A 102,056-nucleotide genomic window follows, 5' to 3' on the forward strand; every position below is an offset into this window, starting at 1 on the left:
CAGAGATACTGCAGGGCTTCTTCTTAGCTTCCTAGCAACATTTACATATGAAAAAAGGACTTCCGGCAGGGGGTGGGGGGGGGAGGTAGAGTGGGGTCTGGTAGAGACTACTGAGAAAAGTCAGAGGAACCGAGTGCAGAGGAAGGGTGGCAATTGGGAGTGGCTTGGTTATTTTTTTCTCTACCCGTGGTGGAGTTTGAATGCAGAGCCTTGCACTTGAACCCAGGCACCCCGTGCCTCCTGGTTTGTAGCCAGTGTTATAACTCTCCTCTCTGCTTATGCCAAGTATGCAAAGTGAATGAATCACAAGGTTGAAAGAATGAACATGGCAAAATAGACATAAAACGCAACCAGACTGACAGCAGACCGAGGTTCGTTCGGTTGCACACAAGACTGACATCCTGCCTCATGAAAAATAAGGGTAGGTTTCCCTAACCTTCCCAACCCAAAACAAAGCCTGTGTTTTCACACAAACCCAGTTCTCTTAGAAAGTTTCCCGCCTATCTCCAAGTCTACCCCTGCATCTTTTCCTCCTTCCGTCTTAGAGCCTGTGGTAACTATGACCTAAGTACCATCTGGCCTCTGCTTGTTCCTCCTGAGGCAATAGTAGAGGGAAATGGAAAAGGCAGCTGGGGTTGGAGATCTTACAGCTAGGGTGGACAGAGGTCATGCAGAAATACCCCTGGGGAGGGAACATAGTAGGAACTGAGACTGGGCAGGGCCAGGGCAGGGGAGCCATGGGGACTGTCACTCCCTACATCCACACAGAAAATATAAGGAGGCTGCACAGATCTCCTATCTCCTATGAGTATCATTGCAATCCTTAACTATTCCCTCTGCCAGGAAGCCCCTGTTATTTTAATCTAATCCCCTCTCTTTTCTCCATTGTGGGTTCCTGTGATGGAAAGTTCGGTGAGCCTTTAATTTCATGTTCCTGCATGTCTCTGTGTACTGTTCCTGTTTTCACGTTCCATTCTGACCACCCACGCTGTCAAAGAGGACAGCTGTCTGGCAAAGGGTTCCACAGGCCCCGACTTTAGATCAGTCAGAAAGTCGGGCTCCATTCTATTAAGCTCAGAATTATATATATATATATATATATATATATATATATATATATATTTGTACAGTCTGTTTTGATGTTCTGAAGTTTTTGAACATGAGTAGTTCTTTTTATTTACAAGTAAAGATGTCCTATATATATATATAATGTCTTTATATATATATAAAACTTCATATTCTGCTTTTACCTCACTCCACTAATCCCTTATCTTAGGACTCATTCATTCTGTGTATGTATTTAAGGATTCATATCTTTATTTCTTGAGGCTCGATCAAGTTCTATTATATAGCTACATTATAATTTATTTAATTAACCCTTTAAGTAAACATTTTTGTGGGGTTTTTTTTTTTGTTTGTTTGTTTGGTTTGGTTTTGGTTTTCTGAGACAGGGTTTCTCTGTGTAGCCCTGGCTGTCCTGGAACTCACTCTGTAGACCAGGCTGGCCTCGAACTCAGAAATCTGCCTGCCTCTGCCTCCTACGTGCTGGGATTAAAGGCGCGCGCCACCATTCCCAGCCCATTTTTGTGGTTTTTAACCTTTACTATTATAAACTACATATATTAGATTATTATATTTATTATAATAATATTAATTGTATTATAATAATACATTATTATATGTATTATAATAATATTAGTCCTGATTAGTTGTTGTCAACTTGACACATGCTGGAGTTATCTGGAAAATGCCTTCAACCAGACTCACCTGGTTGATAAGCCTGCACAGCATTTTCTTCCTTAATGATTGAGTGGGAGAACCCAAGCCCATTGTGGGTGGTGCCACTCCTAGACCCCTGGTCCTGGGTTGCATAAGAAAGCAGGCTGAGCAAGCCCTAGGGAGCAAGCCAGTAAGCAGCATCCCTCCACGGTCCCCCCAACCCCCTTCAACTGAATTCCTGACAAACCTTTACTTCCTTGGATGATATCCTACAAGCTGTAAGATAAAATAAACCCTCTCCTTCCTTCCCAAGGTGCTTTTGGTATTTATCATAGCCCGGGAAACCTAAGTCACGCACATATTTACATAAGAACAAAGGAGTACCATAAACACGCTAGTCCTCCACCTGCCCTCCTTGCTTGAGGATGAAAGTATTCTCCCTGCACAATTGCCTTATACCACCACGTGCTAATGACTCTCTGCTCTCTTCCGGCCCAGAACGGGACATTTAATTGACACAGACTCTAAACTGACAGATAGCCCCAGCAAGCAACGTCAAAAGCACCTCACCTTAAGATGGGCACATTTTAGCGTCTACCTCTCCATACCTCAGTTCTTTCCCTGCCTCCCATGATCCGCAGCCCCTCTCCTTCCACGCGTTCTTCCTGTGCTGGATACCTCCGCCTTCAGCGCCTCACACATTCACTCCCTTATTTCCACCTCATTGCCAGTCTCTCGGAAGATGCCCTCCTGCCTCGCCTGAGCCATTGCAGAAACCTCACTGTTTGTTTGTTGTTTGTTTGTTAGTTTTTATTCACCTTCTCTTCCAGTCCCTCTTCACACAATTTATAGGAACTCAAGTATAAATCTAATTATATTCTTCCAAATCCTTAATTCTTCCCATTGTTCCGGCATAGTGTGAATGTCACTGGTCACCACCTCTCCAGACTCCCCAATACCATCCCCCAACCCCACAGCCCCGCCTTTTCAGCCTTGACACATTTCCCAGATTCCAAGAATTCTCCTCTGCTCCCACCCTTTCCTTATGTGCCTTCATCTTGTAATGGGAATTCCTGATTTCTCCATCTTACTGAACACTTGCCTATGCTGCAAGGTGAGGCCGAGATGACCTGTCCAATCAGACTCTCCTTTCCAGGTAGAATGGAACAATTACTTCTATGTATTTATACCTACACTTTGTCTCTTTTCTTGCCTATCAGACTTGAGTCAGCTCATTTCCTCAGTGTATGGCCTGTAGAGTGTATTTAATAAATGTTTGATGGATGAATAAGTCAATGAATTAATAATAAATAAACCCCGTTTCTCTGCCTTTCAGTGAATCAGTCAAAAACAAGAAACTATGACAGACTCGTGAGTTCTCAGACTTCCGGTGAGTTATGAATGTCACTTCTTGTGGGAGAAACTGTAGACACTTGGAAACTCAAATGATAAGTGGCTAGTACTGATCAAGGAACCAGGCTTGGAAAATGGGAAGTATGTTCATAACTCTACAGACCTTCTGTGTCTTAAGAGTGATACAAGATACCCTGTGGTCCAGAAAGGAGGCCAAGTACACCTGTATTCCTCTTCCTCATAAAGGGACATATAGGAACCTCTCAGTGCATCTTATTTCTACAGTTCTTCATCAAGATTATCAGGCATGCGAGCTGGGCGTGGTGGCGCACGCCTTTAATTCCAGCACTTGGGAGGCAGAGGCAGGAGGGTTTCTGAGTTTGAGGCCAGACCAGTCTACAAAGTGAGTTCCAGGACAGCCAGGGCTACACAGAGAAACCCTGTCTCGAAAACAAACAAACAAACAAAAACAAAAAAAATAAGTTATCAGGCATGAATACCAGCTGTGGATTTTGGCTCTTAAGGATACCTTTTATATATAGGGTTTGACTTGTGATGGATTCAGAGCCCAGAGAAAGACCTCTCTGTTACATCAGGGTGTTGCTTCGGATGAGAACCAGCAAGCCAACTACACGTCTAGGTAGAGAGTAAGGGACCCAGTGGGAATATGGACTGGTGTGTGCCACTGATGGAATTTAAACCTGGGAAAGCCTTTGAGGAGGAACTGGAGGTTAAAAAGCCACATTGGGCTTTCTAATTTGGGGGTTCCTGGATGAACCTTACCACTTCCCCTTCCCTTCTGGGGAGGGGATGACCGTAAAGGCTTTCTGGATGTGACTCTGGGAATGTCAGAGGGGCCAAGCCCTGAAGAAGTTGTTTTAGCGTCCCTGGATAAAGACAAGACAGGCTCTGGATTTCATACCTGCAGTCTATGAGCTACACTGAAGTTCAGTCCTCAATCTTGTAGGCTTCGTTGTTCAAGACTCTTTTCCTAAGACCTGGCCTTGTGTCTCCCCAGAGCTGCTCCAGGCTCCTGTGCTGAGCCCCATCCCATCTCCAGAATCTCAAAAGGGCAACCACCTGACTCTGCGGTATCAGATGAAGCTGAACCCCTAGAGGTCACTTCATGGGTACTCTTCACCACCTATGAGACAGACAGACATGCTTTGCAAACAGTAGTCACCACCCAGAACTCTGTATCCAAGAAATCAAAGAGGGAGACCCGGAGCATTACTGATGTGAGGTGGGCCCTGAGGATGTCTGAGATCAGGAACTGGACTCTGCCTATAGATCAGACTATAGGATAAGTGAGAAAGGGAGGGGTCTAGATATCAGGGGCCAGGCCTCCCTTGGGGTGGAGGAGGAAGCCTGCAGCCTGAAAAGTAAGGCTGTCTTCACTTTCTGTCAGTCAGAGTCTGAGTCTTGTCCTCGTCTCACTTTGTGTCAGGGGCTGCTCACCCTGTTAAGGAAACAGTAGAGCTCTTCTGTCTACCGTGTTCTACCGAGATGGGGTGATCTTGGGGAGCTGCCTGGCTCCTCCTGGCATAGTTACTCCCTCCCACCACTATGGGGTGAGTGCATCGTCTCCTGAGTGTATCTTATTTCCCATGTAGAGCCTCTGCTTTGGGTCTGGGATCACTGCATATCCTCCAACCTCAGCAGCTGGTGAGATGTGGAGAGAGTGGAGGGGCAGACATGTAAGGGGAGAGAAGTCACAATTTCATGTAACCACAGAAGTTGTGATTTCTTTTTTCCCTAGAGAACTAATTTCCTGAGATCTCACCAATGCTAAGCCCTGCATTTCTTGGCCTACAATACACACATCTGCCAGACTGGGTGAGGGAGATAGGCACATAACCCATGAGTAGAGAGACACAGAGGTGTAGGAGTCTTGTGTGTCGTTGAGCTTAGGAGACCTACAAATGTCCAGAACTGACAACGATTCTAGTTTTTCCTGATTGGGTGAGCCACTGATATGAGTATATATGCCATGCTCCATAGAGAGTCAACAGTCTTGAAGACAGGTGTGTGTGTGTGTGTGCTTGTGCAAGCTTGTATGTATGTGTGTAAGTATATGCGGTATGAGTGTGAGTGTGCATATATAAGTGTGTGTGTGTCTGTGTATACATGTATGTATGTAAGTGTGTGTATTTGTGTATATATATGTGTGTGAATGTGTGTATTTGTGTATATGTATATATAGTGGTGTGTGCATGTATATACATGCATGTGTGTGTGAGCACGTGTGTGTGTGTGTGTGTGTGTGTGTGTGCTTGTTGGGAACCATAAGGTTCTCAGAATGTCAGAGATGGAGCTGTTTCACGCAGATGCTACTGAAGGTTTCTTTAGAGTGGCTCTCAGACTCTAGAGTCTGAGGGTCAACAACATCCTCAAGTCAATGTCTTTCTCAAATGGTCCTGAACATCCGCTAGGAGTCCCACCTTCTACCACACACAGGTCCATCCTAATCCAAATAAATGAGACAATAAGACATGTCTGAGACAGTCTGAACACCTATGCTTTCCTTGGTCCCAGAGAGCACTAAAGGACAACCCTCCTCATCTTAGAGTAATGGGGATCCTGGTTCCTATCTCCATACTAAGGTTTCATAGTAAAATCAGTTTACAAGGTGGTCATTGACTTTGGCCACAGAGCCCTTCTGAAGTCCATTGATTCTTCTCCGGGGTTTTGATCCTGTTATCAGTGAAGATCCATAGCCTGGTCAGACCTCTACTCATTTGATTTGGACAGTTATCTGTTCCAGATTTATCTTATAGTGATGATTTTTGTTTGTTTGTTTTGTCTTGTTTTTTTCAAGACAGGGTTTCTCTGTATAGCCCTGGCTGTCCTGGAACTCACTCTGTAGACCAGGCTGGCCTCAAACTCAGAAATCCGCCTGCCTCTGCCTTCCAAGTACTGGGATTAAAGGCTTGCGCCACCATACCTGGCTGTGTGTGATGAATTGTATATGCAATATAGTAAGAAATTATTCTTCTCTAAAGATTGTTGTAGCTTTTTACCCTGAGCTACTGGGATTTAATTTTAAAGCCTTCCATGCCAGGCATGATAGGAATGTCTATTCACCCAGGGGTGTTGGTTACCAGACAATTCAACAAAGCAATTTAACACGGAGGCTAAGAGCCAAATATAATTTCCTTTCCAGAGAACTATAGATTAAAGGTATCAGTCTAACCTTTGGACGGGTAGGTAGGAGCTCAAGGTTAGCCATGTGGCACACATGTTATCAGCTCTAGTAAAAATTCCAAGGCTTGGGTAATGTTCATAGTGCATGGGGCAAACACTGTCCCAACTAACTAGAGATGCCATGTTTCACACTTCTCTGAACTCCTAGGTACCTACTTCTCCAGAACTTTGTTCTTTACTCTGTATCCTCTCCCTATACTAAATCATAGTAAGGAGGATAAGCGTTTCAAAGGTGTCCAAGGAGTCGTCCCAGCAAATTCCTGCAGCAGTGGGAAGATTTTGGAATCCCTCAAGCTTGGCAACTGGTTTTAGAGAGAAGGCAGTTTTTTTCTTGTTGTTTTGTTTTGTTTTTTTTTTTTTTTTGAGAACTGTAGTCTCTCTCTCTGACTGGACACTTGGTTAAAAGCTCACAGGCTGTTCAGAGTCTACACAATGTCACAAGATAAAATGCCAGCTGGTTAGGAACATGAGGTTTAAAGAAAACAGGGTAGGAAAATCAGTTGCAGGAAGGAACGCAGTCAGTATCTAAACTCACCAGTGCTCTGTCCCCGCCTGAGGTGGACGGGGACAAAGCGGTGACCGTGAGAGAGCGAGCATGAATTCTACACTGAAAGCACAGGAACGCCGGGAGAAGCGCTCTTCCCTCCAGTGGGGGCCCCCTCGGTCCCCCAGTGAGTACGACACTTGTCGGTAACAGCATTTTGGTCACATCTTTTCCATAGCTCCAATGAACGGCCCCACTTTTATAATACTCTTTCCTACAAGCTATGGGTCTTATAGCAAAACCTCTTTGTAGGCAAGGCTGCCCAGTCCCATTTGATAGGGCTTAGGTTTCGTCATTCTTATTACCCAGCTTCCCCAGGTTACTGATTCACAGAGGGGCCCTCCTTCCTTCTCCCAACAAGCAGGTCATGGTTACTGTAAGGGCGTATAGCATTCTTGTGGGGATAAGTCATAGAGGGGTGATAAACGCAGTTTTAAAGGATTCTCAGTGGAGTTGGGCAGGGTTTAAACAAGGTACTCCATCACCCTCTGTAGAAGTCTGGGAACCCCTGCCAACTCCTGAGCAGAGGGTGTTCATAGGGCCCTTGGGCTGAGGATTGCCTGGGGTTTAACTGAGCTGCTGAAATCATATTGGGGTTCCTGTAATATTTCCACTGAAGGAAGCCTGCGTGATTTGTTGTTGTTATTTGTTGTTTTAAGATCATTTAAAACTCTCCTCCCACCTTGTCCTATTACTAATGACCTTGAATCTGCCACTTTTTTGTGGGGGTAGAGAATCCTCAAGACATTCCCTATTTTTGTTTTGTTTTGTTTTGTTTTGTTTTGTTTTGTTTTGTTTTGTTTTTCGAGACAGGGTTTCTCTGTGTAGCCCTGGCTGTCCTGGCACTCACTTTGTAGACCAGGCTGGCCTCGAACTCAGAAATCTGCCTGCCTCTGCCTCCCGAGTGCTAGGATTAAAGGTGTGCGCCACCACCGCCCTGCTCATTCCCTACTTCTTAAATATTTCCATCGATTGGAAGAAACAAGGGGAACCTTTGAGATCCAGGTTCTCTGAGATCCTGTCTCACAGTCTCACCATGGTTAGTCTAGACTCCATGTCTCCTTAGTAAACCAAGATCAGGCTCCCACACGGCTCTTCTCTCTCTCAGAAGAAAGATATAGTCCCAAGCACACAGGGTCATGGAGTGTCATGGAAGCAAATGACAAACTCGATGGGGAACTTGACAGGGAGGATAGAGCATTTTGTATGTGGTAACTGAAGAGCTGCAGTCTTTCCACACAAAGGGGAAGGTAGAGAGTGCCCCTAGAAAGGGAGCAAATGAGGTTACAGACCAAAGTATGAAGTCCAGAACTGGGTCATCCAAGATTAGACAGAGACATTATCTGTAAACAGCGAATAATCAAATAAAGGTTTATACCTTATTTAAAAAAAAAAAAAAAAGAAGAACAAGGGTCATGGACATATAGAAGCCTGAGAGCCACAGAAGGGCAGGCACATCCTGGCCATACCAGCTGAGTTCTGTCTGGTTCTCTGTTAGGCAGACAAGGGTCCAGTAGGAGGAGCCACTTTAGAGATGAGCATGATAGACTATCGCTGGGTTGTTGACTAGCAAACCCGGTCTAGACCAATCCCTGTGAGACTGTTAGACAGGATCTCAGAGAACCTGGATCTTAGACGCTCCCCCTACTTCTTCCAATCGATGGAAGTATTAAAGCAGTAGGGAACGCCTTGGGGACTCTCTACCCGACAAAAAAGAAAAAGGAAGCTTATTTCCTTTCTTCTGGCAGCTCCTAAGCAGGCTTCTGTTGATAACCCCCCATGCCGACTGTGTATAGGGCGAAAGTGTCACGATAGGGTAACCACAGCTAGCATGCCTGACCTGAACACCAACCACAGCGCATTTCTTGCCTTGTGTCTCTACTCCTTAATTTTGCTTCATTTTCCCTCTCAGTACCCTATTACTTGATGATAGATAGTTACTGAGTGCTGCTCACCTTTCTGTGACCTCGGCCATGATGACCGTAAGAGGCCCACGGTTTCCTTGCCAGCCCTGTATCCCACATCAGGAACAGAGAGCCTTGCACTTAGCAGAAGGTTAACAAATGTTTGTAGGATGAGTAGCTGATCTCATGTGAGTCGATCATTCTGATGAAAGGAAGAGTGATCACAGATTCTGATCAGTTCTGGGATGTTGACACAGTTTACTGCAAAGAAGAAGAGCTTGAGCCATACTGAGTTAACTAAGAAAAATGCCAGCACCCAGCACAGGCAAAGCTGCCAGCCGGCTCTCCTCAGGCATTCCTTTCTGTTTCCTAGTGCTCACTGGGTATACCTCCAGTCACAAATATAAACCAGTGACAACAAATGACTACAAACTGATTAATACTGACACCAACTATAGTAATGACAGTTACTAAGTACTTTCTATGTGCAAGAACATCTCCAGAGTTGGCCATACTGCGCTGTAAAACATTTAATCAAGTAACACCCCACCAACAAGATTCCAGAAGACCTGAAATCTCACCTGAATCAGAATGGCTATCAGCAAGAAAAAAAATAAATAACAGATGCTGGCGAAGATATGGTAAACAAAGGATGCTTTCTCTCTGCTGACAAGAATGTAAACTGTTTCTGCTGCTATGGAAATCAGTATGGAGATTCCTCATAAAACCAAAAGTAGGACTACTGTACTTGCATTCTTGGGTGTATATTCAAAGGAACTGAATCGACACATCACAGAAGTACTTGCCTACATGTGTGTTGTTGGCACACTATTCACAATGGCCAACCAGGAAGTGGGACTAGCCTAGAAGTTCATCAAGAGATGGACCCAGAAAGAGAGTGTGGTACGTATACGCGATGGAATTTTGTACAACTGAAATCATGCCATCTGCAGAAAAATGGACAAAAGTTGGAAACTAGTAAGCAAAATAAGCCAGATTCGGGAAGGTAAAAATTCTGTTTTCTTTTATATGGACAATATAAATTTAAAAGTCTCTCTCTCACTCTCTCTCTGTCTCTCCTCCCCACCCCACCCCCACCCCCTGTGTGTGCTACAAAACTAGAAAAGGTGACATGAGAGAGGAGGAAGAGATTTTAAGTGAGGTGGGAACAGAGTAATGATCTATGTAGGTGAAAAGCAAAGTGGCGGCGTTAGTTGGGAAACGGGGGTGGGGGTGGGGTGGGGGAGGGTCATGTGGGAAGGGAATGCCACAAAGCAAGATAGCTCAGATGCATTAAGACGCCATGTTGGAAGCCATTACTATGTATGTTCATCAAAACACATTTGTCAAAAAGAAAAACCAATAAAACAAAGCAAGTAACACTAAAATAAAAACAAAACCCAAAAAACAAACACTTAACCCAAAAACACCCCCACCCCTGATTTTGGTCCCAACTTTGCATTAAATTTTGTGGATTTGAAGTTGTTCTACATCCTAGACCTGTGGATTTTGTGTTTTTAATTTGGAAGACAAGATGTTGGATGAGCTCAGAAGATTCTCTTTCTCTCTCTCTTTTTTTTTTTTTTTAAAGATTTTATTTATTTATTACATGTAAGTACACTGTTGCTGTCTTCAGACACTCCAGAAGAGGGAGTCAGATTTCGTTACGGATGGTTGTGAGCCACCATGTGGTTGCTGGGATTTGAACTCCAGACCTTCGGAAGAGCAGTCGGTGCTCTTAACCACTGAGCCATCTCTCCAGCCCCCTTTCTCTCTCTTTTTAAAAATGTTCTCTGAAACAACCTACTTTCAGCAAGCCATGCCTCTGAGCCCTTGGGTCTGAAGAGAGAAAAGCAAGAGTGTCAGGAGGAAGCTCTCAGGACTGATACCTGCCACCCTGCTGCAGTCTGTGAGTCCGGTCCGTGGAAAGCCCAGGAGAACAGGTTAAAGGCTGGTAGAGCCCCTCTCATGTTCCCCAGAGCTCAGTCCAAGAAGAAAACAGACAGTGTCATTTCGTGGCTTCGCCCAGGGGAAAACAAACCTTTTGTGACTGGAGACAAAAGATATCGCTTGGCTAGGGAGCTTCCTCTCCAAGCTCACAGAACTGAAGAGCAGGCTACAGATTCCCAGTATAAGGCAGAATCACTTGGTGATCTCGCATCATGAATGAGCACGGCTGTTCCTTGGCTCCCTCCTCCACGCCACCATCCTAATTCAGTGGGTAGGAAGTGGGGCCAACGGCACCAGCGTGTTAACCATCTCTCTGTGTGACTCTAAAGCAGGCGGGACAAAGCCTGTGCTTTATTAATAAGAACAATTAACATAAGGAGGACCAGAGGACATAGATAAGTTGGGGAGACCACTTTGGGATTCTGGGATATGTGACACGGATGAGATGCGGACTTAGTTGTTCAGAGGTGTACTAGGGAACAGCCTTAGGTGTGACATCCCTGTATGCTTAAAGGTCAGGCTGCTGTACAGGCTGCTGCTGGCATGGGAAGCAAGGAGCTGGGCTCTGTATCCCAGCATCAAAGCTCTTCAGGCTGATGGGTGCTTTTGGCTTATCTTCCTCATATTAGAGATTTTTGCCATCTTCTTTTTTAACAGTCATAGACAGTTGGTGACAAATGAGCGGCCCCTTGTCTTCATGCCATGCCTTCAGTAACCAGCCCAGCTCACATTAATTGAGACTTCGTCATGGGCCACTCACTCTACGCTAAGTGCTTTGGTTTTCACTCATAGAGCGCAGGCGTGAGAATCCTGTTGTGGAAGAGCCAAGCAGTCTAGTTTCAGGTGTATGGCTTTCCCGGTTGTCTATCCCAGAGCAATCTGTTGCCCATTGATGCCGAGGATAATGCCTTCCTTTCCTGACACACGCAAACCTTTCCACACATCTGCCTGTTCTTTCTGATTTTAAGGGAGGACAGTCTTGTCATCTAAGACACGTCCCCGTTCACTGTGCTCTGGATGTCATCTGCCTACAACCTTGTGGGTGGGGAAGAAACCTTACTCCATGTCTCATCTCCCCACTGCCCCGGTTTCTGTTGTCTCCCTTTACTGCATCCTTTCCTCCGAATGTATCCACAGTTACTTTTCTCTTGTCAGGACTAATAAAGCTTTCCTGATAGACTCTGCGTCCTCTTTTCTCATCTCTTATTTCTTTTCCTCGCCAAAGGTAAACTCACAAACTCTCAGCCATATCTGAGCAAGGTCTCTAGGAGAAGCCCATACCCTCGCGTGGATAAGCTTCTGTCTCTCTGCCTTAGAAAGCACATGGCCATATTCTTACTTGTCCTTTGTCCTTTGTCTTTTTTTTTTTTTTTTTTTTTGAGCACATCTCTTTCTCTTAACCTTCGCAATTAAGGCATTAAGGCTATACCACTATATCATTTAATGGCATTTCCAACTCTGGTTTACCGTGCTGCTTTCTCCTGAATTCTTTTCAGTGTCAGAGTGGCTGTGATAGCTCTTCCCAGCTGTCAACTTGACTATATCTAGAATGAACTACCATCCAGAAACAACTGTAATCCAGATCTTGAGGCTAGATGACACAGGCTTTTGATCTGAATCTTGGAGCATAGTGGCCATGAAAAGCATAGGCCCAGGCAAGGTGGTACATGCCTTTAATTCCAGGAGATAGAGGTAAGCAGATCTCTGAGTTCAAGGCCAGTCAGGGACAGATCGAGTTCCAAGTAAAGAACAGTTTAGGTTCAGGTGTGGTGGCACACACCTTTTATCTGAGCCACACCTTCTGCTGGAGGCCTACATAAGGACAATGGGAGAATGACAGTTTTCTTCTTCTTTGCCTGCTTGCACTTGCTTGCCAGCAGAACTGTTGGAATCCTACTTCTTCAGGATTCCATCTTATACAGAAAACCAGCTGCAACAACTAGCCTCATGGGACTGGGCAACTATTTGATTCTTGGACTTCCCATTCACAGCTGCCTATTGTTGGGTTAGTTAGACTGCAGGCTGTAAGTCATTTTAATAATTTTAATATATAGAGACATTCCATAAGTTTTGTGAATCTAGAGAACCCTTTTACAGTGGCTAATGCGGTGTCTTAAGGATTAAGAGCATCCCTCAGGTCCCGTGCAGAGCTGTTTCTCTACGCTTAGCCTCATCTTAACCTCTTTTCCATCTGCTTTTCTTGGTTCTCCTGTTCTAGACGCTCTCTGTGCTTCAGTGTGCTCTGACCCCTCCCCCACTTTGATGATGTCACATTCTGGTCCCTCTGAAGGAATGCTCCTTTCTCCCCTTTCACAATCCTTCAGTGCTCCTTCGGGAGCACTTCAACCATTTGAACATCTTTTTGTTTCGCTCCAGCCACCTTCATGGTTCAATTGGATAATCATCCCTTTAACACGGACATTTAAGTGGGAATGAGAAAAAAGGGAAAGCATTTATGAAACGTACAGGCCCGCCCCACAATGGGAGGGTGCACGCAGGTCCAACCCACAATGGGAGGGTGTACGCAGGTCCAACCCACAATGGGAGGATGCATGCAAGCCAACAAATTTTCCGCCTTCAGAGGAAGATTTACTTAGAATTTACTGCCTCTGCCATGTGGCTCCTCATCTTTCCAGATCCTAAGAGAACTTTCTAGATCCAAAGAACAACTTTTCATTGCTCCCTCCTCCCTAGGCCATACACAACAATTAGAATGAAGACATTTCTTTCTCATTGTCTTATTTTCTTTTAAAGACCCAGATGGAAGGGAGAGTGTTGATGTGGACAACCAGTGTTCCCTCACGTTTAACAATCGTAGGGAATGTGCCTCCGAATTATCTCATGGAAGACCAATGAGGCTGAGGCATTTACCCACCCACCCACCCACCCACCCACCCACCCACCCATGCTCCATCACTCCATTGACTGGCGTATACCCAAGCCCTGCTCCTAAGCTGCACCCGTGCTTGGGTTGAGTTAGCTTCTCTTTGCTGCAGTGATATCAGAGCAATAGAAAAACAAAACATGGGCTGGAGAGATGGCTCAGTGGTTAAGAGCACCGACTGCTCTTTTGAAGGTCCTGAGTTCAAATCCCAGCAACCACATGGTGGCTCACAACCATCCATGATGAGATCTGATGCCCTCTTCTGGTGCATCTGAAGACAGTGTACTTAAATATATTAATAAATAAATCTTTAAAAAAAAAAGAAAGAAAAAAGAAAAACAAAACATGTCCGGGATGAAAAAATTCAGCAGTAAGGTAGTGAGGACGACTTAATCATTAAAAACTGTCAAAGATAGAAACCCAGTGTCAAAGGGACACACCGCAGAAAGCCTTAAGCATGTGCTATAAACAAAATGTTGGAATGGATCCCTTCCTGCTTGGCTAGCCAGAGCTGACCATGTGACAGATGCCAGAAGGTCAAAGGCAGCATGAGGGAGATCAGATCGCCCCTTGCAGAGGAAATTAAGACGAACCTGCACCATTGCTCTTAGAACCCCTTATCCATGGACAGAAGGCTGAGAGAGGGCAATTGAGAAAAAATTGGATTTAACCATTACTTTGGAAGTTTGTCCTGCAGAAGACCGTCTGAGGGGGACAGCAACCTAAGACTGGCTCAGGCAAGTTAAAATTGATAATAGACTAAGATCTGATTCTCATCTAGGGAGCCAAGAGCATTGAAGCTGCGCTGTAGATCCTGGAATCTGTCAGGGAAGTGATATTTACAGTAGCCAACCAATGAGAAATGGCTTGCTTGGTTACCCAGAGACCACAGTCAAAGGGGCATGTGAAGGGGTTTGTGTGTATGTGTGTGTTCTCTGTGCAGAGAGGTCTGTTCCAGACGCCTGGGAATGGAGGAAGGAATTGTTAAGGACTATCCAGAATAGAGACGCCTTAACCAGCAAAAGTCCTCAACAGAAAATAGTTCCTTTTAACTATCTCCCAAGACTCAGAGTATGAAGTCACTCAGCCAGATAAGAACAATTTGTCACACATACCTCCCATCCCCCCTCTTTTTGGAGAAGGAAATATAAGCTGTGGGAGACATTGCTGGGAGCAGCAAAGAGGAAAGGGCAGGGGTGGTGGCGAGCTGAGGGGTGAATGGTACGGAGACACCCGCCCCCCCCCGTCCCATTTGGTACCCATGCTAATGGGGAGAGATTATTTCATGGTAAGTTAATCTGGAGTTTTAATTTATCACGTGGGATAAGAACTTGTCATTTCTGAGCTGAGACCAGAGACCAAGGGCAGTGTTCCCACCTAGTGTAGTGGCAGACTGCAGATGGGAACAAGATGGGAGCAGAGAGAGAGAGAGAGAGAGAGAGAGAGAGAGAGAGAGAGAGAGAGAGAGAGAGAGAGAGAGAAAGGGAGCTGTGTTCAGATCATAGTCCATGAGCAGAAGCAGCAATTCTTTGAATATCATATTGAGAAGCAACCCTCTCCACACTGGACTAGAAGCGCTAGGTGAGGAATGGAGGTAGCAAGTATTTGTCTCTTTCCAAAGACGTAGTGGACTGTTTATATTTATGGGGGCAGGCTCAATAAACGTGAGCCCAGACATCTCTGGCTGTCGGCATGCTCACTGTAGCAGCAATAAAGGTGGTCTCTTGATCCCCCTTTAAGAGATAACTTTCTTCATCTGCAGGGATGAGCTGACAGCCATCCCTAGCTGCATCCCTCCATGATTCACCACTTCTAGGGCAGCTCCAATCAAGAACTGCGCACATTGTGGGCACTGGCACCTGACGGTCTTGCCCAAGACCTAGCTCTTGGGCAGTCCTGCCCAACAGAGGGTCCTCTACTGGGTAACACTGCACCAGAGCTCCCATTAAGCTAGCCAACTGAGACACCTACACCATGGTACCACACCCTCTCAACCTGGTCCTGCTTTCTTCTCCATTATCTCTCATGGACACTTTCTGCCCCATGAAGCCTCCAATGTCTGCATTCTTAAACCCTAAACATTGTACACATGACCTTGTTTACTTTTTAATCTTGCTTTAATATTAGCTGTAATTTTGTGCAGTTAATTTTCAGAAACTGGTAAAATTTTGTATACTTTTATCATGTACAGCATGTTGCACTGAAATATGTATATATGGGGGCTGAGGAGATGGCTCAGCTGTTAAGAACACCGGCTGCTCTTCCCGAGGACCCAGGTTCAACTCCCAGCACCCACATGGCAGCTCACAATTCTCTGCAATTCAAGATCCAGGGAATCCTGGATCTCTTACACATGCAGGCAAAACACTGATGCACATAAAATAAAAACAAAAAAATTTTAAAAAGAAATATATGTATTTGTGTGTATATAGTGGGATGACTAAATCAAGTTAATTAACACGTGTATTAACTGCCTCAAGTCGTTTTCTTTTTGCACAACCAAACACTGAAAACCTATTATCGGCAATTTCTGAGAATACACTATGTTGTCATTAACTGTAGTCACCATGCTGTACAGTAGCTCTGTTGAAATTGTTCCTTCTGTCCAACTGAAACATTGTGTCCTATGACCACTGTCTCCCCATCGGACCCCATCCCCAATGTACTGGCTAGTTTTGTGTCAGCTTGACACAGCTGGAGTTATCACAGAAAAAGGAGCTTCATTTGAGGAAATGCCTCCATGAGATCCAACTGTCAGGCATTTTCTCAATTAGTGATCAAGGGGGAAAGGCCCCTTGTGGGTGGGACCATCCCTGGGCTGGTAGCCTTGGGTTCTATAAGAGAGCAGGCTAAGCAAGCCAGAGGAGGCAAGCCAATAAAGAACATCCCTCCATGGCCTCTGCATCAGCTTCTGCTTCCTGACCTGCTTGAGTTCCAGTCCTGACTTTCTAGGTGATGAATAGCAGTGTGAAAGTGTAAGCCGAATAAACCCTTTCCTCCCCAACTTGCTTCTTGGTCATGATGTTTGTGCAGGAAACTAGACGGAACACCTTCTTGATAACTCCAGCTGTGTCAAGTTGACACAAAACTAGCCGGAACACCTTCTCTTCTTCCTTCCTTCCTTCCTTCCTTCCTTCCTTCCTTCCTTCCTTCCTTCCTTCCTTCCTTCCTTCCTTCCTTCCTCCCTCCCTCCCTCCCTCCCTCCCTCCCTCCCTCCCTTCCTTCCTTCCCACTTTCTTTTTAAAATTCAGTTACTATATATGTGTGCGTGCGTGCGTGTGAGTATGTGTGTGAGAGTGTGCAGACGTTCAGAGGGGTATTGAGCATCACCTGAAGCTGGCGTTACAGGTAGTTAGTTGTAAGCTGCCTGATGTGGGCTCTAGGTATCAAATTTGAGTTTTCTGAAAAAACAGTGTGTGCTCTTAAACACTGAGCCATCTCTCCCACTCAAGGTTCTTTCTTTTTAACTTATTAAAATTAGTGTATGTTCTACAAAATAATGGAGTTTCCTGTAATACTTTCATATGTGTGTGTAACATACTTTGAATTTGCTCTTTATTACCTTTTCTTGTCTCCACCCCAGTCTCTCTTTCCTGTTCTTATGTTATCTTCCTTTCACTATCATGATTTCAAAAAAAAAAAATCTAGACTCTGCATATGAAAAAAATGGTTTATTTTGTTTGACATGATTATCTGTGATTCCATTTCCATTCCTATCAATGACTTAATTTCATTGTTTATGGCTGAATATTTATGGTGTATACACAACATATCTGCTTTATCCATTCACCTGTTGCTGGGCACTTAGACTAATTCCGTAACAGCTACTGTGAATACAGTTGCAGTAAACTTGAATGTGCAGGATCACTGCATCTTTCTGACTTAGAGTCTTTTGAGTATATTGCCCAGGAATGGTATAGCTAGATTATATGATAGTTCTATTTTTAGTTTTATTTTTTTTTAAAGAACCACCATACTGATTTCCATAGTGACTCAAATTAATTTACATTCCCACTAGTTTCAGTTCTACTTCTAGTTTCATTTCTGTTATTGTGATAAAATATCTTAACAGAAAGAAACTTGGAGAAAAAACAGGGTTTTTTTGTTTTGTTTTGTTTTTTGTTTTTTGTTTTTTGTTTTTTTGTTTTTTTTTTTTTTGGTAGCTCATGATTCCAGGATATAGTCTAGTCTATCAAAGCAAGGAAAACAGTATCAGGAGCCTGAGAAGGTCACATCAGACTAACAAGAAACGAATACATACATGGCTAGTCAATCACACATGCAGTCAAGAGCAGAGGGAACCGAATACATGAATGCTTGCTTCTTTGCCTATGCTTATTTCTTATACAGTTCAGGACCTCAGCCTAGGGAATGGTGCTGCCTACAGTGGGCTGGATTCTCATATGTCAGTCAACTCCAGAGACATACCTACAAGCTAACTCAGTGTAGACCATCCCTCATTGAGACCCTTTTCCAAGTGATTCTACATTGTACCAAGTAAACATGTAACATAAAGCGAACTATCCATCACTCTACACCAAGAGTGTACATAGGATAAAGGCTCCTCTTCTGAGGAAAGTTTTTCTTACCTTAATTCTATATAATCCTTCTCAAATCTGATTTTCTCTATATCATTGATCAACATTGATAATCTGAATGGTTTAAAATCTTTCCATGACATTAACAACTCTAATTTACACCCTTCTTTAAATTACTGTCATTATTATTGTTGTTTTCTTTTTGAGATAGTGTCTCACTATGTAGCCCTGGTTGGCTTGAAACTCAGAGCAATCCACCTGCTTCTGCCTTCTGAGTGTTGATATTAAAATGTATGTGCCACTATTCTTGACCTGAAACAGTATTTTAAGAGAGAATTAGCCTTATCTTGCTGTCCAGGCAGAGGGCCTATGTGATGTCCCTCTCAATTCATGTCACAACAAAAACAAAAACCAAATTCACATAGTTTCTGGAACACTTGATATCCTGCCAGTGGAGAAGGAGGATGTCCTCAAATTCTTTGCAGTAAGAACCCTCTTAGGTGGCACCAATCTTGTCTTCCTTATGGAACAGTAAATCTTCAAAAGACAAAGTGAGAGGATTTACGTTAAAACAAAACAAACAAACAAAAACCCTAGGAGGAGCTGGGAGATGCTGCTGCTTTCAGCTCCAGCCATTACTGGCATTGGGAATCCTGCTGATGTCAACTTCATTGCCTCCAGGAACCCCTGGGGCCAGCTAGCTGTCCTGACTTTTGCTCCTGCAAAAGACTTTCATTACTCAAACTAAGAGGACTTCAGGAAGCGATGGCTTTTGCTAGTCACCAATCCCAGAGCTGATCCCCAGCCCATCACAAAGGTGTCTTATGTCAACCTGTCTGCCGTTGCTCTGTGTAACGCACATTCTCCTCAGTACTATTGACATTGACATTGCATGCAACAAGGGTACTCACCCAGTGAATCCTACTTGGTGGATGTTGGCTTGGGAAGTTCTGCACACATGTGACACCATCTCTGGGGAGCACCCATAGTTCTCATCAGGTCATGTCTAATCTCTACTCCTATAGGGAGCCTGAAGAGATGGAGAAGGAAAAACAAGTGTAGCCGAAAAGGCTGTGACTACAAAAATCTGTCAGTGTGGAAGGACTATACCTGCTCCTGAGTTCACTGCTCCTTGGCCAAGGTGGCAGACTGGAGGTTTGCAGGTGTCTTCTGTGCCCAACCAGAAGTTCCCAGTGAAGACTTGATGTTCAGACACTCCAGGGACTAGTCTGCACCGCTCATGCCACTGAATCAGATGGCAGTAGCACTGAGTGGTCAAAACTGTTTGCAGACACCAGGCAAAGCAGAAAGGTGGATGGAAGACAGCATCACAAATGGGAATACAAATAGCTTTAAATAGAAGACTTCCCACGCTCATCTTTTCTAATGCCATGAAGATGCGTTTAGCAGGGGCTAGGAACAGTGAAACATAACAGTGGAAATAAAAGATAGACTCTCTCAGGGGAGATAAAGATCACAGCAGCATAGAAAATACTGAGGGGGTGGGCGAGAGTGTTCAGAGGGCCGACAGCTGGGTAGTTCGAAGCACGTGCATATGTGATTTCTACGGGATCTGGGCATGCAGCTGGCTGGAGATAGAAAAGTCAAAGTCTGTATTAGGAAGTGAGATTTGGGTTTGGTTTGGGGGATGGGCAATCTGAGACAGTGGCTTACATCATCTGACTGTTAGACGGAGGAGAGGCACATTTCCATGAGGGCCAGGGAGGAGTTTAATGTGTACAGAGGAAGTTGGAGGGAGAATTATTTCCCTCTCTGCTTCCTGCCAGTATCAACCAGTCATTCTGCCTCTATGGACCCCTTACCAGCTTGTGTTTCCACAGCCTAGCCAGCTGACCAAGTCACTCTTCCCAGGCAAGAGCTGCCAATATGGGGGCCCTTCTGTGGTCACTCCTGCTGCTGCTTCAGGAAGGTGAGTGGCTCCCTGCTCCTGTATAAGACTGTCTTTATACCCTCTGTTCCACTTGGCCTTAGGCTGGCAAGACCCTTCCTTTGGGGATGAGTGTGTCAGCCCTTCTGTTGATGGGGCACCAAAGGATGATTGTGACTCGCTCTGCAATAAACATGGGTGTGCATGTATCACTGTTGTACATTGATGTGGATTGTGCTGAATGCATGCCTACATGTGATGTAGCTGAATCTCAGGCTAGGTTGGGGGAATTTCTACTCTGAACTCCAAGGAGTGGGTTATGGCCTCTGAGCAGGATGAGAGGGTATATCTGGGTGACATGCATGGGGTTGCAGTTCCAGAAGGACAAAAAAGAAGGGAAATGGTGAAGAGATCAATGGGGACCATCTCTTCCCCCTCCCTGACCCCACCCCCTCCCAGATCCTTGATCAACTCAGGTGCAGTGGAAATCTAGAACTACAAGAGGTAGCTAGAGAGTCCTACGATGGTGCATAGAGCTAGAGAAGGTGCTCAGAGGCAGATGAGTCATAGCTACTCTGTTACCTAACTGCAGCCACCAAGAGATATCAGCCAGGCTGTATGCATCTCTTTTTCAGCCAAAGGGTTTTCTGGAGATGATGAGGATCCTGAGGAAGTGGTTGGTGTCCTGCAAGAGTCTATCAACCTCTCTCTGGAAATACCATCCAATGAAGAAATTAAGCACATAGACTGGCTCTTTCAAAACAACATTGCCATCGTGAAGCCAGGCAAAAAGGGACAGCCAGCCGTTATCATGGCAGTGGATCCTCGATACCGGGGCAGAGTGAGCATCTCTGAGTCCAGCTACTCCCTGCATATTAGCAATCTGACCTGGGAAGACTCAGGGCTTTACAACGCCCAAGTCAACTTGAAGACATCTGAGTCCCACATCACGAAGTCTTACCATCTCCGTGTCTACCGTGAGTTTAAGACTCCCCTTATTCTGGCTTTCCTGAGCTTGGCATGGAAGCTCGGGAGCTGAGGTAAGCCTTAAGAGGCTGAAACTGGAAGGCAGACTGCTTGTAGTGTGGTCTGTTCCAGTGCCTGAGCTTCAGCCACAGGGAAAATGAACAGGAACAAGGAGGCAATGGACACTGAGGCTGTTTCCATGGAGGTGCCCAAAGCAGTAAGAAAGATAAAGATGGTGTATAGAGCATCAAAGGGCTCTTTTTCACCAAGGAGATTGCTCTAGATAAACAGCTCTCGAAGCCTTTATTCCCCTGAGTGGTTCGAGGATTAATAAACATTTTTCCCTACTTGAAACAAAATTTCTTCACCTGCCACATTGAATCTACTTTGGGTCTTGGAGAGATGGTTACCATGTAAAGGTCTTTGGGAGGGGGAGGGGTGATACTATACTGTGTAATCAGTGAGATAGAAGAGGATTTGAAGGTAAGAGGGTGTAAAGCTAAGAGAGTGATGTCAGAAGGTTCTAGGGCTGGGTATCTGTCTCAGCAGATCCTCAGGACCCTGCAACCACAATTTATGTGGTTGTTTTATTTGATTTTGCTTATTTATTGTTTGAGTAAATAATAATAAATAATATTATAATAAATACCTCTCAAGATAGCAAGAATACCCAAGGCTTGAGAGACTAGGAAAACAGACCCAACTCTGGAATGTTCAATGGGTCTATTTTCTTCTCTTTTAGGGAGGCTGTCAAAGCCCCACATCACTGTGAACTCTAACATCTCAGAGGAAGGTGTCTGTAATATATCTCTGACGTGCTCCATAGAGAGAGCAGGCATGGACGTGACCTACATCTGGCTTTCATCACAGGACAGCACTAACACATCCCATGAAGGCTCTGTCCTCAGTACATCCTGGAGGCCTGGTGACAAAGCTCCTTCCTATACTTGCAGGGTCAGCAACCCCATCAGCAACATCAGTTCCCGTCGCATCTCTGTTGGGTCCTTCTGTGCAGGTACCAAAGCCCAAGACACCATTCCTGAGCCTGTGCAAGTCCTGTGCCTTGGGACACTACCTCTTTCTTTCTACCATGCCTGTGACTTTTTTTTTTTTAAGATTTGCTTATTTATTATATGTAAGTACACTGTAACTGTCTTCAGCCACCCCAGAAGAGGGCATCAGATCTTATTACGAATGGTTGTGAGCCACTATGTGATTGCTGGGATTTGAACTCAGGACCTTTGGAAGAGCAGTCAGTGCTCTTAACTGCTGAACCATCTCTCCAGACTTTTTAAGGAACATACCAGGACTCTAGATCATAACACTCTCCTGCAGGTGCTTGCCACTGGATGGGGGAGTGTCTGCAATTTGTCAATTGCTCTGGATTTCCAGAGGACTCTTCTGTGCTTGGCTTGAGACTGATAGCTAGATTTCAGTCCTTGAGCGTCTGTGCACAGAACAGGTATTTCTAGAAAAAAATTTGCCACAAGATGTGAGCTATTAACCCAAGAGCCTTTCTGGGAAGCTCAAGGTAGAGATCTGCACACTAAAATCACCAGTCTTATACTGAACTTCTTCCCTTTCTTCCTATCCCAGATCCTGGATATCTGGAGAAGCCTTCAATGCTCTGCTTACTGGTTAAGAGCTTGTTCCTTCTCCTACTCTTGGCAATTCTAACTGTGGGACTCTGCCTCTTCCGAGCCCAGAAAAGCTATGAGACGCCAAGGGTGAGGAAACTCAAGAGAAACCGCATCAAACTGAGGAAGAAGGGGAAGTCTGGCCCTACTCCCGTCTGATTGGCTTTTGAGGTCCTCTTCTGAGCTTTGTTTCAGGCTCTAGGGAAATTCTCTGGGGGACTGGTGGGATTGGGATCAGAGTTGAACATCTAAAAGAGCAGTATTCCCTGAGAGACACCATCTGAAAATAAAGCCAAGTCCCTACCCCTATGGGGCACCGTGCTTGATGCTTCTGTTTGCGCTGGGCAGTACAGGAAAAATCTGTTTCCCACCCTTCCTACCTGCCTCAGCATCTTTACTGAAGCCCATGGCCTTCTCGGGCTTGCCTCTGGGTGGGGAAATGAGTCTATTAGAGTGAAATGTTTGTTTGTGCTGCATGCATCCTGTCTTTTTATTTTTTTTAATTGATTGTTTTATTTACTGACATTTCAAATGTTTCCCCCTTTCCCGGTTTCCCCTCTGGAAACCCCCTATCCCATCCCTCTTCCCCCTGCTTCTATGTGGGTGCTCCCCTACCCACCCACCCACTCCTGCCTCCCTGCCCTGGCATTCCCCTACACTAGGGCATTGAGCCTTCATAGGACCAAGGGCCTCTCTTCCCACTGATGCTGGACAAAGGCCATCCTATGTTACATATGCGGCTGGGGCCATGGGTTGCTCTATGTGTACTCTATCCAACCTAAGTCTTATATACTCTAAACTACACTGAGAGACTTTCTCAGCTAATTGAACTTGTGAGTCCTGAATGATAGCAGTTCATTTAGAATTCTGCATAAGTGTTACATCTAAGACTCTTTGCTTTCCTGCCCTGTCTTTATTCTGGCTGCAAATTTAACTCCTACCCAGTGTACCAAGTCTACATAGAACCTGTCTCACTAGAAGGTAGAAGGGTCCCCTGCTCAGTCCTTCTCTGGGTTATAGTTGAGCTTGGTGATCTCTGTCATCTTCCTGATGCCAGCTGCTCTGAGCCCTGCTGCTCACCTGGTAGAAGTGACAATTTGCTGGATCCATTGCCAAGATCTTGGATTCTTGGCTTTCAGTTAAGGCTGATACTGTTCAGTTGGGTGTGGTGGTGCACACCTTTAATCTCAGCATTTAGGAGGCAGAGGCAGGCAGATCTTTGAGTTCAAGGCCAGTTCGGTCTACGATTGAATTCCAGGATATTCAGGGGGCTACACAGAGAGACCCTGTCTGAGTTGATGGGTCTTCTGATTAGAATTTTGGGTCAATGTAGAGCTCGTTGGCTCTTGCTTCTTCCATAGCTCTAGATCTGACATGCCGATCACATACTTTCCCCCAAATCAGATCTTATGCATTTTACTTAGGCGGCTGCCAGGGTTCAGGGGAGGAACAGGTTTAAGAGAAACTTAATCCGTAGGACAGGGTGAGTAATAAATAAATCGATGGAGGTGACTGATATAAGATACACCAAGGAGGGAACTGGGTGAGATCTCAGGAGATTTTGGTTTCGCTCTGTCTTTTCCCCCTGGTCTGGGATACTGTGTTTATCCATCATCCTCTGAGCCGTATTTCAATTCTACAAAGACCACATAATCGAAAGGAAGACATAGGTGTAGTAGCTTCTTGAAGTTCGTATGTTTCCACCAAGTTGGTATGGGCTGGGATCCCTGCAGAGCCTTGGAAGAGGTACCTGAGGGGTAGGAAAAGAGCCATGAGTCAGGATGTCTTTCCTGTCTTTGAGGGTGCTGCTGTTCTCCAAAGTGTCTTCCAAGAATAAGAACAGGATGTCTCTGGTATAGGAAGATGCATCGGGGGACCATGGAGACCAAGGGTACCTGGCTTTCAGGAAAGCAGGACACATGATCGGACTACTAGGGCAATCTAAGAGGAGGCTCTTCAAGGAGTCGGAGACAGATTCAGTAGTCAAGTCCATGTGCACAAAGAACATCTTCCCTGGGTTTCTGTGAAGGAGATGGGATCTCTTGGAGCTTATGTGTAGAGGTTGAAAAACTAGCCCCCAATGCACTCCTAAGACTGTAAACTGATACTCTAAGGGCCAGGACTCTTGTCTCTCTAGAAAGCAGTCCTTGGCCCGAGGCTGGTCATCTGGGCCTCCTTTAGGTTTTGACCAGTCTGTCTTCAATAAAGGTCTATAACTTCAACTTCTGTCATAGCAGGTGCCACTGCAAGGTGAGGGTCTGCCTGGGAAAACCACTTGGTATCCCTTTTTTTTTTTTTTTTTCTACAGAGATGGGGAAAGCCCATGTCTCATGTCTTTTAGGAGTTGGCATACATAGAGAAACAAATCGTCCCTGTGTGACTGGTCCAGGGATCTCCCTGCAGTTGGCAGAACCCTTTCTTCTCAAAGCCAATCTTTGGACAGAGAAAGCCCCAAACAGCCTGGAAAAACAGGCTGAAACCTGGAAGCAAGTGTACCCTCAGAAGCCAGGATAGTAACGTGACAGTATGTTGTAAGACACTCTTACTTGCCATTTGGAATAGGTTAATGCAAACTGCCACCAAGGTTCCTGCCATGATGATAATGGACTAAACCTCTGAACGGTATGGCAGCCCCGATGATATATTTTTCCTTTATAAGAGTTGCTGTGGTCATGGCGTCTCTTCACAGCACTGCAAACACTACCTAAGACAGCGGTAGTAGGAAAGACCTGCTTCTGCTCCAGCCTCCTTGCCCCTAGTACAAGTTCTTACTGTGGCTCAAAACGCCCAGGCACTTACCCCTAGAAGAATAGTCCACTTTCAGGACTTACTAGAGATGGAAGGCCAACTACAGCACTGGGATCGGATCTGTGTGCTTAAAATCTCCCCTAAGGGTTCGCTCCCGACCATGATTTCAATGTGAGTTTTACGGGAGTCAGACTGTGGCAAGGACAGTATGTTGCTACCATGGGGGTCTTCTGGAGGACCTCACTGGGACATAAATCTAGACAATTTCACATGAGCCTGGTGGGAAAGCAAATTGCAAGCCTGCACCCCCACAGCAGATTTCTAAGGGCAGCTTTATTCTGCCTGTGGATGCAGTGTCCAAGGGGTGATGAAGTGGCTGCCGGTGCTGAGGAGCGCGTAGGGAGCAAGTTTTCTAGTAGTGACTTCCGCTGGATCTGAACGCGGGTCCTGAATGTGCCTAGCTGGGAAATCTTGGGCAAGTTCCTCCTTCTGGTCTGGCCGCTGTTTTCTCACTAATAAAGGAAGCTGCACCCACTTCGTGGGGTCTCAGCGCAGATTACAGGAGCGATAAAGTAAACCATGCTTCTACCCCAGGATCTGGCGGCACCCTGCAAGCATCAGATACTCCGTCCATTCTCTTTCGATCTACCCTGTCAGGGTGCCTGTCATTCCCCCCCCCCCCCGCCCCCCAGGCTTATTTCTCTAGGTTGTTGGAGCAAGAAGCTCTGGCAGCCCCAACCTAGGAGCTCAGCCTTCAGCAAGATACACACAAGGGAGGAGCCTGGGCAAAAGCTGGGAGCTCGCCAACACAGACAGGTATTTCCAGTCCAGTGAGAGGAAATGGGTGGGGGTGGGGATAAAGATAGAAGAGGAGATCAGATGGGCCCCAGACTTGGGTGGATCCCCAGGGAGGGGGCGGGGAGTCGTGCTTTCCTCCAAGTGCTCCTGCCGCTGGCTCAGATTTCAACCTTCGATGCCTCCTTTGTGGCACGCTTGTTCAGAAAGGGGAGAAGGCCACAGGTAGGTTATAAAGGAAGGAGGGCATGCAAGCAGCCTGTAAAGTAGGTAGGCTCCTGCGGTCCTAGGTGCACCGATTTGTCTGACCCAGTAGTCCCTCTGACGCGAGGCGGGAAGCGGCGATCAGCCTTTCCCCGCTTAGTTGTACAGAGCTCCACGAGGGGGCGACCAGAGCCCACGTGCGACCGCGTCTTTCTCTCTCGAAACTACAACTCCCAGGCGGCTCGGGGGTCCCGCCCGCCTTGCTCGGCCTCTGTTGGCTCCAATTGGTCGCCGCGGGAGGGGGGATTGGCGGTCTCCAGGGCGACGGGAGGCGCTCGGGGCATCTAAGGCGGGGAGGCGGGTCCGCCCCCTATTGTGTGGCTGCGAGAGCAGAGCTGTGCTGTGCAGAGCAGGTGAGGGTGGGGGTGTCCTGGAGGGTAGAAATGGGGTGCCAGCGGGGACAAGGGGAGCAGCGTGGAGTTGTGGGGGGAAAGGGGGAAGCGGGAGAGCTCTAGAGAGAAGTGAAATTACCTGGGGGAGAAGAACTAGGGTAGTTCTGGAAGCGAAGTGGAATTACCGATGGGTAAGCGGGGGTTCCCCGAGATCTGGAAGAGTATTAGAGGTAATGTAGGGGGAGTTCTTGGCGGGTTCCAAAAGAAAGGCGTTCCAGGAGCCAGAGAATGCGAGGGAAAAGAGAATTGTTGTGGTAGACTATCAGAAGTGTATTGTGGGCTGAGCCCGGGAGGATGGGGGGTAGGGGATTCCTGGGAGAGCGGGGTTGGGGGGTTGGAGGAGGGCAAATGGGGAATTCTGGAGGAGGCCAGGCAGGAGTGCGAAGACCTGCTGCAATTGGAGATTAGTGTGTGAGAAGCTGGAATTTTGCAGACACTGTGAAAAGTGTATGACTGGGATGGGAGTCTTGGGAGAAAGAAGGAGTGCTGGATGGGAAGACCGAAAGGACCGAGGACGGATGGGGAGGAGGAGTTGGAAGGGTTCCAGGAAAAGTGGGGTAAAATCTGGGGATGCCTTGGTCACCAGGCATTCTTGGTAGAATCACCAAGATTCTTGGTAGAGCCAGAAAAGAATGGCTTCTATATGGTACAATTTGAAGGTTTTCTAGGGAAATCCGGGAGAGCTGGCTGGGTGCAGCAGAAGGCAAGGGGATTACCAGGAGTCAGGCATACGGGGACATTATGCAGAGAGGCAGGGATGATACTGCCCTGTGGAGGGTATTCTGCAGACACTGCTGAATTGTGGGAGGCCAGGAAGAGGGTGGAGGCCTCAGAGCAGAGTCCACCTGGGTTTGCCAGGCCCAGGTCAGGGCCCTTTGGTCCTTTGTGACTGCCTTAGACGCTGGGGAGGGGGGTGGTGCTGGTGGGAGTGCCTACCTTCTACGCTCCAGGATTCTTTTTGTGTCGTGGGGACTCCAAAGCATGTTTGTTTTCTTCCAGATCAGGCCTTTAGGGATAGGGAAGGAAGGGCCTGGCAAATCCTGATACCCCCAGGATACTAGAGGAGGAGTGTGTGGGAGTAATTAGGGTGAAGCACTAAGTCAGGGTGTCTGGCAGCATCGTAAAGAAAGTGGCTACAGCTGCCAGCCCCGGATCTATCTGTCCAGACCTGGAGGATGCTACCTCCCTCTCCCAATCCCCCAGCCTCCAGCAGGTGGGGAAGGCGAGCTCCTCCTCTCCCAAGCCCCTGACTCACTCACTGCCAGAAGCAGTGTGGACTAAGTGGAGACAGGCTCCAGGGCTCCCCACAGAGAATGGGGAATGGGGCGAGGAAAGGGGTGTGGGTAAGGGGCTAGATTCTATCTTAGATTTGCTCTAGACTAGCTATCTGTTTCTGCGTAAGAGCCTTAGGATCCTCACTGGTTGGTCCAAGAGAGAAAGAGGGAGAGGGAGGGAGCATGAGAGAATATGCTATTTGTTGCTTTGTTGATATCAGGAGGAAGGAAAAGGTTGAGGGTCTAGTATGTGATGGTCTTCATCTCCAGGACTTTCCTGATAAATCCTTTTCCTCTTGTGTGAGGAACCCCTAGTTCTCTTTGCTCACTTTGCTAAGGACACTGTAACACTTGCCAGGCATTCCCAGAATTCTCTTGCTTTTCCTAGGATCCATGTCCTTAACCTGTGCGGCCTCCACCAGACAGCACCCCCATGCTCTCTGATGTTCCCATCCTAGCTTAATCCCAGGGCTTCCAGATCTCTGGTTTGGGAGTTAGGAGTGTGGCTGTGGTAGAGTCTGGCGGGAATGAAGCCCTAGAGTTGATCTCCAGCAGTGCCACCCAAAAGATCCCTCTGGTCTCTGTGCGGGTCCCTTTCTTTCCTCTATACCCTCCTTTTTAGTTCCCTATGCCTTGCTTGACCAGAGCGTTGTTCCGTGCTCCTCATCTGACCAACTCTGTTACATTGCCTTATATTTTGCATTTAGATCTGGTGGCCCTCCAGACAGGAACAGCTCCCTCGGGTGTTGAGTGAGCTAGGCACCAACTGGAAGAGTGAGAGCTGAAACGGGTTGCCTGAGGCGGATCAGAACTCAACTGATGCTCTCTGGGATTGCCGGGCAGCGGACATTCCTCCGGCCCCTCCATCTGGGCTCCTGTGAATAGGAGGGGCCGGGCAAGCAGGCCAGCTGGGCTATGATTTGGTGTCTCCGTCTGACCGTCCTCAGCCTGATCATCAGCCAGGGGGCTGACGGTGAGCCAGACCCAAGGGAACCAACAACTCTGTGTTACCCTGGGATATTACTGTTTCGCAAGGGGTTATCTGTGAGAATTTGAGTGTAGGAGAGGGCTAGGGCTGGCTCAGAGAGGTTGGGGTTTGCCCCAATCGTGCAAAGTCTTAAGGAAACTTGAGAGATGTTGATGACGCCTTCCCCCTCCCGCATCTCATTTTGATCCCTTGCTGTTCCCTCGTGCTACCCACCTCATAGGTCGAAGAAAGCCTGAGGTGGTCTCTGTGGTGGGCCGGGCTGGGGAGAGTGCAGTGCTGGGCTGTGACTTGCTGCCTCCAGCTGGCCACCCCCCTCTGCATGTCATCGAGTGGCTGCGCTTTGGATTCCTGCTTCCCATCTTCATCCAGTTCGGCCTCTACTCTCCCCGAATTGACCCCGATTACGTGGGTAAGAGTTGTCCTTAGGTGGGAGGGGGAGTGTCGCCAACAGAAGGTGGGCCAAGTAGGCTGCTCTGTGCCCTCTCCAATCTCATCTCCTGCTCTGCTGCTCTGACTGCTTAGCAAGCATGGCCCTGCTACCCTCCCCCCCCCCCCCCATCATCGTGCTCATCCATTGAGGGACTGACTCATTTGTTTATACACGATGCATGCACACATTAGAGCTCTGCTCTTTTAGCTATGGATGGCGTGTTGCATGGGAGACGCGACAGCTGTATTTCAAGTATCCATCCTAACTTGCTGATTGTTTGACCCTCATCTCATGCAACCTTCCAGACTCCATCTTGATCCTCTAGAGTTTCCCCCACTCAACCCTATGCTCGTCTCTGGATCTGTTATCTGCCGCTCTACGTCATCCCCTTCCCTGCCGACCAGAATGCCAGTTTGGAGGTTCCAGGCTTTTAGGGAGTGGGCTAAAGGGACAGCAGAGTGGGTAGGGATGTGGGCTCTTTGAGTATGAGGAGCATAGACTGATTCTGAGCTGCAGAGAGCGTGGACACAGACAGGGGTTACTGGAGCCGGCTCCAGTCAGTTCCCCAAAGGTATAGGCATAGATAGGATGGAATGGGTCTCTGCTTCCAGAGGCTACAGTAGAGGCATACTGTATGGGTCTCCCTGGAGTCTTCTACTGCACCCTAGCTTGTTCTTAATCCTGGATGGAGCCTTAATCTGAGCGACTTACTACTGTAACGTCTCAGAGTGCCTGTGGGAGGCCCTAAGGATGGATTTGGGCTGCGGGGCAAGAAAGAGATGGTGCTTCGTTTTCAGAACTGAAACCCAGAAAAGGTCACCCGGGAAGATGTTGTTGGGGTACCTTTTCTGCCTCTGGTTTGAATCCTAAGGGAAATCTTGGGATTGGCTGAGCTGAGAGAGGAGGAGGTGCTGGCAGGTGCCCGCCCGCAGGAGAGAGTTTATTTTCAAACTGGGGGCAGTTATTGGCAAACAGCCTACTCGGGAGTGTGTGTGTCTACACAAGCCCTGGGGACTTGATGAAAGGGGGCCCCAATTAGCAGGAGGAGAGAGAATTGGTACAGGCACAGCCGGCCTTCCTGTCTGTGCCTGCCTGTGCCCAGGGGGCTTTGGCTGCGGGGCTAAAGATGGACAAATTCAAATTATTGCCAGGCTGAGGCAAGGGGGTGGGGAGTGGAGAAGATGTGGAAAGGGCTTTCCTTCAGACGCCACCTGGAAGATGTGGGGCTCTGCCTTTGCTCCAGCATCAGTCGGCTCTGGGCTCTGAGCAGACAAGCTAAGAGATGGCTAACTCCCTGTCTACCTGTGGATCTTCTCTAGCCTGCAAACCGTTGTGTTTCAGCCCTACTTCTAGCCTTTGTTCCCATTCCTGCCGGTGAGTGGCCTGTAGCTCCTGAGCAGCCACAGGGTCCTGCTTTGGTGAAGACCCCAGAGGGAGGCCTCTAAGCCCATTAACCCTTTATTGCTTCACAGTTCAGAAGGGGCCTCTCTGGCCTTTGTGCAGGGGACTCACAATTGCAGTTGCTAAGCAACAGGAGGTGGAGGTTGCTGAGGACAATGCTGTTCTGTCATAAACCCTGTGGGCAAGTGGAGGGGAGATGGCCTGGGACCGCCATGAGGCTGGTGGCCTAGAATATGGGGGAATAGTAGCCCTGGGACCCACACTGAAGGCAAAGCTGGTTTTAGGGGCTCTAGAAACTGTGGGGTGGAGGATCCTGGATATGTAAACTAGTAAGGAAGTGGTAAAAGACAATATAAAGAGATCTAGGACTGCTAGATTAAGTAAGCTACTATATTTAAAGCATTTAGCATAGCACTTGGGTGGTGTGAAAGGAATTGGGGACAGGCAGTGTCTGGATCTGTGAGACTGGCTTTCGGACTGTGTTTCCTGGGAGTTTCAGGGATGTCCCAGCAGAGCAGATGGACTTGTGCTTTCTGACGGCCCTAAGTTGCTTAGTTGCTTGGTGAAATCAATTCCGATTGTTCCAAGCTGACTCTCCTGATCTCCCCTTTCTGCCTTTGATCCTCCCAAGCTGTCTGCCTCGCTACATCGTCCCAGAATGCCTCCTCATGGCCCTGGCTTCATAGTGCAGTATGTGGGCACAATCACAGTCGTGATTTGAACTTCTGTGTGGACGGACGTACACTTGTCTGTGTTCATGGTTACATTTAGTGTGGGCTTCTTGCCTTTTCAGAGCCCAGGAGATCAGACTCTCCTTTTCAGGCACTGCATGTAGGCAGGTCTGATATCCCTTAGGTTTGACCTTGTAGGTGGAGGGCAGGTCTATAGGAGGTGTGTTCAGGACACAGGAAGTCACAGAACTGCCACTCTGGTCACCTTGTTTTGAAACACTGCAGCTTTTCTGGACCTCCTAGGGAAGTTGGTTTGTACAACATGCTGCTCCGAGTATTCTGGCTAGCAGACATGAGGATTGTTAGCTGGTGACATTTCCTGAATGGAATCAGAGATTGTGCTCAGTGCCCTGAACATCAGTGGATTCTAATGGCAGCGTTCAGCGGAGAACGCTCTGCCTTGGTGGACCCGGCTTGATCTCCTAATAGCTGCTTGATTTTGGAAAGAAGGTTAACGCCAGTGCCTTCATCGGTGATGGATTTTGGGGAGGATTAAATATGGTGACAGTGTCTAATATTACATAGCTCGTCTTCAGTGCTCAGCCTTTCTGTCTTCGCTCTGGAGCTCAGAGATCACCACGATGAAAGCTCCTATCTTGTGGGACCTGGAGGAGGCTGTGGTCTGGGCTCTGCTCGGCTCAGTGGTCTGGGCTCTGAGTAAGGTGAATGAGGAATCCTGCAGGTTTGAGGAAGGGTATTCTGTTAAAGATTTACCTGGGTGGCCCATTTTTATCTCCTGGGTGGGGATTATACACCTAGACTTATAAGTAGGCCCACCCATTCTAAAGAAGCCACACCCCAGGGACTAACTGAGAGATCACTGACGACTAAGCTCAGTAGCTACCCTAGATCTATGACTCTCATCTTTCCCGTGGCTTCAAGGAGCACACAGGCTGAGTTTCTGCTTCAAATAGGCCACCCTAGAAGTAGAGTGGAAACAGCTTGGAGGAGTGGGTGGTACCCAGGATTGCTACTATCACTATCAGGGATGGCTGGGGTAGGCCGAGTGCTGAACAGGTACATCATCTGGGAGCTATATTTGCCTGTCCTGTGAATTTTAGAAAATACCACTCGTTCACACCAAAGGGCAAAGTGAAGATGGGCAACAGCTAAGTGTAGGGGGTACAGAGCCAGTGGATAACCCTGGTGAGAGACACTGCGGGGCTCTAAGGTGGAAGATGGCAGGGAGGGAAATACTAATTCTTAGGAGGTGGGATCTGCAAGATGTAACAAGTCAGTAAATGGCAAACGGCGACAGGAATCCAGGTTGAGCCAGGCTCCTCTTCGGGCAGCCTGATGCATGGTGGTTGGTGCAGTTCACTGATGTAGAAGAAGAAACGGAGGTGATACGTTATCAGATGAGGGGTGGGGCCCAGATTGAGTGTAGGCTTCTGGTTTCAAAGATGCATCTTACTTATTTGTGTAACAGCCTTTTTGTGAGCCTCCAGCGGTGCCAGGTGCTACACACCTCCCCTGCATCATCTCCTGCCTTCCACCCCATCCCAGTTTCTCCCTCTCTTATTTTGACTGAGGAAACTGAAATTGACAGGTTGAGTAACTTGTTCAAAGGAACATGTGGCTGAGCTGGGCTTGTGCCTGGGTTCTTTGGGGCTGCCAAGCAAGCACCTTACTCACGTAGACTGCACTGCTAGGGATGTTTCAGGCTGTCAGGGTGCCGGGTTCCCTCAGAGGAGGGTCCTGAGGGACTGGGCGAGCACATCTCAGTCAGCCTAGTGGTCTGCTATGGACCATGCTGGGAATGAAAGGTCTTTTTTGTGCTGTGGTGTGTGGCTTTGTGGGGCTGCATGTGGTCAGTCAGCTGGGGCGTAGAGGGGCTGGGCTGGGCTGGGGAGGCTGCTGACGCTGCTGCCTGCCTGGGTTGGACTCTGGCCACTCTAAGGCGCTTAGGCCGCTGATAATAGCTCTGGGAGATTACAGGTTTTGGTAGATGAGGTATGGGTCCCTGGGAGGGCCCCAAACACAGCTAGCGATTTCAGGGACAGAGTCCTCTAAAAGCAGTAGTATCCCCAGAGAACTTATATCTTGGTCTTAAAAAGTACCCCAGGGATGGTGAATCTTGTAGGAGACCAAATGCTGGTTCTTCGCTCCTTCCTCGAACGGTCCGGGAAATACAGAGTATTTCAGCACAACATTTAGTCCGCTCAAGAAGCCTTGAGTGTTTCTGGTCTTGTCTGGGTCTCAGCTAAACATAGCATTCTGCCCTCAATGGCCTCATTTCCTTCTGCTGCTCTGGAGACCCTCACACTTGGATGACAGACCTAGGCTATTCTCAACCTCTGGGAATGACCAGTGTGACCAGGACTGGAAAGCTTTTACAGAGCCCCTTCCTTCATTCAACACCCTTGATTCAGGACTTCCCTCCTCACAGGACGAGTCCGGCTGCAGACAGGAGCATCTCTCCAGATTGAGGGGCTCCGGGTGGAAGACCAGGGTTGGTACGAGTGCCGTGTGCTCTTCCTGGACCAACACAGCCCTGAACAGGATTTTGCCAACGGCTCCTGGGTGCACCTGACAGTCAATTGTATGAAGTTGGGGAGCAGGTGGTGACAGTAGGGGGAGAATGATGGGGACCCTGGTAGTGAAGGGAATGAGCGAGTTCTGTGCCCTACCCATCCTGGCATGTGCTCACCATGCTAGCTCATTTACGGCTTGCTTCTTACCTCTGCCCTCCCTCACACCCTCAGTTCTTCAGATAAAATCCAATCAGCCCATAGGCTCTGAGTCGGGAACTTTCACTCCTTGGTCAAGGTCATAGTTAAGGTATATTGGGCCCTGAATGATGCAGCTCACCCGTGCATAGTTTCTCCCTCTCCACTAGAAGGGAGGCAGTTGTAATCATTCCCATTTCATAGGTGAGACTGAGGCAGAGAATCAGGTAGAGGTAGTGTGATGAGTCTAAGACCCGCCCCTTCTGATTCCCAGACTTCCCTGGGCACTCGGCTCTGGCTCTCCCCCTAGTTCCCGTCATGCAGCCTGTGTTCAGCTGTAGCAGTGTTGGGATGGTCCTGGTAGACAGGTGACCCTGGGCTAGTCCCGTGTACCCCGGGAGCCTCCAGCTCTGAGAGGAGTTCTCCGTGGGTTTTGAACTCTGCTTTGTGGGATGATAGCCTTTCTGGCAGCCCCTGATGCCTCTTTCCCTCACAGCGCCCCCTCAGTTCCAGGAGACACCTCCCTTAGTTCTGGAAGTCAAGGAGCTGGAGGCGGTTACCTTGCGCTGTGTGGCCCGTGGCAGCCCTCAGCCTTATGTGACTTGGAAATTCCGAGGACAAGACCTTGGCAAGGGCCAGGGTCAGGTGCAAGTGAGTGGGTCAGCTGGATTGGGAGGACCAAAGGGGAAGAAGGCAGGAGAGGAACAGAAGCCAAGCCCGGGGATGGGTCGGAGGAGGGAGGGGTTTTCCATCGGCTTCCCCGAGGTTGAGGCGCTGTCTCCCTCTGCTGGCCAGCTCTGGAACTGCAGGGTCTGAGGCTGACCAAACAGGAAGGGCCTTTCCTTAAAGATTCCTTACCTAGGTGCAGAATGGAACACTGTGGATCCGTCGGGTGGAGCGAGGCAGCGCTGGAGACTACACCTGCCAAGCCTCCAGCTCCGAGGGCAGCATCACCCACGCCACCCAGCTGTTGGTGCTAGGTGCACTTTGGTGGAAGGGCAGGGGAACCGGGCCACCTATAGTAGAAGACATGATCTCTACGGGGGTGAGGGTGGGGTGAGGGGGTGAGTACACGGAAGATTGGGAGGAGGCTCATATTTGAGGGACCCCTGTAGGGTGAGAGAAAGGATGAAGAAACGGTCAGCTTAGTGCCCAGCAGTGCATTACAGTGGAAAGGAAGGGGTGCTAAGGGTTAGCCCATGAATCGTGGGACCCTCCTGAGTCCTGGTTTTGTGATCTCAAAAAAACAAAACAAAACAAAACAAAAAAAAAAAACCCAGAGGTTCTTATCAACCTCTCCCAGGACTTTGACATATCGCCCATGTGTGCTGAGCTCTTCCTTTTGGAAGGAAAGGCAAATGAGGCACGCGAGGCAGACATCCATCTTCATAGCGCCTGTGGGCGAGAACCGATTAATTGATGGCCCACTGCAGTATCGTTCTCCTTGGTACTTGAGAAGTACAGCCCTGGGTAATACAGTTAAAGCCAGAGACCCTGACATGAGGAAGGCCCACCAGGAAGTCTCACCTCCCTTTCTGACCTCCCTGGACCCTCCCGCACATACAGTTTCTCAGCAGAAGGAATCAGGGTGGGTAGGCTTGCCTGCCATGCCTCGTGAAACAGGGCTGACTTGGAAAAGCGAGTGGCCTCTGGAACAGGATGGGCTTTTATCACACATCCCAATTCGGGTCCTTAAGGTCCTGTAGCAACTTGGCCCATGACTACAAAGGGCAGAACCAGGAAGAGGTGTAGAAAGGCCCTGAGGGTTCTGGGAATTCCGGAATGGGCTGAGGACACCTTTCTGCCTTGGTACTTCTCCCAGGACCCCCTGTCATTGTGGTGCCCCCCAGCAACAGTACAGTCAACTCCTCTCAGGATGTTTCCTTGGCCTGCCGGGCTGAGGCATACCCTGCTAACCTCACCTACAGCTGGTTCCAGGATGGTGTCAATGTCTTCCATATCAGGTAGGGCAACCTATCTCTTGGGTAGTGGAGGCAGGGGATTGATGTGTAGTCTCTGGGAGAGCTCCTTGTCTAAGGACTAGGTTCCTCCTCACACATACCATATTGCAGCCGCTTACAGTCTCGAGTGCGCATCCTGGTAGACGGGAGCCTGTGGCTACAAGCCACTCAGCCTGATGACGCCGGCCACTATACCTGTGTTCCCAGCAATGGCTTTCTGCATCCACCGTCAGCTTCTGCCTATCTCACTGTGCTCTGTAAGTCCCCATGCTCCTTCCACAGCCTGCTCCTCCGCACTGAGACAGACTGATGACCTTGTCCTCCAACTTGTCTCTGCATTCCTCCAGACCCAGCCCAGGTGACAGTCATGCCTCCCGAGACACCCCTGCCCACTGGCATGCGTGGGGTGATCCGGTGTCCGGTTCGTGCTAATCCCCCACTACTGTTTGTCACCTGGACCAAAGACGGACAGGCCTTGCAGCTGGACAAGGTACAGGCTTGTGACAGGGGATGAAGGTCTTGGCTAGGTGTTGTTTTTGTCAGAGGGCCAGCTGCAGCTCAGCGGGAGGCTGAGTTTAATTCAGCGCTGTGGTTGGGAAACATGTTTCTTACCAGATGCCAGTGTTAGGCAGTGACTGTGGAGGTGAGAAGAAGTATCCATTTCCCCAGAAGAAGTATCCATCCTTGGAGTGTTGCCTTGAGGCAGAGCTGCCACAGAGACTCTGCTGTCAGGCCAGGGAAGGAACAAGGCTTTTGTTTTTAGGTCCGGTTGGGGATAGACCAGTAACAGATCCTGGGCCTTTGGTGAGGTGGTAGGTCTTGAAGAGTGAGCTGTCATTCCATGCAGAAATCCCTTTGCAGAGGCCGTATAGTGTGCTGACAAAGTGATGAATCGGGCAGTGAGGGGGAGCCGCAGCTGGCACCTGTAAGGACTTGAGAGGTGTAGAAAAGGCTGGAAAGACAGGTTGGGTCCTAGAGGAAGAACTGCGTGCCAGCTTAACATGACCTCATTCCGAGTTGATTGGGATCTTTTGTTTGTCTGAGGAGACTATAAATTCTTTGAGGCATCCTGTCTTTCCAACTGAGAGTCTCTGGGGCTGTAAAGTTGTAGCACTTGGTGAATGTGTCATTGAAAGTTTAAAAAAAAAATCAGCAGTGAATTTTGGCTGGCGGTGGTGTTGTGGTGTTAGGACCGTGGTTAGGAGTTGTTAGGAGCAGAGCCCCAAGGCTGTGAAGTGGCCAGTGTGAGTCCAGGTGAGGGGTTACTCAGTCTGAACCAGAGAGGGCCTGAAAACAAGACAAGACAGAGCCAAAGCTTTCCTGCTCGGTCCAGAATGACAGACAAGTTAGATGCAGAGAGCGAGGGGCCACGCTTCATCTAGGAGAAGGGGAGGTTTTCTTATAGAAGTGGATTGGGAGATGCAGAACTGAGCAACGGAGTGCCGAGAGGGACAGTCAGAGTATCCACATGGCTCAACTCGAGGGAAGCCATTCACACTATTCTCTGTGAGTGACACCAGAGCTGTGTTGTCACCGTCTCACATCCCCTGATGGAACAGACAGAAGTGGAGGACCAGAGTCCAGAGAGAGGGTCAGGCCAAGACCCAGAGCCGATGGGTTGATTTCCTGAAAAGAGTTTCCTGTCTCTCCTCCTCTCTCGAGTTGCCTCTCCCCACCCCAGCTTTGCCTCTGTTAAGTTTCTCTCTCTATTTGTCATTTCCTCTGCCCTCTAGTTCCCTGGCTGGTCCCTGGGCCCAGAAGGTTCCCTCATCATTGCCCTGGGGAATGAGAATGCCTTGGGAGAATACTCCTGCACCCCCTACAACAGTCTTGGTACTGCTGGACCCTCCCCTGTGACCCAGGTGCTGCTCAAGGTGAGGCCCACAGCAAACCTGCTGTGGTACGGCCAGGTGGCTGAATGTGTGTTCTGAACCATGTCAGCAGGGTGGAGTGAGGCAGAGAGCTGTGGGAGGGGCTCCTACCGTCTGTTTCTTGCGGTGGTCATAGCAACAGCCAGCAGAATACACAGAGATGATACTGGGCAGTAGGACATCAGTCACGAACACATTCACGAAATGAGATATCTGTCTCGTCTCAGTCCCACAGGGAATAGAGCAAAGGGGAGAGAGAGCATGATCTGTAGAGATTCAGCTATCTCAGAGAGTCCTGCTCCAGCCCGCCATTACCCAGCAGTCCTACCTGCTGGGGGCAAAGACACAGAACTAAGAGATGGAGAAGGAGACTAAGACATTATGACAGGCACCTGGGAATGGGGGACACCAAAGCTTAGAGGTGGAAGAGAGGCTGTGAAAGAGGCCCCTCCCAATACAGATCTGGCCTGCAGGCTCCCCCGGCTTTTATAGACCAGCCCAAGGAAGAATATTTCCAAGAAGTAGGGCGGGAGCTACTCATCCCGTGCTCCGCCCGGGGAGACCCTCCTCCTATTGTCTCTTGGGCCAAGGTAAGGCTCCCTGGTCCTGACTCAGCTCTACCTGGGTCCGTGCCCACTCTTTCCCTGGCTGTGTTTTTGGAAAGGAGGTTCAGGTTTTCACAGGCAACATGGGGAGGGGCACAGGTTACTTGGAGAGATGAGTGGCCCCCTTGGTGAGGGGTGGCTGCCTGTGTCTTCAGGGCTGACCAGTGGTTCTGTAGGTGGGCCGGGGGCTGCAGGGCCAGGCCCAGGTGGACAGCAACAACAGCCTCGTCCTTCGACCCCTGACCAAGGAGGCCCAGGGACGATGGGAATGCAGTGCCAGCAATGCTGTAGCCCGTGTGACCACTTCCACCAATGTATATGTGCTAGGTTAGTGGCCCGGGAGGGGGCTGGGGCTGGGGAGCCACAGGGAGATGGGAGTATTGTTTTGGGGGGTATAGATGGGTTTTGTGGGTATGGGATTCCCCTAAGGTAATGGGTGGAGAAGAAAAATCTCCAACTTACTCTTCCTTAGCCCTACTTCAGGGTCCTGATCACCCTTCCTCCCTCCATTCCCCCTACCCAGGCACCAGCCCCCATGTCGTCACCAATGTGTCTGTGGTACCTTTACCCAAGGGTGCCAATGTCTCTTGGGAGCCTGGCTTTGATGGTGGCTATCTGCAGAGATTCAGTGTCTGGTATACCCCACTGTGAGTGATCCGTTCCTGACTTCACCCTGGACCTACCTGGCCCTCTGCCCTTTCTCCCGTCCCTCTCTATGCCTAGCCACATGCTAGCTCTCTGGCTCATTTTCATAGATTCTTAACATTCAGGGCTGAGGTTCTGAGACTTTGGTGTTTGAGCAGAGGGGTGAGGTTGGCTCTCTAGACCCCACACCATCCCAATCTTCCTTGCTGACAAGATCTTCCTACATCCCCCAGAGCCAAGCGTCCTGACCGAGCCCACCATGACTGGGTATCTCTGGCTGTGCCTATCGGGGCTACACACCTCCTAGTGCCAGGGCTGCAGGCTCACGCGCAGTATCAGTTCAGTGTCCTTGCTCAGAATAAACTGGGCAGTGGGCCCTTCAGTGAGATTGTCCTGTCTATACCAGAAGGTAAGAGGTCCCCAGCTCCGTGCGGTACAGAATAGGATGAAGAAGTGCAGGATGCATGGGATGGGTGGGGAGACCTGGGAGATGGGGCGAGATGCTGAGCAGCTTGGGGTTCACATAGGATACAGAAATGCTATAGCAGAATATGTGGGTATTTGGCGTTGGGGAATGACAGGGTGGAGGGACAGGATGCAGGACTCTGAGACTCCCAACCCTCCTATCCCTCACTTGTCTGTCTCCCTGTTCCATTTAGGGCTTCCTACCACACCGGCTGCCCCTGGGCTTCCTCCAACAGAGATACCACCTCCCCTGTCCCCTCCTAGAGGTTTGGTGGCAGTGAGGACACCCCGGGGGGTACTTCTGCATTGGGATCCCCCAGAACTCATCCCTGGGAGGCTGGATGGCTACATCCTGGAGGGACGGCAAGGCTCCCAAGGCTGGGAGATCCTGGACCAAGGTGTGGCGGGCACAGAAATCCAGCTGCTGGTGCCTGGCCTCATCAAGGTGCGTGCTGGAGGCAACATAGCGAGGGAAGGGCCAGTCTCCTCTTCTTTCCTAATTCCCTCTTCTCATCCTGACTTGGCCATTTTCACCTCCTGTCCTACCTCATTCTTACCTCCCAACTGCAGTCTTCACAAAAGGGACTATGGTGGGCAGTGCTGGTCCTGATCTGCTCCATGGCCCTCCACCTCTAATTCCCAGGACGTTCTCTATGAGTTTCGCCTCGTGGCCTTCGCTGATAGCTACGTCAGTGACCCCAGCAACGTAGCCAACATCTCCACTTCCGGTGAGAACCCAGTGTGGGGAGGATGAAAGTTGCTGGGGGTCCTATGGGGATTCTCCGTCCACTGATCCTCTCGCCCCGCCCAGGCCTGGAGGTGTACCCCTCCCGCACACAGCTACCAGGTCTCCTGCCCCAGCCTGTATTGGCTGGTGTTGTGGGTGGAGTCTGCTTCTTGGGCGTGGCGGTCCTTGTGAGCATCCTAGCTGCCTGCCTGATGAATCGGCGCAGGGCTGCCCGACGCCACCGAAAACGTCTGCGCCAGGGTAGGTGCCATCACTCGCCTTGCCTAGGCTGCTCTTTCCCTTCCACCCTCATCACCGGGGTCCTGAGGTACTCCTAGGCCACTTGAAGGGTTGGCCACTCACCGGCTGTCTGTCCCTTTTGCATGGTCCTGGGCAGCATCCTTCCTTCCATTGTGGTACCTGGCCCCGCATACCCTTTCCTGTTAGTTGGGAATGGGGCTGAGGGTTACATTCCCCCGGGGCTCCGGAGGCTCTTTACCCAGATCACTTGCTGCTCCCCCGTCCTTACAGATCCGCCTCTGATCTTCTCTCCACGTGGGAAGTCAGGCTCACAGTAAGTCCCTTTACCTTTTGTGGCTAACTCCTGTCTTCCCACCGCTTCCCATGTTTACCTTCAGAAGAAATTGGAAATTCAAGGGAAGTGGGAATAGGAGTGTGTTGGCCCCAGGACTAGTGCTACACCATTCCTCTTCCACACCCACCACCTGGCCCTGCCTGCCCTTGCTTGCTCTCCCTAGCTCTGCCCTGTTGTGCGACAAGCCTCGCAAAGCCAGACCCCAATCTTCTGTCCTTCTTCAGCTCTGCTCCTGGCTCAGGCAGCCCTGACAGCGTGACCAAGTTCAAGCTCCAAGGCTCCCCAGTTCCCAGCCTACGCCAGAGTCTGCTCTGGGGGGAGCCTGCTCGACCGCCTAGCCCTCACCCGGATTCTCCACTTGGCCGGGGACCCTTACCATTAGAGCCCATTTGCAGGGGCCCAGATGGGCGCTTTGTGATGGGACCCACTGTGGCCCCCTCACAAGAAAAGTTATGTCTGGAGCGCTCAGAACCTCGGACCTCAGCTAAACGCTTGGCTCAGTCCTTTGACTGTAGCAGTAGCAGCCCCAGTGGGGTCCCACAACCCCTCTGCATTACAGACATCAGCCCTGTGGGGCAGCCTCTTGCAGCCGTGCCTAGCCCCCTACCAGGTCCAGGACCCCTGCTCCAGTATCTGAGCCTACCCTTCTTCCGAGAGATGAATGTGGACGGGGACTGGCCACCTCTTGAGGAGCCCACGCCTGCTCCGCCTCCAGATTTCATGGATAGTCAGCCCTGTCCCACCTCATCTTTCCTTCCACCACCAGACTCACCTCCTGCAAATCTCAGGGCAGTGCTTCCTGGGACACTGATGGGGGTCGGGGTCTCCTCAGAGCCCCCTTACACAGCTTTGGCTGATTGGACTCTGAGGGAGCGGGTCTTGCCGGGCCTTCTTTCTGCTGCCCCTCGTGGTAGCCTCACCAGCCAGAGCAGTGGGAGGGGCAGCGCCTCCTTCCTGCGCCCTCCCTCCACAGCCCCCTCCGCAGGGGGAAGCTACCTCAGTCCAGCTCCAGGAGACACAAGCAGCTGGGCCAGTGGCCCAGAAAGGTGGCCCCGCAGGGAGCATGTGGTGACAGTCAGCAAAAGGTAAAGGCAGTATCCACTCGTTCTTGCCCAGGCCCTCCACCCTGCCCTGTCATTCCAGATCACCGATATCCCCACCCCCATACTCTTCCCCTTCCATTGTCCACTCCCACCCTGAGACCAGAAGACCCCTTATCTTGGAAGTTCTGCTGAGGTCCAGGAAGTGCAATCTGCTTTAGAGGAACCTCCGTTCACACTTTTCTGGTTACCGGCTACTCCTCTGCCCACGCTTCCCACCTGTCCTTTATAACAGGAGGAACACCTCTGTGGATGAGAACTATGAATGGGATTCGGAATTCCCAGGGGACATGGAGCTGCTAGAGACCTGGCACCCAGGCTTGGCCAGTTCTCGGACCCATCCTGAACTTGAGCCAGAGTTAGGTATGTGGCCCTCTAAGCTGGCTGTGCTCTCCCACACCCGCTCTCCCATGCTCTGAGCTGGTCTGTTTGTTTCCCAGGCAATTCCTGAGTCTCAGGCTCCCTGCCCTGCAGCATCTCTTGTTCCCTAGGCTCCCTGTGCTGCACGCAAAGGCCTTTTGGAGCCTCAGGACTCAGCCCTTCAGCCAGTGAGTCACGGCATCTCTTCTCACACAGTCCTGTCTTCCCCTTGAAGGTGTCAAGACTCCAGAGGAGAGCTGTCTCCTGAACCCAACCCATGCTGCCGGCCCCGAGGCCCGCTGTGCTGCCCTTCGGGAGGAATTCCTAGCTTTCCGCAGACGCAGGGATGCTACCAGGGCCCGGCTACCAGCCTATCAGCAGTCCATCTCTTACCCTGAACAGGCTACTCTGCTATGAGCCCGCTTAGTGTGAAACTAAGAAAGGCTTATATGGATTTGCAAAGGAGTCCAAGACTTTGGCTCCAAGCTGGGGCACTGCCCCTACCTCTCTGTGTCTCGGTGGCCTGGTGGTAGGCTTGAGTGAGCTTGGTATAGAGTTGGATGTACTGACTCTTTAATTAGTCTGGGAGCTGAACAGGAATGTGTGTGTGTGTGTGTGTGTGTGTGTGTGTGTGTGTGTGTGTGTGTGTGTGTGCGTGCGCGCGCGCAAGCGCGCGTTCGAAAGTGGTGTTTATGGTGTGGGTGCAGGTTTCTTTTTTTTAAAAAACAGGTGAATAATAAATGTCTGGAAACCGTTTCTCTGTCACCTCTCTTTGTGTTTAAGAGAGATGAGGAAGTCCCTGGATATGTACAGAGAGGGTTCTGAATGGGACACATTCAACAGTCATTCAAGAAAAAAGTTGTTGAGTGCCTAGTAGAGATCTGCTGTTAGGCCAGAAGCCATGAGAAAATAGAGAAATCACTGGGATAATGCCTTTGTCCTTGGGGAGTTCTCGCTAGTCACTGAGGCCAACTACGCACTGTGATAAAGCTGTAAGCTGGTTATCACATTGGCACAAAGAGTTCAGTTTGAGTCAATATTTAGTAAATACTTAAAACATGTGGGGATTCCTGGGACACTCACAGGAGACTGCTCAGAGTTCTTTCCATGTCCCGTCCACCGCCCGGAGTTTATTTTGTAGACTGGGCACGGCAACTAAAGCCAAAGGTGCTTTTGTAATTGACCAGAAGCCACACAAGCAGGTAACAGGCAGAGCAGGTGACGGGGCAGTGAAGGAAACCCACTTTCGGGCAGAGGAACACCCTAAAGGCACAGGGGACTGAAACTTGACATTCTGTGGGTCTGAGCGGGACTTTGGGGAATAGAGAAGTCAAAGGTCAGGGTGGAACTGGCTGCTGTTCTTTTAAATATCAGGCTCAACGGGGGACTCCATAACGTGAAGAAAGAAAAACACTGGTGGGTTTTAAATGGGGAACTCCGCTAACTACAGCCTGAAAAAGTAGGTGTTCTGGACACCCCTCAACTATTGCTCTTCACTCTTAAGGGGTAGAAAAGTGCCTGCCAACTTCCTCCACTAAGCCCCCGCCTCCAACCCTCCAAGATCTAAGAAGAAATGTCAATTTATTAAATGGGAGATGGAAGGGAGAGAGAGAACTGGGTCTGAATCCCAGGTCCCAAGCCCTACCACACCCTCAAGGCCCCGGGCAAGGAGTGACCTCACTGTTCTTTTTTTTTTTTTGCCCGGGCTTGAAGTTAAATGGCAAGCAGAACCACGTGGGGGTGCTGTCCCAGCCTGTAAGCACCAGACCTATTACTCCTTACTCTATCCTGTAGGAAGGCGCTTCCTGGACCTGAATTTACAAAAGGCCGGCCTTTTTGTAATAGTAGGCTTCTCATAGAAACAGGCCTGCGATCCTGAGCTAGCTAGTCTAGGCAGAAAGTTTCCTATTAGGATACAAGTCTATGGCTGGTGAATGCAGGTTGAGGATCCCCTGGGCGGAGACCTTTTGCAGCGGCGCCAAGGACTCCGCAGGTCCTTTACGGCTCATTCCTGCCTACTGACCACCTATCTTAAGCGCTCCAGCATTCCACGCGGCGGCGCCTTTAAACCCTCTTGGCCCTTGCCCCGCCCCTGGTCCGCCCCGTCTGAGGCGGGACCCCCCAGAAAACTCCAAGCCCGGCCGGGTCTTGAGCTCCACTCGCCGCTGCAGCCCCTGTCGTGCGTGCGCTCTCATCCAGCCCTCTTGGACGGTGAGCAGGACTGAGGGACCAAGGCAGCGGGGTGGGAGTTGGGGATTATGTGTGTGGTCTGTAGAAAGCAAGAAGCCAACACTTGAGACTTGCTTCTGGGAGCGTGGGGGTTGAAGACTGGCGGACGCTGGGGTCCCAACTGGGTGCCCCGCCCCGTGCTGTCAGGTCCGGTTCCCAAGCCTTCTCTGCATTGTTCAGCAGTTAAGCAAGGCAAGTTTTACGGGTGCACAAGACGGGGCGTCCGTCCCGACCCAAGAGGTCTGGTCCCAAGCCCCAGCCGTTTGCTCCAGCGTTGAGTTCTCTTTGGGGGGAGAAGGAAGGAGGGCGTCGGACGTCCGCAGGCTGCTGAGTGGCCGCAAGAACTAGGTTCTGGCGCGCGCTCCGGTCCATGAATTTACCGCGCGCCCCTTTCACTTCCTGGTCCAGGAGCACGTGTGGGTACTGCCTGCCTTCTGTGACCCCGAGACCGCCCTTTTGCCCCCCTCCTGCTAGTTCGTTTGTCCGGGTACTCGGGGTCACAGGTCTCCGGGAGTTATTTGCACAGTAGCCTGGTCTTCTGTGAAACCCCCTTCTTCTCCTGGAGCGCCTTTGACCTCGGACATCTCCGGGCTGCAGCCCTGACTGCACTCGGATGTGCCCTGTCTGTAGGGGTTGGCTGCTATCCAAACTCTCTTACCCTAGCCTGAGACCCGCTGCCCCCTCCCGTGCCCCCTGCTGCTGGGAAAGCCGGTGGTGGCCGCGGGCGGGCGGGCGGGCTGCCCAGACCTGCGTCACCCCAGTGGCGGGAGGGCGGTGGGTGACTCATCCACATTAACGGCCCAGGCAGGGTGTGGCCGTGGGGGTGGGGGGGACGGCCGAAGGGGCTGGACCGGAAGTAGATTACCTCCTTTTTGGGCTCTGCAGGCCTACCTGTGTTCCTATCCGAGAGGTTCTGGGATACGTGGTATCTGTGGAGCAAAAGCAGCGGTGATGGCAAGTGGAGGTGCGGTGTAGGAGACCAGTGGCTGGACGGGTCTCCTTGTTCCCTAGAGCAGTAGTCAGGGATAGCTCATCTCTAAGCTTCTCCCATTTTCTCTTCCCTGTAGCTCAGGGTACACCTCAGGCTTTGGGCCAAGGTAAGGAGGGGTGAGCAAGGTGTTAACGTTCCAAAGCCGCAAATAATCTTTGTCCTTGCGATCCCCTTGCACACCCTTGGTGTCTATGCTGGTCCCCAGGGGATTGGCCCCTAGTCAGTGTTCACCCCATGGCTTTGTCCTTCGAGATTGCCAGGTGTGGGCTTTTTAAGCAAAAAAAAAAAAAAAAAAAAAAAAAAAAAAGTCTTTCCTACCCAGGGTATGTCTTCTTTGATTCTCTACCCACAAACTGCATATGCCCTCCAGGTCCTCCAGAGCTGCCCCTTCCCCGTTCCCTGCTTCCCCAGTCTGGCTATACCCTGAGAATTGCTGGGATCGCTTTTGCCCCTTCGCCTAGAGCCTCCACCCAAGTCTGTGTGGAGTGGGTGTTCCTGCCCCGGGGGGGCCCCCACCCTGCCTCCATTCCCATGTTTGGTACACAGACGCCATGGCAACGGCCTCCACCCCCTCCTCTTCTCCTGAGCAGCCCTTGTGGCTTCCTGTTTGTGGAGCTTAGCTTTCTCTTCTGCTCTGGACTCTATCTAGGTGGTTAGGGGACTGGCCCCTGGTGGGGGAGGGTCTTCCCTAAGGCGTCCCCTTACCACAGTGCCCCCCACTGGCCTTCTGCCTACCCACGTGGCGTTTCTGTTTCAGAAGTTGGGAAGTTCCCTACATTCCACATGCCCAGGGAGAGGAGAGTCCCATTGTCTTCCCAACACGTAGTCATGAAACCTAGAGTCCAACCCTCCAGCTTGTCTCCCTTGCCTTCAGCGTTGACAGTGAATGGGGTGAGGTAAACTGCCATCCATCCATGGTTTGGGTGGAGCACTGGGTTGGAAGACCTTTTATGACTCCTCCTTTCCCAGTTATTGTTGTAACCTTGTGGGCCTGGTTGAGGATGGTTCCTAGGGCTACAGTCAGCAGTAGAGTTCGTCACTGGCACCCCCCAGGCAAGCTATCCAGTTGTCTTCACTTGGGATACCCAGTTCTAAGCATCTCCCACACCTGTGTTCCAGCTGAACACATCTCTTTAGCCCACCCCAGAAGGAGACTTGCCATTTTCTCTTTCACTGAGGGAGGGCTGGGGCGGGTCTCCTGGGTGTAACCAGGGGTAGGTCTCTCCAGCTGCAGCAGCCACAAGCCATCAGTCGCCTGCCTGCCTGCCTGAGGGGTGGGTAGGGAGAGAGACAGCTGCTGTCCAGGCAGGGTTGGTTGGGAGAGCTTAGTCTGAGAATCCCGTCCCGTGGCTCTGCCACTTTGGGATTCTAGGGTCATGGCCTCTGAGTGGAATGGAGACACTGCAGCTGGAAATGAACAGCCCTGCCAGCTGTGTCCAGTCTCCAGAGCTGGGAGATACTGGAAAGGTCCGTCTCTGGACTCTCTTCTTCCTCTCAACCCTGGTCTCTGGTTAATCATTTTCTTGCCCTTTCTTTACCTGTGCCTGAGCGCTCCAGGCACACCAGCTCCTTGGAAACAGCCCCAGGCAGCAAGAGGAAAGCTGTTTCCAGAAGAGAGGTCTAGAAATTGCGCAGGCTTGCGTGTGATAGTGGCCTCTAGCCCCCTCCTTTTCTTTTCCTGTTTTCTGGCCATTCCTTTGTAGTCAGAGGTTACAACACGCCCCCCCCCCCCACACACACACACACAGCCTGAGAGCTGAGTAGCTGCGGCTGGTCTATTGAGGGCGAGCGTGCTGGCTCCCCTTTCTGCCCAGGTCTCAGCCACTCCACTACCTGCATTCATCAAGCTGAGTGCGTGTGTGGCCTGCGGTGCGGTGTGGGTCGGGACCGAGCCTGACATTTATCTGGTCTGGCTGGGGGGGACGTCTCCTAATGAACTTAAAAATAACTAATTTATGGGGAAAGATCCTGCCGGAAATATGCAGCTGGATAAACCCAGAGTTAGAAAGGAGCAGCCATGTTGGAGGGTGGGGGAAGGGAGTGACCCACCACACAACCTCTGCCCAGACGTATGACATTATTAGCAATGGACTTATTAGCCTGGCTTCTTTGGCGGAGCACCAGAGCCCATTGAGGGGGTGGTGGGAGCGTTTAACCTGGGGTGCATGAGAGAGGGAGCCAGAATGACTTCATCCCTTAAGACTGACCTGGCCTGATGCCAGATGTGGGCTCCCTTCCTCTCTCTGAATGGAGGCGCTTGTCCTGTGGATACCATTTTATGAGCAGTCGGAGACAGCTGGCTCTATTTCTGACTAGAGAAAAGGACCCCTAAACAGTAGCAGGGATTAGCTAATGAAGGACAATGTCCCTCCTCTGTCCCTGGTTCCTCTGGACAGCAGAAGCTACTCCTGCACTCCCTCTCTGGATTCCTGGGTGTGGCACCTGTCAGTAAAACAGTGGGTGGGGCAGGCTGCCCACAGTGAAATGCCTGCAAACTCAGGCCTGTGGTCAGAAGCCAGCAGCCCTTCCTAACCAGGGTCCTTAAGGAACCTAGCTATGCACTTTGCCACACTTCTTTCCCTTCCCAGGTTTCCTTGAATATCACATCCAAGGCTCTGGGTTAATTTCCCCTTTCTGCTGTAACAAACTATAAACTTAGCCACACACTGGATGCTCTGATAGTTTAGAAACTCAGCGGGAGATGCTGGCGGGGGTGGGGTGGGGGGGTGGGGATGGGGTGGGGGGGGCGGGGGGATGGGGGGTGGGGTGGGGCATACTCACTGGGACTGAGGAGCTAGGGGAGGGTCCATTTCCTTTTCTTTTCTGGCCTCATCTCCATTGCTTGGTTTGTGACCCTGCTTGACACCCACCCTGTCTTCACTTCTCCCATGCTGCCTTCCCCTTTCACTTACTGAGAATGAGAACTCTCGTGACAGTACTGGGCCCACCTGGCTGAGACAGCTAATCACGCCGTCTGCAAATGCATGCACACCCTGCCTTTTCAACTGTGTAAGATGATGTATCTCCCATGTTTGGGAATCACTATATGGGCACCTTCGGTGGGAGAGTAGGCAAGGGGGAGGGGGGGCTAGTCTGCCGATCACGATTCCTAGAAGGGAAAGGAAGGAATTCATTTTGTCTGCTAGGCTTTTCTCAGGAAGTCCCCCTTGCCCGCTGAGACGCGGGCCTACCTTTCCCAGCAAGCCCACCCAGACTGCCTTTGTCCCTCTGCTTCTATTAATTCCTGTAAGATGATCTGAACTGTGCAGCTTAATATTCGTTGTGTACAGTTCCCACTGCCAGCGCTCCTCCCTGTATTCCCTTGATAACACTATAGATAGTGTAGAGCCGGAGACTTCACTCTCTTCTACAGATGCTCCGTTACAACCTAAGGGTTGACGGAGGGTAGTTTACTCGCTCCCGCTCTTGGCATAGGTTTCCCATATGCTCTGTACTCTCATTTCCTGAATCATTTTTAAGGCTTCAAAGAGGAGGGTTGGGGGCTAGACCTCGCCTCTGTCAAGCTTCATCACTCCAAATGAGAAGCTGAACTAAAATCCTTTACCTCATCCTGCATTCCAGTGGGTCCCAGGCGTCATTCTAGACACAGGACCATTCATTCAGACGAAATGTAGTATCTGTGTGGCTTCCTACTGGCCAGAGTCCAGAGCCCTGCTGCGCTAGCTCCTGGCCACGAGTCCCTCCCCTGTCTTCATAGGGACCCTATGCATTGGATTGTAGAATGTTGAGCGTGGGCCTGGTTATGTCCTCTCCACAGCTCTTTGCCATCACCACAGCTGCTCAGAATGGCCAACAGGGGACCTTCCTACGGCCTGAGCCGAGAGGTGCAGCAGAAGATTGAGAAGCAGTACGACGCGGATCTGGAGCAGATCCTCATCCAGTGGATCACCACTCAGTGCCGTGAGGACGTGGGCCAGCCCCAGCCTGGCCGTGAGAACTTCCAGAAGTGGCTCAAGGACGGCACGGTGAGTGCTGGATGGGTGAGCGGGGCAAGCAGGGCGAGCAGGGCTGATGCTGGGGGACCAGGGAGCGTTTTACACAGTGAAGAGGAGAAAGCGAGCATGCAAACCCAAGCTTGCCAGCCTGAGCATCTTCCTGGGGGCCCTTAGAGCTTCCATGCTTTTCTGTCTCCACGGAGGAAAGGACAAGGCGGATGTGCCTGTTGCAGCAGGAGCTGATAGGTGCTGGTGATGTTTGCAAAGAGGGTGAGAAGGTAAGCGCCAGGCCGTGGTTCTGGAGTAGTGAGGAAAGACTAAACTCTGGCCCTTTATCTGGGTTCAAAGGCAGGAGGCACCTTGAGGCTCACCACAGGAAAGGCACCTCTCTGGCTCACTGTCTTTGGTTCTCTGACCTTCAGTAGTCCCATCCTCACCTCTGCCTGCCTGCTGCCTCTTCCAGGTTCTGTGCAAGCTTATTAATTCACTGTATCCTGAGGGGCAGGCCCCAGTAAAGAAGATCCAGGCCTCTTCGATGGCCTTCAAGCAGATGGAGCAGATCTCCCAGTTCCTGCAGGCAGCCGAGCGCTATGGCATTAACACCACGGACATCTTCCAGACTGTGGATCTCTGGGAAGGTGGGCCAGGGCCCAGGGCTATTACCTGGCAGAGCAGGAGTTGGACTGGGCCAACTTTACCAAAGAAAAAGGATAGCTGGTGGTTTTCCTGAGGGTGTGTGTGTGTGAGATCAAGGATGGGCCATACTGCAGGTTGAGGTTGAAACAATGAATTAAAGTTTGGATGCCAGGCTTGCAGACCTAGCGACAGATAGAATGCTAGCATCTTGTAACTTACTTCTGCTGAGATGATATCACCGTTTTCTTCCAGGAAAGAACATGGCTTGTGTGCAGCGGACACTAATGAACCTGGGTGGGCTGGCAGTAGCCAGGGACGATGGGCTCTTCTCTGGGGATCCCAACTGGTTTCCTAAGTAAGTGTCTGTGGGAAAGCCAGAGGGCCTTGCTGGTACAGTATTCTTGCCTATTCCTATCTGTAGATAATAGAGTCAGTCATTACAAAGCATCTTTAAAATTCCAGAAGGTGGTGGTGGTGGTGGTGGTGGCAGCAATGGCTGTCCTTTTGGAGAGACAAAGAGGTGCTTTGGAGTCTCAGAAGCAGAGTGGGTGTCAGCTTATACACCTCAGGGAAGAATTTAACTGGATAGCTAGCCCCTGACCACCCCCTAACTAGTACTCCCTTTCTACCCAGGAAATCCAAGGAGAACCCTCGGAACTTCTCGGACAACCAGTTGCAAGAGGGCAAGAACGTGATTGGGTTGCAGATGGGCACCAACCGTGGAGCATCTCAGGCCGGCATGACCGGCTATGGGATGCCACGGCAGATCCTCTGATCATACTCTCTCTCCTTCCCCTGCCCTCCATGAATGGTTAATATATATGTATATATATGTTTTAGCAGACATTCCCTGAGAGCCCCTGGATTGCTGAACTCCCCTCTGCCAGGGTCCAGGCCAGCCTATCTTGTCACCACTGGCAGGGCCTGATAATTGCCTCTCTCTCTCTCTCTCTTTCTCTCTCTCTCTCTCTCTCTCTCTCTCTCTCTCTCTCTCTGGGCTTACTAATGCATTCCTTCCCCCACAACCATCAAAACTGGACCAACAAAAACCCTGGGACCAAAGTTGCCTCCCCACAGCATCTTTCCTGCTTTCCTGATCTCTTCTTTTAGTCCATCCCTTGGCTAGGAGTCAGAGATTCTGCCCCATGGCCTGATGCTGCACCGACCCTTCCTTCTACAAGGAGGCCTCTCCTACAGCTGTGGCTGCAGGGACTTAATTTATAGGGAGGGGCCTGTGGCTGTCACTCCAGCCACAGCTGGGCTGTACTTACCACACGTCTGGGCAGCTTTCCCTAGCAGAGGCTCTTTGGCTTCTTTCTTTCCATTCCTCTCTCACTGTGGCTAAGGGGTGGAGCAGAGGTAGGACGGCTGCCCACCATGCTCTGGGGCTTGACGAACACGAGTTTGCTGATTTTAAATAAAAAGATCTCATTTTGTTTTGCATGGATTCTGGCTGTTTCTAGGGCCACTGCGCCCATTTCGGGGTAAGGGAGTCATACCAGGCAGGCAGGGAGGGGACAGATGAGAGGTTGCCAGGCCAAGCTCTGTCTTTATTTTCCCCACAATTCTCTGTCATCTGGTTTAGGGGAGGACAGGTTGGGTTTGAGAAGGAAGGATTCAGAGCTGTCATGGGGTAGGAGCCTTAATGCAGATTGTGTGATGTGTGTCTGCAAGATGGGAGAACTTTACTCCTCAGCGACTTGGGCAGGTGGCCTGCTGTTCCTGGCCCGACAAGTACAGGCCTCATCTAACAGGAGATCTTTCAGGGAGATGGGGCAAGATGGCCCCCATGTTGAAGCAGGCCGTTCCAACTTGGGTTGCTGAAGGTGTGGGGGAAGGGGGGGGCGGGGGAGGTCATAGTGGCTGGCTGGAACCAAGAGCTGGAAAATGAGCAAAAGTGAGTTGGTGGCTGTGGAGATGGACGCTTTGCCCCTTGGTCCTACTCACCTGTGGGCTGCATTCCAGGGAGAGCCTTGCAGCACAGACTTTGGCCTGGGACAAGATAATCCACTTGGGGTTACTGTCCTCAGCCCAACTCATGAATGAATGCTTGCAGCTTGTAGGTCTTCTGTCATCTCAAGGCTTCCTGTGCTGTCTCTGTGTCTTCCCATGGAGGACTTGAGGGACTCTGGGTCACCTAGTGCCCCACCCCTGCCCAGTCCAACCAGCCAGTCTCAGGACCATGATCTCCATTGTCCCTATCTCTGACAATACTGTGCTTGAGATTGATGATAACAGCAGTTTGTAACCAAAGGCCTCTAGTCTCCCCTCCTTCCATGCCTCACTGTGGCAGTCTCTTCCTGGAAACACCTACTGTGTGCCAGGCGCCATGCTGTAATTTATAGCCATCTGCCCCATGGCTTTCAGTCTAATCCTGGCACCATGCTATGGAGGAGATAGCATTTTCTTGCTTGCTGCACTCCCAGGGGCTGTGGCACAGATAAGACAGGCTGCAGCCTCTGTATAAATCTCCAGGGGGTTAGCTGTCAGTCCTTTATCTCTCATTCAGGAAGGCTTTGTGGACTGCCAGTGTGGGAGAGTGATGTCATTGCAGACAAAACACTGAATCCACGGAAATTTTTTTTTTTAAACATCCTTTCCTGATTTAACTATTTCCAGTTACAACTGTTGTCAACACACTGCCATCTTCTGAGATGTGTGTGATGTGCCTCAGGACTGCCTGGTCCCAGAAGATTCTTAGAGAAGTCGAGGAGGCCAATACACCTTGTCATTGCCCACATTCTAGTCACTGGCTCTCACAAAGGGCAAGAAACATAGCCAAGGCCACCTAGAAATCACAGGAAGGCGCCCCAAGTCGGTCTGGATGAAGGTCTAGTCCAGCCTTTGCTGTTATAGCCACAAGTCGGGATGTGGAGGGACTGGAGAGATGTAATGGGATGCTGTTCCTCGTTTTGTAACACTATAGAGAATGCTTTCTCCTAAGGCTCCTTGGATGATCGTGTAAGCCCAGAGTGGAAAGGGCAGCCATAGTGAATGCTCATAAGGGCCCAGGAAGTGCAAGTGAGGGGATAAAAAGATAGGCTTTGTGTGCACCTGGGAGACTGCTGCTGTCCACTAGGGCTACAGACCTCTACTACTGCACAGCTGAATATGATCAAAGAAGCTCCCGCTGGCCCGATCCCTCTCTCTAGAGCAACATTTCAAAGGCAGACAATCAGTGGGGTCCAAGACATGCTCATTTTCCTTCCAGCTGTGATCTCCAGCTGCCCAACTTAGAGAGGGATCGAAAAGTTTCTTAGTCCATTTCAGTAGGTGTTCAACTCTGGCCTGGTTAATTAGTTAGTTAGTTAGTTTTTGTCAGCTTGACACAAACTGAAGTTATCTGGAAAGAAGAATTTCTATTGAGAAAACACCTCCCTCAGATTGGCCTGGAGGCAAGTCTGTCTATAGGGCATTTTCTTGATTAGTAATTGATGTGGGAGGGTCCAGCCCACAGTGGGAGGTGGCATCCCTAGGCAAACGGTCCTGGGTGATGTAAGGAAGCAGGCTGAGCAAGCCATGAAGAGCAAACAGTAGGCAGTGTTCCCCTCGCAGCTTTTGCTTCAGATGCTGCCTCCAGGTCCCCACCTTGAGTGCCCGCCTTGACTCCCCTCCGTGGACTGGGACTTAGGATGCGTAAAGCAAAGAAATCCTTTTCTCACCAAGTTGCTTTTGGTCCTGATGTCTTCATTGAAGCAATAGAGAAAACTAAGACAAAACCATTTGGGGGCCTGGCATCTTAAGGTCTTATATTGTTATTTTCTGTCTCTTGCTATTTAGCTCTTTGTCCCTGATGAAGTCAGTTTCACTCCTGATTTGACTCTTCTAACTTTTCAACCCCTAGAACTCAGTTGGGTCCCCATGCCAAGAGAAACAGCTCCATTGTACAATGTCCCCTTTGCTTGTCATCGACCAGATCCCATTCTCTGTATGTATTTTGTAACTGATACTGGAGCATTCTAGATACCTAAAACAATCTCCTTCGAGACCTCGCCATGGTTTGTTCGCTCTTTTATCTTCTCAAAGCTTTGTCCAAATATCACCTTTCCTGACCACCCTACTTCAAACCACAGACCACCTCAGCCTGCATCCTAGCCTGCATCTCCTTCCCGGGTGCCATTTATGACTGTCCCAGAGGCAATGTTTTACTTATTCATGTTCAGTCTCCACCCATAGAATCTACACTGCACAGAGGCAGGGTTTTATTGGTTTTGTTCCTGGAGAGTGGTGCTACAGGTGCTGGACAAATATTTGTTGAATGGATGAACGAACGATTGTGGAACCACCAACTTGCTCTCAAATCCCCTGGCCTAGTAAGATAGGGTCCAGCCAGACTAGGGCCACAGCAACGCAGCCTGTCATCGGGTCTGAGATGGGACCAAGCTCAGTTGACCAAGTCTCCCGCTCTTTCCTTGCGTTAATTTTCGCAAAGCAAAACCCCAAGCCATAAATTAGACAGAGGGTAGTGTACAACGTGTACCCTGGGAGAAGAGAAAGCTGCATTGTGATTTGAGATGGAGGAGGCGGAGCGGGAGGAGCACGGGAGGAAGAGGGCAGAGTCGACTTTGGTTCACTTACTTTGCCCTCCGCTGTGAAGCTGGGGGTGTTTGTGTGTGGGGGTGGGGGGGTGGGGGTGGGGGTTGAGGAAGTGGCCTATGGTGGCCAATAGAAGGGAGAATTAGAGAAGGGCAGGAGCAGGGAGGAGGGGGAGGGGCACAGAAGCTCCGCCCAGTTTAGCTTACCTGCGAGAAAAGCGGAGCTCTGTGCGGTCCCTGTGTGTGTGTTTACCCAGGTGTTTGAGGAATGATCAGACCTAGGCTCAGGGACCCCTGGTGGGAGAGATGAGTCTGTGAAGAGACTGCCTGTGAGTGTCTGTCTGCCCAGGGTGGAGGATAATGGGAGGGTAGAGGTGTAGGTTCTGTGTGCATGGGCCCCCGTGTGTTTGTCCACGGAGAACAATAGACGTCATTCCTGCTCCTATTGATGTCTGAGAACCTGGCAAAGGGCCTGAGGCACAGTGGAATCGGGAGAGGGCTGGGTAACAGGACTCCATCGGAGAGACAATAAAGGGCCTGGGATAAAATTTGTTGGAGAAAAGGCTGGACGAATGAATTAGGAACCAACTGTCTCTTTTCGAAGAAGTAGATTTTAGTCCCAGTGGGCAAGGAGGTGGATTATACAGAAAAATGCCCTGAAGTTGCATCTAGAGAAATTTCGGGGACAAGGAAAGACGATCCTCTTGTCCCGAAAGGTTATTAGCCTCTGGAATCTCTCAAGGGTCAGAAGGAATGTCTTCAATAAATAGGACAAATCTCATTTCCTAATGGAGGACGATAGGCCGCTCTGCCTGGAAATGCTCAGACACACCCCTTTCCATGTGTGCTTTTCAGCCCTTCCCGGGATTCTATGTCAGACTCTACAGGGTGAGTTTACTTATTGATACATGACCTCTTTACTCAAAGACTCTGTGGCCCTGAAGGGAAACAACATGGATGTGAGCCGTGATGATTCTTGAAGCCTTTGACGAAAACATGCAGGGCTCTAAGGAAGGCCTCGCTTGTCAACTCAACAGCCTGGTGAATTCTGGAATACCACAGGGGTCAGAGGTCACCCATATCAGGGATGATATTCTCTCCCATCTGCCCAAGGAAATATGGGAGCCTGCAAGGGAGACTTTTGGGATAACGAGCACTCACTGGCTTTGTGGGGTCAGAGGTCAAGTGTCTGTGGGTAGAGAGAGGGTAGTCTTTTTTTGGAGGGTGGACACGATCATAGAGGCATGAGTAAGGTTGAGAAGGCAAAGGCAGACAGGTCACATGACTAGAATCTGAAGTGTGTGTGGAGAGATGATAGAGGCATTCCCTCAGACACTGGGGCTGTCATTCTGCTCTATTCCCCTTTTGGTAGAATATGATGTTTTAGATGGTTTTCTAGTAGGGAAATACGGTATGGCTCAGTGTGTGATAGAAACAAGATGGTGGTGATATTCGAGATTATATTTTACTTCACCCGATGCTCGGGACTCTGTGTTTTGGGTTTGCCCTTTCATTATTTCAAAATGTAACCTTTGAACAGGTGAGGAACCTGCTGGGTCTTTTGGGGTGTCCGGGTGTGGTATCTGCAATTAACAAGAGAAATGATCTCTGCTTTCTTCCACTTTTCCTGTAAGAAGAGTGAGGAGTCAATTATAAAACAGCATGACTTGTGGTATAATAAGAGGGCTTAGGTCTTAGGGTGATCTCCAGGATGAGTGCCATGGCCCACCATCATCACCATTATCACCATCATCACCATCACCATTATCACCATCGTCATCATCACCATCACCACCATCACTATTATCAACATCAACAGCACCATCACCACCATCACCATCGTCATCTCCATGCCTCTACCATATACTGAGCCATATTTCCCTACTAGAAAAACTGATTTTAAAAATTGGATTCTTCCATACACCTAGAGGCATATAAAGGGAGGCCGGGGGTGGTGCTACGTGCCCTCAGGAGATGAGGCTATGCAGAAGTGGACTATAGATCTTTGACTTTCCAGATGATGCTCAGGAGGTGAGGATCAGATCGTCAAAGGAGCTTCAAAGAGAAATAAGTACCGTGGGCAGTTCCCAAAGGGAAATAGTGGATACTCCCCCCACCCCCCCCACAGGGTCTCATGTAGTTGGCCTTGAACTTGTGGCAGCCTTCCTGCCTCAGTCTATGGCTGGAATTACAGGGGTTTGCCACCGTATCTGATGACTGAATGATTCTGAGCCAGACGACAGAGTTACAGGCTGTGCTTTGTGTGAAAGCTCTGTGAGGCTACCAGGTAAATGGTCTGAAATTTGGGTCAGGATTGTTGCAGTTTCTCAGGCTGAAGTGACAGTCACCAAGGTTGAGGGTAGAACATGAAGGAGAGAGGAAGGGATTAAGAAAGACATTGTTCAGTAACTCACAGGTTAGTTACTGCCGGGATGAGAAACCCACGAAGAGAGGGCACTAACCTAAAATAGGAATGCTTTTTCCCATTGAAAGTCGTAGAATACCAGTGAACCTAGCCCAGCCAAACTAACTGAACAACTGAAATCTAAACTCTAGATGGCGCGAGTCCGAGTTGTGGGGTTCCCCTGTGAAGCGACTGACCCTGAAGAAGGGATTCAGCCTGCAGCTGACTTGAGCTGTGGTTTTCCTGTGAGTGGAGGCCAGGGCCACAGTGGAGGAAGGGAGAGGTCGGGCTCGGCAAGGGGCACCGGAAGTTCATCTCCGCGCGCGCAGCAGCCACCTCTCTCTCTATGGAGATCTGGCTGCTTTGCATGGGAGCTGACAGAGAGCCGGAGGCATTGCTCCTGGATCCTGCTTCTGTGGGTTTCTGTGCTCAAAGCAGTCTGACCTTCTCAGACCTCTCTCAGATAGCCCCAGCAACAGAAGCCACTACGACCACCAAGACAATACCCAAGAGGTGTGCTTTCAAGACACTTGGATATGTATTGATCCCAGAGAGGCTTGTAACCTCCTGGTAAGGCTTTAGTACTTCATATCCTTTGGAGAGAGCAGAAAGGCAGAAGCTTATGGAGTACGAGTGATTTGCCTGGAGTCCTAGGGTTTCTGGGAACAGAAAAGCTATGCGTTACATACAGATCTCCTGTTCGCTTCTGGTTCTCAGAACCAAAAGTGTTGCAACCAGAAGGAGCTCAGAGCTCAGGAGTTTGAACTGGCTCTGTGTGAACTAAAATCCAGATGCCTAGACTCTGGTCACCAATCAGTTGATATTGAAAGTCAAGTGCCCTCAGGGATGGGACTGGCTTTAGACCTCAAGGAACACAGGATGGCGTGTTCTCCTAACCACCAGGAGTTCCAAGTGGCTAAACACGTCTGTTGTCAAAATGATATCCTCCAGCACGGGGTGAGGAATGCAGATCCCAGAAGGCTTATTAGATCTGTAGACCCGGATCCTGGCTGGGGATTGAACCGCATCTCAAACGGACTCTTCAATCTTTAGGCAACATGTCCCAGAAGACTGGAAAACGTTTCTCTAACAAGAAAACTGAGGTCTTGAAAGGGCCCCGGCCTGAGCCAGAAACAGTTGTCCCTACCCCCTCAACCCTAGCTCTGTTTGGTGACTGTGGTGGGGTTGCCAGGGGAACCAGGCTGTGCAACTTCCTGGCTTTGGCGTTTTTCCCCGATGTTGGCCTTATCTCGGCATCCGCCACCCAGTCCAGGGCTGCGTGCTGGTCACGTAGGAGGGGAAGTGGGTGCCAGGCGTATTGAGGACACCAAGAGAACACTGGCCCAAGTATCAGATGGGCAGGAGGGTGGTGAATGGGAAGTTCGAGAGGTCCAGGAGGGTGGGCACGGGTTCATTAATGTCTTTCTCTATGGCTTGGGAGGTTCCTGGCAAATGAGGATGTGAAGAATTGTGACTAGTCAGGGGCTTTTTCTGCCCTAACTCTCAGCTCTCAGCTCTCTCACAGCCGGATCCCAGCATCACCTGCATGTCTGCTCCACTCCAGACCTACAGTCTCCAGCCCCAAGCACACCCAGTGGTCCCTACCCCAACACCATCAACCCTGCTTCTGAAGTTCTATGCACTTCGGCTCTTTCTGCCTGGTTCAAGATTACTTTCTGTGTTTTGTGTTTCTCCTTTCTCCCCATTGCAGTTCAGTCTCTTGGGCAGTCATGAAGAACAGGAAAGAGAAAAGGGGGGTTTTTGAAGACAGATGGAACGCAGCTAGCAGTTTAAGTGAAGTAATTCGTGCATTTAAGCATTTATTTATGTTTTGAGCCTTATTTTGATTTGAAAAGAATTTAGGGTGGTTTGGAGAATTTAAGTGTTCCAGGAAAGGCGGCGAGTGATGCAACTTTCAAGCTTCATACAGTTTAGAAAAAAACAAAAAAACAAAAAAACAAAAAAACAAAAAAAACAAAAGGATCCTTTCCTGAGTCCTGATGTTTGTGCTGCACTAAGGACAAGACCCCCGAGTGGCTGAGGGGAAGAAAACACTGCAAACTGATTTTCAAGCACGATCTTGTCTTCATACCCCTATCCCAATCCCCCAGGGACTGGGCCTATCTTTCTTTCCCAGGAGGAAACCAGGCCCAGGCCAGGGTCAAGCCTTGGGAGACTTTCAAATCATTGCTGTCCTTTTCCGTTCTGTTCCTCCAGAGAACACAGCATGGGAGAGCTTCCTCCTGGCCCTCCAAGACTGGATTTTGGCTAGGAACCAGACTCAGAAGAGACAGCTTTGCTGAGGATCAAATGGATACCCCCTAAAATGGAAGCAGAGGCTGTAGAAGACCTAGGAGATGGAGGTGACTCCTGGCCTCAGGAACTCTGAGGACTGAGTGTAGAAGTTCAGAGAGATCATGAGGAGTTGCCTTATGCATGTAACACAAATCCCTCTACAAGAATGTAGCGTCTCATCTCAGTCTCTGTCCGTGAGCAGCCACCTCATCCTGTTTCCTTCCTCACTTAGCTACATAGTGTCATTCCTCCTAGTGCTGGGAGGCTGGGTTCCTCCTAGTGCTGGGAGGCTGAGTTCCTCCTAGTGCTGGGAGGCTAGGTATCTCCAGGCATTTCAGAGGGGCAGGAGGAAGGGGAGGACAGGGAGTGGCAGAAAGCCAGTGTCCCCCCCTGGAGATATGCTTAACTGAGAAGCCAGACTTTAATAGCTCTGCTGGACTCTGTCTCCCAGGTTCCTCCCACTAAATGTGCTTACTCATCAGAGTCAAACTTCCTGCATCTCCTGCCTCAGCTAGTGTTGGGGCTCAAGGGCCAGCAGGGTGATTGGCCAGGCACTCTTCAGGGTTCCAAGGGATGAAAAGGCTGTTTCAGGGTCAAGTCCAAACCAGAACGAACAGGCTGGGCTTGCCTTCATGCCTCTCCTGGATTCTGACCCCTGGGTAGCAATCTAGGCCTTATTCTGGGGGCTTTCCTGGGAGTGGTGCCATGGTAGAAAGAGTTAGACAGCTGGAGGTAACTGCCTGAAGTCTCAGGAGATAAGGGTAGGATATTGCTGTGCTTTTGAGCCATATTTTGCTGAGAAAGCTCCTTCTCAGCGCCTGGGTCCTGGCTGTGTGAGGCCCAAAGCTTATGTAGTGTTGGAAGCTTCAGTTGAGAAAAGCAATATGAAATTATTAATGCAAAATTAAATACAGAGACAAACACTTGTAATAATAAAGCTGGAATAATTACAAGCTTTAAGCACTGTGGAAAATGTCACCAAGATCGCCACTGCAGGAGGAGTCATATGCTTTGTGAATGGCTATTCCACCCCCGCCTCCCAGTCTCTTTGAATAATAATGATTTTATAACCTGTAAGACAACCCAGTCTTCTCGGGATGTGGATTGAACAACACTTTTATTATTATTGATAGAGTAGAGTGTTCCTCTTCGCAGCTTGTTGTGGGCAAAATCACTCCGGTTTTTATTGTTCTTGTCAAATTTGGGGAAATTTGTATTACATTTCTTTCTTACAGGAGGTGTAGGATTTCAGAGCATCATCGGTGATTAATCTTACATGTCCTTGGAATTGACGGCACTTGGTAATTAGCTTGTCACGGGTCCTGCTCTTGCTTTGCTAATATGGGCTTCACGCATTCTCTATCAAGGTCGACCCTTCATGTTAAATCGACAATGAATTTCCCATTTTCCCAGATCTTTGTGTCATTCCCTTCTCCTTGTTAAGTGGATCACTACGCACACCAGAAGCATCATCTTACTCCTTCAAATTTCATCTGCTCCTCTCCCAGAATTACCTTTCTCTGTGGTATAATTTTAAAATTGTTTTAATTTGCCTCTCAATTTCCGAGTAATTCCCACCGATTTCGTGGTTCGCTTTTGCTCTTTCCACTCCGTGAGCTATCCATCTTAACTTCATCTAATGCCCTTGGAGGCATACACTTAAAGACGGAAGAAGAAAATGTCTGCATGTGTCCAAATCAGAAATCTTCTAAATTCAACTTGCCTGATTGGCATCTCAAAAAGTTGGCATCCTCGGATTTAGCTCAGTGGTGGAGTCAGTGAATTTGATTCTTGCTTTAAGGAGATTGCTCAGTGGGCAAAATTGTGCCTGACCTGAGTCTGATCCCTGGATGTGGTAGCTCACATCTGCATTTATGTGGTAGCTCACATCTGTATTTACATGGTAGCTCATATCTGTGTTCATGTGTGTTCGTGGCATTCCTTTTTTAAAAAAGATTTATTTATCTATTTTATGTATGTGAGTACACTGTCACTGTCTTCAGACACACCTGCAGAGGGCATCGAATCTCATTTCGTATGGTTGTGAGTCATCATGTGGTTGCTGGGAATTGAACTCAGACCTCCGGAAGAACAGTCAGTGTTCTTAGCCGCTCAGCCATCTCTCCAGCCCCGTTCATGGCACTTTTGCGTGGGGATGGAAAGTAGAACAGAATAATCATGCTACCCCACCCCATTCCTGCCTGGCGCACATGTACCACAAATATATAAATAAATAAAAATACCAGTCCAAAATGGAATAGCCTCATCAACTCCCTCCCCTCAGGGTGCAGAGGACTATACAGAATATGAGGTGAATTATTGTGAGAGCCAGAGGGGATGGAAGACACCAAAGAAACAGTGTCTTCCAGACACAAGAGGGCTGACGCACATTCAAACTTACACTGCACAGGTCCAAGCCAAATGGGGAAAGCGAACATGAACCCCTCTCCCTAACCAAGAAGCTATCTCTGCTTGACAACCTCTCGAAAAGGAAAAGTTAGTCTCTCCAATGGAGTCTCACTGGGTGTACAGACCACACGGAAGGGCAGGTCCCAGGCCCAGTGGTAGATGCCCAGTACAAAAGGAACTCCATGGTATTTTTGTATTATGTTGCTTTGCTTGGACATTTGTTCCCTCTCTTTACTGGTCTTTTGCTTGTATATGATGTTTTCTGAACTTTGTGGTTTTATGAACTTACATTTAGTGTGGCTCTCTGAACGTTTATGTTTATCATGCATTTTCTCTCTCCCTTAAAAAAAATCCCTTTGGTTTCTAAAGGGAGAGAGTAGGAAGATGTGGAGTTGGAAGTATGAAGAGGTGGAGATGAGGGAGGGGAAATTAAAAAAAAATGGAGTTTAAAGCAGAATATTCAATTGTTTCAGCATTTAAAATATATTTTTTATTTCATTTTTCAAATCTTTGAAAATATATTACAGGGTATGGAGCGATGCATCCGTGCTCTTCCAAAGGACCCAGGTTCTATTTGCAGCACCCACATGGCAGATCATAACCATCTGGAATTCCAGTTTCAGGAGATCCAGTGCCACCTTCTGGCCACTGGAGGTACTGCAGGCACGTGGTGCACAAACATTTATTCAGTCTTTATACTCACCTACATAAAAATAATATAAAAGAAAAGTGTTCAAAAAACAGTTAAAGAAAATGTTAACATATTCTTGTTATACTTACTTCACAGTGTAGCTGCAAAATGAAGCCCACTGCCCTGGTGTACTTGTCGAATATCTGCCTCTTCATCCCCAGAATGTGTGAATACTTAACCTTACATGGCAAAAGAGGGTTTAGAAGATTAAGATTAATTTAGGTATCCTGAGATGGGAGATGATTGTGACTGTTCAGGGTAGGTGGAGTCCATGGGCTTTGTGAATAGCGGAAGGGGTCATGAGCCAAGGAACAGGGGCAGCCTTCAAAGCAATAGAAACTCTAGGAGGAACACATGTTTGTTGATGCTGCAATTTTAGCTTAGCGAAGTACACCAGACTTTAAAACTAGTAAATTTGTGTTTATTTAAGCTCCTAAGTCTTGGTGATTTCTCATAGCAGCACTGGAAAGCTAATACACAGGGCTCAGATAGTTTTAAAACGGGAAGACTTAGTGATTCAAAGAGAAAAGAAAGGAGAAATACGAGTGGTGAACTGATTTGGGTGCCATGGGGGCAGCTGTTCTCTGATTGGACTTTAGACATGTATATAACTATGTATGCTAAATTGTTGTGTCTTTTTCTGAACACAGAGAACTTCAGTTTTTACTAAGCATTGATTAAAAATGGAATCCTCACTTAATGTCTTGTTTTCTATTTTTTGTATGTGTATGCATGGTGTGGTGTGCATGCATGTGTATATATGTGTGCTTACATATGTGTTCATTGCATGTGTATACATGCATGTGTATGTATGTGTGCTTACATATGTGTTCATTGCATGATGTGCATGCATGCATGTGGAGACTGGGGTTGGTGCTGGGTTCCTCTTTCAATTGTTCTCTACCTTACACACTGAAGCAAGATCTCTCACCTGAACCCAGAGCTTGCTGATTCCATTAATCTAGGAAGCCAGACTGCTCTGGGACCTTGACCTTGACTCTGTTTCTAGGGAATCACTGGAGGGACTGTCATATCTGCCCCACCCATCAGGCATTTATGTGGGCTTGTGGGTTCCGAACTCTGGTCTTCTGGCTTGCGTGGACAGTATTTTATCCAATGAATCATCTCCCCACGTCCACTTACAGCTTTACAGCACCAGCAGTTAGGGGAATACTTTTTCACAGACTGGCTTCTGGCTTTGTTCATTCCCAACCGCATTTTCCCTCCATTTCCAGATCCGTTAGGCAGCAGATACCACAGCCCAACTATATGGAGAAAATGGCTGATAGGTTGCCGCCTGGATGTCCGATGAGTTGATTTAGTCGCCTGGTGTAAGGAGAGTTTCAGGAAGTTTTCCTAGCCTGGAAGAGTCATAACTGTATGTGCGAGTGCGCGAGTGATGGAAACCACACCAGCATGTATCACTAAATCCAGAATAAATGTTTCTTTAAATCAACTTACATTGCACAAATACATGACTAAGCAGACATATTGCTCAGGGCTTTGCTATGAGCCTCACAGTGGCTCACACCAAACAGCAGCCTGGAACGAGGCACTCCTAACTGGGAGATACCTTCAGGCAGAACACTGGGGATCGATTTCCTGATGGCTCACTTGTCACCCTCCTCTCCCTGCCTTTAACTGTTCCTGCGGTGTGGCAGGAAGAACACATCCTTTGTTTTGCAGTGCCCTCTTTTTGGCCTTACTTTGCTGTTTGGTGTGGGGGCTAATAACTGCCTAAGAGAGGTGTGGCTAGTAATTGGATTCCCAAGGAGATAAGAGTTGAGGAATCCTGGAAATGAGCTGCACAGCTTTTTGGATTAAGCAGCAGCGATGGCAGCAGAATAATCGGTGGTGGTGGCGGTGGTGGCGGTGGTGGCAGAAGATTGTCTCCCTTCCTCTACTACCTACTACTAGGGTTTGTCAACAGTTTTCCACACTTAGGTTGGAGTAAGGTTCTCTAAGACAAGTTTGGAGGGAGACTTGGGGGTCTGGAGAGACCAAGAGCTCAGAAAATAAACATCTGAGAAAGAAAAGCAATCCCTGGTTGGTAGGAGGTTTTGTGGGGTGTGGGATGTGCAGGATTCAAGGACTGCTCAGCCCTGTCCTGTAGATCTTACTAAGGTACAAGGGACCAAGGTGAAACTGTGAAAAATCTTAAATCCTGAAATTATTCCCAGGAGACGTGTTAAAAGCCAGGTTCCCCTAACTTCCTGCCATGGATTTTGACTTTGTTTAGGGTAGGACTTACATTTTGAGTTTGTTTATTTATTTAGTGAAATACATTGCTAAGCTGCCCAGGTTGGTTTTGAACTTCCTGTCTTAGACTCCTTGTATTTTCAGTTAAGTCCCTCAGATCTAAGCTTGTGAGACCGCATACGCATCTTCAGGGCTAGAAGTGTTCTTTGGTCTAGTCAGACTCCTTCCTACTGTGGAATGTGTTTGGTTTAATGCTGCTTGCCTCTCAGCAGCCTGAACTCTCATCAGGTTTGGTTTGAATCCTCCCGGAACCCGGTAGCGGTAACCATGGTAACCTAGGGTGGAAGGGTCTGTGAGGGTAAAACCAGGATCCTCGGCTTAGCTCTTGGGGTCTTGATAGTTGAGCCCTCCGGGACCCATGGAAAGTAGACCCTTTAAAGTCTGAACCTGGCTTGAACTGGGTTAAAAGCCAAAGTGGACATGATGGGCGTATCCAAAGGGCGCAACCTTCAAGAGCCTGGTTCCAGCTACTCTAGGGCGGGAAAAGGTTGAGGGAGGGGTTCCTGCTTCTAAACTACCTCGTGACTGCTCCAGGAATTGGGCGGGGCGAGGGCGGGTCTAAATCGCTGAGTGCTAGTTCTTGGGTTGCTATGGTAACGCGTCAGCTCCGGCGGAGCCGGTGGAGGTGCCTGCAGCTGAAGCGGCCGCAACGATGGTGAGGGTCTGGGTAGCTGTAGTTCTTGAGTCCTGAAGTGGTTTGGGGCTCTGAGAGGGAAAGGTGGAGCTTTCTCTAAGAGTCTGGGGAAGACAGGAAGTTCTGGGAGTGAGGACGGGACGACGGCTGGAAAGGAAGTCTCAAAAGACTGGTAGGGTTGAATGGGGGATGTGCTGCACCTTCTCCCCCATCCTCTTGAGCTGAGTCCTCTTGGGCTGTGACGTGAGATGTTGAGAAGAGCACCCGTTAGAAGACCATAACCAGCAGGGTGATCATGGGAAAGGCACCTAATGTTTCAGAAGAGCCTCTGTTCTCACTGCGTGGGAATGATTTGGGCACATCATAAGCATTAGTGAATGAATGAATGAATGAATGAATGAATGAATGAATGAATGAATGAGGCAGGGAATTCCTGGGGGAATGATTGGGATAAGTCTGCCAGTCCTGATATTCTTTGGATGGCGGCGGATGGTCATGGTCATAGACTGTGAAGACCAGCAGGGCCTCGCAGGAGCCTGTGTTGGCTCTGAAGTGTTAGGGGAGTCTGCGGACAGGTGTCGGGGCGTGTGGTTACTGGAACTTACTTGAAATGGCTGGCCACTTGGGTGGCTGAGGTGGATATCTGGGTTGTCTTGGTAGGCCTCCTTTAGTCTCAGTGTCTGTCTTGCTCTTACGGGATTTAGTGGGTTTCAGAAGAAGCTGGGTTCCGAACTTCTGAGGACTCCCTGGCGTGCAGGGATGGGGGTCCCTTTTGGCTGTACATTTTACTTAACTGTCTTCCCTCAGCACAGCAGTGTGTGTGTGTGTGTGTGTGTGTGTGTGTGTGTGTGTGTGAGAGAGAGAGAGAGAGAGAGAGATATGACCTGACACTATGCCTGGTACCAAAGGACAAGTGTTAGAGGTAAGTTCTTCTGTCCTGTGTTAAAGGTGCCTTTTTCCCTAGCATTCAAGGGAATGCTAATCTCTCCCAAGCCCAGAGATTCCCACCCAGAGACCACTCAGGACAAGAGTTTGCCAAACTTACTGACCCTAACTTACTGGAATTTTCCTTTGGATAGGAATGGGCATACAGACATGTCAGGGGGCAGTGGGTTTGAGTAATCACCAGCAAGCCAGGAGTGTGTGTATAGTGCTAATCACAGCTTTTTGTTTGAGAGCATGGAGGGATGAGAGGTGGTGGCAGCAGGGAGGCTCATAGACAAGCTTCCAGAACTCCCCCAAAGAAAAGGATCAATAGATCCTATGGAGGGAGAGGCTGGAGGCTCATCTTCAACCCTGGTGTCAAGTTACCGGGATATGTCACAGGTGGGCAGCCTGGTCCATTTAAAGAAAGAGGACAACCAGGTGGATCACTCATAGCGAGAGGCAAGAGACCTGATGTGAGGGAATCCCTCCTTTCCCATAGCCAAGTCTGTGGAGTGGGAAGTACTCCCAGGCCAAGAATCTGAAGCCGGACTTTGTCAGCCTGTGTTGACTCTGTGTGCGAAAGAGGAACTGGATCTGAGTGGGAAGGAACGTCTAAGAATGAGCAGCCTTTGTCTTTGTTCCCTTGACAGGTGGTGGTGTACTTACGTCAGGGAAACTCCACACCGACCTATTCCAGTCCCGGCTTGCCTTGTCTTGCTTGAGTTTAAGCCAAATCCCCTAGATCCTGTCATATACAGATACTTTGTTCTCAACTAGAAATAGTTATGTATATAAATACTGTGTTTCTTGGTCATAAAATAGTTACCTATCATTGCAGAAAACTATTCAATATAAGAAACATGATAGTTACACTCACCCAAAATGCAGGGACCAGAGGGCAGTGGTGAACCACCCAAAATGCAGGGACCAGAGGGCAGTGGTGACATAAACGTGCGATGTTATGCCCGGCTTTATTTTATTTTATTTTTTTTCTTCTCACTCCGGCCCAAAGATTTAAATATTATTATACATAAGTACACTGTAGCTATCTTCAGACACACCAGAAGAGGGCATCAGATCTCATTACAGATGGCTGTGAGCCACCATGTGTTTGCTGGGATTTGAACTCAGGACCTCTGAAAGAGCAGTCAGCGCTCTTAACTGCTGAGCCATCTCTCCAGCCCTATGCCTGGCTTTAGGGCTCAACTTTTATGTGAGTGCCACGGAGCCAAACTCAGATTCTCACAGCCTTGCAGCGAGCACCTTGCAGCCAACCCAGTCCTCCATACCAACATTTCTAGAGGAGTACTTACACGAAGTGGAAACTAAAGGGCTTCTTGGAAAGTTGGTTGGGTGGTGTTTTGCTGGGGCAAACACGTGAAGGAACGTGAAGGAACGTTTAGCTGAGGTGAACACAGGTGAAAGACTAAGGCAGACTCGTGAAGGAACGTTTCGCTGAAGCAGACACAGGAGAGAGGATGCTCTCTGCTAAAGCAAGCATGCGTGTGACAGGACAGGTGATGAAGGATTCTTTGCTACAACACACGTGTATTGGTCTGCCTTACATTGTGTAGTTGAGCTGCATTTGTTGGGACTCGAGGTTTCCTGGCGCTTCCACACACTTGGACTGATTGGAAGAATGATGTCAGCTGAGACAGAAGCACGCTTTGAGGCAAGACACGTGGAGGACACGTGCTGTTTGGAGGATATAAATAGGACTCGAGGGACAGTGACGGAGGCTGAGCTAGGCTTGCTTATAGAGCTACTGTGCAGAGCTTGTGTGTCTCCTGTCTTCACTGATCTTCACTTTGCTGAGAGAGGCACAGCTGAGAACTCCTGTCGGTCCTCCTGGTCCCTCCGGCTGACTGGAGCCGAGGCTGAGGCTTGGCTGTCTCTGCTAGGTCATGTCACCACTTTTACTAACCCGACTTCACTGAACTAGACTGCTGGCATGGCCGTGGGGTGTTTGTGAGTGGATCGAGCTGCTGCTGCTGACCTGTGAACTGAACTGCCGATTTCCAGACAACACAGATGGGAGTTGCTCCAAAGAACTTTTCTAAACAGGCCCACTTCCCATGTATCCTTTCTTTCCCACTGGGAGGTTAAAGCATTTAAGAGCCATAATTAAAAGTAAGATTTAAAAAAAAATTAAAGTTACACTTACATATTTCTTAGAATATATTTTCCTCCAAATGTTGATTGCTTTCTACAGTTATATAATGAGGTTCAGATGTGTTGTGCTCCCCACTACCCTCACAACCTCTTCCCTCTTCTATTGAAAAAAAAATATCTTTTCTTAAAAACTTTATATGTTGGGTTGAGAAGATGGCTCAGTGGTTAAGAGTACTGACAGCTCTTCCAGAGGTCCTGAGTTCAATTCCCAGTAACTACAGGGTGGCTCACAACCATCTGTAATGGGGTCTGATGCCCTCTTCTGGTGTGTCTGAAGATAGCTACAGTGTATTCATATAAATAAAATAAATACATCCTGGGGCTGGTGAGATGGCTCAGCGGGTAAAAGCACTGACTGCTCTTCTGAAGGTCCTGAGTTCAAATCCTAGCAACCACCCAGAATGAGATCTGATGCCCTCTTCTGGTGTATCTGAAGACAGCCACAGTGTAACTAGTTATAATAATAAATAAATCTTTAAAAAGAAAAATACATCTTAAAAAAAAACCTTTATATGTTATGGAGATCCCCTGTCTCATCGATATCCATTTGACTTAATCTTCCTGCCCCAGAATCTCTATTAGAGTAACCTTGTTTGGATGAGATTCTCATGCTCCTGGGACATATATATGATATATAAAGGGGGTGGGGGGAGGCAGCTGGGTCACTAAGATAAGCATATTAGTGCAGGGCTTGCCTGTTTACCTGTCCCCAGTCTTTCCAGCCTCAGTTGTCGGTAGCTGGAGAAAGCTGCTTTTCCTTCCAAGGCTGTCTCCTTCCAAGCAGACTACGCAGCTTCTGGCTAGCCACTGCTCGGCGTCATGGGAATATTTATTTGGTCACGCAAGAAATAAAACCAGCTCTTCACCTCCTAAGAGGACCACTTGGCTACTGCCTCTGGTCCAGAGGGATCCAACTTTCCATTTCTGCTTGGTTCTTCATTTTTTTTCCCCCTCTAGTGTGTTTACACAGTGACCTCCCTAGTTCTTCTTGTTACTCTTGGCAAAACTGGTTATTCTAGCCCTGGGGTAAGGCTTGTGGCTTCAAAGTCAGCAGTTCTTAAATGAGGTTTTCTTAGCTACCCAGCCGCCAGTGCTCACAGCTTCCCCCATCTGGCCCACTAGTGGCTGCTTTTCTGTGGTCATTTGCTTTCCTTTCTCTGTTCTGACTTCGAGGTTCAGGCAGTGGATTATTTCCTGTGCTGACTTCCTCCAACCTGGGTACCAAGGACACAGGAAAGAAAGGACACAGTCTCCGCCTCGAGGGACCTACAGTCTGGTGCACAATGCCACTCGCAGGGAGTCCTTGAACAGAAACCGGAAAACAGATGCGAAAACAATCACAACCCTTCCCATCTGTACTCTGGGGCCCTTTCTTATACATTACTATCCACAGCTCAGACCACATCTGTGACCTGGAAAACGTGGAACGGTGGAGTGACTCGGAGTCAGAAAGATGCGTTTCCCAGAGGCATTCATCTTAGTCTACTCTAGACTCCTCAAGGGGTCATTTTATTTAATTTCATCCCTTGGTTTTTTTTTTTTTTTTTTTTTTTTAATCAGATGTAAGTCGGGTTCCTGCTGTGTGCCAGGCACACCCCCCGCCCCCTGCAAATCTTCCTTAGTTATATGGAGAACTCACACACCACCACCCCTCAAGAGCCTTCTACCGTTTCCCTTTATCCCCAGGGCTTACTCTCAATCCTACCCACTGTCCTTCCCGTTCATTTCCTCTTACTCTAATTTTAAGTGGAAAGGGGAGTGGTTGCTCACCACCCACCACACAACAACCCTTCAGAGACTGTTCTTAGGTGTCACCGGGGCTCCCATATCTGCCTCTTTATAAATCCAGGCTTTTCTGCTCTGCTGTCTTGGGGCTGGCTGAAGATGACTCCCTCTGGAAGCCTACACTGGCTGAGCCGGTCAGTGAGTGGGGAAGGAAGGCGCACACAGCCGGGCTCATTGTTTGGTAGGGGGCCAGCTGAGGAGTAATCGCCCAGTTCAGTGTCAAAACCTGACACAGGTGCTACAGGTGCTGGGAGGAGGTCTTGTTGGCAATGGCAGATCAATGAGAGATGGCAAAAACACCGTTTGGTGACCTGGAAGAGTCACTAACATTCAGTGACTTGGTCTGCTCATTTCTCCGTTTATATCATCCCCCCTGGGGCTACGGATTCCCAGACTTGGAGGGACCTTGTATGTCTAGACCATTTCCCCCAAGATATCTCAGCTTACAGAGCTTGGTTGAGACGGGTGTGGGCTCCTCCAAAGCAATGAATGAATCAGCTTTAGATTAAGGCTACCCTTATCCAAAAGCCTTCGTAGAAACTGCTTCCCGGATGTAGATATCTACTCTCGGCGGGCCAAGATGAAGCCGAACTGACCGCTGGGACTGGAGGTTGTGCTTAGCTGGGTTCCTGGTTGTAAGCCGCTGAACCAGAACTCTTATTTAAGTGGGATGGAACACCCCGAGAGGATTTAGGAGAGCCCACGGATGTTGTACCAGCAGGGAAACGAGGCTTGGAAAGTAGGATCAGAGGGAACCCCTTCAGCTGTAACCACGGCCAAAATCGCAACTGAGAGGAGATCTGGCACACGCTCCTCAACGCTGCTGGCTTTGCTTGCTGGTGACGTCCTTATCAGCACTGCCCCAGATGCGGCTGCTTCCGCTGCATCGGGTCAAAAAGGCTTTCCACGTTCAGGTTCAGTGTCTCATATCACTGGTTCCCCAGTCGCTGTAAAGTCAGGGGCATCTTATTGGCTCAGCTTAGATGCCCTGCTTGACTAAGAAGGCAAATACCTGATGTTTTCAGCTTTTGTCTTTGGGAATGAGCCTCATCTCCCACAGCCATTAGCTAGGGTAATTTGCCAAACATAGGAAACGATTGGCACGTCAAAAAGTATTCTATTTTGGTTAGCGCTGTCTGATTGATGGTAGCTGGTAATCATTGTTCATCCACTACTTACCATTTGCCAACCACCACACGCTGAGCTGTGGCCCAATGAGTTTTTACAGCTTTTATTTCCTTTAGACCCCAGCTGGCTCATGAAACAGGAATGGGGTTGGGTGGTTTGTCCTTAATGAAAGGGTCCTAGAGTTCAGGCTGAGAAGGCTGGTGGTGAAGAGGACCATGTGCATTCTTGGGAAATGAGGAGCAGTTGCCTCTCTAAAGCCATTCTTATGGGAGACTGTACCTGTGCAGGGACTAGGAACAGGAAGCCTCCCTCCTTCTTGTCACCATCTCCCCACACTCTCCATCTTTTTCATCTGTACCTTGTGACTGACTTGGCTTCATCAGCTCTTGAGATGGCACAGATGCCCTTCCGTAGACTTAGTGTGCTTTGGCAAGAGGTCTCCCCACGGGGGACGCTGTACCCTACATTTCAGGTCCTATGTGGACACGTTCGTTCTATAAGAGGTTTTGCTGTATGCTCGCCCTTCTAGCTGTCGGCATAGGCTAGAGACATGTTTGCTGCCTGTGGTCTGGATGCCACTGGGTACCGATGACCGGACTTTCTGTCTCTACCTGCAGCCACTAAGGCCAGGGGATGCCTCAAGCTCTGCTTCCACCGCTTCCAACCGGTCACGGACTAGGACTCGCTATCGAACCAAAGCCATGAACTCTGAGGTAGACGAGAGCCTCTTTGGAGGTGTCAAGGTAACTCACCATCAGTAGATTCCCCCAGCTCCCTGGTCGCTGCTGCCCCTTATTCAGCAGTGGCCTAGACCAGTGTTGCTTAGGGTGATGTTCGTATTAGTCATATCACTGAGATTTTTATGTCAAAGAAGAGATTCAGAGATCCTGGCTCTGACATCTAGTGTGTTCTAGGTAAACAGGGCACCTGGTTCCTCACCCCTAGAAATTCCCTCCCTTCTTTGACTTCCAGGGGTTCAGCTAAACCAATTGCTTAGCTTGGGGAGACGAGCAAGCCCCACCCAGACTAGGACAATGATGGTTCCTGGAGTGTGGAGAGGGAGGTACAGCGCTCCTTGGAACAGCTTTGGTGTCAGTGACAGTTGATGAAGAGGGAAAGAGTGAGACTTGGAGAGCTGGGCAGGGGAGAGATTGAGAGAGAGAGAGAGAGAGAGAGAGAGAGAGAGAGAGAGAGAGAGAGAGAGAGACAGAGAGAGAGAGAGACAGAGAGAGAGAGAGAGACAGAGAGAGACAGAGAGAGAGACAGAGAGAGAGAGAGAGAGAGAGAGAGAGAGAGAGAGAGAGAGAGAGAGGAGACATTGAGGAAGAAGGGCCACTCCTGGAAGCACAGGAGTGTAGGTGGATTGGGGAGTAGAGAGCTGATGTCAGCCCCTGCTCTTCATTGCTCTCCCTGTGAGTGGAAGAGGACTTTCTAGAGGGCCCCCTGAGAGGATTTTCCACTCTTCTGTGTCTTCCCCACTGGTAAAGGCAAGACTCGAAAGGGTGCAATTCTGTAATTACACTTACACTCTTTGTGAGGGGAACGGTCCTCATGGAATTTTCTGGTTAAAAGGAGGGTGGGGAATGGCCCAGAGCTCCAGGTTCTGCTTGTTCACTAATCCTATCTTGGCCCAAGTTCTTTGGCCTTCTGGGTAAATGAGAGTCCAGGAAGTTAGCGGTAGGGGGCAGAAGTGGCCCGCAGCATTGCTGAGTTGTGCCCTTCTAGAAGCAGAAACAAACACCAGGTGGCAGTAGCGCTCAGGGGACAGTGCATACAAAGTGACCCAGTCAAAGCTACCCCCTGGGCACCATGCAGGTGTCTGTTACTGCGTTTATGGCGCCTACATTTTCATGTGTTTAGAGACTGTATTTTCTTGCTAACCCTTCTGAGGTTAGACGAATCTGAAAAACACCACACATCTGATCTGTGTTCACATTGCCGAATCCTAACTGAGTGCCCTCCTTAATCATCATTTGTTCCCTAAGAGTCTTGCTGTGTGTCCCATGCTGGTTTCAGATTAGCTGTCCTTCCCCTGGCTCTTGATGGCTGGGATCAAAGGTGTTTGCCACAATGCTTGGCCCAACGATGTTAGATTTTTAAGGCAGTTCTTGTTAGGCCACTTAGCTATGTCCAACTCCCTTGATATAGCTTAAAACAAACAAATAAACAAACAAACCACTAATCATTAGAAAGGAATAAAAATCACTAATATTATATTGTAGATTTATCTGTAGCATGTTATATTGCTTCAAAGTCACAGCGTGGTCCAAGAATCTCACAAGACCCGAAATGTTCATGGAGAGATAACCTAGACACCAAATTTTAAAGTTTCAACCCGATTGGTTTAACAGAGGTCTAGATATACACCGTCAGCCCCTCTCCTCCCCACTCCTTGGCACAGTCTCCAGCATCCTTGGGAGGAACGCCTGCCCAAGAATAAAAGGTATTGGTGTCAGAAGGTCAGGCCAGTGCAGAACACACCCAAGCCATGTTTTGATGAAGATTTCGAGGATGCTTCCCTAATACCGTAGGTGCTCTTGTGTTCTGTAGCTGCATGGGGTGGAAGCCTCAAGGTCCGTATTGGGTCAGTGGCAAGTGGAGTGACCATCTTCTATGGATTTCTTTCTGACCTGATAGCCTTCATCCCAGGGCAAGAGCGACAGCCCTATCGTGGTGATCCATGATAAACACGCTATCCGGAAAACTCTCAGTGCTCTGGGCTTGGAGCACAAGACGGAGACGATCCAGCTCATCACTAGAGACATGGTCAGAGAACTCATGTGAGTCCCCGGGCACGGCTGCCACTGTGCAGGATGACTGGGCCACCAGGATGCTTCCGTCCAGACAGCCCAACTCCATCTGCATTCCTACCCATCCCTCCCTCTTTTCTTTTGTCTTGTTTGCCTGTATAGATTTTTCTTAAATTCTCTTTTGCTTAACGTACACAAAACTGGATTTCGTTGACATTTTATTACATCTATATACTTTATTCTTCTTTGTCCTTTCCTCTGAGACTTCCCTCTCCTCTTCTCGATGGTCCCTAACTCCTCCAAATAGTCCCTTTTTGCTGCCATGACACACATATTCCAATGTCTGCTATAGTTTCTGTCTCCTACTTTAAACCTCTTCTTCCCTCTAACAGTCCCCTCTCTCTCCCTCTCTCTGTGTGTGTCTCTGTCTGTCTGTCTCTTTCTCTCTCTCTCTCACACACCACACATTCTACATGTAAAAGAAAAAATCAATATGCCCATCTCGTTTCAGCATTTTCTCTCCTCCATCTTGGCCCTCCTCCTCTCCCTTTGGTAGTTAGCATGCCACTGCCCTTCATTCCAAAGCTTGCTGTAGGCTCTAAAAGTAAAGGGTAGAGGGGCAATCAATGCTTCTAAGCCCTCAGCACTGCTTGGGGGGTGGGGGAGAGAAGTGGACCAATGAGTCACTTCCTTTTGGGTACAAGGAGAATCCAAAGCAAAGGGAAACTGACCAGATGCCTAATTAGCACTCTGGCTCCTCCCCAGACTCGAGGCTATCAGAGGAAATTCATAGGGGCTCTCTGGGTTCCTTTGGGGTTAGCTCAGTTTTACTGCCCTACTGGAACAGTGCCATCAGGCTCCTCCTGCAGGGCACAGGCAGAGCTCAGCTAAGTGCCAGGAGCCAGTGCTGTGTTTGGTGGCTTAGCTCTTGTGTTTAGTGCTTCGAACTCTCAGACTGTCCTACCGCTCTGGCTCCACTGCTGAATGACGAGTGACGTCAGTTCACAGAATTTGAAGCCCTTGGCTCAGGGCTTAAGCTGAAGAGACGCAGCTGGATCCCCATGCAGGAGCTGGACTTGACGATAGTCTCTGTTTAGCCTAGGCCGACCAGCCTGAGCATCTGACAGCCAGATGTGGGCAGTGGCCTGAGGGGTCCTACTTCTTGACCTCCCTGCAGACAGGCTGGTCATGCTTCAGATCCACTGTCTTAGATTCAGGTTGCTCTTGGTCACTTCACAGCCTCCATTGTTTTGGGCCACACCACTTGGTGCATTCTAAGACCTTGCTAATAAGTGAACCTACTTCTAGGACAACCTCCTCCGCTCCCCCCCCCCCAGCTTTTATTAGATGAGATTTCACTTCCTGTCTCAGATCATCTGCGTCTTGTTGCCATGCACCTGTTAAACTGCCTCGCCCAGAAGCAGGCTTTATTCTCTCCTCTCAGCTGCTCCCTCCCCCACCCCTAATGTATGTCATTTGTTTCTAATCATTATAATTAGCTGTAGGTTTGTTGAATGCGTTGGGTAGCTACAGGAGAGCTCTAGAGACACATCTCCAGGAGCTGTCGATCAGAGTTTTTAATTAATATTTAGGGTTCAAAGCCTCTATCCAGGATGGATGGACAGGGATATTTCAATTTCCCACCAGCATCCACTTCAACCCTGCCAAGCATTGCCTTATACTTATACCTTATTCCAGCACCAGGAACAATCTGTTTTTTAAAGTCCGATTCAACAGCTTTGTGTGTGCTAAGTACCAGGTACTGGCTCAGAGATTAGGCTGCTGATGTAGTTAAGATAGAGTCCAATCCTGAAGAAGCTGAAACAGGCCTTGCACCATTGGTCCTGAAGTGGCCAGTAAGATGGAGTCAGAATGTGGTGGGGCTCAGAGGAAGCTTCTTGGAGCAGGGTGGACTTAAAGAAACACAAGGACAGGTCACCGACAGTTACATGGAGAACACGGCATATGAGACAGACTTAGGGAAGAAAGACAAAATGTCTCTTTTGTCTGCAGCATCGGTTGCTTCTCACCTGAAACCTTTCATTCAAGTGGCCCATGAATTTGCAGGCTCTTCTGTCTTAGCATTGTATGGGGAGGAGAGGAGGGGAGGGGGTTTGGAGCCCGCTCTCCTCCCTAACGCTGGTCATTCCTACGTCAGTGTTCCCACAGAGGACCCCTCTGGGGAATCGCTAATCATCAGCCCCGAGGAGTTTGAGCGGATCAAATGGGCATCCCAAGTCCTGACCAAAGAAGAACTGAATGCCAGAGAACAGGCCCTCAAGAAGGAGAAGGAAGGCATCTTGGTAACTCACCTTCCTAGCTGTGTCCTTGGTGGGCGGGTGGCAGAATAGGAAAGTGGAGTAGGGAGGCCAGCTTTCCATCCCAGGCAGGATAAGCTCAGTTAAGGCATGCTAAAACAAGGTGTGCACGTGCATTTAATAAACAAACGTTGCGGTACGCGGGCCAGTGGGAGGATGGGAACAAAGCCGGGCCGTGAGACCTCTCAGCTCTGATAAGTGAGGGACTGAAGAGAATTCTTGCCGGGTTACGTGCAGCAGGTGAGTTTACGGAGAATAAACCCCACCAATCCGGGCTGGTCTCCCCTTAGGAAGCCGTCACAATTCGCAAGAAGATTATGAAGCAGAAGGAGATGACTTGGAACAATAACAAGAAGCTCAGTGACCTGGAGGAGGTGGCCAGGGAACGGGCCCAGAACCTCCTGCAGAGAGCCGACAAGCTCCGTATGGAGCAGGAGGAGGAGCTCAAGGACATGAGCAAGGTGGGGGCCTCTTCCTTCCCTCCGAGGGCTCCCTGCCGCTCCCTCTGCGCTCTCACTCAGACCCAGGACCAGGAGAGGGACTGATGTGGGCGGGGCTCGCGTGGATAGGAGGAGACTCGACCTGTTTCCCGGATGTTGAGAGCAAGTCGCTGGCCCTTGAGTCCACTTGTAAGATGATGAAGGCAGCACTGCTTAGCAGCTGAACAAGCTAAGATATTGGGAGGGGCTTTGAGAACCGTGATTGATAAGGATCTCACTCCTATTTCTATCCTGTTAGTTCAAGTCTGGCCCCAGATAGTGGTGGAGACAATAGCGTTCTTTTTGAAATGCCCAGAGTACTTTAGCTGGGAGTAGAAGGATCAGGGGCTCATTTGAAATTCTATTCTGTAATCCATTCACATGTGTCACTCCCTTGTTGACTAATAGAAAAAAAAAAGTCGACTCCCCCAGTCCTTCATCTCTGATTTTCATCTCTCTGGTAAATCTCTACGTGTACCAGCTCTTATTATTCCAAAGCTTTTACTTTCTGGTTCTTAATGAGGGCACATGGCTTCTCATTTCTTTTATGCATGTTAGGCTCTTCTAGATTAAAAAAAAAAATGCACCAGTTGAATTTCTGCTGGAATGCCTTGGCTTCTCTACACACAATGCACTGTTCATGGGTCCTCAGGGAAGGAATTGCAAAGCTCTAACACCTTATGGAGGTTATGTGTATGTTTATGTAGGTGAACACGATAACACCGAGTTCGTTCATCATAGTTCCAAAGGCTGCTCCATTATCTACCGAACTCTACAATGCCCTGACTGATGCTGTCTCTCCTTGAATAAACTGTAGTGCCTGATACGAAACCAGCAAAGGGTCTGGAGAGATGGCTCAGCAGTTAAGAGCACTGACTGTTCTTCTAGAGGACCTGGGTTCAAGTTCCAAGCAAGACAGCTTGCAACTATCTGTAACTCACAGTTCCAGGGCTTCTGACACCCTCACACAGACATACATTCGGATTAAAACATCAATGAACATTAAATAAGAATAAATTATTAGAAAAAGAAAGTCACCAATAATGCTTGAGCTAGGGTGAGTGAGACATCCTGTCTCTTTGGGCTCAGTGAGCAACGGAGCAAGTCTCCGGCCCGTGCGCTCTGCTCCCATGTCTTCCCTCTTAAATGTCCACACACTCATAACACCTCCTTCCTTTACCTTATCCCCAGACCTAGTGCCAGGATTCTTTCCTCCCACCTCCTAGATTATTCTGAATGCCAAGTGCCACGCAATCCGGGATGCCCAGATTCTGGAGAAGCAGCAGATACAAAAGGAATTGGATGAAGAGGAGAGGCGGTTGGATCACATGATGGAAATAGACCGGCGGGAATCCCTCCAAAGGCAGGAGGATCGGGAAAGGAAACGGAGGGAGGAGAGAGTACGGTAGGTAAAGGTGGGCTTTTGCCATTTCCCCCATAAGCCCTTTCTGAGTATCTTCAGGTCCACGTAGCCTAAGCAAAGAGGGAAGAAGTGAGACGCAGTTGTGAGGCACCAATATCTCTCGTCCCTGACAGAATGATGCAGGGAATCATACAACCTGCAAGGCTTATTTCCAAGGTTGTAATAGGCGTGTCTCTGTATACTCCAAATCAGTGTCCTTTCTTGGTGCCTCCTGTCATCCACTCTACATCTTCCCCCAGCGTCTATAAAGTCTTTATAAGCAGACCCAAGGAAGGAACACTCTGCCTCATTAGGCAGCTCTGATCTTTATGTTGACTGAACTCAAACCCGCTCTCTGGGCCACTCTATCTGCTCCTGCTAAATCTCTCCTGTCACACGAAGCATTCAAGTACCCTATCCGAATATGAGCTTAACATTGCTGCTTGGCTGCTGCCTTTGCCTTGTCTACTCCCATTCTGCCAGCCTTTACTCATGCCAAAGGCTTTATTTAGATGCTTCCAAGTTTACCGATAAACTCTGGGGTCACTGGCAGGCGGCTCTGATTGTCCAGTCAGTATCCCTGGATTTACTGTAGAAAAGAGGGCTTTGTGAAGAGGACCTCAGGGTTCAGGCCTGTCTATCAGCAGCCGAGAGTCTTCAGTGTGTTATACGTTCTTACACAAAAAGACAGTAGGCAGAGGAGGCACGGGAGTCAGGTTGGAAGACAATAGAGGACAAACAGTAAAGGAATTAGAGGTCCCAGCCTTTGAAAATCTACAAAGCTCTCTGTGAATCAGGGAGGAAGCTGTCTTCCCACATCATTAGGAGACTTAGGAAGAAGCTGGATTCTAGAGGCTCGTTAAATTACACTAGGCGGGAGGAGGTGGGTTAGGATGTAGGTTAACTCCTGGGCAGACACAGCAAAATGGAGACACTCGAGGAAAGGACCCAGGAAGCATAAGCATGCTGAAGGGACACTTGTCAACCGATGCCCTTGAAACCTCCTATCTAGGGGACCATTTGGGGAGAAGTCGAGGGTAGAGACTTGATCTCCTCATTCAAAGCCACTCTGGCGTCGTGTTCTCCCAGGGGAAAACGGCACATCGTGGAGCAGATAAAGAAGAACGAGGAGGAGAGATCGCTGCAGGCGGAGCACCGTGAACAGGAGAAGGAGCAGATGCTGGCCTACCTGGACCGGCTCCAGGAGGAGGATTTGCAGGTAACAGACCACCAGGCCATGCTGCGTTTCCCCACCTCCAGCAGCAAAGCGCTCCAAGGTTTCAGGGCTCAGGGTTTGGAGCGATTCCTTTCTTTTTTGCCTCGCAGGGCATACGCTCATTTCACAACATCACCGCCATCATCTTCTTAATTGCTGTCTGGAACATTTGTTTGGCCATGGTATCATGCTGGGGATGAGCTGTGATTTGGATAGATATTGTCCTTGCCTCCCAGGGACTTGGGGTCCAAGGTTGGCATATCAATGTGAACAGACACATAAAGGAAATATATGGTTGCACGCTTCACACAAGTAAACATAGGGATGTTTTACAGTTTGTCCCTCGGTCACTGGGGGAAATTACACACTCCATTGATGAGCATGAGTGCTTTGGTTTCCTGCTCCCCCGCTGTTGTCTCATTTAGAGTACACAATAACCCATTGTCATTAACTGTGTTGGGAAGCCAAACCTTTTGTCCCTATTAGCTTAAATAAAACTAGTAGGGACATTTAATGAAAACAAAACAAAACAAAACACCCGATGACACACCTGTGTGAACTTCGCAAAGCTAAGATGGTCTTCTATTTGCCTTATCTGGCATGTTGCAACACACTAGAAGATCATAGCAAAGGCATATGCACACAGACAGGTCTGTGGGGATGCATGCGTTTGCATGCAGATGGACACGTGTGTGCACACACACACTCAGGAAGCCCAAAGCTGGTGTTGGGAATCACCTCTGTCACTCTTAATTCACCAAGGCAGGCCTCTCTGTCGAGCCTAGTCTTGCTAGCCAGTTTGCTCTGGGGAATTTCTTTTTCTGCCTTCTCGGGTTATAATTATAAGTGGAGCACCGCACCCACTCAGCATTTACAAGATTTCTAGGGATTCGAACTCCAGGCCTCACAGTCCTTGCACTTGTTTGGCCATTGAGCCATCTCTCTAGCCCTGTGGCAGGCATTTGAGCTGTATTCGTTCTTTGGCAATGTTGTACACTGTGTTTTGACCACATTCACACCTTTGCCCACTTTTTATTTCATTTTCAAAACGCTACCCACAAACAAAAGTTGGATGAATTAGAACTCTACTGGTAATACTTGGTTAAAGAACTTTTGCCTTTGACATTTTGACACCCCGCTACGAAATGCTTCATGCCACCCCCCCCATCTCTGAAGAGCAAGGCCCACTTACATAGCCTCCATCAAAAGCTCCTCCAGACACCCTGTAACATCACCCAATGTTAACCTAGATTCGGTTTTCTTGAATCGGCAAGGGATTTTCAGTTATTCTTCTGTTTTCCAAACCTGTTTCTAATCAAGGCTCACACGCCGTATTTGGTTAAGTCTCTTAGTCTGATTTGATCTAGAAGCATCCCCTCATTTGTTGACTCATTTGTTTCTTCAATATATTTTCATTTTTCACGGACACCTAGCAAATCGTGAGCCTTTGTGGTCTACAGTGTAACGGTCCTCTATGTAGGATGTGTAATGGTCATATCAGGGTGACCAGCATATTCATCCCCTTTAGAGAGCTGACAGTCCTTAGTATTGGGAACACCCAGAATCTTTTCCACCAGCATTTTGAAATGCAAAGTTGGTTATGATTGGCAGTAATTGTCCCACTGTGCTATAGAACACCAGAAATTATTCCTCTTACCTAATAGCATTCCTGTACCCGATTCCTTTTCCTCCCGATACCATTTAACTCATGGAACTCATGGTTTTTTGTTTTTTGTTTGTCCCCCTCCAACCCCCTGCCTTCCTGTGTATATGGATGATTCAGTTGTCATCAGCCAGGACACCGGGTGTTAGTGAGTGACTGGGGATCCCCAAGATTCCCATAGGTGGTCAGTCAGAGGTTTTCCTAGCTCCCACAATGTGAGGGCCAATGTGAAGACTTAGGTTGAAGACTCCTGTCTGGGGCAGAAGATAAGGCTTGTAGACTTGCGGAAGACTTGCAAAGGAGACCTAGAAGATAGACAGACACACCTAGCTAGAACACTGGCTCTGGGAGAAGTGTGGGTAACAGAGGTATAGGGAAATATGCAGGGAATGAAGTGGTAGACCAAGACTGGACACTTCAGCTTGGCTGTGGGGAGCTGGGAATTGGTGGGCTCACTGCGGTGCTCCAGCAGTGAGTCAACACCATTCCACTGGTGTGTCATGGTCCTTTGGATGTCCTTCCAAAAGACACTCCCAAGTTTCCAGGAAGTAGTATTAGGCAAGCTTAGGGTAGAATCCAGCACCTCAGCAGACACAGAGCTGCTTGCCAACATCCCAGGCAGCAGGGCAGCTTTTCCGCGTGGCTATCGAGATGGAGAAGAGTTGAGGGAGGTTTTCTTTCTTTTCCCCCTTGGTCTGGTTGCTTTGAAGGGCTTCAGTGGCAAGAAACAAGGTAAGTCCCTTTCGTTCCTTGGAAGTCAAATGAGCCAACAAAAACAACCACCCGAAGGGTAAATACACAAGTTTTTCATCTGTTCAAGGCCCCACCTTTCAGAACTTGGGAAGCAGCCTCTGCTAATGCCCAGTGAGCGGAAACCAGCCATTGTGAGCCACACTTTCATCACTACGGAATGGGATTTCAAATTTGAGTTTCAATAGGAGAAGGAATTTGAACACTGAGGGTAGTAGCTCATGAGGTCACAAGAGTAGACTTTAGCGTGGCAAGAGGGAGAAAAAAATTAAGAGCCTCTATTTCCAGAAAGCATTGAGAGATAAGTGTCAGGGGCCATCACCAAGCTGAGTTGGGTGAAGATGCAAAGAGGCTATTTGGTTGCAAAGGTGCTTATTGTCCATTCTTTTTTAAAATATTTATTTATTTATTTACTTAATGTATGCAAGTACACTGTTGCTGTCTTCAGACACACCAGAAGAAGACATCTGATCCCGTTTCTGACGGTTGTGAGCCATCATGTGATTGCTGGGAATTGAACTCAGGACCTCTGGAAGAGCAGTCAGTGATCTTAACCACTGAGCCATCTCTCCAGCCCCTTATTCTCCGTTCTTGAAAGACAGCTTGAATCCAGGCTAGTGCTGGTCACACTGTACTGCCTCCTGCCTCTGTTTTTCTCTATACCAGCATGTCAGTAGCTATATGCCTTGCCTTCTTCTCCTCTGAGGATCTCTTCCTTTTGCTGGCAGGATCTGGAACGAAGACATCAGGAAAAACTGAAGATGCAAGCTGAAATTAAACGTATCAATGATGAAAACCAGAGACAGAAAGCAGAGATGCTGGCACAGGAGAGACTGGCAGACCAGATGGTGATGGAATTTACCAAGAAGAAGATGGTAGGGACTTGGTGTCCAGTGCTGGAACCACTGTCCAGGAGTGACATGTCTATAATGGACTTGAGCAATTGTAGGACTCTAGCAGGAGACAGCCATGCCTTCATTTTAAAATACATAGGGCTGGCTTCGTTTTCTCTTCATCATGGCCTGATAAACTGTTCAGTAAGAGTATAGATTTTAGAGACACCGCCCCCCAAACCAGTGTGTCATTATCTTCATTGATACAGTCACGTAAAAGCTGGAATCAGGGTCACATGCAGTAAAAGAAAACCTAAGTGATTGGTGAAAGTAAAGCTTATATTAATTCTTCAAGGGTTGAGAAGCCTAGAAACGGAGCATTGGCTTCCCCATACATTTAAATTTTTTTTTTGTTGTAAAAACTCTTATATAGGACAGCTTGTATTGGGTAGTTGAGATACCTCACTGTAGAATGACTGTATAAGAAGAAATAGATGGGAAAAGCAATATCTGCAGACAGCTTGGGATGGGTAAAGCTCCTAAATGTGTGGACTCACTCTGGGTCAAAAATGAGTGATGGGGTGATTGGGGTATGTAGGGAGTAGAGGATGAAGGAGAGAAAAAAAAATAAAGACTTTTAAGTATAGTTTAGAGTGAACATGGAATTATTTTAAAAACACAGAAATACTCGAGTGGCAGGGGAATGATTCATGTGCACATGGATCCAGTCTCTTCTGTAGATTTGGAGCTCCTGATGACAGTTAACTTAGCCTACTTCTCTTATGCTGCATTTTTAGGCAGTGTGCTGATCCTCTCAGCTCTGCCCCTTCAGGACTAAAGGCAGAGAGTGGTTGTGGAAGCATCTAGAATTTTCTTTCCTGCTATCCAGGGCAAGATGAGGCAGAGGAACCAGTGTTATGAAATATAGTAGGGTGAGGGGGTACCTGGCAGGTCCAGAGGAGTAGAGGCAGCAAACAAGCCATGAGGGAGGGCATTGAGAGAGGCAGCAGAGAGGGAGAAAAAGGAGGCTCTGAGGACAAAAGGGGTGGGGGGAGATCCAAGGGGAGGGAGGGAGAGAGAGAGGGGGAGATGAGGTAGGAATTCAGTGCTATACCTAGCGAGGCAGGTGTAGCGTAGGCAATTGCTAGGTCCTTGAGGGCAGAAGAGCTGGATTGCCTGCAAGCTAACAATCAGCTTGACTCTGTGGAGCATAACCCCAAAATAGGCAACTCCCGGGGATTCTTGGCAGTCTGGGAAGGTAGAATAATGAGGGATAAGGGACAGTCTTCATGGGACGACCATGGTATGCCACCCAACATGTGCCTGTGATCATGTGACTGCTCTAGGCACAGTGGTTGAGAAGCCTTGGGGTTTATTCACTCCTGTTCTTGCCCAGAGGTGGTAAAAGGGACGGCATTTTGATGGTTTACTCTTGAGGTATCTGCTAAGCACTGTGGGGTTGCCCAAAGCACAGTTGGCAGTTTTCCCAGGCACTAATGAGATAACGTCTACCTGCTGCATTTTACAAGGCAAGGCAGGGAACCACAGTTGTTACTTGGCTCTGTGGCCTTGCAACTTGAAATTATCTTCAGAAGGAGTAGGAGCGCCGGGGCTGAGGATTCCTGCGTTCAAAACAGTTTGGGCATCCATAGCTTCTGTCTGATGAGATGCTGCCTGAGCTCTCTAGGATAAGGCCTGAGAAAGCTTTTTGTAAGCCACGGCTGCCTTCTACAAAGGCTAGTTGTCCTTTTGTTTGTGCATTGCTAAAGTCCCACCCCCATCTTAGATCTAGCAAGGAAGTGGAAGGGAAGATGCTGGAAAGCACGTTCCCTGTACAGATTGCATTTCTCTGTGCAGAGCTGCAATGGTGTGCATTATCCTGAAGCCTTTTTCTTCCTGGCAGGCTCGAGAGGCAGAGTATGAAGCTGAGCAGGAGAAAATCCGGAGGGAGAAAGAGAAGGAGATCGCCCGCCTGAGGGCCTTGCAGGAGAAGGCGCAGGATTATCAAGCAGAGCAGGTACCTTCCTCTCTCCCTCCCACTCCCGGGGGAAGCCATCCCTTGACAGCCTGTAAAGTGGCCTGCAGGGTGGAGGTATAGAAGAGAGGATGCCTGCTGTCTAGCCTTCAAAAATATAACCGCAGACAAATGTCATTTAATCATGGGGGATGTCTTTTGGAAAAAGCACCTAAGGAGGAAGGGTAGGCCCTTTCCCATTGTCCACGGCAGCCGGAAGAGAGTAGAAGTATGTGCTTAGGTTCCGGAGAAAGCTTTTGGCTGCTATATAAAGAGGATTTTCCAACCTTTACTGACTAATGAAACGTCACCAGGGGAAATGTGGCATCTCTATCATTAGCAGTTTTTAAAGTTAAAAGCAACTCCAGGGCTCGGAGGAGGTGCTCAAGGAACCGGGAAAGAATAAGGATGGGGGATAGGACAAGGTGACCCTTTGGGGAAATCTTCTGACCCTAAAGAATCTATGCCAGGATTCCATCTTTCCTTAGGCAGAATGGAGTCTGTACGTCAGTGACTATCTCCAGTTCTTTTGTATCCTCATAGCTCCCCTGTCTTCGCCCCCCCCCTCCCCCTGCCTGCTTTCTTAGGATGCCTTGCGGGCCAAGCGCAACCAGGAGGTTGCAGATCGAGAGTGGCGTCGAAAGGAAAAGGAAAATGCGCAGAAGAAGATAGAGACAGAGGAAAAGCTGCGCAAAAGCCGGCTGGAGCAGGTGGCATTCAAGGAACACACGCTGGCCGTTCAGGTTCAGCGTGACCGAGATGAGTTCGAGAGGATCCTTCGGTAGGAGATGCCGAGAGAACCCTGGCTTCCTTTCCCGTGTTGAAGGATGACAGGAGTGTGCTCAGGGGATGGTGTGTGGTGGATGGAGAGGAGATTCCTGCCACGGTACCAGGGAAGGTGCACATCCGTCTTGATCACGTTGCTGCAGTCATCCTGACTAGATGGATGGCTGAGGTATTTCAAAGCTATTCGAGCCAGGAAAATTTCCTGATTAGAGAATTGGAAAAGAACATCCGGAAGTGTTTAAGGAACCGAGGGTTATTTATCCTTTATCAGTAACGGTGTAAAGAAAGGTCCCTCCTGCCGCCCTTAGGTCCCACATCTTTCTGCAAACTAGGGAGCCTGAGTAGGAGAAGCCTAGAGGAGATGGAGGATTCATCCAGACGCTAAGGATTGTGTCATTAGAGCAAGGCTCTGAGGGAGTCTTTGCCATTGATTTGACTCATAGCTGGTGATCAACATGCGTTGAAGACTCTGCCTGGGTATCATGAAGCTCATTAGAAGTGAGTGAACACTGTCTGTGCCTGATCCACCCGAAGGCTGCCAGAGATTCCTGCTCGGGTGGGCATCTTCTACGTCTCTCTCTGCGGCGTGGCAGCTAGCATCTCTTTACTGTTTGTTGTTTCCGTTCAGTGATGATTTCAGCCTGCACGCAAGGGCCAAGGACTCATAGTGCCTACTCTTCTGGTCCTCCCTCAGAGCAGCTTCCTTCTCTGTTCTCTCCTCCTAGTCAGATGTACCACCACCAGACCTGGTCCGACTGGGGACCACTTCCTTTGTGCTTTGTTTCAACTTCTGGAAAATAAGATTTTTAAAAAGGAAGGGGTGGGGGACCGAACCAAAGAAAATTTGCATTTGGAGAACTTGAAATTACAGAAAGTGTGCTCAGATGAAGCAAAATTGACCAGCACCCAGTCATCTTGGTGTCTGGGCCTTGGGTCCTTACTATTGGAGCTGTCTCAGTCAGGAGCAAGCCAGGCCAGGCTCCTGGGCCTCAAAGGAGGCAGAGCAGACCTTCTCCCCAAGAACAACACTCCTGGATTCTCATAGGATCTTGACCCTGCTTGTTCCCACTGACTGAGATGCCTTTTGGCTCTTCTGCCTTTCTTGCCCCTCACCCCCCGCCCCCCCGCCCCTCGGGTTGTGCTACGGTCACCAGACACCTGGTAATGAAGAGAGCCCCCGCAACCCCCCACAGAGCCTGCCATTGGGCTCCAGATTGCCTTCCAGGTGTCTCCCCGTGCCTCTGTGCCCTTGGACAGCTGTGTGCCTTTGGCAGGCACTAATAAACATTAATGGGATGAATTCCAAGCCCTACTTTTGCTCCTGACCCACTTGACTCTGCTTTGCTGGGTCTGCCTGGAGCATAGGCACTAGCCAGCTATTAAACTCCATTCAGCTCTTTGGAGAAGTCCTGCTGTCCTGGCTTAGCATCCAGACCTAGTGTCTTCGCACCAGGTGACTTCCATGATAGATGTCTTTACTCGGGGAGTGTCCCCGCCACAGCCAGCAATCCAGATTCTCTTACTTCAAAAGCGTGGCCTCCAGTGCAGCCTGCATATGGACGTCCTGCTTCTGATCAGGAGATCCTGAACTTTCAGACTGTTGACTGGCGGAATCGAGACCTTTAGAAAAAAAAAAAATACTGCCATTTAGGTGACACCCGAACGGGTTGTGATTCAACAGCCAGGGGCAGGCAGCTTCTGGAATGCCTTAGGTGACTCCAACATGCAGCCAGAGCCTGTGAGTTAGGTGACTCCAGCATGCAGCCAGAGCCTGTGAGTTAGGTGACTCCAGCATGCAGCCAGAGCCTGTGAGTTAGGTGACTCCAGCATGCAGCCAGAGCCCGAGAGTTATGTGACCCCAGCACGCAGCCAGAGCCCACGAGTGTTGCTTTGCCTTTGTGGCATGACCGGTGTATCCACTCACTTGGTTTGTTTACTGCCATGACAAAATGCTCAGTGAAAGCATTTTGAGTAAGGGCTTATTTCGGCTTATGGTTTGAAGGGGCACGGTGCATCCTGGTGGGGAAGCCATGGCACGGAGGTGACCAGCCACACCACATTCAAGAAGCAGACAGAAAAAAAAAATGCGCTGGTACTCAGCTCCCCTTCTCCATTAAAAAAAATCCAAATATCCAGTCTAGGATCCCAGTCCACAGGATGGTGCTGTCCAAATTCAGGAGGAGTCTTTCCTCCTCAGTTAAACCTCTTTGGAACCCCCACCCCAAGCCCCACCCATAGACATGTCCAAAGACGTGTCTTCTTCTAGGTGAGTCTAGTGCCTAGTCAAGCCGACAATGGAGATTCACTGAGACCCTCCTCATTTGGATTTTTCAGCTGCCCACCAACACCAGCAGCTCTCTAGTAACGCCGCCAGCTTTCCCTTTTCTGTTATCTGCTCACTTTGATGCGTATGAACAATAGGAAGCTAATCTACACACAGTGATCACAAGCAGGGAGAGCACACCTGCCTGAGATCCGTGTGGGTTGTGGGCACTTGACGTGTAACTATAGAGGTGTGTGGTCACCAGCGCTTCCCTTCCTATGTACTGGGAAAGGCTCCATGGGGCTGTGGGATTTGGGGAGGTGTTTGCTTGGCCAGAGGAGCTGCTCAGACTTGGGAGGGCTTGCCATGTGTTGGTGGAGTTTGGAAGACACTAAGGAGATGAATAAGTGACTGAGGTCTTTGGCAATGGGAGGAGGGGTGATCTTTGTTTTGGTGTGAGCAAGCCTGTGGGAGAGAAGCAGGTAAGAATTCCCCGCCTGAGATAGTTTTACAATTCGGTTTTGATTGTATTGAGAAGAAATCCAGTATTAGGTTAGGTGGCCTCTGACCAAATTTCTTTGAGATGTAAATATATTTCATTTGAGCGTCCTCTGGATGCCATTAGAGATTTTTCTACCTGATAGTAGACTAGGAAGCATTGTTATGGAAGACATCCATAGAAGGAATGTGAGACCATGAATCAATAAGAGAAGAGTCAGCCTGAGTTCTTGCCTTCTTCCAGCAACCAAAGTAGGGCTAACCTTACAGACAGTGTTTCCTTACCCTTGTTTGGTTTTGTTGGTGTTGTGATTGTAAGGGAGGCAAGGAAGGAAGGTAACTTAGAACAGGCTGGAGAGGAGTTACGTGCATCATTAGAAGGGAGAGAAGAAATAGCTCTCGGTGGGCGAAATCCTGGTTGTAGGACCCAGCTATACAATTTACAGAGACCAATGAGTGTTTTGAATGTGGAGATTTTTATTTAAAATAAACTAAGGGGTTGGAGAGCTATCTAGCAAATAAGACCGTTGGCTGTTTTTGTTTGTTTGTTTGTTTGTTTGTTTGTTTGTTTTTTGTTTTTTTTTGAGAGGATCCAAGTTCAACATACTTGTCACCCACATGGTAGCTCACAATGGTCTGTAACTCCAGTCCCAGGGCATCGGATGCCCTCCTTTAGTATCCGAGGGCATCAGGCATAGATGTTGTGCACAGACACACGTGTAGGCAAAACACACATAAAATGAAAAACAATTAGAAATTAGTAAGAATGTCAACACTGTGGCATATGACAATGTATTTGGGTCTGTCCGGGGAGAGGAGCACGCCGTGGACGCTTTTAGTCTGGGGCCTGAGACCTCGAGGTTGGACGGTTGTGGACCTTGAAGCATGACCACTGAGGGGTCAACCCAGGAGCCCAGCCAATCACATTCCTTTTGTCCCTTTCCCAGGGCTCAGAGAGAGCAGATTGAGAGGGAGAAGCAGGAACAGGAGAAGAAAGCCAAGGGGTGCCTCCAGCATGCCAACGAGCTCCGACGGCAGGTGCGTGAGAACCAGCAGAAACACGTGCAGAACCGGCTCGCTACCTTCGAAGAGGGCCGCCGCCTCAAGGAGGAAGCTGAGAAGCGCCGCGAGCGCATCGAGGACATCAAGAAACAGAAGCTGGAAGAGCTGAGGTGCGCTGGGGTCCTTTCTCTTTCTTCTTCTCCTCTTTCCCAAAGAGGTGACGTAGCAGGCTGGAAATGTCAGGTTGGGAGGGTTTTCGGCCCGAGGCTTGCCCTCTGAAGGGGGCTCTGACAGAAGCTTCTGGGACTGGGACTCCTTGGTTCACTGGTAGCTCATTGGCAGTGTGTTAGGATCTTGGCTGGAATGTACTTGGTGGTACATCAGCGGTGCCAATGTGCCAGCTAGAGGCAACCAGTAGGAACGGCTTGGGGTACAGGGCCCCAGGTTCTGGAAGCCCAGGGCATGTTTTCTTCTGTCACACCTTTGGTAAGTACCCTACTTACATATACCTGTCGTTTCTCCCGGCAGAGCCACCGGCCTTCCTGAGAAGTACTGCATCGAAGTTGAGCGTAAAGCCAACATCCTGCCAGCCACTTCTGTTAACTGAAGGGGAACCTCTATGGTCTCTGGGAGAGCACGGATTCAGCTTGCTCCCCGGGGCATCCAAACTGCTGCTAACCTACACATTTCATAGTTACAGATTAAAGCTATTCTATTCTCTAAGGGACAGCTCCACTTCACTGCTGTGGGGATGGGGGATGGGGGATACCAATGGGCACTGAAGGTAGATCAAGATAAATTACCGTGGACCTGGATGCGGGAGGGCTGTCGCTCATGGCTAAGAACCAGATGGTGTTCTGGTGGGGTTTTCGATCCTAAATGATGGGACCCATTTTCTCTGACCAGGGGCTCCTGGCCTTTTTGTAATCATATATATATTCTTATCTCTCCACTGACCCTGTATCCATGTCATAGGAATTTGGGGCCACTGAGACAAGAGTTGGAGCTCTGCTTTTGTTTGAGGGCTGGTGAAAGGGGTGCACTGGGCTGAGCTGGAGTGGGAGGAGCATGAGTAGCTGGGACTGGCTTGTCCTGGGCTCCTGACTATGACTCAGACCACATATATGGAGGGGGCAGTGTGTGAGCCCGGGGCTCAACGCTCTGGACTGCATCCTTTCCTGCTTAGATCCCTTTCAGTTCCAGGCAGCAGTGCAGCACAGTTCTCATGGAGGCACCCCCAGGACACAGCTCCTCACCCAAATACAGCTGACCCTCACTCATGGCTCTGCTCTCCTCGGTTCGCTTTATCCCATGAGTGGGCCTCCTCAAATCCAGTTCTGTTGGAAAATCTTCCTGCCTTGCCCCAGTCTATGCCTATTTACACATCAGGTACTTACTGAACGCTTGTTATACCACGAGCCATCTGGGTACTCAAGTCTACTGAAGTCGACTTGGTTTTCTTTTTGGAAGCTTCTCATTTGTGCTGATTCTTCCCTCAGCTTGCTTGCTCCCTCCCTCCCTCCCTCCCTCCCTCCCTCCCTCCCTCCCTCCCTCCCTCCCTCCCTCCCTCCCTCCCTCCCTCCCTCCCTCCCTCCCTCCCTCCCTCCCTCCCTCCCTCCCTCCCTCCCTCCCTCCCTCCCTCCCTCCCTCCCTCCCTCCCTCCCTTCTTTCTTTCTTTCTTTCTTTCTTTCTTTCTTTCTTTCTTTCTTTCTTTCTTTCTTTCTTTCTTTCTTTTAGACAGGGTTTCTCTGTGTAGCCCTGGCTGTCCTGGAACTCACTTTGTAGACCAGGCTGGCCTCGAACTCAGAAATCTGCCTGCCTCTGCCTCCCAAGTGCTGGGATTAAAGGCGTGCGCCACCACTGCCCGGCTTCCCTCAGCTTTTGTACATCTTTAGAACATCTCAAACATGCCCTTTAGGATGGCCCCAGCATTTTCAGAAGGCAACACCACCTTTCAATGATGGAAGGAAGGGCTTCCATTTAAAACCATCAGTGTAGTGCCCATCTCCCCAGCCCCAGACCCTTGCTCCGTCTCTCAGACTTAGCCTAGTCTTGTCTCCATGCAGTCCGCACCAAGGAGGAAAGGACAGTGGCTGAGTGCGTCCTGGGTGTTTACAAGCCAGGTTACAAGGGCCTGGGGCAAGAGTCCTCTTTTCATAGTGCCCAAGGAGAGTCACAAGCTGCTTCCTGTGTTTCCTCTTCCTCAGGACTTCCCCAGTCACCCTCTCCACCTTCCTCAACTAGAAGACTATTGCTTTTATACAACTAGGCAGGAAGTTCCACTGGACCGGGGGAAAACTCCCCTAACTCAATGACCTTCAATCTAGAGATGTGTATCCATTCCTTCCTAAAGGTCTTGGGAGATGTGGTACCCAGCCCACGATAAGAGAGAAAGCATTGATGCTATCACCAAGGATTCTAGTCTGCCTCTAGCTGGCACATTGACACCGATAATTGTTCGGTTGATGCTGGGACCACAGAACAAGCCTCATCTATTTCAAAGGACTTTCCTTCTCAAGAATGTCAGAACCATCGTTGGTACCTACTATTTGGTTCTATGCCCACTGTCTGCAGAGCTGAAAAGAATGGGTCTGCTCTGCTGTGCAAGCCAGGGAGGAAAGAGGTGTAAGACAAGCCTGGCAATTAACCAGGGTGGCCGCTGGGAGACTTGCAGAGCCCACAGCCCCTGAGTGAGACAGACTGGAAAGGGTTTAGGCACAGGGATAAAGGTCTGGCTCTGGAGAAGGAACTATAGCCAACTAAGAGTGTGAAGATGGTTGGGTCTGTGAGAGATGGTTCTGCAGTTAAGAGCACTGATTGCTCCTCTAGAGGTTCAATTTCCAGCACCCACATGGCAGCTCACCCTGGTGTCTTAACTCCAGTTCCAGGGGATATATGGTACCAGGCATGCATGCAGTGCACACATCTGTGCATGTAGGCAAAATACCCATACACATAAAATAGATGAATCTTAAAAAAAAGAAACTAACCATATATATGCATATACACATGAACACACATAACGATGGTTTGGGAGAGAATCTCAGCACAGAGGATTGCCCCTCTAGTCCCATGAACTTTTTCAAATTGGCCCATGATGTGGAGGAGGGGTCTGATACCTTCTCTAAGGATTCATGAGAGACTTTTCACAGGCTTTGGTAGGCTCCAGAATCAGCTGGCTCATTGCCTGGAGCCCAGCTCCTCTAAGCGGGACAGTTCTGAGAGCTGTTGGGGTCTTGGGTAGTTCCACATTTATCACCTCGTATAAGCCTCCTACCCGCTCTTTCTAAGGTGCTTTGTGGCGGTGATTTTTTTTTTCTTTTTAAATTACTGGTGAATGAATGGGAGCCTCACATATGCCAGGCAAGCACTCTAATATCAAGCTGTCTCTCCAGCCCCTCTCTAGCCCTCTTAATGATGATTGGCAGTAGGACTAGTTCCATACAGAAGTCAGTCACCCAGCTGAAGTAGGTGGGTCCTTCTGTGGCAACAGTGGTTGAGTCAGTAGGAAGTGAGGTGAACACACAGTCTACGGGGCGGATGTGTGTGTGAAGTGAGGTGGGGTACAAAAAAAACCGTGTGGTATCGAGGGCTCTCAGGTACCCGCAGACTCAGCAGTCAGGAGTGACCGGCCTCAGCCTTGCCCCTAAAGGTTAACTCTTGACCCTTTGCTGAGCTCTTTCTGCTAGGGAAGCTTCCGCTGACCTTATGCTCAGAGGCACAAGTGGTTTTGTGTTTCCCTCCAAGCCACAGATCAACCTTGGGGTTTTCTGGGAGGCTGCAGAGGGCAGTGGGCGGGGCTGGGGCTGGGGCTGGGGCTGGGGCTGGGGGTGGCGACCAGTAGATAAGTAGGAGGTGTCCTGATGTTGGTGTATTTTCTTTGTTCATGTAAAGTTTTTCTGGTTTTTGTTTTGTTTTTTGTTTTGAGTGCTCAAACTATTAGTAACTTAGTTATGACAGAATTTTTTTTTGAGATAGCCCCTCTTTCTGTAGCTGTGGATATCCTGGAACTCACTATATACACCAGGATGGTTTCTAACTAACAGAGATCCACCTGCATCTACCTCCCAAGTTCTGAGATTAAAAGCATGCACTACCACATCAGGCTCAGACTCTTTTTATTTACTGCATTTATATTGTCTTATATAGAAAGGTACAGATTAGCACCCAAGGATCTCACAGCCTGTCTTATGCCTCTGGAATGCATCAGACTGGATTGGTCCAGCCTTAGGAAACCCAGTGGTTGGGTACTCGGGTAGAACACACAGTCAGATCTGCAAGCAGCTGTGTCTCAGGCATATATGCCCCAGCTCCTGCCTGGGCTCCATGCCCTACCTGCCCATGTGAGCCTGTTGCCAGGCTCTGCAGTGGCTTGGGGGATGGGTGGGGGTGGGGCAGTCTCTGAACCTTTGCAACTGCTCCAGCTGGGTGCTGCCAGCTCTGGTGGCCTAGCCACATAGTCCCTGACTCAGTGGGATGCCAGGATGTCCTTTGGTGCTCCTGAAAGCTTCAGTACCCCTGCGTGTGACTTGGGTCACAGCTGGGCATTAATTGGTCTCAGTAAAAGCACTTTGAATAGGCTCGGATGAAAGGGGCTCTCAGAGTTCAAAGCTCTGCAGGGTTTTGGGGGTGAGGAAAGGTGGCAGCTGTTTAGGTGATGGAAGAAAGAAGACGCTGAAGTCTCAGACAAGAAGTCTGGGTACACAGGCTTGGAGGCTTAGGGACAGAGAGTTCCTCACTTTCTGTTCTTTCGACCACACCCCTCCTGCTACATTCTTGTGAAGCCTGGAAGCTCCCGTGGTCAAGGCAACTATTTAGTCAAGACCTCAGGTCCCTTCCTATCGAAAAGTGACCCACATCTCTCTCCGTGCACTGAGATGCATCCCAGGAAATCACAATTTATCTATCCTTAAAGAGTGCAACCCCTTTCCTCTGCTTTAACGCTCACAGCTCTTGCCCTTGTCCTCACGGCTCTTGAGGCTCAAACTCCTGCATTCGTGCCAATATCCTTCTTCAAAAGGGTGGCCACTGTCTCAGTGGCTTTGATGACTTTGGTGCTGGGACAGTGCTGCAGCTGAAGCTGTGACTTTCTCAGCCTCCCAGGAAGAGGAGGAGGTGAAGAAGGGAGGTCGGCTAGGGAGGGAGGGCCTGGGAGAAACTCCTCAGAGTCCGTGAATTTTTCCCCCTACACGGCTACCGGAGAATGTCTGTGTCTGGGCTAATGGGAATGAGCACTACCAAATCACGAGAACGTATGGCTGGAGGAGACCTTGGAGAACTGCCGGCGTTCCAGTCTTCTTTGTAAGCCTTAGGCAAATGGTTGCAGAACCTGGCTTGCTTTCCCTGAGAGACAAGGCGCCCACTACCTACCTGCTCAGAAAGCCCAGTCCACCAGTGTCTTCGTGTGTGTGACATGCACAGCCCTAGTCTTGGGGCCGCGCTAAACAGGTGCACAATCTATAAGACGGAAGGAAGCTCTCTGTATCCATCCACTCTGCATGGTGAGCCTTACGTGGGACAGTGCCGGTGTTCTGGAAACTGGGCTTTGCAGAGGCTTCCGGGGGAAGTATCGGAAGGAGGAACCTGGAGGAGGAGGGGAGGCGTCCTCTTTACTCTTGGGCAGGGCTTATGGCTCCCCTGAGAGTTAACACTTCCCTCTCCAGCCAGGCCTGGCTGAGCTGAGACAAGCCCCACCTTCTCTCATCCAGTCCTTTATTCAGGTATCCAGGCAACAGGAAACAAACAGGGAGGGCAGAGGGAGGGCCTGTCTGTTCAGGCTTAGTGGGAAAGGCTCTGAACCCCACACCTAAGCTTTCTTCCAAAGCCTCTCTGGGCAGTTGTTTAGAGCAGGCCAGGCCTGGGACCACCCTGGGGGTTGAGGGGACCACAGCTTCTCTTTGAAGATACGTGATGGGAAAGTCCAAATATTGAAGCAAAAGCAAATTTTATTCCTACAAGTCCAAAAGCCAAGGTCCCACTGGACAGATAGAGATTAATACATCACAAAATCTGTCTCCACACATGGGGGCGCATGGTTCAGGCCAATCAATCTGAGTTGCAGAATCAGTCCCGAGGACCTGGCTATGATCCCAGTGAAGTTCTCGTAGGTTTCGAGTCGAAGGTTCCAAGAGGTTTAGTGCTCAAGGATTTTATCTACTCTGTTCAAAAATAATCACCAGCTGTCACTCCTGGTTTCATTTTTTCTGAATTGTGTCTGGCAGGACCCTGGCTTACTTCCCAAGCACCGAGACACAGCTCTGGCCACCTCAGGGGTTCTCTCTCTCTCTCTCTCTCTCTCTCTCTCTCTCTCTCTCTCTCTCTCTCTCTCGGCTCATCATGATCAGTAACCTTTTCAGTCTCTCTTTAAACATCATCTCCACCAAGCAGGACCTTGTGATTATTATCAGCACACCTCATCACATCGTGGGCTAAGTGTCCCTTCCCTTGGCTCTGTCTCCCATCCACGGGGATGCTATAGGAGAGGAGCCGAGACTCTTCGCTCTTTCCCCACATTCCAGCATGAAGTCCAGATGAAGGTCCGTGAGATGGAGATGCAGCTGAGCTTCGTGCTGTGAAGATACCTTTAGCGTGAAGGCTTCTCGGTTCTCCCTCAGCTCTGTCATTAGGATTCCACACACTCTTTACAAGGGATTCCCTCTCACCTCTGCTTGCCCTCCTGGCACTTCAGTCAATGACATTCAGTCAACCTTCTCACGTCCCTGGAGACCAGGTCGATCTTTTAGAAGTCAAGACTGTGTGAGCCAGGTCAGTTCTGGGATACTGTGTGATGGGACAGATCTCGGTACATCCAGGCTCCCTCTTGCAGTCCCCCTCTTTCTGAGGTGAGCCAGTGGAAATGCAGAGGCTCGGGAGGCTGGATGACGGGCCCAGAGAATATGTGGGTCACCTGTGTTTGAAGTTATTGCTTACGGCTCTGATTTGAGTTTCAATCTACAGCTGCGCTGCACATCTTCAAACTTAAGCACTAACAGATCTGCTCTTCTCCAACGTGACTCTGATCCTTCCTGTCAGAACTTAAGAGTGATCCTTCATCCACCAACACCATCTCTGAACCCCTGCCCTTGGCCTCACCTGGTAGTACTACATCTTATTACCTTCACTGAAACCTGCTGCAGAGTCAGCGGCTGTGGTGGTCCCTTGGTTTCCAGAATCCAGCTTCTTCGCCACCACCTTGCTTTGAGACCCACATCATACCATCTGTCTCCCTGTGGTAGTTCCTAACTCCTGCTCTGGAACCCCTCTGAAACTTGTTCAGGTGGTTAAACTCATCCCCGAGCGTTCTGGGGTGAGCTCTAGGTCTACATGGGGACACGGAAAAGGGAGTGGAGGGGCCGGCCATGAGGGAGGCTGGTCTAAAGGGGGTCAGGTTGTAGTCCCAGGTCAGCTGGGGGTCTTGAAGAACTAGGGGTTTGTGTGGATTGCTGATAGTTAGTTTTGGAGGATGGTTAGGCTGCCTGTCCTCCACAGGGATCTGGGGTTGGGCTAGAGCACATCTCTGAAGCTGGCTCTGATTGCTGGTCATGCCTCTTCCATCCCCCACAGTCTCTGCTCACTCTCTTCTAGGTCTTTGTCTTTAACTTTTTATTTCTGTCCTAGAATAGAAGCAAGAGCTATTGTCCTCTCCTAGCACGGAAGTCCAAGATTTTCTGATGTCAGCCTGGACCTTTATGGGATCTGAAAGGGAAGTGGGGGTGGGAGTGTGTGTGTGTGTGTGTGTGTGTGTGTGTGTGTGTGTGTGTGTGTGTGTGTTAGAAATGGGAAGTTTAGGGCAGAGTCAGATGGTGAAGGAAAGGCAAGGGAAGATTTAGAGCAGAATGCCTCTCAGGAGTGGGGCCCTCTTCTTTTGCTGAGGCAGAGGCTTAAAGAGCCACTGGGCTGCAGGCCAGTCTTAGAAGGTAGGAACACTAGGCTGGATCTATGACTGGTACCCTCTCCCCTCCTCCCCACCCCCATGGCATAGGGCAGGGAGACTGACAGCTTCTTTTATAGGCTCCAAATTGCAAGCAGGTGACAATTAGCCTTCAGTAGGTCATGGGGGATCAACGATAATGCTGTCTCCTTTTCCAGCTTTGAGAAACCCTCTGTGAACCCCTCAAAAGTGTTTTTTTCTCTAATTAATAGGTCCTGATTCTTCCCTAGACCCCCAACCTCAACCTCTCTGGGGCTCCACAATCGGATCCCTCCCCCCAGCAAATCTCTCTGAGGGGCCTCATCTTCTGGTTCCGTCTGGCGACAGAATCCCCTGGTTACTCATAGCTTCTGGCATCTGGGAGCTTCCTCAGGCTGTGAGCAGGCGGTGGAGCAGGACTTCAGAAGTTACATTTGTTATGGGATTAAGTTGCTTCACCCCCTCTCATATGGGCTCGTGCACTTTTGAATCCCTCCCTCAGACCCTGGGTACCTCACTATGCTCCAGTCCCGTGCTTCCAGCATTGAGCCAAACCTGGATTTGGCAGGGGTGTGTGTGTGTGTGTGTGTGTGTGTGTGTGTGTGTGTGTGTGTGTGTGTGTGGCAGGGGTTGTTATCTTTCTATATCTTAAAATCTCTCCCTTTTGGTTACCTTGAAGCTGCTTGATCATGTATTTTTACTTCCTATCTTAACCCCAACCACCCTCTCCTGACTTAAATCCCATACTCAGTTCAAATTCATTTGTAACAAATCTTAAATCAACTTCAACCGGGCCTTTGAGTTACCTCAACCTGTACGCACATGCAGATCTGTGAATGACACTGAAAACAGATTTCTTTCCATAGCACAAAGTCCTGCCTTAACACGGAGCTGTGGTCGGTGCCTGCTGCACTTCTAGCTGCAATTGGAACCTTAATACCGACCTTAACTCTAATTCCAAACTCATCTCCGACCTCTGCCTCATTCATAATTTCAGCTAACCTCGAAGTTAACCCCGGAGGCAGCCTTCACTATGCATTAGCTCTAATCCAGGGCGCCAATGGATCCCTCCATGTCAGTTTAGTGGAACCACAGGTTCAGCCCTTTCTATTCATTTTCCCTCTTCCTGATCCTGTCTGTCTCCCCCTCCACTCACCACTGGCCTTCCATGCTTCCCCTCTGATGTGTAGTAGTAGTAGTAGTAGACAATATGGCCGCCAGGCTCTCCTTTGGACCACTTGGGACTGAGTGCCAGGATGCCTGGCTATCCCTAGTTGGTCAGTAGCTGCCTCTGAACTGAATCTTTGTTTTTCCGGGCTTCTGTTTCCCTATCTGTAGAACGGGGATAATGACTCCTGTTTTCCCGAAGGCTCAGGACAACCCCATAAATCTCAAAATAGATAAGGAAATAAGGATAGTCACTGTGTGCATCTGGCGGGCCCCGGAGCAGCCTGTTATTGTTGGCAGTTTGGGTAAAGGGGTTTAGAACACAGAGCTGCGTGGACTCCGTGTGCTTCCTTATTGTCTTGTCCTATTCTTCTAAGAGGGTAGGTCTTGGCAGCATTCCTGAGCCCCATAACTCTCCTGTAGACTCTTCCCCCTCTGCCCTTCCTAAGCCCCAGGTCAGTAGTGGAAAAGGCTCCCTAAAGGGCCCAAGCTGTTGAATGAGGCTCCTCATAATTTGTGTCCTATTGGATAGTCCTGGAATCCAGAGAAGGTTAAGGATTGAACTGAATGCATGGACCAACCAACAGTGGCTGGCTTTCCCCTTTCTGCTGGCTAAGACCCTCCCACCCTGCCTAGATCTGTGCTGGCTTAGTTACTGTGATGGTTGGATACCCTGTGGATGGTCCAGGCTTTGAGGGTCTTTGTTCTTAGGGGATTCTGACTCCTATTAACACTGGGCCTACATTAAACCTTCAGGGCCTGGCTGAGATGCCAAGAATAATAAAAAAAAAATCCCAGAATAAAGCACACAGAGGGTCCCAGTCCTTCTCCTACCCACATCCCCGTGAGAGATGTACGCACATGACCTCCTGTCTTGCCTACCTCAAACTTTCTCTCACAGTGCACAGTCCCTCACTCCCTCCACATGCCTTGATCCTTCTTCTTCAGGCTTCAGTGAACTGATAGAGGTTTGTGTGGGAGGTAAACCCATCATAGCACTTCCTGCTCTCTGGGATCCTTGAACTTGGGGATGACCTTTGTGCCAGCAAGGATGGAGAAACAGTAGCGTGGGAAGACCCTGTTCTTACACAAACCCCTTCCTTCTCTCTTCAACCCAGAAGCTTCACTCCCTTGAAAGGGACAGAGAAAAGCTACGTTCCTGTATCTCCTGTTACCTGGGCTTTCCTTCTAGGTCCCAGCACAGCAGAGGGATCCCTTCTCTGATACACTATCTTTTAGACCTGACCTGGAGGGCAAAGGATGCTTGAAGGGACTGGGACCCGGAAATCTGGGTCTTCTGCAATGGGAGGGTGCATGAGACTCAGGGATATCTTTGGTTATGTTAACTCTTCAAATGCTGGCCATCCTTCCTCTGGAAATCTGGCTTCTCCTTCCTCTTTCCCACTTCCCCCCAGGGAAGGAGGCAGCGAATGAGTGGCGAGAGGAGCTCCGTGGACGCTAGAAAATGGGGCGACTGTTGTCACCCCGAGGACTTGGCCAGGAGGAAGTGGAGGTTTAACAGGTGCCTAATTACAAGTCCCGCTGGTCCCCCTGCACTACTCTTGGGACAGGGAAGAGCTTGGGTGAGGGCTGGGTAATGCCTGGGTAGGCCATCCTGTCACCCTGCTAATTAGGGCTACTTGGGCTCCTCCCCAAGGCGGGGACCAGGCCCCCTCCCTCCTATAGAAATAACTCCGGCTGCTCCTCAGCCTGGCACTCATTGCATCTTCCTGCCACCCCGGGCAGTGTCTGGGCCCTCCGCTCCCCCTCCCTCCACCTGCCCCTTCCACCCACCACCACCAGCCCACTGGAGCCCAGCTCAGGCGGAGGAAAGACCAAGCCTAGAGACATGGGAGTTCGAGGAGCACTCCATCTTCTACTTGTGTGCCTGAGCCCAGGTATGGGGCTGGGCAGGGGCAGGGATACCCAGCATGATGCCAAAGGTCAGGGATGCTTGTGAGCTCACAGAGGAGCCTCACGGATGGATGATCCGAGAGGCACTGGTAGGGACCATCTACCTTCACTTTGCTGATGCTGATTTCGACACTGCCGAGGGGGCTTCTCCCCAGGAGAGCCAGTACCTGAAGGCTTGGGGCAGTGTCTGTGTGCAGGGGCTTTGGAACTGATCTTCATGGTCATTGGCAGCCTGTGTAACTCATATATTGTGTGCAAGGTGCCCTTTGTGCTGTTCCCACGCTGGGAGCTGGAGACCTGGGCTTGCTTGGAGATATGGATTTAGTTCTGGGAATTGCAGGTGGGGTAGGAGTCAGGTGAGCATCAGCTCTGGGTGGGGGCTGAGGAGGAGCCTGCCAATGATCTGTTTCCTTTAGACAGTCTGTGTGCTTTTCCCAGTGGAAGGGCCGGCCCTCCCAAGCCAGAGCATTGGGCAGGAAAACAGTCTGCCTTGAAAAGGCTCTACATTCTGGGTTGCCTCCATCCTAGCTAGTAAGAACCCAGACCTGGGACCTCTGCTCTGGGCCCCATGTGCTACAAGAGCCCACAGGTGATGCCTCCTCCAGGATGAGGCTGAGAGGTTGTGGACAAGGATGGATGGTAGGCTCCCAGAGCCCCTTCGCCTCTCTGGTGGCACTCGTGGAAGGCAGGGCTCAGCTTTGGATCCTATGGCGGCCTGCCCGGGACTGGGCAAGTTCCGGCAAGGGACATTCTATTGAGTATTGCAGAAAGTAGCATGGAGCCCCTCCTGGGGTGGGTGTCTAGATGTAGGATGACAGGTATGGAGAAGGTGAGAGGGAAGGGGGGACTGTTTCATCTTGTTTCTCTGTGTGGCAATATGCGTGTGTGTGTGTGTGTGTGTGTGTGTGTGTGTGCTTGCATATGTGTGATGACTGAATTTCTGGCAATGTGACTGCTGCTCTTTTTGTCTGCTGAAAGCCCCCCAGGCAGTGCCCACATTAGGAGCCCTGGCTGTGCCAGGAGAGCCAGGGCATCTCCATGTGTGAGGGCATGTGGGCTAGATTCTTGCTGCGTGGAGTCAGATGCCAAAACTTTCTCTGAGCTGCCCTTGTCTTCTCTTTTCTCCTTTCAGTTTGAATTTAGAATAGGTTTCTTAGCTGAGATCAGACACCTGCTGAGGTGACTTTCCCCACAGAGGATGGTCAGCCCTGGAGATTTCCTAAGGGACAATCATCAGTTCCTTGGATGGCCTCCTCATGTTCCTCTCCCCTCAAGTCCTCTTACCCAGCACTCTCCCCTACGCCGGCTTTCACCCTGATTCTTCCCTCTACACAAGCCTCCCTTTTCTCTTACATTCCCTGGAAATCCTTCCCCAGTGTCACAGCAAGATAAACCAGAGTGATATGCCAAAGGGTGGGAGGAGGTACAAAACG

The 102,056-nt window shown here is 49.4% G+C and overlaps 5 protein-coding genes, 3 long non-coding RNA genes and 1 pseudogene across 20 annotated transcripts in view; 7 read left to right on the forward strand and 2 right to left on the reverse strand.

Moving 5' to 3' along the window:
• The first annotated feature begins 3,055 nt into the window (after positions 1 to 3,055).
• Slamf9 (SLAM family member 9) lies at positions 3,056 to 22,908 on the forward strand. Of its 2 annotated transcripts, XM_017313038.1 has the most exons (5): positions 3,056 to 3,109; positions 19,938 to 20,026; positions 20,620 to 20,961; positions 21,693 to 21,965; positions 22,547 to 22,908. In XM_017313038.1, exons 2-5 carry the CDS (start codon positions 19,984 to 19,986, stop codon positions 22,744 to 22,746), a joined length of 858 nt encoding a protein of 285 aa, XP_017168527.1. In that variant the 5' UTR covers positions 3,056 to 3,109; positions 19,938 to 19,983; the 3' UTR covers positions 22,747 to 22,908. The 2 variants fall into 2 exon arrangements, with proteins under 2 accessions (XP_017168527.1, NP_083888.3); NM_029612.4 differs by lacking the exon at positions 3,056 to 3,109 and having other exon boundaries at positions 19,847 to 20,026; positions 22,547 to 22,896.
• Positions 18,510 to 19,301, forward strand: Gm7804 (predicted gene 7804; annotated as a pseudogene).
• A 1,079-nt stretch (positions 22,909 to 23,987) lies between the features above and the next one.
• Positions 23,988 to 26,008, reverse strand: Gm35522. 2 transcript variants are annotated; one of them, XR_373714.3, is made up of 3 exons: positions 25,387 to 26,008; positions 24,483 to 24,608; positions 23,988 to 24,337 (listed from the first exon to the last, which is right to left on the reverse strand). It is a non-coding gene; the product is annotated as a predicted gene, 35522 (long non-coding RNA). The 2 variants fall into 2 exon arrangements; XR_373713.3 differs by lacking the exon at positions 25,387 to 26,008 and having other exon boundaries at positions 24,483 to 25,221.
• A 51-nt stretch (positions 26,009 to 26,059) lies between these two features.
• Positions 26,060 to 43,364, forward strand: Igsf9 (immunoglobulin superfamily, member 9). 8 transcript variants are annotated; one of them, XM_030243785.1, is made up of 21 exons: positions 26,060 to 26,151; positions 28,768 to 29,033; positions 29,269 to 29,457; positions 34,000 to 34,152; positions 34,776 to 34,930; positions 35,142 to 35,259; positions 36,102 to 36,243; positions 36,352 to 36,497; positions 36,588 to 36,730; positions 37,974 to 38,114; positions 38,585 to 38,701; positions 38,893 to 39,043; positions 39,240 to 39,363; positions 39,595 to 39,770; positions 40,021 to 40,271; positions 40,470 to 40,554; positions 40,638 to 40,814; positions 41,085 to 41,127; positions 41,373 to 42,233; positions 42,484 to 42,611; positions 42,844 to 43,364. In XM_030243785.1, exons 2-21 carry the CDS (start codon positions 28,976 to 28,978, stop codon positions 43,023 to 43,025), a joined length of 3,540 nt encoding a protein of 1,179 aa, XP_030099645.1. In that variant the 5' UTR covers positions 26,060 to 26,151; positions 28,768 to 28,975; the 3' UTR covers positions 43,026 to 43,364. The 8 variants fall into 8 exon arrangements, 7 of the variants coding, with proteins under 7 accessions (XP_030099645.1, XP_030099646.1, XP_006497119.1 ...); XM_006497056.4 differs by lacking the exon at positions 26,060 to 26,151 and adding an exon at positions 26,278 to 26,355; NM_001145800.1 differs by lacking the exon at positions 26,060 to 26,151 and adding an exon at positions 26,700 to 26,747.
• Positions 43,365 to 44,732: 1,368 nt separating this feature from the next.
• Positions 44,733 to 51,862, forward strand: Tagln2 (transgelin 2). The gene is made up of 5 exons (NM_178598.2): positions 44,733 to 44,819; positions 49,607 to 49,814; positions 50,248 to 50,422; positions 50,673 to 50,775; positions 51,054 to 51,862. The coding sequence occupies exons 2-5, from the start codon at positions 49,635 to 49,637 to the stop codon at positions 51,193 to 51,195; spliced, it is 600 nt and encodes a 199-aa protein (NP_848713.1). The 5' UTR covers positions 44,733 to 44,819; positions 49,607 to 49,634; the 3' UTR covers positions 51,196 to 51,862.
• Positions 51,863 to 56,505: 4,643 nt separating this feature from the next.
• On the forward strand, positions 56,506 to 63,472 carry Gm37125. 2 transcript variants are annotated; one of them, XR_865740.1, is made up of 3 exons: positions 56,506 to 60,955; positions 62,591 to 62,717; positions 62,851 to 63,472. It is a non-coding gene; the product is annotated as a predicted gene, 37125 (long non-coding RNA). The 2 variants fall into 2 exon arrangements; XR_865739.1 differs by having other exon boundaries at positions 56,506 to 59,722; positions 60,890 to 60,955; positions 62,591 to 63,472.
• Positions 63,473 to 65,616: 2,144 nt separating this feature from the next.
• Positions 65,617 to 90,357, forward strand: Cfap45 (cilia and flagella associated protein 45). The gene is made up of 12 exons (NM_027972.1): positions 65,617 to 65,668; positions 72,277 to 72,402; positions 74,297 to 74,439; positions 76,568 to 76,712; positions 77,018 to 77,188; positions 78,433 to 78,611; positions 79,698 to 79,827; positions 82,966 to 83,112; positions 84,974 to 85,087; positions 85,672 to 85,865; positions 89,579 to 89,803; positions 90,162 to 90,357. The coding sequence occupies exons 1-12, from the start codon at positions 65,666 to 65,668 to the stop codon at positions 90,238 to 90,240; spliced, it is 1,656 nt and encodes a 551-aa protein (NP_082248.1). The 5' UTR covers positions 65,617 to 65,665; the 3' UTR covers positions 90,241 to 90,357.
• Positions 86,107 to 95,293, reverse strand: 4933439K11Rik (RIKEN cDNA 4933439K11 gene). The gene is made up of 3 exons (NR_040558.1): positions 95,004 to 95,293; positions 87,394 to 87,490; positions 86,107 to 86,660 (listed from the first exon to the last, which is right to left on the reverse strand). It is a non-coding gene; the product is annotated as an RIKEN cDNA 4933439K11 gene (long non-coding RNA).
• A 5,131-nt stretch (positions 95,294 to 100,424) lies between these two features.
• The window catches only part of Vsig8 (V-set and immunoglobulin domain containing 8), a 7,780-nt gene continuing 6,148 nt past the window's right edge, over positions 100,425 to 102,056 (forward strand). The window contains exon 1 of one of the 3 annotated variants that reach the window (NM_177723.4): positions 100,425 to 100,607. In NM_177723.4, the coding sequence (NP_808391.2) occupies positions 100,559 to 100,607 (49 nt within the window). In that variant the 5' untranslated portion in view covers positions 100,425 to 100,558. Of the gene's footprint in view, positions 100,608 to 100,991; positions 101,442 to 102,056 lie in introns of those variants that run through there. The other 2 variants (XM_006496856.4, XM_006496857.4) reach the window with 2 other exon arrangements.

The sequence above is a fragment of the Mus musculus genome, chromosome 1, assembly GCF_000001635.26.
Source record: "Mus musculus strain C57BL/6J chromosome 1, GRCm38.p6 C57BL/6J".
NCBI classification, from domain to species: domain Eukaryota; kingdom Metazoa; phylum Chordata; class Mammalia; order Rodentia; family Muridae; genus Mus; species Mus musculus.

Excerpts from the sequence above, each read along its gene's own strand:
- Slamf9 (XM_017313038.1), top strand. The coding sequence starts at position 19,984 with ATGGGGGCCCTTCTGTGGTCACTCCTGCTGCTGCTTCAGGAAG. Across the intron at positions 20,027-20,619 it reads CCTGCTGCTGCTTCAGGAAG|CCAAAGGGTTTTCTGGAGAT; the intron begins GTGAGTGGCTCC and ends TCTCTTTTTCAG. Across the intron at positions 21,966-22,546 it reads TGTTGGGTCCTTCTGTGCAG|ATCCTGGATATCTGGAGAAG; the intron begins GTACCAAAGCCC and ends TTCCTATCCCAG.
- Igsf9 (XM_030243785.1), top strand. The coding sequence starts at position 28,976 with ATGATTTGGTGTCTCCGTCTGACCGTCCTCAGCCTGATCATCAGCCAG. Across the intron at positions 36,244-36,351 it reads GTCAATGTCTTCCATATCAG|CCGCTTACAGTCTCGAGTGC; the intron begins GTAGGGCAACCT and ends ACCATATTGCAG. Across the intron at positions 36,731-37,973 it reads AGGCCTTGCAGCTGGACAAG|TTCCCTGGCTGGTCCCTGGG; the intron begins GTACAGGCTTGT and ends TCTGCCCTCTAG.
- Tagln2 (NM_178598.2), top strand. The coding sequence starts at position 49,635 with ATGGCCAACAGGGGACCTTCCTACGGCCTGAGCCGAGAGGTGCAGCAG. Across the intron at positions 49,815-50,247 it reads AGTGGCTCAAGGACGGCACG|GTTCTGTGCAAGCTTATTAA; the intron begins GTGAGTGCTGGA and ends TGCCTCTTCCAG. Across the intron at positions 50,423-50,672 it reads GACTGTGGATCTCTGGGAAG|GAAAGAACATGGCTTGTGTG; the intron begins GTGGGCCAGGGC and ends GTTTTCTTCCAG.
- Cfap45 (NM_027972.1), top strand. Across the intron at positions 72,403-74,296 it reads GCCTCTTTGGAGGTGTCAAG|CCTTCATCCCAGGGCAAGAG; the intron begins GTAACTCACCAT and ends CTGACCTGATAG. Across the intron at positions 79,828-82,965 it reads TCCAGGAGGAGGATTTGCAG|GATCTGGAACGAAGACATCA; the intron begins GTAACAGACCAC and ends TTTTGCTGGCAG.